The sequence below is a fragment of the Haemaphysalis longicornis genome, unplaced genomic scaffold, assembly GCF_048455015.1.
Source record: "Haemaphysalis longicornis isolate Haplotype H1 unplaced genomic scaffold, Haemaphysalis longicornis Haplotype H1 scaffold_14, whole genome shotgun sequence".
NCBI lineage: Eukaryota > Metazoa > Arthropoda > Arachnida > Ixodida > Ixodidae > Haemaphysalis > Haemaphysalis longicornis.
In genome coordinates, this window is record NW_027526245.1 from 19,885,448 (window position 1) to 20,007,343 (window position 121,896).

At 47.8% G+C, this 121,896-nt stretch overlaps 1 protein-coding gene across 1 annotated transcript; it reads left to right on the plus strand.

The window, feature by feature from the left end:
* The first annotated feature begins 37,414 nt into the window (after window positions 1–37,414).
* Window positions 37,415–114,605, plus strand: LOC144165180 (lysosomal Pro-X carboxypeptidase-like). The gene is made up of 9 exons (XM_077695290.1): window positions 37,415–37,678; window positions 77,627–77,767; window positions 77,830–77,931; window positions 80,675–80,856; window positions 85,947–86,104; window positions 101,058–101,227; window positions 101,544–101,699; window positions 108,877–109,064; window positions 111,779–114,605. The coding sequence occupies exons 1-9, from the start codon at window positions 37,577–37,579 to the stop codon at window positions 112,044–112,046; spliced, it is 1,467 nt and encodes a 488-aa protein (XP_077551416.1). The 5' UTR covers window positions 37,415–37,576; the 3' UTR covers window positions 112,047–114,605.
* Window positions 114,606–121,896: the final 7,291 nt, after the last annotated feature.

Consider the following 121,896-nt stretch of genomic DNA (forward strand, 5'->3'; position numbering starts at 1 on the left):
GCGCAATAAACGATTAGGGACACAGAAGAAAATTCACAAGACGGGTGCTTCTTCTGTTCCTTGTCGTTTATTGTGCTCTTACATTTCATCATGAATATGTACCAAGTCGCCCAACGTTTCATTTTGTTCGAGTAAAACCATTTGAAAATTTCGAACGAGCTCTCTCCGCTTGGGGGCTTTCCTGCACTGCTTGGGTGACAAACATTGAAACGCTGAATGCGCACTTGATAACCACGTGTTATCTCCTTAGCATTATTGGGCCAACTCTGCCCCTCTTTTTGCATACTCCCGTCAACGTCTTCAAGCGGCTGTAGTCGACACTGTCCAGATAAAGACCAGCTGTGCACTGTCATAGTCCCCAAGTCCTTAGTTTTTTTTAACAAATTATGTGCAAAGTTCACCTTTTTTCAAAGCCTATAATTGTCCTTTTTTTAAAATAAGGACAATGGTAAACTTGTCAAGGTTTAAGCTCCTACACCAAAATAAAGCTTTCTTGCCAAGAGAACGTTAACAACACCCAGACATTTGTGTTGCAGGACCTTCTATTGCCAGCCATAATTAATATTCTTGACTGCAGAAGAGGGGGAGGCGGGGCATTCCCACAGTGCATGTGTTTCTTTAAAATAAAATAACGCATTGTTACACTAAAGGCACCCGCCAGCACGTGCAAAGCAGGATGCTTACTACCACATGAATATATGCAGAGGTTAAGCAATGCTCACATAGCAAATGTTCAAGAAAAGCACCTTGCTCTAGTTCATTTACCTTTTCAGGTATCACAAAGTGCCAATGTCTAGATAAAAACTGCGTTAAAACACTAAAACAAGGCAAAAAAACAACGAAACTATAGCTAACTGTTTTATGCAATACCGTGGAACAGCATTGCAATTTTACGCAGATATCTGCAGCCTGTACGTCTTCAAGTATATGTGCACCGACATTTATTTTTCTAGGTAATTCTCAGCTTACAAAAGACTTCCCGCAGAAGTTTGACGCATTTTTACTTGCAAAAATGCAATTGTCTTGACATAAAGCTTAACCACAGTGAAGGGAACCGTACACAAGTGATAATTCGCTTCATATTTCCTCTGCAACCAAACAGGACTAATCGCACAACCCTACTGACCTCCCCTGTATTCGGAAGTATTATCTGTTTTTTATTTTGGGATATTGCAGTGCAGACTGATCAGCCAGGTGCACTTCAAGCAATTTCCATTTCCTGTAAGGTTTACCATGATTAGGCACAATTTCTTGCAATCCAAGAAAACAGATGCACAAAACAGCATTAGAGTACCATAAACAGGCATCGATGATGATGCTAATGTCGTGCATCCCTGCAAAAACCACAGTAGACCTGATGCTTGTTTGGGTTGTGGCATCACAAATGCCACTGATTAGCTCAAAAATCGCTATAGTTTCACAACTATCACCAACACTCGTGCCACTGTGTCCTGATGTCAGGCTTCGGTGGTGTGAAAAACGAGACTTGCGCATGTGAGACGGGTAACGGACCAGAGGCAACACGTTTCTCCAAGGAACGAAAGTAACACATTTATGGCAAGCAGCAAAAGACTTAGGACGCAACACCCATTAACAACTACGTATAAGAAAACCGAGAACTATGGTATAAGTAGCGACAGTCCTTGCAGTAACAGAGTTCAACTCTCTAAACAAGTGTCTAACCGCTAAACAAGTGTCTCCATCTGTGTGATCTAAACAAGATCTCTAAACGAGATCTAAACAAAATCTCTGTGAGCCCATTCTCATCCTTCACATGGAGACACTTGTTTAGCTGTTAAACTCTGGTTACTGCTAGGACTGTCGCTATTTGTACCGTAGCTCTCGGTTTTCCTATATTTAATTGTTAGTGGAGTGTGTTTTGTTTCGTCGCTTGCGTCCTAAGTCTTTTGCTGCTTGCCATAAATGTGTTACTTTCGTTCCTTGGAGAAACGTGTTGCCTCTCGTCCTTTGCCCGTCTCACGTGCGCAAGTCTCGTTGTTCAAACCACTGTAACGAGGCAAGCGCCACCTGCCCTGAAAGACAAAATGCAAGAAGGAAGGCGCCATCGGCAGTGTAAAACAGAGAGCGTATGATAAACCAGTTGCGCGCTGTCCCGACGGGGGATGGTAGGGCAGGCTCCGCGTTTCCGAGGAGTTCGAGGTCTCCCTTGCTGGAAAGGGTGTAAAAGGAGAAGAAAAAGCGCAGCGGGGGACGGCCCTCGCGAACGGTCAAGCGCTGTGTTAAACTCCGACCTCGCTTGTCCCACGCCGATGCGTCAACATATGTGGCAGCTACGCAGCCCTCGTTGACGCAAAGGCCCCGCGGGCAGTTAGGCGCGTCGAGAGCAACCTTAGACGCTTGAGGCGGCTTTGCTGCCCTCGCCTGCCAAACCGCCCTGTCGGACTTCAGCATCCTCCGGAACCAACAAACCGTCGTCGTCTCCTTCAATAATGTAATCCCGGGTGCCCCGTTAAAACGCACTCGCGACACCACCGAACCCTGACATCACCACAAGTGGCGTACGACTCCGGACCCTCTTCGCTAACCCTCTTCGGCACCAAGTTTTTCAGGCGTCAGCTCTTTCTTCCCTTAGGCGCCTGCCTTCAGTTTGGCCATGCAGGGCTTCCCTGTCACACCCCTGTCTTTTAGCGCCTCCGGTTTCCACAACGTCCGAACAGTGTCCCGCACAAACAGGCTGTCGGATGTGGCTTTGTTGATCCACAACCACCGGTCAGAACTGATGGAAAAGCCAGGGGCAACTGTAACCTGAGCGGGGAAAAAAGAAAGAAAGAGAAAAAAAAGACAATGCGTTGCATTAACAATTAACTTTAACGAGGGACCCTGGATCTTCTTTGAACAGTGCAATAAGCCTCCGCAACGTTTAGATTGCGCTGCCATGGAATGCCTGAGCCAAATATTACCCGTGCACGTGAAGCGGTGAGCACGCAAATCGCTGTCAAATGCGCGGAAAAACCAACCGCGCTCTCTTCAATTTCCTTCATTGTGCACCACTGGCACCGCCGAAATGACGTCATTTGTGCGGTAGCTGTCCCATTGGTTTTTGCTGCTCAACTTCGTGGCTTATTTCTCGCATTCCCCATGACGATCCACCGTTGTCGGCCCTATGCAGCAACCTCTTTTATGCCGGAGCCTGTTTGAACGGTTTTGGCGTTTCTTTTGTCTTTTGAGTGCGCGCAGACTGAATAAATACTTCTCTATCAACCGGACCACTCCACAACAAATATTTATTGCTTCAAAAACGGCCTTACTATCCTGAACGCGCTTGCGAGCAGGCAGCAATGGCATGCTTTTTGTTGCACCAGAATTGAAATACACCCTTCCACGTTGCGGAGAAAAAAATTACACCATCTTCCTGTAGGCGAACCGTGAGTAGTATGCGAAGATGGCATGGGGTCGATTTAAGTGCCCATTAGTTTTCAGTTCGTCGTTTCCGTGAGGTTGAGCTACGTAGCTACCGTTATGTTTACCGTTTCGTTTCCATGGTAACTACCACACTTTTCACTTACCGGAACTAAGAAATGGGAAAATGCGTTGACCCCATGGCTGTTTCGCATACTACTCAGGGTTCCCCCACCGGAAGATGGTGTAATTATATTGGAGGGGGGGTGTTGGGGTGGAGAGGCATTAAAGAGAGAGAGAGACGTTGTACGTGGTATGGGTTTGTCTTTAAGAGAGAGACGTTGCGCGTGGTATGAGTTTGTCTTTGTTTAAGCATTATCATCATCATGTTCAAAGTAGGTGACGTCGTGCTGTGGTTGGCGTTCCGCTTTGATTATGACTGCCTTATGGTCTGTGAAATGTAAAGTCAAGGGCTGTTGTAGTGGATGAACCCTAAAGTTGCTGAAGGTGAGGTCGATGCACGTTCCCCGGATGATTGTGGGCTGCTTGTAATCACGGCCCGCCGAGACTCGCTGACGCACGCTGCCGCCGACGACGATGAAACTTCGAAGGTGCGTGAAGCGTGCTCGTCTTGTGGCGGCCCAGGAAGACACCAGCAACACTTTCGCTCCAGGAGGAAGCCGAGCATGCGCAGTGGGGGTGTGGACGGCGCAACAATGACAACGACAAGGGAAGGACATAGCCCCGACCCCCCGCACGGGGCACCTTGAGCTGTCTTGGTGACGGTATTGGCGACACCGCGGACCCCGAGCCACCAAACATAAGCTGGATCCAACCGTGGCGATGTGTTGAATGGTGAAGGGTAGAAACCATGAACGGTGGCCGTCGGAGCCCAAGTCAAGCTCCGGCGGTTGGGCTCCCTCTCTCCCTCTCTGTTTACCAGGCAGGGAGCTCCAGGACCTCATCAGCTATCAGGGTAAGGCTGACGAAGAAAGTTCAATGGCACTGCAGAGGCCTTCTGAATAATCTTGACGACCTGTATGAGATTCTGCATGCCAATCAGCCAAGTTTAATATGTGTCGCGGAAACACACCTGAATTCCATGCACACAAATTTCTTGAATAGTTACCTGGTATACAGAAAGTACAGGGTTGGCGGCACACACTCTTCTGGCGGTGTGGCCATAATCGCCTGCAAATCCTTAGCTTGCCACCCTGTCACCTTGAACACCATATTTGAGGCTGTAGCAATCCGCACAATAATATATAATAGGTTGATAATGGTATGCTCCATTTACATTCCTCCTGATCTTGCACTTTCGAGCTCTGACTTTGAGGCGCTGGTCGACCAGCTGCCCGAACCATACATCCTAACATGCGAGCTTAATGCACACATTTCTCTTTGGGGCCCTTCTCGCACGGATGCCCGAGGTCGCATGATCCTCTGGAGCATGCCTTTTCAACAAGAAACAGCCTACATACCATAACATAGGACACAACACATACTCATATCTTTATTTGGCTATTGGCTCCGCAGTTCTCTTTTCTTGTCTTGAGTGCGGCGTGGGTACGGACCCATATGGTAGTGACCACTTCCCCACTTCCCTAACGTACATAGGTAAAGGCCCATGCAGTCCATCTTCCCATAACAGGTTTAATGAATCAAAAGCAAACTGGAGTACACTCACAGAGACATCCAAAGTACACTAAACATTCATAGTACACCTACACGTTGAAGGAGCTACCGAACTCCTTACGGCGCACATCCTCCACGCCGCCGAAAAGTCCATTCCCCAAGAATCTGGTGCCCCGTGCAACCAGAGGAGGCCGTGGTGGAATGAGGACTGTAGGCGGGCGCCAGAGGCCCTGAACAAGGCGTGGGGTATCCTTCGTCGGTACCCCACGTCGGGTAACCTCCTCTTGTTCAAACGGGCCAAGGTGTTTGAAAACGTGTGTGCCGTGGGGCAAAACAAGAGAGTTGGCACACCTTCTTGACGTCCAGAAACTCATACACAGATACATACAAAGTCTGGACACATATACGTAAGCTCGAAGTACAACACACAGCCTGCCCCTCATTAACACAACAGGGGACATACTGGAAAACCAGGCTAACACGTACAACACTTCGAACTCGTGTCACTTCAGCACACTACACAAAAACGTTCATGAAACACAAAACATCTGCGGAAAAGAAGTCCCTGCGTGATAGCATCAAGTCGCACATTTCTTACAATTCTTTTCAATTCATGAGCTGAAGGCAGCCCTCTCAACATGTAAGCCTTCAGCTCCTGGTGCAGATAAAATCACATACACCATGATACAACACCTACACTCAGACACCCTTGAAACACTTCTACATCTATACAATAAAATGTAGCTTTCGGGGCACATTCCACGCTCTTGGTGGGAGGCTATAGTAGTGGCTTTCTTGAAGGAAGGGAAGGATCTTTTCTCTCCCGCCAGTTACCGGCCCATTGGTTTGACAAGCTGCCTCTGCAAGCTCCTCGAGAAGATGATAAACAGGAGGCTCGTGTACTTCTTGAGTACAATGGTCTTCTCGAGAGCTGCCAGGCAGGCTTCAGGGCAGGGCGGTCCACTAACGATCAACTCGTCGCGCTCGAGTCTTATATAAAGGATGCGTTTATTCATAAACAGTTTTGCACAAGCGTGTTTTTTGACCTTGAGAAGGTCTATGACACCGCCTGGCGCTACGGTATCCTCAGTGACCTGAAGTCATTTGCGGTTTCAGGCAACGTGATGAACACTCTTGCTATTCATTTGTCCGAAAGAACATTTCGTGTGAGAGTTGGTGGCGCACTCAAGGATTCATGTGCAAGAAAACGGCGTTCCGCCAGGTGGAGTTCTGAGCTGCACTCTATTCACAGTTAAGATGAACTCCCTTGGGAAGGCATTGCCACCTACATTTTCTTATTCAATGCATGCAGACGACGTCCAGGTATCTTTTAAATCATGCAATATCTCCATCTGTCAGCGTAAAGTCCAGCTCGGTGTCAAAAAACTTGTCAGCTTGGCAGACAAGAATGGTTTTAAACTTAACCCAGAAAAAAGCACTTGTGTTGTCTTCTCCAGGAAGCGTGGGATCCATCCGGACCCAGACATTACCCTTAATGGCGTTTCGACTCCTGTGACGAAGGAACACTATTTTTTAGGTGTGGTGTTGGATGACAAACTTGCGTTCATCCCTCACATTAAACTGAAACATAAATGTCTAAAGGCGATCAACATTCTTAATATATTGCCACACCGGTCCTATGGAACGGACAAGCAACTCTTGTTACGTATTTTTACTAGCCTGGTGGGGTCTCGATGGGACAATGGAAGTGTCGTTTATGGGTCTGCAACAAAAACAACTCTAAAAATGCTCGACCCACTTCTGCATATGGGGCTACGCCTTGCATGTGGCGCTTTTCGCACGAGCCCAGTCCAGAGCCGAGTGTGATAAATGGTCCCTATATCATCAGAGGATTTACATGGACTTGTTGTATGCCTCGAAAATCATGGCCCTGACTAACCACCCTTGTAATTCCACCATTAATCCTCACAATAACTGTTCTTAAACCGTCCTTCCATCTCTCTCCCTTTTTCACTTAGGGTAAGAGAGGAAGCCTCTGAGCTCAAGGTCCCCTTTTTAGACGTTCACAATACACCCATCACTGATTGCATACCACCATGGAATCTGCGCTCTGTGTTCTGTGACCTGTCTTTTACACAGCTTGAGAAGAACACGGCACCAAGAAATTCTATTCTGCAGCATGTCTTGGTTTTACATGATAAATACCGATGTGCGGAATTTTATAGTGATACGTCGAAGACTGCTACCGCTGTGTCTTTTGCTGCACACGGGCAGAACTTTAGTATCTGTCCAACGATGAATATCCAGAACAACATTTTTACGGCTGAAGCCTACGGCATCTCCATGGTTTTAGGTCACGTTGTCCAACGCAATATACCAAAGTCCATCTTGTACACCGACTCTATCAGCGTTGTACGTGCGCTGTCATCTAACAAACGATCTAAAAACTATGTAGTTAAGCTTATTTTTAAGGTTATTCTATCCGCATGTACCGCAAACCTTGAAATAGTTATATGCTGGGTTCCAGGCCACTGTGGAATAGTCGGGAATGAGGTTGTTGATGAAATGGCTGCCGGTGCTGCACTACAGGGAACAGTAGATATAACAACTGTACCGTACACTGACATGAAGCCACACATTAGACAACAACTTCGTAAAACATGGCAAGCAGACTGGAGCGAAGAGATAGACAACCGACACACGCAGCAGATACACGGAAGCCGCTTTGGTTAAGCTACGGATAGGGCACACACAACACAATCGTATCTTCTTACGGGATCTTCAAGACCCCTGTGCAACAGGTGCGGAGAGGCCCTATCCGTAGTCCCCATACTAACCACACCCCGCAGGGGGCATCTGCTAAAGCAGATGTGTGCGTGTACTGTGCGACACCACGGACCCCGAGCACCCACGTTTAGCCGTGCGTGGCAGCGCCGTGACCGGGGAAAAGAGGGTCCTGGTGGTTGAGCCGACGCCGAGTGCTTGGACCTTTAAGGCCCCTCGGCGAAGGCAACACACCACTTTGGCCTCCGCTTCTCGTAGACGGCACCTCCGGTCTGACTCGCCCGGGGGGAATCGGCAGTCGCCTTTTCCTGTCCTCCCCTTCAACCTTTTCCTTTCCTATCTTCTCTCTAACAACTTTCCTGTCGTGTCGTTCTTTCTCAGTTTCCTTTTTTCCTGGCGGCTGGGGTTAACCTTGTGTGGCGGACAACCCTGTGTTCAGCCATATTTGGTTATACAGTCAAACCCGGTTATAACGAACCCGGATAGAGCGAATTATGCTATATATCGAACAAAAATAAATCAGTTACGGAAATGCACGCGAAACATATTCTTTATAACGAACTTCACATCTGATATATCGAACTAGGCGTGCCTAGAATGGCCGCCAAAATGCATGGACTCGGAGCGGCGATTGAGATGTTGATTGGCCGCGACCACTGAGCAAAGGCCGTGACTGAGACATTGCGCCTCGTATGGAGTGACATGACGCCCGGCAGTTTCCGTAAGTGTTTCCGACGCGCAAAACTCACGACGGAACCCGCCCAGTCAGTGAGTCCGGACCAAACGGCAGCTCGCCAACCTTCCCGATTCTGTGCCGAAAGTTGGGTCCTTCGAAGATTTCCTGTGTTGACGACGGCGTTGCCGTCACTGTAAGCCCCTCAGACGCGGGCACCATCAGCAGCACCGTCGTAATGCTGATGAAAAGGGAGGAGGCAGAGGATGTCGCGAGTGAAAGCCGTCCGACGCGTAATGAAGTGCTTTCGGCAGTCGATGTCCTCCGCCAATATTTATTCGATATTTTGAAGACACGGACTCGAACTGGTGCAAACAATGTCTCGTGTAAAGAATGCTGTGATAGTTGATGCTGCCAAAACGAAAGGGAAAACAAAAATCACCGCTTTTTTGGAAGTAGGCAGTTAAGGCGTTAAGGCGGAAAGTAGCTTTATTATTTGCAATAAATCGATTGTTTTGTGTATGGTGATGATATACTTTATTTTGTTCGTTTCTGCATGCGGGGATGGCAAGGGGATTCCCGCGTATTGCGAACTCGTAACAATAAACTCGTTATAGGCTGGTTTAGCTATATCGAACTATTGGATATATCGAACTAATCGTGGCGCATATTGCAGTTCGCTATAAGCGGGTTTGACTGTAGTCGCGGTGTACAGGTGGCGTGGGCGTGACTTGCGCGCGAGTTCCTGTCCCGTCCCCTTGTTGGGCTCCATGGTGAGCGGCTGGCACCATGGCCGAAGAGTTTTTTCATTTTATGGCTTCCTTTTTTTCGCCCATCTGATCACTCTCGTAAAAGAGGGGGCACCGATGCAACCGCCCAGTTTTTCACGAAGAACTTGCCAACTTTCCACGCTTCCACGTAATACACAGCAGTGACGAAGAGAAAACTGCCCGACTTGTCTCGCCATTTCTAGTCGCAAAGACCCTAACTGCCACAATTGGGGAAGGCTATAAGATCAAGAAGCTGGCAAACGGAGACCTTCTACTCGAAGTACTTTACAAACATCAGCTCGACAAGCTCTCAGCGTTAACTTCTTTCGGAGAAATTCCTGTAACTGTCAGTGAGCACCGATCACTAAATACAGTCCGTGGAGTCATCTCAGATGATGACCTAAAGTATGTGTCCGAGGAAGAGCTTCTAGAAGGTCTGAAGGAACAAAATGTCACAAATGTCTACCGTATCAAAATCAAAAGAGAAAACAAAGAAATTCAGACAATGCATACCGTCCTCACCTTTGCATCAAGCATCCTTCCAGAATCTGTGGAGGTGGGCTATACCAAAATGAAACTTCGACCCTACATCCCCAACCCACGCCGATGCTACAAATGCCAACGCTACGGCGACGGCTCATTGAACTGCCGGGGCCAACAGACATGCGCGAACTGTGCCTCTCATGAACACCCTCCTGAAAACTGTCAAGCCCAAACATACCTTTGTGTAAACTGTGAGGGCAACCACGCAGCGTACTCACGTGTTTGCACTGCATTGAAAAAAGAAAAAGAAATAATAACACTCAAGATAACCTGACATTTCGCGAAGCGCGGAAGCGACTCTCCCCGGCGCATACGCGACCCTACTCCGTTGTGGTGCAACAGGGCGCAGCATCACAGCGGTCTTCGGCGCTTGCTGAAGCCACACAGAGTGAGGTACCAGCAAGGCCCCCCGCGCCCCCGGTGGAAGCAGCTAGCGCTGCGCCACCACCTCCAAAGCAGGCTGCACAGACCCCTGGTTCGGCAGTCTCCAAGGCCTCACCCCACACGGTGAGGTCAAACAGTTGGACACACGTGCGTTCTGCACGAACTTCCAGCGTCTCTGAAGAGACGATGGACACATCTGAAAGAGGTTCTGCGCCCTCTACGTCGGATGGCGGCAGAACTCCCTAGACAACATAAAGAAAAACAAGCCCCGAATCACAGGACCGAAAACCTAGTTTTCACTCTACCAAAAAAAAAAAAACCAGCATGGCATTCATTGCCCACTGGAATTGCAGAGGACTTTTAAATAATTTAAATGACATCAAAGACATCTTCGCCACACACTCTCCTGTAGCCTTTTGTGTTCAGGAAACAAACTTCGGTCCTAAACACCAAATAAAATTCCCCGCATTTCCCCGAGGGGAAGAATGTGAAAGTGCGAATGCACGAGTTGAATTTGCGCGGTTCGGTAATGTTCGCGAAAGAGAGATCACACACACACACACACAACTACAAAGAAAGAAAGATGCATTTATTCACAGACACCTATTTGTGTTGTCGTTGTACTTGATTGCTAGAGCGGATCTCAGCTTTGAAATTTCGTGTCAGTACTCCTTTAAGCAGGTGCATTAGCCCTTCTCACGCCCGATTCTTGGCCAATCCCCCACGTGGGTATGTGCCATGTCAGCGGCCAGGCAGCGCGCGCCCATCTCCCCCCGTTGCCAAGGAAGACGAGGAGATTCCTGGCCAATCCCCCACGTGTGTATGTGCCATGTCAGCGGCCAGGCTGCGCGCGCCCATCTCCACGTGCGCGGATATCGCCGGTGGACGCAGGTTCAGGGTCGCTTAAGAAGTGCATTGCACTTAATATACTCAAAGGTTACCAGGTCTTTCGCTGCGGCCGAGAGCAGGTGAGTAGGCTCTCGGGCGGAGTGGCAATAATTGTCCGAAATGGCGTAGCAACTGGAGAAGACTAACTTAAAACTATAGTTCATATCACAAGCTAGCTGCAGCACTGTGGAGGCTACATTGTTGTCCCCCTCAGGGCGCCTAACTCACCGCGAAGGAAGCGACAAAAGGCGCCGGGGCCGTGCCGTGCCACTTGCCGAGAGGGGAGAAGGGAGTGTCCTTTCAGGACCCCCTTCACGGCGGATTAGGCGCCCTCAGTGGGCGCACTATTGATAACAATGTAGCCTCCACAGTGCTGCAGCTAGCTTGTGATATGAACTATAGGCTAGAAGCAGTGGCGGCCACCCTGCTTGCATTTAAAACAATAACAGTGTGCTGTGTGTACATTGAACCACACCTCACAGTAACACTGCAAGATTTTGAAACTTTGTAAACCAACTACCGGAGCCTTTTTTAAAAGTTGGCGATTTTAATGCCCACTCTTCTTTTTGGGGGAGCGAAAAAAACTGACGCAAGGGGGCAGATTTTAGAGGATTTTATTCTATCCAATAATGTTTCTTTTAAACACTGGCAAACCTACGTACTGCTCTCCAAGCTCAGGGAAAATGAGCTGCATAGATTTATCCTTTAGTTCACCGAGTGTTTTTAGCGATATTAAGTGGGATGTCATTGACAACCCATATGGGAGCGGTCATCTACCTGTAATCATTAGCGTGACATCATCATCACCAACCATTATCCCGACGAAACCACGCAGGTGGAAACTTCAATTTGCCGACTGGGGTCTTTTTACATTTTACTTCCGAAGCTGCTTTAGGCCAAGTTTTTTCGGACACACTGAGCATCGACGAATTGAATGAAAGGTCTACATCTTGCATTCTTAAGGCTGCACGCTTAGCTATTCCACAGTCCTCGGAGGAGGAGGAGGAGGAAAACTCTTATTAATATCAAATAAGAGCGCTGTGAGTGGAGTCCTGAGTCCAGGACCCCAGAAGAGCGTGCTGCCGCCTTCGCCCTCTCGATGAGCCGAAGCTGACGATCAGGATCTGAGCTGGCCAGCTCTCGCTCCCGCTGCTCTAAAGTTGGATTTCGTATTCTGTCTATGCTCTTATTGTGTTGGCAAGCCCACACCATGTGATATAAGGTTGAGAGCTCTCCACAGTGAGGGCCAGTGGATGTATACATTGCATGGAATATAGGGTGAATGGTGAGACAAAACAACAAAGTATGGTGGACACAAGAATGTAAGGAAGCCAAAAAGCAACAAAACAAAGCATGGGGAGTCTTGCGAATGTATCCAACGCAAGAAAATTTATTAGAGTTTAAAAGGAAACGAGCTAAAGCCCGATACATTCGGCGGAATGCCGAGAAAGATTCATGGAAAAATTACGTCTCGTCTATAAACAGCTCAGTCACATAAAAAAATTCACAGCATATGCACGGGGTGAATAATGATGAGTGGGCGAAGCTCCTGAGGGGAAATCATCGGTAAAACCGTGACTCTTCAGTGAAAGTTCGCCCACTACATCTGTGTCCGAACGTAACGTCTAGAAAGTCTCGCTTAAACCGTGCGTCGGCACCTTGGGGCTGAGCTCGCCTGATGCGTTTTGCAGACGCCTCACGAGCTCTCACTGCATCGGGGTCTGCCTGCCGATACGCGCGCTTTCTCGCCGCTTCCCGTTCTCTGACGTTTTGGAGATACTCTTCGCGCCGCAGCCGTGCCGCTTCGCGCATGGCAGGGTCCTCGCGCCGTTGCCGTGACGCTTGGGCCTCTCGTTCTCGAACGCTGGGATCTTGGCGGCGTCGTCGCGCAGCCAGACGACACGCTTCGGCCTCCCGCTCTCGTATGGCAGGATCTTGGCGGCGGCGTCGCGCAGCTTCACGGAGCGCTTCTGCCTCGCGGGCTCGCACATCTGCAGCCTTATCCATCGGGCGACTCCGAGCGCGCGCAAACAGCGAACGGATTTTATTACAACGCCCCCCGCCATGTAGTAAACAATCCAAGAACTAAACTAGAGGTAGCCACGCCATCTAGTAAACAATCCAAGAACTAAACTAGAGGTGGCTACATACATACGTCGAGGATGGATAGACCCACGCCTTAAGGAGCTTCGCCCCTAGAAAATGTGGGAGCAAGTTCGGAAACTCAACGGCACGTACTCCCCTTTTACAGTTCCTCTTCTAACAGCATCTGGTGTACAAAGTAGCCTAGAAGAGCAGGCGGATATACTGGGTGAACATTTCTCCAGCGTCTCCAGTTCTGTGCATTACGCAGAAGCATTTTAAAAATACAAACACGCTGTAGAGAAACAAAAACTTCAACACACGGTGGTATAAACGAACCTTATAATAGTTTAATAACCCTCCAAGAATTGAAGAGAGCTCTATCGGCCGGTAAGCAGACTGCACCCGGCCCAGATGATATACATTATGAAATGCTCACACATCTTTGGGGTCCTTCTGTAGAAGTACTGCTGAAGTTTTTTAATAAAGTTTGGGTATCGGTAAGGATGCCGGTAGCCTGGAAAAAAGCATTCATTGTAGCTTTAATCAAACCCGGAAAGCCGCCAACCTCCCCAAGTAGTTATAGACCAATAGCCCTTACGAGCTGTCTAGCCAAACCTTTTGAACTTGTCGTGAATACCAGGCTAAGATTTGTACTACAATCAAATGAACTTCTTGACATTCACCAGTGCGGGTTTAAAAAGGCGTGCTCAACAACTGATCATCTTGTCCGCCTTGAAGATACCGTACGAGAAGCATTCATACACAAACAACACTGCTTTCTGTCTTTTTTGATCTGGAGAAGGCTTATGACACTACGTGGAGGTTTGGAATAATGCGGGATTTAGTAGAGTTAGGCATCCGTGGAAGAATGCTGAATTGTGTGAATGACTTTATAGAATAAAAGGAGAGACCAATAGCCGCGACGTCCCGATGATGCGATGGTGCTTCTATTTAGAAATATGGCGACTGATGAAGATGAAGCAGCTCGAGCGAGAGCTGCTCACGCGACTATGGGCACCAATGATGGTGATCACATCGGTGCAGCAATGATGACACCTATAAAGTTTCTACATATTCCGCGCCCACAACGAACCGTGGTCAGTCCGCTTCCATAAACTAACAAGTTCGTTCCGATCCGATCCGGTAGGGCAGTCAGACGGCGAAGCAGTCACTGTGGCCGTCTTCTGAGCACACGCCAAGTCTGTCGATGCGGTCCACGTAGCCAGGTCAAAATTCGAAGCCCGTCTTCGACGGTCTTGTACCCTGATGTGAGTTCAGGTTCGTTCGCTGCGATCTCAAAATAGTGCCTTGGAGGCTTCCGCTGTTTTCTGGAGTTCTGGACATTAGTGATACGATTTTCGTTGTGACGTGCCTTGTTGTTCAGATGTTTTCTGCAGTGTATCGTTTTCTTTAGAAGCGATTGCCGAATATGTGCCGCGGCCATCTTTCTCGTATACCTTTCAAAAACGTTCTCAACCCGCTCTCCAGCGTCGTGCATCGGTTTTCCTTTTTGTGTCGTATCTTGCCCTTGAAGCTCTCCAGGTTCCAAATTCATGGTCTCCCGCTTGATATATTCGCAATACGGAGATTCTGCTGGCGTCATGAGGTTCGATGACCTTCCGACGGTCTTGTTCATGGACATCTCGGCCGACTCTTTCAATGCTCTCGAGAGTAAGGCGCCTTCAGTTTCAAGGTCTAGTGGAGACAATGAATATGTCGCATTCTCAAGTCCTGTTTGCGATGGGAAATCTGGCTGAGGTGAGCTTTCTGGTAATAAGTCATGTTCCGCGGGTGTGTCCAAGTCGCATGGATCGTAGCACTGTTCAGTCATTGTAAAAAACTCATTCAAGTTATTTGATAAATGCAAGGTCTCCATAATTTGGCACTTTTCTTTGGTGTCACATTTCTTATCTTTCAATCGGTAGTACAATCGGATCATGATATGCGTCATTTCGTCTTCATAGTCAATGTTGGTGGTAAATTCCTGGTCCAAATCTTCGATATCAATAAGCGGTTCGATCTCCTCATTCAACAACCTGAATTCAACTTCATTTTTCCGCAGCTGGCTCAGAAAGCTTGTTAACACCCCGCAAACATCAGTGATCGTTACGGACGAGTCTAATATTGCTTTTGCGTTTCGACACAGTTCTCGTGCGATTAACCGCCTTTTTTCTCTTTCACTCTTCAGTTCGTGGAGGGTCATCTTACATTGAAAAACACCCTGTTCGTGCATAAAAGGTAGTTCGTTTTTCATTGCGCGATGCGCTGCGGCACCCCTCTCACCTTCTGCAGAATCGCTTTCTAGATCCATCGAAGAAAATGCTCAAAGGGGACCATGTCTCGTCATCTTGTCTTCCCATCGCGTCGGTCGGCCATGGGTAGCACCATCGTCGATATGTCCATCAAACGTTCCGTCGTCGGCTTCGAGGGGTCCTCCTTCTCGTAGGCCAAAGTTCGGATGAATCCGAATCGCACTGGGCCTTCTTCCCGGGTTTATCGGCACCAAAATATAGAATAAAAGGAGAGACCAATAGCCGCGACGTCCCGATGATGCGATGGTGCTTCTATTTAGAAATATGGCGACTGATGAAGATGAAGCAGCTCGAGCGAGAGCTGCTCATGCGACTATGGGCACCAATGATGGTGATCACATCGGTGCAGCAATGATGACACCTATAAAGTTTCTACAGACTTCATGGCAAACCGTTCATTTCAAGTACGCATGGGCTCAACCTTCTCGACAACATTTGTACAGGAGAACGGGGTCCCTCAAGGGTGTATTCTAAGCACAACACTGTTTTTGTAAAAATGAAGTCCATATGCAAAATAATTCCAAAGTCGATTATGTACTCTGCCTATGTTAATGATCTTCAAATAGCTTGTACATCTTCCAATGTAGCAACATGCGAGATACAAGTACAGTTGACTATAAACAAACTGACAACATGGGCAATCAGAAATGGTTTCCAGTTTTCAGCACACAAAACAGTGGCTATTCTCTTCTCTCTCAAACGAGGCTTACAGACCAATCCGACCCTACACCTCAAGGAAACCGACTTACCCATACAAAACGAACACAAATTTCTATGCATAATGTTCGACAAAAAACTCGCTTTCCTGCCCCACATCAATATGCTTAAAAAGAAAGCTTCGCGAGCTCTAAATATGCTTAAGGCTCTGTCACGGAAACACTGGGGTTCCGACAGATCATGCCTTCTACAAGTTTATCGCTCCGTTGTTCGCTCCTGCTTAGACTATGGTAGCATTGTGTATGGCTCCGCGAGACAGTCCTACTTGAAACGATTGGATCCTGTTCACAATTTAGGTTTACGTTTCTCGTCTGGGGCGTATAGGACATCCCCCATAAACAGCCTCTACGTCGAAACAAATGAACCACCACTCACAGATAGAAGAACAATGCTCACATGCTCATACATACTAAAGATCCGTTCACTACCGAAATATCTGTGTTACCCCATAGTTACAAAATGCCCATCTAGAACACTGTTCAATAATAAACCCCAAGCTATCAGACCATTGCTTCTTCTGTTTGAAGAGAGATGCCAAGAATTCACCACGCTGCACACATTACCTCAAATTGCCCATAGACAGAACCAACTACCCCCTTGGTATAGTTTTCCTACAACATGTGACTTCACACTAACACGCCTTCAAAAAAAGCAGACACCGCAAGAACATATTTTGCAGGATTTTTTGGCACTAAACGAAAAATATAAAGTCTACACCTCATTTTACACAGACGGTTCCAAAACATCATGCTATGTCGGGAGTGCAGTAGTGCAAGGTAAATGGGAAAAGGTGATCAGGCTACCCCAGTGCGCTTCGGTTTACACAGCTGAATGTTATGCCATTGCTTTGGCGGTAGAAAGGATAATGAAGCATAAAATTAAACACAGTGTTATATATACAGACTCTCTCAGCGCAGTCACAGCAGTGCATTACAAAAATGCAGCTCAACCTCTAGTAGGAGAAATAATACACAATTTGGTAACAATCACAACACAAGGACAGGAAATTAAGTAGTACTGGGTTCCTAACCATGTGGGAATCAAAGGAAATGAGAGAGCCGACGTATGTGCCGCACAGGCGGGTAACGGAACAGATTCCTCACAGCGACTGCATGAAATTTATAGAGAGCAAACTGAGGGAAACTTGGCAGTCCTCATGGGATAAGGAAATCGACAACAAACTCCACCTAGTTAAACCCACGATAGAAGAGTGGGAATCAAGGAGACATGAAGAACGCCTCAAAGAAGTGATTTTATGCCGTCTCCGCATTGGACACACACATCTTACACATAACTTTCTTCTTATGAAACAAGACAAACCGAGATGTGAAGATTGTGACAAGGAACTTACAGTAAATCACATCTTACTCTCATGTACGAAATTTGAGGCCTTGAGGGAAAAACATTTTAGGCTGTTCTACAGCGAGCAAATTCCATTTCACCCCAGCCTACTTCTAGGAGAGAATGCTGTTGTCAAACTTCTTTCTGTCTTTAGTTTTTGAAAAGAAGCTACACTTCTAAACAAGCTATAATGAGATAAAGCAATCGGTTATTATCCACAAAAAACCCGAAACCTTTTGTTTGGCGCATGATAGCCTTAGTTGCTTATGTGCCATAAAACACAACACAACAACAACAAGCATACTAACCACAAGCAAGGCACTTCACACAACACGACACAAACATTTCCCTGAAATATACCGACAACACATTCCACTCCTGCCATCGTTGTTTTTGGGTGACAATGCCATGGTTCCTGTCAAATGTGTTCTTAAGTATTTGTCAGACATGAAGTTTTTAAACCTCACTTCCTATCATGCATAATCAAATCTGGCCCTATACACCAGCCATCACCATTATCTTTAAGTGATTTTGCTATATCCGGTTTACACGTTTTTATACATACGTTTTTGTTGTAATCACTTCTCTTTGAACACCAAATAACTTCTTTTCCGGCGCTCTTTGCCCTCGTTGGCCTTGCGCCATTAAGCACCAACCATCATCATCATCATCATCATCATCAAACATCAAGCATGAGCGAACTCAAACGAAGGGAAAAGCAGTGGAATGCGGTACCAGTGACCCCGCAACAGACAATTTTGGCTTATTAACGCTGAGGATATTTGATAGGCGCTTTCGTAAGCGGTGCTTGTGACGTCTACAGTGAAAATGTCGTCCACGTTATTTGTTTTTTTTCTCGCATGCCCCTCTCGTTTGCCCCTCAAGTTGCATTTTAGCGAGCGGTTAGAAGGGGTCGCTGGAACTACCCGCATCGCGCGGGTGGTGTCCGCGGCTTCTTCAGCGCACCTGTGCCTCGCGAGGGGCATTTTTGCGTGCGGAAAATGCCCCATACGGTTCGCGCTGATGCCCGTGTAGACAAGTAAGCTCCGACCGAAACAGAAACAGTGCGCCATCCGTGTATGCACGTCACGCAGTTTGCAGGCAAGGAGCTTGCTCACGGACTCCGTGGCTCGCTGCATCCGCAGCATTGGGCGGCCAGTGTCGCCGTTCGAATTTCATTGAGACCCGGTTTGGCGCTTGCATCCCCAAAAATCTACTTCTACAACTAAAATTTTGCGCCTAGCTCTCCATGAAGCTTCGTAACATTGAAATTTCGGCAAACGGGACTTCGTTACACGGGGGGTGAAAATACATGGTGTGCATACACTTGAAGTTACAAAAAATTCCGTGGTTCGTTATATCGAGGGTTTCGTTACATTGAAGTTCGTTACATCGAGGTTTAACTGTATTCTGTAACTGTAACTTAAATTCATGCTGTGTTTAGCCAAAAAACATAGCATGAATTTAAAAAAATCTGCCTTTCAAGAAAGGAAATGGCAATTTTGACTAGCTTGATCCCTGCAATGAATTTACTGGACAATACGAGGATTGTGTGCGTCATACGCATTGGTACATGGTATTTCATTTCAGCATGCCTGAAAGGTAAACTAGCTGAACTTTTACTAATGATTATGCAGCAAGTCCAGTTTAAGACACTAAAGTTAGATAAGTAACAATGATGACATTATTAGAGCAAGTAAAGCACTGAAAATAAGTGAGCATCCCGTCACTTCAACAGTTAACAAAGTCTTGAACTGATGCATTGTGCTGGTTGATTTATAATTAAGGAATGAGAACTTTAGCTGCGCCTTCAACGCTTTATTGTACTAGCTAACCTGCATGACTGTAACCGTACACCATCTCAAAAGATTTTATATGCTATAATTTTTTATAAACATATTTATACTTTACTGATGCAAAGCAAATGTTAAACAAAACCTTTTAGAAAAATAATTAGTTTGCCACACTACTGAACTTTGCAAGAAGACAAAACATCCAGAGGCATTTGTTGACAAAACTGGCACATGTGCCAGTTTTCTCTAGGCAGTTTGTTTGCGCGTTCTTCTATTTGCTTGTTTATCGTTGCTATTTTCTTTCTGAGGGCGCTGCTGTGCTTTTGGGAGCCCGGTCTGTTGTACAGGCTGCTCTTTTCCTCCCACATGTGTAACATTCGGGCGTCTGCTTGCTGCGGGCCGGCTTCTTGTGGTATTATTTCCGTGGCTCTCCTAGCGTCGTCTTTTACTTGTTGAATCCATTCATGGATATGCTTTTTTGCTGTGCAGTGTTCTCCCTCTGCCTCTTTTCTTGCGTATCCAATCCCTCTGAGCTTACTCCATTCAATTGGGAAAATTTCTTTGCCTTTTTGTTTTTGAGGAGGTCCTGTTTCCAATGTATTTTGTATTACATGTAGTAGTCGCTTCCGAGATTTCCGTGTAGGTTCACCGCACGGGGCACATTGATCAATCATGGTGACGCTTTTGGCCACACCACGCACCCCGAGACCCCATACTCACACTGTAACCGACCGTGGTAATGAGTTTTAAGGTGAAGGGTAGAAACCTCAAACGGTGGCCGTCGGAGCCCAGGTCAAGCTGCGGCTGATGGGCTCCCTGTCTGTTTACCAGGTAGGGAGCTCCGGGACCTCTCAAGCTATCAGGGTGAGGTTTGAGAAGAAAGCACCCCCGTCCCCTGCTTTTTTTTTCAATGCCGCATGGATAAATCAAAACCACCCCGTAAACCCGATCGGTCCCTGAAAAGGGGCCGCTCCGATGTTACGTACCCACCCCTTCGAACTTTCACTCTCCCGAAACTTGATGATTATCCCCGATTTTTGATTATCGAATCCCTTGAAAAAGGCAAGTCACTTGCCTCAATGTCCGTGTTTCTGATTACAAAATTCATAGAAGGAATAATCGGTAAACACTACAAAGCCAAAAGGCAAAGAACTGGAGAGGTGCTGGTAGAAGTAACCACCCAGCAACAGGACACAAATCTCCTTAGCCAGACCCGTATTGCCCATTTTGGCATCAAGGTCACGCCCCACCGCATCCTCAACAGCTCGCAGGGCGTGATCTCGGAGCCAGATCTGGCAATTCAGACTGAAGCCGATCTTCTAGAAGGCCTGAGAAATCAGCGTGTGACGGCAGTCAGGCGGGTATCCATAAGACGAGATAATAAGGAAATACCTACCAGGCACATCATCCTCACATTCGACCGTTCAACTCTTCCGGACCATATCAATGCAGGATTCATCCGGTGCTCCGTCCGAGCGTACATCCCGAATCCGCGGCGCTGTTACAAGTGCCCCCCGCACGGGGCACCTTGAGTAATCTTGGTGACGGTACTGGCGATACCGCGGACCCCGAGCCCCCATACTCACACTGTAACCGACCGTGGTAATGAGTTTTAAGGTGAAGGGTAGAAACCTCAAACGGTGGCCGTCGGAGCCCAGGTCAAGCTGCGGCTGATGGGCTCCCTGTCTGTTTACCAGGTAGGGAGCTCCGGGACCTCTCAAGCTATCAGGGTGAGGTTTGAGAAGAAAGCACCCCCGTCCCCTGCTTTTTTTTTCAATGCCGCATGGATAAATCAAAACCACCCCGTAAACCCGATCGGTCCCTGAAAAGGGGCCGCTCCGATGTTACGTACCCACCCCTTCGAACTTTCACTCTCCCGAAACTTGATGATTATCCCCGATTTTTGATTATCGAATCCCTTGAAAAAGGCAAGTCACTTGCCTCAATGTCCGTGTTTCTGATTACAAAATTCATAGAAGGAATAATCGGTAAACACTACAAAGCCAAAAGGCAAAGAACTGGAGAGGTGCTGGTAGAAGTAACCACCCAGCAACAGGACACAAATCTCCTTAGCCAGACCCGTATTGCCCATTTTGGCATCAAGGTCACGCCCCACCGCATCCTCAACAGCTCGCAGGGCGTGATCTCGGAGCCAGATCTGGCAATTCAGACTGAAGCCGATCTTCTAGAAGGCCTGAGAAATCAGCGTGTGACGGCAGTCAGGCGGGTATCCATAAGACGAGATAATAAGGAAATACCTACCAGGCACATCATCCTCACATTCGACCGTTCAACTCTTCCGGACCATATCAATGCAGGATTCATCCGGTGCTCCGTCCGAGCGTACATCCCGAATCCGCGGCGCTGTTACAAGTGCCCCCCGCACGGGGCACCTTGAGTAATCTTGGTGACGGTACTGGCGATACCGCGGACCCCGAGCCCCCAAACATAAGCTGGATCCAACCGTGGCGATGTGTTTATAGGTGGAGGGTTAGAAACCACGAACGGTGGCCGTCGGAGCCCAGGTCAAGCTCCGGCGGATGGGCTCCCTGTCTGTTCACCAGGCAGGGAGCTCCGGGACCTCTTTGACTACCAGGGTACGGTCGAAGAAGAAAGTACCCCCGTCTCCCTGCTTTTTCCTATGCCATATGGATAAATCAAACCCCCCCCCCCCCAGACGTGATCGGCCCCCTAAAAGGGGCCGCACCGAAGTATCTTTTCCTTCTTTGCCTTCTATCTCGCTCCCAAAGCCAGATAACTACCCTCGTTTTTTGATCATTGAATCTGTAGACAAATCGAAGCCGGTTTCCTCTCAATCCGTATTTCTTGTTTCTAAATACCTTGAAGGTATCATCGGCAAAACATATGATGCCAAAAAGCTCAGAACTGGTGAAGTGCTAGTTGAAGTTAAAACTCAGCAGCAATCCACAATCCTCCTGCAACAAACCCGCATGGCAGATCTGGAGATCAGGGTCACACCCCACCGCAGCCTCAACAGCTGTCAAGGTGTGATCTCTGAGGCAGATCTCATGTCCGAGACCGAGGCCGACCTTTTGGAAGGCTTAAGGGATCAGGGCGTCACGGCTGTAAAGCGCATATCAATACGCCGCGATGACAAACAGGTAGCAACTAGACACATTATCTTGACCTTCGATCGATGCACCCTTCCAGAATTCATAAATGCCGGTTACATACATTGTTCTGTCCGCCCATACATCCCGAACCCACGGCGCTGCTTCAAGTGCCAACGGTTCGGGCATGGCACAAACTCCTGCCGCGGCCGCCTTACCTGTGCAAAATGCGGCCAACATGACCACCCATCCGAAAACTGTAACACCCAGAGTTTCACCTGTGCCAACTGCCAGGGGCCCCACGCAGCGTGGTCCCGCACTTGCGAGAAATTCCAACAAGAAAAGAAAATAATCAATGTCAAAGTAACAGAGAACATCACCTTCCCAGAGGCGCGAAAGAGGTTCGCCTCTTTCCCCCTGGGGAGGTACGCCGACGCAGCTCGCCGGGGGGCGGAGCGGCGTCTGGTTTCGGCGGGGACCCAGTACCGCGAGTCCGACTTGGTCCCGCCCCCGCCCCCCCCCCCCTGGGTTGCCTCTGGCAGCCCGACCCGCCTCCGCACCGCTCGCTGAGCCAGCAGTGGTTGTGCTGGCAACCTTTTCCGTCGGGACCGGTGCCGCTCCCGTCCCTGCCTCCCCGTCCTCCAGTGCGTTGGAGGGTGCCATGGACACCACGGGCCCCGCACCGGCTCCCACCGCACCGCCCGTGCCACTTCTGGTGTCCCCGACACTTGCGGCGGTGGCGGTTCAAACGAAGGGCCCCCGAAGGGGGTCCAAGTCCGGGGGGCCCGGTTCGACGGGCACACCCAGGACATCGGACGATGAGATGGACGTCGGGCCGTTCTTGCCTGCGGTGCACCGCAAGGAACGCGTCCCGACGCCAAAGCCTCCCGACAAGCCAAGAAAGGCGAGAGTCACAGCCCCGAAAGACGACACATAAACAAACACACACACTCCAGTAGCTCTAACACTAAATAATGGGAAGAGAAAACATAATTCAATGTAACTGTAGAGGCCTTCTTAAAAATCTTGATGACGTGTATGAGATTCTGCATGCCAATCAGCCAAGTGTAATGCGTGTTCAGGAAACACACCTGAATTCCAAGAACACAAATTTCTTGAATAGTTACCTGGTATACAGAAAGGACAGGGTTGGCTGCACGCACTCTTCTGGCGGTGTGGCCATAATCGCCCGCAAATCCTTAGCATGCCACCCTGTCACTCTGAACACTATCCTTGAGGCTGTGGCAATTCGAACAATAATATTTAATAGGTTGATAACGGTATGCTCCATATACATTCCTCCTGATGTTTCACTTTTAAGCTCTGACTTCGAGGCGCTGGTTGACCAGCTGCCCGAAACATACATCCTGACAGGCGACCTTAATGCTCACAACACTCTTTGGGGCTCTTCTCGCACGGATGTCCGAGGTCGCCTTATTGAGAAATTCCTTACATCTTCAGGAGCATGCCTTTTCAACAATAAACAGCCTAATACCATAACATAGGACACAACACATACTCATGTCTTGACTTGGCGATTGGCTCCGCAGTTCTCTTTCCTCTCCACGAGTGGGGTGTCGGCTCTGACCCACACGGTAGTGACCACTTCCCCACCTCACTCACATACATAGGTAAATGCCCATGCAGTCCATCTTCCCATAATAGGTTCAATGAAGCACGAGCTAACTGGAATACATTTACAGAGACATCCAAACTACACCACACATCCATAGGACACCTACACGTCGAAGAAGCTATCCAACTCCTCACGGCGCACATCCTCGACGCCGCCGAAAAGTCCATTCCCCACGCCTCTGGTGCCCCGCGCAACCAGCGGAGGCCGTGGTGGAATGAGGACTGTAGGCGGGCGCGAGAGGCCCAGAACAAGGCGTGGGGTATCCTTCGTCGGTACCCCACGTCGGGTAACCTCCTCTTGTTCAAGCGGGCCAAGGCGTTAGGAAAACGTGTGCGCCTTGAGGCAAAACGAGAGAGTTGGCGTACATTCGTAACATCAATAAACTCCTACACAGACACAAGCAAAGTATGGACACACATACGCAAACTCAAAGGACAAAAGACACACAGCCTGCCCCTGGTCAGTACAACAGGGGACAAACTGGAAGACCAGGCTGACACACTCGCACAACACTTCCAACACGTGTCCAGTTCAGCACACTACACAAACACTTTAATGAAACACTAACAAATGGCCGAAAAGAAGCCTTTACATGACAATGACAGGTCAGCCACTTCTTATAACTCTGAGTTCACACTTCATGAGCTGAGGGGTGCTCTGAGCACGTGTAAACCCTCAGCTCCAGGCCCAGACAACATTACATATACAATGATACAGAACTTACACACAGACACTCTTGTAACACTTCTTCACCTTTTCAACAAGAAATGGCTTTCGGGGCACATTCCAAAGTCTTGGAGGGATGCCATAGTTGTAGCATTTTTGAAAGAAGGGAAGGACCCTTCTTCTCCCGCTAGCTATCGACCCATTGCCCTGACCAGCTGCCTGTGCAAGCTTCTCGAGAAGATGATAAACCGGAGGCTTGTGTACTTTTTGGAGTACAACGGTCTTCTTGAGAGCTGCCAGGCAGGCTTCAGGGCAGGGAGATCCACAAACGATCAACTTGTGGCACTAGAGTGATACATTAAGGATGCCTTCATTCACAAACAGTTCTGTCTTACGGTGTTTTTTGACATAGAGAAGGCCTATGACACCGCATGGCGTTATGGCATACTTACTGACCTTAAGTCGTTCGGTGTCTCTGGTAACATGTTAAATACTGTTATTAGTTATTTGTCGGAGAGAACCTTTCCCGTCAGAGTTGGTTCTGCACTGTCAAAGGTACACATGCAGGAAAATGGCGTGCCGCAAGGTGGAGTTCTAAGATGCACTCTCTCCATAGTGAAGATGAACTCCCTTGGGAAGGCACTGCCGCCTACAATTTCTTACTCTATGTATGTAGATGACGTGCAGATATCGTTTAAATCTTGTAATATGTCAATATGCGAACGTCAAGTCCAGCTCGGCGTCAAGAAACTTGCCGGCTGGGCAGACAAGAATGGTTTTAAATTGAATCCTGCAAAAAGCTCCTGCGTTGTGTTCTCTAGGAAGCGCGGGATCCTTCCAGACCCAGACATTACACTTAATGGCGTGTCGCTTCCTGTGAACAAAGAGCACAAGTTTTTAGGTGTTGTGTTTGACCAGAAACTCACATTCATTCCACACATCAAGAAACTTAAACATAAATGTCTTAAAACAATGAATATCCTGAAGGTTCTCTCCCACCATTCGTATGGTTCCGACAAAGAACTCCTCCTACGGCTCTATACTGCTTTGGTTGGGTTTCGTTTGGACTATGGCAGTGTGGTATATGGGTCGGCGAGTAAAACAGCTTTGCGAATGCTTGACCCAGTACTACACTTGAGGCTACGGCTTGCGTCGGGTGCTTTTCGCACTAGCCCTGTCGAGAGTCTATATGTTGAATGTAATAAGTGGAGCCTTGAGAACCAGCGAACGTACATGGACTTACTTTATGCTTTTCAAATTTCATCTCAGAAAAGCCACCCTTTTTATCCTGTCCTTAACGATACATCCACATCTGTGCTGTTTGTAAATCGCCCGTCCGTTACTCCGCCTTTTTCACTTCGAGCGAGAGAGCGAGCCTCGGATCTGAGTGCTTCGTTTTTAGACGTGTACAGGTCATCCTCTTTAAACATTTTACCGCCTTGGCAAGTTCGCCCTGTGTCCTGTGACCTTTCTTTTATAAAGGTTGACAAAAATCGGGTACCGCGAGCTGCAATACTTCAGCACTTTCTTTCCTTGCAGTTCAAATACCCACGTGCTGAATTCTACAGTGACGCTTCCAAAACCTCCACTATGGTGTCGTGCACTGCTCATGGTCCAAATTTCAATGCAGCCAGAACCATGAGCGTGCACACAACAATTTTTTCAGCAGAAGCGTACGGAATTTTACTGATTGTACGACATATCCTTGAAAATCAAATTCCCAATTCTATCATCTACACAGATTCTTTGAGTGTTGTTCGCGCATTATCATCGTATAAACTCCCCAAAAACCACATAAATAACCTTGTATTCAACACTATCAAGTCGGTGTATGCGAAGAAGCATCGGCTGCTCCTCTGCTGGGTCCCAGGACACGCTGGGATCGCTGGGAACGAGTTGGCAGACGAGAGGGCCGGTGCTGCTGCACTCAGGAACACTGTAGACATTACAACGATACCGTACACAGACCTAAAGCCTCACATAAAACAACACCTGCGCAGTACATGGCAAACACACTGGGACGAACAGACAGACAACAAACTACACGTAAACAAGCCACACTTGGGACGGTACACAACTGACTCACACAACAGACACACGGAAGTCGCCTTGGCAAGGCTGCGGATGGGGCACACCCATGCGACGCACTCGTATCTGCTGACGGGATCTCCTAGACCCCAGTGCAGCAGGTGCGGAGAGGCCCTATCCGTAGTGCACATACTAATCACATGCAAGGCATTTCACACCACACGACGCAAACACTTTCCAGAAATCTACAGACAACAAATCCCACTCCACCCATCGCACTTCTTAGGCGATGAACCAATGTTTCCTATCAAACGTGTTTTTAATTATCTATCAGAAGTTAAATTTCTGAATCTCATATCGTATCATGCATAATCACAACCTGGCCCTCTACACCAGCCATCCTCATTGTCTTTATTTGTTTTTACTTCTGGTGCTATTCACTTCTAGTATTGACCTTAATCTGTGGTAGCTAACCACCTTTTTTTTGGCGCTCTTTGCCCCAGTTGGCCTTGCGCCATTAAAATGCAACCATCATCATCATGTTACAAGTGCCAGCGGTTCGGGCATGGTAACAACTCGTGTCGGGGCCAACTAACATGCGCCAAGTATGCGCAACAAGGTCATCCCTCTGATAATTGTCCCTCGAATCAATTGTTTTGCGTGCCCCGCACGGGGCACCTTGAGTATTCACGGTAACGGTGAGCAGCGACACCGCGGACCCCGAGCTCCCATACATAAGCCGTGTCCAACCGCGGTGAGGTGTTGAAAGGTGAAGGGTAGAAGCCGTAAACGGTGGCCGTCGGAGCCTTGGTCAATCTCCGGCCGATGGGCTCCCTGCCTGTCTACCAGTCATGGAGCTCCGGGACCTCTTTGACTACCAGGGTAAGGTCAAAGGAGAAAGTACCCCCGTCTCCCTGCTTTTATACTATGCCGTATGGTATTTTCAAACTCCTCCCCAACCGTGATCGGTCCCTGAAAAGGGGCCGCACCGAAGTATCTTTTCCCCCAGTGCCATCTTTAACCTTTCCTGAACCGGATCATTTTTCTCGATTTCTTTTCATGGAATTTCTCAATCCAACCCACCCTCTTGCATCTCAGTCAGTCTTCTGGATTGCAAAATATCTTGAAGCCACAATAGGAAAATCGTATAAATGCAAAAAACAAAGGTCAGGTGAACTCCTCATCGAAATAAATGACAATCAGCAGTCCACAAAGCTTCTAGCTCAGACTAGACTGGCTGATCTAGACATCAGGGTCACACCCCATCGGAGCCTCAACAGCTCGCAGGGTGTGATATCAGAGCCAGATCTCCTGAACGAAACGGATGCGGATCTCCTTGCCGGCTTGAAGGATCAGGGCGTCACTGCTGTGAGACGCATCACCATCCCCAGAGACGACAAGGAGATTCCCACCAAGCACATCATCTTGACCTTTGACCGCGCAGCTTTTTATCCGGAGGTTTTATCCGGTGCTCAATACGTCCGTACATCCCGAACCCGCGGCGCTGTTTTAAGTGCCAGCGGTTCGGGCACGGTACGAACTCTTGCCGTGGCCGAACGACGTGTGCAAAATGCGCGGCGCACGATCATCCTAGCGAGAACTACCCATCCGAAACCCTTACTTGTGTAAACTGCGGGGGCCCGCATGCGGAATACTCCCGCAAGTGCGAAAAATTCCAACTAGAAAAAAATATCATAAACATTAAGGTCACTGAGAACATCACCTTTCCAGAGGCGAAAAAGAGGTTCGCCTCTTTCCCTCTGGGGAGGTACGCCGACGCAGCTCGCCGGGAGCCGGGGGGCGGAGCGGCGTCTTGTGTCCACAGGGACCTAGTTCAGCGAGTCTGACCTGGTCCCTCTCCCCCCCCCCCCCTAGGGTGCCTCAGGCAGCCCAATCCGTTGCCACGCCGCATGCTGAGGCAGCAGCGGTTGTGGTGACAAGCACTTCTGTAGTCTGTAGGGACCGGTGCCGCTCCCGCCTCTGCCTCCCCGTCCTCCAGTGCGTTGGAGGGTGCCGACCCGATGGACACCGGGGGCCCCGCATGGGCTCCCACCGCCACCGTACCTCCCGTGCCACCTCTGGTGCCCCGGACGCCCTCTGCGGTGGCGGCTCAAACGAAGGGCTCCCGAAAGGGGGCCAAGTCCGGGGGGCCTGGTCCGCCGGGCACCCTACTGGCATCCGACGAGGAAATGGATGTCACGCCATTCCTTCCTGCAACGCAGCTCAAGGAGCGGCCTCCGATGTCCAAGCTGACAGAAAAGCCTAAATATCCGAGAATAACAGCCCCGAAAGACGACACATGAACAAACACACACACACACTCCAGTTATTCTTAAATTTAAATAATGGGAACAGAAAACATCATCCAATGGAACTGCAGAGGCCTCCTTAAAAATCTTTACGATGTGTATGAGATTCTGCATGCCAGCCAGCCAGCCAAGTATGTGTCTCCAGGAAACCCATCTCAATTCTAAACAAACAAATTTCTTAAATAGGTACATGGTATTCAGAAAGGACAGGGTTGGCTGCACACACTCTTCAGGAGGTGTGGCAATGGTCGCCCGGAAATCCTTAGCCTGCCACCCTGTCACTCTGAACACTGTCCTTGAGGCTGTAGCAATCCGTACGATAATATTTAATAGGTCGATAACGGTATGCTCCATTTACATCTCCCCTGATTTTGCACTTCTGAGCTCTGATTTCGAGGCATTGGTTGACCAGCTACCTGAACCATACATCCTCATAGGCGACCTTAATGCGCAAAACTCTCTTTGTGGCTCCTCCCGAACGGATGCCCCAGGTCGCCTCATAGAAAAGTTTCTTACATCCTCTGGAGCATGACTTTTCAACAAAAAACAGCCTACATACCATAACCTATAAGTCACAATACATACTCACAGCTTGACTTGGCTATTGGGGCTGCAGTTCTCTTTCCATGTCTTGAGTGGGGTGTGGGCATGGACCCATTTGGTAGTGACCACTTCCCCACTTCACTAACGTATATAGGTAAAGGCCCGAGCAGTTCATCTCCCCACAACAGGTTTAATGAATCAAAAGCAAACTGAAGTACATTCACAGAAACATCTAAACTACACCACACATCCATAAAACACCTACACGTGGAGAGAGAGAGAGAAAACGTCTTTATTTGTCCAGCAGATATGATTCGGCCTAACGTCGCGCTGGACGGTCCCTTGCCATCAGCTACCTATTCGCACCCAGCATCCGAGGAGACAGTGCTTTCGGCCGGTGACGCTCGAGGGCTTCCAACACTTGCTGAACGGCCTTATGCTGGGTGTCGTAGTCCTTGCTAACTACCGCACCGGCCAGGTGCGGTGGTAACGTCTCTGTAGTACCTTCTTTCACGTTACAGTTCCACAGGATGTGCGCTATCGTGGCTCTGGCCTTCTCACACACCGCACGCACGTCGCTAGGATACACTTCCGGGCATACGTGCTTGGCTATCACTGGTGTCCAAACCGCGTGCGCTTGTAGCTGTCGCAGCGTCACCGCTTCTTGCCTGGTGAACCTATGATGGGGCGGCGGAAACACCCGCCTGCTATCCCGATGCCATTCCAGAGCGTCTTTGTACGAGGTGAGCGGTATCACCTCGTCGTCGTCCGCCCCATAGGTGGGGGGTCCGAGCTTACGCCGCGACTGGTGACCGCGCGCGCCGCTGTCCGCCTCATCGTTGCGGTTCTCGCCCGTGCTGACCGGGCCGACGTGTGCCGGGAACCACTTCACCGTCACCGGCAGCCGCCTGGATTGTATACGGCCTCGCACTCCCTCACTGCGCTGGGGGACACGTTGTCTGTGGCGTAGTTCATGATCGCTGTTCGCGAATCACTAATCACTGTAGAGCACTTCGGGTTCACAAGCGCCAGCGCAATGGCCAGCTCCTCGGCCTAATCCGAGCTCCGTGCCCGAACGCTGCCCGCCGTGTACAGCTTCCCGGAAGTAGCCGGGAACAGGACCGCTGCGTACGTGCCCGGCCAGTCTGGATACTTGGCTACGCCCACGTAGTAGGCGCCGGTGTCCGACGCATGCGTCGCCGTGAGAGCTTTTGCCCTCGCGAGCCTTCGTTCTTGGTTGACGTCGGGATGCATGTGCTTCGGGATCGGCAGCACCTGCAGTTGGCGGAGCAACCCGCACGGCAGCGATGCCCGACTCCCTTCCCCTTGCAACCCCTGTCCGCGATAGCCTATCCTTTTCAATATCGAGCGTCCTGTCCTCGTCTGCGCTAATCTCGCTAGCTGCGCTGTGCGCTGACCTTCGGCGATTTCGTCTAAAGTATTGTGCACCCCTTGCTCCAGGAGTCTTTCCGTGCTCGTGTGCGTATACAGCCCTAGCGCTGTCTTGTACGCTTTGGGTATTATCGCTTCTAACTTCTGGCGCCCCGCCGCCTTCCAGTCGGGAAACGCCGCAACGTAAGCCACGTGGCTGACCGCAAACGACTGCACGAGCCTGAGGAGGCTTGCCTCCTTCATGCCCGCGTGTCGGGTGGACACCTTCCTGATGAGCCGGATGGCCGTCGCCACTTTGGTATCCAGCTTCTTGATCGTAAGTCCGTTGTGTCTGAGCGCGTCAATGTGCAGGCCCAGCACTCGTAGTGATTTGACGTGCGGGAAGGCCGTCCCGTCCGTCGTCTTCAAGTTGATGTCCGGCTCGGTTGCGCCGCTCCTGCTCCTCCTGCGCGGCGGGATGATCAGGAGCTCCGACTTCGCCGGCGAGCACACCAGCCCCGTTCCTCGGAGTTGATCCTCGATATCGTCGATCGCTCGTTGCAACGCAGCCTCGATGTGGCTGTTGTTACCTCCCGTCACCCAGAGCGTTACGTCGTCGGCGTAGATGGTGTATTTGACGTCCGGGAGGCCTTCGAGTCTCTCGGCCACCCCGATCATCACCATGTTGAAGAGTATAGGAAGAGTATGGGAACGGTATGGGAAGTATGGGAAGAAGGAAAGTTTCTGCAACTCCTGAGGTTCTACCTGGAGTCGTCTGTTATGGCTTTTCAAGGAGATTACTATGTCCAGAGCAAAGGCGTTTGCATTGGCGCTTGCCTTGCTCCGTTGCTCCGTTGCTCAGTGACCGTTTACTAGCGCGTTATGACAGGAGGCTTGAGGCGAACCTCGCAAGTAGTCAGGTTGCGCGGGTCTTCCGCTATGTCGATCATTTTTTGGTGATCTTCAAGTGTTGTTCATCTTTGGACAGCCAGGAACAAGTCCAGAGCATTGTGAGAGTGTTTTCTTCAACGATTGTTGGCTTTAGGTTGACGACGGAGGAGCCCTGTCATGATCGCCTCAGGTTTCTGGACATAGAATTGACCCTGTATCCGGACCACGTGTGCTGGAAATATTGTCGCTCCTCACTTCCTGAACATATCAACGCAGGCTTCATTCGATGCTCCATACGTCCTTACATTCCCAACCCGCGCCGCTGCTTTAAGTGCCAGCGGTTCGGGCATGGAACCAACTCCTGCCGTGGCGGTCTGACCTGCGCAAAGTGCGCCCAGCATGATCACGCCTCGGACAGTCGGACAGTACGTCGGACAGTACGTCGGACAGTACGTCGGACAGTCGGGTCGTTGCTTAAACGATCGGCTTAGAGAACACAGGAATAATGTAGATAAGATTAAAGGACATCTGGGCATACACTGCAGAGACTGCAGAAATTGTGAGTGTAAGCCATTTTTTGATAAGACTAGGGTTGTAGCTCGTCACGAGGATCAGTTGACACGAGAGATCATCGAGGCCCACCAGATAGTTTCCTTAAAAGACAACTGCGTTAGCACAGCTTCTCTAGCATTGACAAAGAAAGAACTGCAATACTTATCAAATCATTAGATTTTACCGTGCAAAAGTGCATTTGTAATGCGACCTTTGAAATGTCATCCTTCACTTTTTTGTTTTTTTGTACTTGCTTGTGCTCCTCCCCCTTTCCTCCTTTCTTTAGCTGTGTATCTTCCGGTATAAAATCGGACATCATAGTGAAAATAAAATGAGTTGATAGTAGCGCCGTGTCCCGTTCACTTCGTTCGTCCTTGTCCATTTTGCGCTTACTTACACGATGAATGACCAACTCGCTCAAGAAACCACTCTGATGAACTATACACCAGCCATGCTCATTGTCGTTTTGTTATTTTACTTTTGTTTTTGCTGATTTTACTTAGTGTTTAAGGTATCACCCCTCATATACGACTATTGTTTTGGCGCTCTTTGCCCCAGTTGGCCTTGCGCCATAAACATCAAACCATCATCATCAATAAGTCCAACTCATCTTATAACACCCCCTTCTCACTTCATGAGCTGTAGATCGCACTCAGTACTTGCAAACCTTCAGCTCCAGGCGCAGGCAACATTACATACACCATGATACATTACTTACACGCAGAGACATTTGAAACCCTCCTTCACCTCTACAACAAAACATTCCTTTCAGGGCGCCTTACAAGGTCTTGGAGGGAGGCCATCGTTGTGGCCTTTCTGAAAGAGGGGAAGGACCCTTCCTCTCCCTCAAGTTATCGTCCCATTGTCCTGACAAGGTACCTGTGCAAGCTACTTGAAAAGATGATCAATAGGAGACTCGTGTACTTCGTAGAGTACAATGGTCTTCTCAACAGCTGCCAGGCTGGCTTCAGGGCTGGGAGATCGACTAACGATCAACTGGTTGCATTTTAATCGTATGTAAAAGATGCCTTCATCCATAATCAGTTTTACAGAACAGTATCCTTTGACATGGAAAAGGCCTATGACACGGCCTGGCGGTATGGCATCTTGAGGGACCTCAAGTCGTTTGGCGTCTCCGGCAACATGTTGAACACCCTCGCTAGCTACATGTCGGAAAGAACCTTTCGAGTGAGGGTTGGCAGTGCACTCTGCAATGTATATGTGCAGGAAAATGGCGTTCCTCAAGGCGGTGTCTTGAGCTGCACACTATTCATTGTTGAGGTGAACTAGCTCCGGAAGGCATTGCCACCAACCATTTCGTATTCTGTATATGTAGATGACGTCCAAATATCTTTTGAGTCTTGTAACTTCTCAATTTATGAACGCCAAGTCCAGCTTGGGGTGAACAAACTTGCTGGCTGATCAGACACAAACGGTTTTAAACTGAACCCCGTAAAACGTACTTGTGTTGTGTTCTCCCGGATGCGCGGGATTCATGCGGACCTTGATATCTCTATTAATGGTGCAGTAATACCTGTTAGAGGGGAACAGACGTTTTTGGGCTTAATATTCGATGGTAAACTCACATTTATCCCTCACGTGAAACACCTCAAACACAAATGCCTAAAAACAATGAAGAATCTTAAAGTCCTGTCACGCCAATCCTGTGGTGCTGACAAGCAGCTCCTCCTGCGCCTCTATACTTCAGTGGTGGGATCTCGCTTGGATTATGGCAGTGTTGGTTATTCGTCCGCGACGAAGACGGCGCTAAAAATGGTTGACCCGGTGCTGCATTTGGGGCTTCGTCTTGCCTGTGGCGCATTTCGAACTAGCCCCGTTGAAAGCCTCTATGCAGAGTGTCACAAATGGTCCCTCTATTACCAGCGGACATACACTAACTTGTTGTATGGCTCTAAAATCATGTCTATGACGAATCCTCCTTTTAATTCAACCATTCATGATGCATCGTTAGAGCAGTTCTTTGCAAAACGTCCATCTATTTCCATGACGTTCCCTCTCAGAGTGAGAGCAGAAGCTTGTGAGCGAGCGGTGTCATTTTCACACACCCACAAGACACCCATTACTGATTTTATTGCACCGTGGCAACTCCGGGCTGTTTGTTGTGACTTGTCCTTCCTGCAATTCGATAAAAACAGGGCACGAAGGGTAGCCATTATGCAGAATTCCCTCTTCCTGCAGGAGAAGCATCAGTGCGCAGAATATTACTGTATTACATCAAAGACAGCTACGGCTGTGTCTTGTGCTGCACAGGGGCCGAACTTCAATGTGTGTAAAAGAATGAACTCCCACAACAGCATTTTTACGGCTGAAGCACATGGCATTTTACTTGTTTTACATCACATCGTTCAACATCCAATTTCAAAGTCCATAGTGTTTACAGATTCTCTTAGTGTTGTACGTATAGTTGTGTCCAGAAAACGCTAAAAAATTATGTAACCAATCTTGTTTTTAAGGCCCTTCTGTCGGCATACGCCTCAAGTCTTCAAATAACAATATGTTGGGTTCCTGGCCACTGTGGAATAGCCGGGATTGAAACCGCAGATCAAATGGCCACTGCTTCTACACTCGTGAATACAGTGGACATAGCAACAGTGCGGTACACAGACATGAAGCCACACATTAGACACCAACTTCGCAACGCATGGCAAACACACTGGAGTGAACAGACATATAACAAGTTACACGTAATAAAACCACACTTGGGACCATACACTACTGACTCACACATCAGACACATTGAAGTTACCTTAGCTAGGTTGCGGATAGGCCATACACAAGACCCATGTGTAGCAGGTGTGGGGAGGGCCTATCCGTAGTCGACATCTTAATCACATGCAAGGCACTCGACACAACAAGACACAGACACTTCAATGAACTATACAGACAACACATTCTGCTACACCCTTCTTTGTTTTGAGGGGAAAATGCCATGGTTTCTGTGCAACGCGTTTTTAAATATTTGTCTGATGTTAAATTTTTAAACCTCATATCCTATCATGCGTAATCAACACTGTCCCTATACACCAGCCATCTCCATTGGTTGTATTTGGTTTTACTGTTATTCTGGCTTACACATTTTAGTAGCCACTGTTTTCTGTTGCATACTTTTGTTTGGCGCTCTTTGCGGCAGCTGGCCTTGCGCCAAAAAATCCAACCATCATCATCATCACCTCAGTAACCTCAGATTTGCTGATGACGTTTCCTTGCTAAGTAACTCGGGTACGAATTGCAAAGCATGCTTTCCGCACTGGGTGAACAGAGTAGAACCATTGGACTGAAAATTAATATGCAGAAAACCAAAGTAATGATCAACAACCTCGGGACAGCACAGCAGTTGCGAATATATCTACTTAGGCCAAGTTGTGACCCCGGATTCCAACCATGAAGCAGAGATAATTAGACGGATCAGAATGGGGTGGAGTGCATACGGCAGATATTCTCAGATAATGAATAGTAGCCTACCATTGTCCCTGAGGAAGAAAGTGTATGACAGCTGCATCTTAGCGGTACTCACCTACGGGACGGAAACTTGGAGGCTCACTAAGCGGATTCAAGTTAAATTGAGAACGCCTCAGTGGGCAATGGAGCGGAAAATGATAGGTGTAACATTAAGGGACAAGAAGAGAGCGGAGTGGATCAGGGAACAAACGCGTGTTAAGGACATATTAGTAGAAATTAAGGAGAAATGGGGTGGGCAGGGAATGTGATGCGAAGGCAAGAAGATAACCGTTGGTAATTAAGGGTAACAGAATGTATCCGTAGAGAAGGTAAGCGTTGCAGGGGGCGGCAGAAAGTTAGATGGGCAGACGCGATCAAGAAGTTTGGAGGGATAAAGTGGTTACAGTTGGCACAGGACTGGGGTAATTGGAGAATAATGGGAGAGGCCTTTGCCCTGCTGTGGGCGTAGATAGGCTGGTGATGATGGTGATGATCGGTCAGAAGGAATCATTACGTGTCGGTGCTTTTCGAGGATCAAGGTGGAGGTAATCTTCGCTAATTGTACTCGTTACACGCAGTAGGGCGTTCTGGTAGAGCTGGGAAATAGCGCCGTAAGTGATAGCATGGAAACCAAGAAAAGAGCGGTTCTTGACGTGGGAAACCGCTGAGATGAGTTGCTGTATTGAGAATTGGATGCCCAAGGCGGGTGCGGCTGTTATCAGTGGTACGAAAGGGGTGAAATATGAACGTTTCTCCGTGGATGAGCTCGCAGACAGGAGCTTCCGGTGCTCGTCGGCTGCTTCTTTCTAGGAAATGTTTTCGTCTACGATCCGCCTTGAATGTGTGTAACTTCGCGAAATCAAGCACTTAATATATTGGTGATACCGAAACGATATTTGTTATTACTTATATTTCGGCAGAGTCTTAAATTACAAATGTTTTCGAAAGTATGCAAAGTCTTAAACTAGGTAGAGTATGAAATTTACAACAGTTACGCGAAGCGCGTTCGCAAAAGCTTGCGTTGATTGAGCGCGTTCTCCGGTTACAGAACCGAAACGAATATTTTGACAGTCGAATATTTCGAAACGAACATTTAGCCATAAGTAGTAGTAACAAACGTTTAATTGATCTGGTGAAGTGACACCCAACGGAGATAACCATATTCAAGCCCGAAGACTAGTCTGCTAAGTGGCAAAGTTTATGATACGAAACATTTCTGAAACAGACAACTTTGGTAGTTTGGGCAAATTTATCGTTGCAGCCCGAAACACGCTCCAGTAAGAAATTTTCAGCTGGTGCGGTGTTTTCCAGTTCATTATTCGTGCTGTGTGCGCTTCCCGCTGTAAAGATTTATCACGTACGTAAACAAAACCCGATCCTCGGTCTGTTATCCGAGAAACTTCGACAACACTCTATCTTACGCGGTAAACAACGGGAGCGCATGCTATCACAGTTTGTTTTGTATTTTTTGTACTTTCTTCGAGGAGTCCTAACAATGGGAAAATCAAGAACGCTGCGTACGAACCGGTGCAAACATACGGAATCGAGGGGAAGATCCGTAAGGGGAAGTGCTTTGTGGGATTATCTCAAGCTGCACCGATAAGACGTACCTCGTGCAACCGGGGCGTAATGACTCAAAGCATCGCCGGACTCTTGACCTGTGCGCGCAGCAGGGTTGCGTATGCTCGCTATCAGGCATCACCCAGCTGATGCGACCAAAAGGATACGGAAGCTCGCCACAAACGCGACCGCACACCGCGCCAAGTGTCACCGAGATTCCGGCATTTTTACTTGACTGCAAGTGATGGCCTGTATTGTTACCGCGTTTGTGCTCGCTTTGTGCGCGCTGGACCATCATGCCTTTGGAAGCGCAGTTCAGTACAAAGAGCACAGATTCAAGACGAAGGTAAGATGCTTTTGTGTGTATTCTGTGAGGATTTTAGGGTCATGCGGTAGTCGCCGTCCCGCCTTTGCGATTTTGCGCAATCGCGCAGATGCTTTTGTTCTCTGTCACAGCGTATCCGAACAACTTTCCATCGATATGTGCGACTGCTGACTAGGCGCGTCGTTCTCGCTGGTGTCGAACCACTATTTCACCTCAGGGGCCGCGTCAGCGTTATTTGTATACGGATTTTCTCACACCGTGCCGGGCGTGAAGGGATGGAATTGTGCCTGCGTTGTTCCTGGTTGTCGTGTGTCACCTCGACAGCTGCAGTTGAAGCCGTTGCCGCGTTATTCCCCGCCGCCTCCCCTTGAGGTCTGGGGAAACTGGCGTGCGCCCAGGTGCGCTAGCTGCATAAAGCTCGGAAAGGTCTTCGCCACATGTGGTAGCGTTGCAGGATACTAGAAACCAAAAGAAATTGTAGCGGCCGCTAGTAGAATATCACGCTGTACGGTGAGCATCTCCTCACCAGAGATTTCCATTGACGAACTTCCTGACACCTTTGCTATGACCTGGACAGTATGCTATGTCTCAGCCTGCTGTTACTAAGACGAGCAAACAGTGAGCTACCGGAGGCATCCTTCTCGGAATCCCAATAACGGGACACGGCGGAAACATTTTCGGAGAACTCCGCAGAGCCGCGTCAGCAGTGCAAGAGCGGCTACAGCGCGTGGAGAAAGGTACCTGAGAAAGCGGAAAGAGCCGCCTACGCAACGGTGCTGTCGATGCCAGGGCGACGCGAAGTGAAAGCGCCAAGCGCCATTTGCCGAGCTCTGCGCCGTCTCGACGGACCTCGTGACTCCCGCCAACGCTTGCGCGCGTTGTATGCGCGACGTCGAAACATAAGCTGAAGCAAGTCGTGCGCTTCGGGGCCGGGCCTCAAGTTCGCGGTGGAAAGCGACGAGATGCGCACGCATTCTTCGACATCCATCAAAGAATCCTAATTAACCGCAAATTTTGGGGGCCAATAAAAATGCATACATACTCAAAAATTCAGAAAAACAACCGTACGCCCGTGCTGCAATTGTGATGGATTGTTATAAAAATATGTAACAAGAGCTGTCACAAGGATCGTAATGACAACACCAAAGGAATACAGGGGGTTTTGTGTCAAAATATTTTAAAGTTTTTTCTAAAAGCAGTTTTTTTTTCAAACAGCTTAAAACATCTGCTTTGGCGTCGTATCAGTTCGAAAGGAACGGTGATCATGTTCCTTTGGTGGAGTTTCCCGAATTTTCGATTTCATGTGGAGCCGCGGGAGGAGGGAAAGCTCGTTGGACCTGACGCCAGCCTCTGTGCACGTCAACGCCGTCAAGCGATATCTACGGCTGGACGTGCGCTGCTTGGCCCATCGTAAAGCTCAACAAGGAGGTTACCCTACGTTGAGCCTAAGCATAGGACGTTAGGCCTAACGTCACGCCCTAAAGTCTTACGTCATGCACCGGTGGCCATTGGAAAAAGAACGGCAATCGGACGGTAAACTGCTGGCGACGTGACATCTCAAAACCCACATGTTAGGCCTAGGTGGCTACATTCCCCGTGGCCACATTCCCCGCTCTACGCCATCTTTTGAGCACCTACCTAGACATTTTCGACTTCGATAGTCGTCCTTTAGGTCAGACTACTGCTGTTCAACATCGTATCAACACAGTTGATGCCAGCCCTGTCCACAGTCGTCCATACTGTGTGTCCCATGCTGAACGACTGGTCATTCAGCAGGAAGTCGAAAGCATGTTCCGCAAGGACATCACAGAACCTTCGTCGAACCCCTGGGCTTCGCCTGTCGTTTTAGTCAAAAAGAAAGATGGCAGCTGGCGGTTCTGCGTAGATTACCGACGCCGTAACCAGGTCACCAAGAAGGACGTTTCTCCATTGACGCGCATTGATGACGCATTGGACTGCCTGCATGGCGCCAAATATTTTCATCTATAGACCTCAGGTCTGGATATTGGCAAATTTCTGTTGACGAAGCCGATGGCGAAAAAATGACGTTTGCTACACCCGACGGGCTCTACCAGTTTAAGGTAATGCCGTTTGGTCTATGTAACGCCCTTCCTACGTTTGATAGGATGATGTACTCTCTACTCCATGGGTTCAAGTCGTCGACGTGCCTATACTACCTCGATGATGTGATTGTTTTTTCCCCTACATTCGACACCAATCTCAAGAGGCTTTCGGCAATCTTGGAAGTGTTCAGACGTGCAGGCCTTCAGTTAAACTAAAAAAATGTCACTTTGGTCGCCGCCAAATTAAGCTTCTTGGACACCTTGTCGACGAGCACGGCGTTCAACCCGACCCCGATAAAATTTGCGCTGTGCGAAACTTCCCAAAACCACATTCGTCAAAAGATGTCCGGAGCTTCGTAGGCCTCTGTTCCTAGTTTCGTCGCTTCACTGCGAATTTCGCCGACATTGCCCGTCCTCTGACAGACCTTCTTAAAAAGAAAGTCACCTACGCAAAGGGCCCCAAACAAGATGAAGCCTTCACTATGATTATCGCTCTGCTTACGTCGCCACCCGTTCTAGGCCACTTTGATCCATCGGCACCAACCGAAGTGCGCACCGACGCAAGCGGCCATGGTATAGGGGCGGTTTTGGCACAACAACAAGGCGGCCAGAACCGTGTCATCGCCTAAGCCAGCCGTCTCCTGTCTCCAGCCGAACGCAATTACTCCATCACCGAACGGGAGTATCTTGCCCTTGTCGGGGCTGTCGCCAATTCCGCCCATACCTTTAGTGTAAGCATTTTAGTGTTATTACAGACCACCACGCTCTCTGCTGGCTTTCGTCTTTGAAAGATCGCACGGACAGGCTGGGTCGATGGGCTCACCGCCTTCAAGAGTACACTTTCTCTGTGCTATACAAGTCTGGCCGCCTACACCAGGACGCCGACAGCCTGTCACGGAATCGTGTGGACCACCCAGAACTCAGCGGAGCAAGTTCTGATTTCTCCCTTTTTGCCATCTCCGACTTCCTGAACATTGCTGAAGAGCAGCGCGCACACGCATCACTACGCCTAATCTTCACGGTCTCGAATGCCCAACACATGGCCCTTCTTGACGTGCCTATTCAATTCGTGATGGCACCCTCTATCGTCGCAACGTCCGCGCCGATAGTCCCGAATTGCTCCTTCTTGTACCTCAACACTTGCGTGCGGCCATCTTGCACCAGCTTCACGATTTCCCCATAGCTGGCCATCTCGAGTAACCCGCACGTACGACCGTGTGCGATGTCGCTTCCTTTAGCCCGGCCTATAGAAATCCGTGCGTCGATCCGTCATCGCCTGCGACCTCTGCCAACTGCGGAAAACATCGACCACGCTCCCCACCGGTCAGCTTCAACCATTCGAAATTCCCCTTGAGCCGTTTTTCCGTGTAGGTATGGACTTACTGGGCCCTTTTCCTCTATCAAAGTGCAGAAACAAGTGGGTGGCTGTCGCGACGGACTATGCAACACGTTTTGCAATCACCCGTGCCCTGCCTACGTGTTGCGCGACCGATGTCGCCGATTTTCTCCTTGACAACGTCATTCTGTACCATGGAGCTCCCCATCAGCTCGCCAATCGCGGCCGCTACTTGCTATCCAAAGTTGTTGACGACCTTCTGCACTCCTGCTCTACCCAGCACGCATTTTCCACAGCATATCATCCGCAAACAAACGGACTCACCGAACGACTCAAGCGGACCCTTACGACATTCTTGTATTACAGCGCACTACAAACAGGACACAGGGAAGGACGCAGACGCAGCGCTGTGTCTGCGTCCTTCCCTGTGTCCTGTTTGTAGTGCGTTGTAATACAAGAATGTCGAAATACCAACTCGCCCATCAGTCCACACTGGACCCTTACGGACATGCTGTCTGCCTACGTCTCAGCGGAGCATCGCGATTGGGACATCGCCCTTCCCTACATTACATTCGCCTACGAGTCTTCGCGTCACGACACCATGGGATTTTCCCCTTTCTACCTTCTTTACAGTAGTGAGCCTGCTTTGCCCCTGGACACCTTACTGCCTACTTCTGCCCCCTTGTACACCGAATACGCTCACGATGCGATCACCCGAGCTACTTTTGCAAGGCAGATTGCCCGCGACCGTCTTTACGCGTCACAAGCCTCTCAGAAGCACAGATATGACCAGCGCCACCGGCCAGTACACTTCCCTCCGGGATCATTGGTCCTTTTCTGGACCCCATCCCGTCGCGTGGGACTTTGAGAAAAAAAATGCTTGCGCCTTATACCGGTCCTTACCGTGTTCTCCGCCCGGTTATGGACGTTACATATGATATCACCCCCGTCCTCCCTTCACCTTCCGGGAGAACCCCGCCTAATAACATTGTGCATGTGTCCCGCCTCAAGCCATACTGCGCGCCTTTGTCGACTGCGAGTTAGCATCGGGACGACGCTTTTCCAGCGGGAGTCATGTTACAAGGCATGGTTATATTGTTGGCGAGCAGGACCCATGATATAAGGTGGACAATCTGCGCGACTAACTGCGATCATCATCATTTGACCCTGTCATTATCATCACGGCTCTCTCTGGCACTCAGCCTTGTTCGTCTTGCCCGGTGCCTTTATCTCGCTGTACCAATCCTCCAAATATAGTCTCTTCCCCGTAACAATATTATTTTTGGTTTCCACAGAAAAGCCTACAGGCGCGGCGGAGTTCACGGTCTCTGAGGCGTCAGCGCAGTAATACAGGACAAAGCTTTACATTCACCATGAGCTCACGAAACCTCTATAATGTGCAACAAAAAGCCACCCAAAAAGCCGCTGAGAACACAATGGCCACTACCGTTTGCTGGCTATGCCCTTCCTCGCTTCGCGGTCATACCGACGGCGCCCCCACTCCAGGAATCGCTCTTTCTTCGCCTTCAGTCGCCCCGTTGGGAATTAACTCTTCAAGTCGCGCATATCATGGACACCCCAGGCATACATAGCTTTCTCCTATTATAAGGAGCAAAAAAATTGAAGTCTAGTGTGACGACAGCAGCAATAGTCGTCTTCAAGATTTCGAAGTCCAGTTGACGCAATTGTGAAGCACAAGTGACACCCCCCTCTCTCTACGAAGGGGGCTGGTAGACGACAGGGCTCAGCCTTCCCCTGCCCTAGGTAACGCCACCGTAAGTGCGATCGTTAGTTTTAAGTAGAAGCAACACCGAATGCAACGAAGACGAGATAGATTGAGAAAATAATTAAAACGGAATGCACACGCTCTTAATCGACCTCGCTTTTCCGTGTTTGTTTTTTTGATGCGGAAGTTTTGCTGAAGGGGGGGATGGGGAGGAATGGACTGAAAGCAGCAGCGTGTTGCACCGTTGGGTGAAGTGAAATCAAAGCGCTTTGGTAATACTTCATGTAGTAGGGTTGTTCACCTGATTGTTAAATTAAAAACAAAGGTGGAACGGATGCAAATTAACCACGTTAATTTTTACCATCTACTACAGGAATTGGGTTTTGCGTGGCAATTCTTCGCCAGCGGTTTAGCGTTCGTTTCCACGCACGGCGGCGCAAGCATAAGCCTCGAACGTAAAATCTTATCAAGTAACTAAAATACAATAATAAAGATAAAATGGTCAAATAATGCCTTACACATCCCGTGACTAAAAATGTCTGGGCCAAGATGTCGTTCACGGAAATGTCCGTGCGCAGAAATGTCCCCACCGAAACATCCTGCACTGAAATGTCGGACACCCAAATGTCCAGATCCCGTTTTAGACTATCTTTCCCCGCCAGGGAACAATTCTATCGGCCAGACACGCATCCTAGCCTCCCCAGACAAACGAGGAAAGGTAAAAAGCATTCTCGCGGCTACTCTATTTACCCGTCGAACCCCTCGTAAGTTCAAACAGCGTGAAAGCAAACACAAGCGGCGGCCTGCTGCGTGGTTATTCTTCTGCCTTTGACCTTCGAGGAAGCACGTACGGCTGATTGGCGGACAAATTGACCAGCTTATAGGAAGAGAAACGCAGTAGCGACTTGTGGATTTTTCTACTCGAACCTTGTCATCAAAAACAGCCAAATATTAGCGATGTAACGGTAGGATGCCGTTCCTTCAAAAACTTAACGAGTTACCGTTACAGTTCCATGGCGTTCCTCCGTTCCTGCAAAAAGGAACTAGTTCCAGGAACGCCGTTCCTTGTAACGCCATTCCGTACAACACTGGCCTAAGCCACCAATTTATGATTGAATGAACTACTCAAATCTTCACTTCATGGAAGGTGGACCGCAAGAAATTTGTGCCCTTCCTTTGAATCCTGCATGTTTATTTTATTTATTTATTTATTACACCCTCAAAAGCTCCACGCACGGGGCACCTTGATGAATCTAGGTGACGGTGTTGGCGACACCGCGGACCCCGAGCCTCCATACATAAGTTGTGATCAACCGTGACGATATGTTTTAAGGTGACGGGTAGAAACCTGAAACGGTGGCCGTCGCAGCCCAGGTCAAGCTCCGGCGGATGTGCTCCCTGTCTCTTTACCAGGGACCTCGGGGACCTGTGTATTAAGTTTGGATTTATTATATTGCTGCCTAGGAATGTGAACTATGTTTTTACTACATTGAGTTATGTATGTATTAAATGCAGAGCATTTCTTTAACTCACGATGTCACCCGTTCTAGTTGTCCGTAGTAGTCCGCACCCCTCCCCCTACACTATATAAAAAAATAATACTTACCGGCGCCTGGTTTCGGTCCCACGACCCTGCGGGCGGAACGCAAGGTACATGGTGCTCTACCGACTGCGCCACAAAGCCGACACAGAATGGAGGGCTACGAACGCGCCTTATATTCTTGACTCATTCAAACTACGTCAAGAAGCTGCTGATACAACGCATTCACTACCTGTGGGCGGAACGCGGGGTACATGGTGCTCTTCCCACTGCGCCACAATAATCATACCCACCTGCTAATGAATGATGTCACGTGACCACGTAATTACTTCTCCTCATTGAATTACAATACAACAACCAACAGCAACAACTGAAACAACATTAACGTAACGCAAACTACTTAACGTCGTGCGCCCCCGGAAATGCTCTGCATTTGATCGTGCCCCTCGCGAGGCGGATGTTTAGTTTTTTTTTGTTTGCATAAGTATACACAATTGTTTTATAAATACATTAGGGTGCACGGACCCCGTCAAGCCGCTTCTGTTGGCTTTTTGTCCGCGCTCCTGACATATGAATTTATGGTCCGTAGTAATATCTGTATTTCGATGTCGAATATTGACTTGACTTTTCAGCTACCAGGGTAAGCCTGACGAAGAAAGTACCCCCGTCTCCCTGCTTTTTCCTATGCCATATGGATAATTCAACCCCCCCCCCCCCCCAAGACGTGATCGGCCCCCGAAAAGGGGCCGCACCGAAGTCTCCTTTCCTCCACTTCCAAGCATGAGCCAGACAACTAATCTCGTTTCCTTGTTATCGAATCTGTTGACACAGCCCGCCCTCTTGCTTCACAATCAGTATTTTTGATTTGGGAAAACCTACAATGCCAAAAAACAACGCACAGTCGAAGTGCTCGTCGAGGTAAAAAACCAGCAGCAGGCAACCACACTTCTTGGTCAGACGAAAATGGTCGATCTGGACATCAGGGTCACACCCCACACCCCACTGCAGCCTGAATAGCTCGCAGGGTGTGATCTCTGAGGCAGATCTTCTTAACGAGACAGATGCCGACATTCTTGAAGGTCTAAAGGATCAGGGTGTCACAGCCGTGCGCCGCATCACGATGCGTAGAGATGATAAGGTAATCTCCACGAAACATATCCGGACCTTCAACTGCTCCTCGCTTCCTGAACATATCAACGCGGGGTTCATTCGATGCTCCATTCGTCCTTACATTCCGAACCCGCGCCGCTGCTTTAAGTGCTAGCGGTTCGGGCACGGAACCAACTCCTGCCGTGACTGTCTTACCTGCGCAAAGTGCGCTCAGCATGATAATTCATCTGACAATTGTCCATCCTCAACCCTCACTTGCGCCAACTGCCAGGTCCCCACGCTGCCTACTCTCGAAAATGCGAGACATTTAATCAGGAGAAGGCGATCATAAATGTGAAGGTCACTGAGAACATTACCTTCCCAGAGGCGCGGAAGAGGTTCGCCTCTTTCTCCCTGGGGAGGTACGCCGACGCGGCTCGCATGGGGCGGAGCGGTGTCTGGTGTCCACAGGGACCCAGTTCAGCGAGTACGACCTGGTCCCACCCCCGCCCCCCGCTGGGTTGCCTCACGCAGCCCAACCCGGCTCCACGACGCTTGCTGAGGCAGCAGCGGTTTGACGCATACATTTTATTCAACTTGAAAACAATCCAGAGAGAAACTTTAGAACGAACACAACGCCACAACGTGCGTTGCAAGTTTGAACCGTAATCGGTTGCCTCCTCCTGCTCGTCGTAAATTCGGGACTTACCTGGCGCGCGGTTTGTGGGGACAAACAGCAAGTCACTTAACTCTGGCGCCCAAGCCGAGAAGGCTTTTAGCCACGCACACTCCATATACCCGATGCGAGGTTGAGTCGTACGTCGCTCGAGAAACATAATCCTGAGCATGGGAAGCACTGTCAACCCGCAGAAGCACAACGTCGCATTTCATCGCGAGGCGAACGCGTCCACAACACACACAAAGACACAGCTTCGGTCGCTGGCTTGGCTCCATGCATAGCTTCTTTCGGAGAGGGAGCGATGTCACGAAGATACAGAGCTGCGCGAGGGCGACGTGATAACCACTCGACGTATTTAAGATCACAGGAGCAAAGAACTTGGTCCATCGGAAGCAAATTCCTGTCCACAGAAGAGCGGAACCTTGGATGGTTGCCGCGCTACTTGCCGCCATGTTAGAAACGCAAGCGGCACCACGTACGCACGCTGTTTTGCTGAAATAGCATGCTTCCGTCCGCTAAATGCAGAAGCGGCTTAACGTACGACGCATACGCAGTGCGAACGACGCAAAAAATAGCGTTCGCTAACTGTTTGCGTACGGCTGCGTACGTTATTCTGAAACTCTAGTATCTTCTCTTGCGCGACGCAAACCCAGCGTGAAATGGAAATCAATCAATGAATTCGTTATTTTCCTTTGAAAGCAGGGGGCTGGAGCTATTAGCTGTGGATCCAGCTTGACAGATGCTCCACCCCCGTATACAATGGCATTAGTGTCGGTGGTGCGACACTCGTCATAGGTAAAACATAATTGAAATAACCATATACAACAAAAATACTCAACACAGCGAAAATAAATCATTATACATATCGTAAGCAGAACTTCATAAAACTGTTTTTAGGATACTATATAATGTTGCTGACAAAATCTTAAAGGCGTGTTACAGGCGTATTAAACACTCTTGCTGTTAACTAGAAGCTCAGGGGCTTTTTCTGCAACAAAAACGTATTGAGCATCAGAATAAAAAATGATTCTTGGAAATCCAAGAAACACACTGATATCAAACGTACACGTGAGTTCAAACGGTACTACACAATTGCTGGTAATGCAATCTAATATGCGAATTACATCTAATACATCAAAATTTTCTGAGTGCAACCTGTTAAGCAGGACCGGCAGACTACAGGTTAGCGATTGCGTGTCATAAGTTGTTCGGGGAGTAGGTACAAACCATTTCTTTGCATGCCTTGTCGAACGAGTGGGACTTTTTTCTGTCAATTTTGACAAACATCTAATGAAGTTATCATTTTTAATAGTGAACAATTTATTCCTTATTAGTACCTTTTAATTATATAAAAAAACACAGGAAGAATGATATTTTAGCAAAAGCTGGCTGGTAGACGAAAGAAATGCACCGAATAGCTCTCTTTTGAAGCAGGTGTTGCTTTTTTTTAAGTTAGTGATTCCTTTCGTACCCCAAACTAAGCTGCAGTATTGCAGAATGGAGTATACCAGTGCATTGTAGAGCAGTACAATTTTCTCTGGAAGAATATGCCGCATTCTATTCATTACACCAACCGCTGAAGGCATTTATACTCGATATAGTCAACATGGTCCTTCGTGGTTAGATTCTTAGAAAAAATAATGCCGAGTGTCTTTACGTTGTCCACAATTTCTATTATTTCGCTGCCTAAACAAATGTTGATGTCTCTCAGTGCTTTCTCCCTGGGCAGGTATAACACCACTTTTGTTTTATTGCTATTTATTCTTAAGCCGTTTGCATCTGCCCAGTTCTTCAGTTCAACTAGTGCATCATTTACTTTTCCCTCTACCTCTGCCTCATATACGCCAGTAACGAAAACAGCCGAAAACTCTTGAAAACGGCTGCCGTGAAAACTCTACATGGCGGCCGTGACGGGAGTCGTCGTAGCCCTTTTTCAAACAAGGGCAGAGCGACGCGGGCTTTACGGATTATAAATGGCGGCTCGAGGCGAAAGGGCGGATTGGTCAGCTCGCAGTAAGTTCATTCCACGGGTGATTATGTTTGAACCGGGCGCGCTTTACGGATAGAGTAACATTTTCAATAACGCAGTGTCTAGAGTGCTTTTCGACGGCACTCTAGCTGATCGCTGCAGGCATGGCTAGAGTGCCGTCCGACGACATTCGAATACTTAAAACTAGGCTATCGCAGGCTGAAGCGTCGGTCGTAGTGTAGGAGATACGTCTTAGCTTCTTGACCCAAGGACGGTGGTTCGAGACCTGCTTTTGTCGCGGTTATTTTGTCTCATCTTTAAATTGAACTATAATTTTTATAGCTCAGGCTATTTTTGGTGTTTTAAGGGATTTCTTTGTGTGTTAGGTCACGTTATGTTATGTTTAGGTTAGGTTACCTAGCTTTACGTTATCTAGAACGATGTAGTGCCAGACGCGGCAATTTTGTTACAAAACGCCGGTGGACGTCAATATAGTGGAGTGCTTATCATCGTCGGACGGCACTCTAGACACGGCCTTTCAATAAAGTGAAAGTTCTCCTCCGCCTCTTACACGCGCGGAGAACGGGAGGTTGGAAGCTTGCCAGCGAATCTTGTTCCTTTTGCCGATTCTAATGAAGGTGCCTCCTGCCAGGTACATCGCTTGCACAAGCTCGGACGCGCATCGTCGTAGGTTACTGATTTCGCTGATTGCGTACCAATGCTTGTCGAAAACGAAACTGAAAGCATGACGGCTGACTGACTAGTGAGCTCATAGTGAGCTCCCGTGACTCAACGCAATTGTGATCATCTGCATTCTCCGATTGCAATATTTAGAGGGTTACCAACAAATGAAATGTTTCTTTTTTTTCTCGAAATGAGGCATATTTACCTAATGCGAATTAAAATATGCAAGAGGGCATCAAGAAAGCAAGTGTAGAGCAGGTGAGTCCCCTTGGCACAATTAGCTGCTCTTTTCGAATTCCTCCCTAGGATAATTGTCTCGGGCACGCATCAAGGCACCAACGAAGCAAGCAGGCTCTTCATTGCTTTTCCACAAATTTCCAAAACGCTTCACAAAAATTTGAGCCACAGCGCAAACGACGAAACAAAGGACGGTAGCAAGAGGACACACTAAGGGCTGACTTACTCGTGTGTCCCTTTCTATCGTCCTTTCTCGTTGTGGTTCAGCATGCATCACCAACTTGCCCAAGTTTTCACGCTGCTCATATCTTATTCTTCACCTTGATGAAGTGGTTCATACTCTCGGGGCGGAGAAAGGGGGGGGGGAACTTGTATTCGGCGGCTATTTAGAAAACTACTGAAACGGTAAATATGGGAGTAAAAAAAGTAAATCTAGCCAGTGTTATTTTGTGGCAGCGGGGCAGACGAAATGAAATCATTGTTTCACATCTGCTTCATTTCGTTCACTTCTCCTGTTCACTTCGTCGTTGACATCTGGTGACCGATCTTTCGCCGATTTCCTCATTTTTCCTAATTGCCATCTGAATTCGTAATAAGCCAGCTCCGAAACGTGAAAAAAAGCTTCTAAAAACACTCGCGAAACAGTGTAACGCTCAAGCCAAGAGCAAACTCCGATTGGGCAAATGCATTTGGCTAATTTTGATCGGTGAAACAGCAGGTCCTATCCAAAATGAACTAGAGTTCATTTTGGATAGGACGTATGGGCTGCGTACACGATTTCATGGCGGTATCTCAACGTTTTTCTAGCCAGCCCTTTTTTAGGAGAAAGTTGCCGAGGTTTTCTTGTCACTGCAGCTTTATCCGACACACTTTCGGTTTCTGGATCTGGCTCATTTGGAAAAGAAACACCTCAAATATCTGACAGTTTCTTCTACTACAGCCTTAGTAAATTCGCTGCCATACATTTTGATGTTCGGCAATACAGTAGGTGTTAATTTTGTTGGTGTCCAGCTTGTATTGCAAAGTAAAAGATATTTTTGTGTTTGACAGTACCACCCATTTCTTTGCAGTTTCTTCTTTTGGTTGCATTCATATATTGTATTTTTAGCACCTTACTATGATACTTTTTAAACCCATCTTTAAGCGCGGGCTGGCAGTTTTTCGATATGTTCTCCTTCTTGCTGGAACATGATTTTATTTCAATGTCAAAATTTTGTTCCGCCATGGTTTTCTTGTCGCTGTAATTTTGTGTGTTTAATGAGTAATTATTAACCGATTGAAATATTTGATATTAACGGTGATTCGATCGGCAGGCAACTCGAACAGGCTACCTCAGAGTTTTACCAGACGTAAACGAAAAAACTCCAAGAATGGCGATGACAGTCGCAAGGCTAGCATCGGTGACTTCTTGATGGGACTGCAGGATTTACTGGGTGTGACATACGAGAAGCTGGGAACGTTTTCACCACATGCCAACTATGACGGATCCCTTGTGAGCGTTTCTTCCTCCCTTGCGACATTTTTTCCCCGTCGCTAATTTTTCGAACGCCGATGCCTTTTTATTTAACTTTCTGTGTCTAAATTATCTACTGAATCTCAGTGTGTGCCTACAAAATGTAAACCTTCTTGGTTAAACGTACAAAATATTTTTAAACAGAACGAGCACTTATACGGCATATATTATACTTTTGTTGTCGTTGGTGAATTCTTGCCAGGAGCTGTCCCGCACATGGTAACTTTCTTGTGCATACACCGCCATTTAGATTGAATTCTCAAAAGTGCCCTCAACTGATCTGCTGCCCAGCTCATCGGTTGTTCGTGTTGAATGTTAACGAGCTGTAATGTGCACTCAAACCTCCTGTGACATGTGCTGCCGAGGTTGAATATCTAAGATTACCGTAGGTTAGCTTCTCTGTTTAAAAGATATAATCCAAAGTGGAAGCCTCATATGCCCCATTAAGAGAAAAAGCGGTGGCGGCGTCATCCGCGACCCAGAGATGGTCATAAAAATATGTCATCAAGCACTCGGGGCTACAGTGTTTTCACTGCAATTTGTTTGTTTCTTGTTATTGTGTTGAGCAGGCGTAGTTTACTGTGTGCTTGCGGGACAACAATGCTGAATATTCATTACGCCTTGTGAAAGGGATCAGTGTGACGTGTAAGTGTCTCGTGTAGTTCTACGACCCCGTGTTCATGTTCCACTCGAAACAACTGAATCAGTATGCGCAGTGATAAGCAAATTAGGGTATTTCTGTGTTTTGTCATAGCGGAGCCCAAAAACTAGGATGAAGATGCACAAGCTGAAATGATTTGCTCTCCCCGCAGGGGGCACCTTGTGTACTCAAGGTGTTTTGGTGAGTAGCGCCACCACGGTCCCGAGCTCCGCAGGGGTGCCTACTGTCGTAGGCACTTGGTGTCTTGCAACACCACGGACCCGAGCACATGTGGGTTGGACCCACCCACGCCCTCGGCTGTGCGTGGCTTTGCCGTGTCCGGGGAAAAGGGCATCCTGGTGGTTGAGCCAAAGCCAGGGTTGTTTTGGACCTTCGTGGCCCCCTGGCAGAGGCAACACACCACTTCGGCCCCCGCTTCCCGTAGACGGTGCCCCCAGTCTGACCCGACCTGGGGGGAATCAGCCAGTCGCCTTTTCCTGTCCTCTTCTTCATTCTTTTGCTTTCCTATCGTCTTTCCTAACCCTGTCCTGTCATCTTCTCTCTTCCTTATTTCTCCGTTTTTTCTCCAGGCGGCGAGGGTTAACCCTGTGCGAAGGCTTCACCCTAGATCCCGAGCATAGGGTTATAGTGGCGTGGTACAGTTAACGTGCGCTTCAAAGCCACGTTCCCTTGTTGGGCTCGGTGGTGGGCGACTGGCCTTGCCACCGAATTGATTCCATTTTCTATGGCTATCTTCTCAGCTCCCGCAAAACACCCTGATTGCCCTCCTAAAAGGGGTCGCACCGAAGCACTCCGCACCCAACCACCTCAGGCAGCTTTCAGCAAATACCTTGTTGTACACTCGACCGACGAAAAACCTATAACCGACCTGTCAGTTTTCTTGATTGCCAAGTGCATTGAAAACATTGTTGGAAAAGACTACAATGCCAAAAAGATGCCCTCTGGAGACCTTCTTGTTGAAGTTATGCGAAAAAACCAAAGTGAGAACCTCCTGAAGCAAGAAAAAATTGCCAACTTGACTGTCACAGTTACGCCACACCGCACGCTAAACACTGTCCAAGGTGTTATCTCTGACAAAGAACTCCTCCATGAGACAGATGATGATCTCCTTGAGGGACTGCATGACCAAGGTGTTGTTGGCGTCCGTAGAATTATTATGAGAAGAGATGGAGCAGAGATCAAGACCCGACACATCATCATAACATTTGCTAGCTCTACCCTGCCAGAGACAGTGAAGGCAGCTTTCCTTAGCTGTCGCGTACGCGCCTACATTCCAAACCCGAGGCGATGCTTTAAATGTCAACACTACGGTCATGGAACTCTAGCTTGCCGTGGCAAGCTCAGCTGTGCGAAATGTGGCGAGAATGATCACTCTTCTGATGACTGCAAAAACACAATCATGAAATGTCCGAACTGCAGTGGTTCACACGCTGCATACTCACGATCTTGCCCATCTTTCAAGAAAGAAAAAGAGATCATTCAGATCACAGTAACCGAAAATATCAGTTTCCCCGAAGCACGCCAGAAGCACAAGATGTTTTCGGCTGCATCCTATGCAGACGCCGCCCGCCGGGGGTTGGGGCGACGTTTGGTTAGTACTGCGACACAATGCAGCTTAGCTGATGTGTCGCTGTCGTTAACCCCCTCCGAGCAACCACCAGCTCCTGCCTCTACAGCAGAGGCCCTGGTGGTTCCTCCTCCTGCTGGGCTGCAGTCCACAGCTGAGCACCCCGCCACTACGTCTGCGGAGCCCGTGGAGAATGTGGTAACGGGCGCTGTTGGGACTGGTCCGGCCTCTTCCAGTCCAGCTCCATTGGCCCGCACGACACCCGAGGGCATTGAGAGCATGAACTCAGGTGGCCCCACACGTACTCCTTCCCTTCCCGCACCGCAGGTTCCAACCAAGAAGCCTGCGGCCACCTCAGGAACCAATCCGCGAGGTGGATGTCGGATGGACACCATGTCGGTGCCGCCTGATTTGTCAGACGAGGACATGGACACCTCGGCATCTCAACCTGCCCAGCAGGCGCAAAATGAGCGCCGCGGCACTTTTGGCCGTTGGAAAAAACCACCTCATCGTATAACAGGCACTAAACAAGACTCACTGACATGAACCAAAATAGGCAACTTCTCAACTACATCTTTATTATCTTTAATCCATAATAGCTGTTGAAAACATAGTTCAATGGAACTGTAGGGGTCTCATAAAAAACTTGGATGATGTATATGAACTCCTTTATAAACATCAATCCAGTATTGTTTGCCTCCAAGAGACACACCTGAATCCCAAGCAAAGTAACTTTCTTAAACAATACACTGTCTTCAGGAAAGATAGAGATGCCTTTGCTCATTCATCTGGTGGGGTTGCCATTGTGACGCGAAAATCCATTCCATCCCAGTCCATTAGACTACTCACCAGCCTTGAGGCAGTTGCTGTCCGCGTGATCATTTTTGGTCGGCTGATTACGATATGTTCCTTATACATTCCCCCGGATCATCAATTGTCTACCTCAGAATTTGAGTCGCTGGTAAATGAGCTTCCTGAACCCTTTATCTTAGTTGGAGACCTAAATGCACACAACAAACTCTGGGGTTCTGGTCGAACTGACGCTCGCGGCCGCTTGATTGAACATTTCCTAGTATCATCTGGTGCGTGTTTGTGCAACAAAAAACAGCCCGCATATTATAACATTACACACAACACGTACTCACACATAGACTTGGCAATCGGTTCTGCTGTTCTTTTTCCACTCGTTGAGTGGCAGGTGGAGAAAAACCCGCTTGGAAGTGACCATTTCCCAGTATTCCTGTGATGCCTAGACAGAGACCCTTACACTCCCACCTCCACTAATAGGTTTAAAGAAACCGCTGCAGACTGGGAGAAATTTAAGCAGAAATCTCAACTCACATACAGTTCCATAGAACACTTGGGTATTGATGAAGCTTGTAGCCTTGTCACGGCACATATCCTTGACGCTGCAGAGAACTTCATTCCCCACACTTCTGGTAACACAAGTAACCTAAGGCGGCCCTGGTGGAATGAAGAGTGTCGACAAGCACGCCAGGCACAGAACAAGGCGTGGGGCATTCTTCGCAGGTACCCCACTGCGGACAACCTTGTAGCGTTCAAGCGCACCAAAGCCATGGGAAGGCGCATTCGCCGTCAGGCCAAAAACAATACCTGGAGGTCCTTCTTAACTTCAATAAATTCTTTCACCGATACAAGAAAGGTTTGGAACAGGATGAGAAAACTAAATGGACAAAGCACACATGGCTTACCCCTTGTTGACACCACTGGTGGCACCCTGGAGGACGAGGCAAATGCGTTGGCACAACACTTCGAACACGTCTCAAGCTCTTCACATTACACAAGCACATTTATACACTACAAAAAGTCAGCTGAGCGGAAGTACATACGTGACCACAAGCAATCAAACGACTCCTATAACTTTCCATTCTCCCTTCACGAGCTCATGACTGCGTTGGCTGGTTGCAAGCCTTCGGCACCAGGTGCAGATAACATTACGTACGGCATGATCAAACACCTTCATACAGACACAATCAATACTCTCCTGTTTTTATTTAACAGAATATGGCGTGCTGGGCACTTTCCTAAGGCATGGAAACAGGCTACTGTTGTGCCACTGCTGAAAGAGCGAAAGGATGCATCCTGTGTTTCAAGTTATCGTCCAATTGCCCTGACCAGCTGCTTGTGCAAGCTGTTCGAAAAAATGATCAACAGAAGGTTACTATACTTCCTGGAATACAATGTATTCTGGACAGCTGCCAGGCAGGTTTTCGGTCGGGCAGATCAACAACAGACCAACTTGTCGCTTTTGAATCCTATGTGAAAAATGCCTTTGTTAACAAACAGTTTTGTATGTCCATGCCTGGCGCTACGGCATCCTGCGAGACCTGAAATCCTTTGGAATTTGTGGGAATATGCTTAATGCCCTTGAAAGCTATTTGTCTGAACGAACATTCAGAGTGAGGGTCGGGGCTGCAGTATCCGCGCTGTATATGCAAGAAAATGGCGTTCCTCAGGGTGGAGTACTTACTTGCACACTTTTTATAGCTAAGATGAACACACTTGGAAAAGCTCTGCCCCGTACCATTTTTTACTCCATTTACGTGGATGATGTTCATATCAGTTTCCGGTCCTGTAACCTGTCTATCTGTGAACGGCAGTTACAACTTGCCACAAACAGGCTTGTAAAATGGGCCGACGAAAATGGCTTTAAGCTAAATCCTCAAAAGAGCACATGTGTCTTATTTTCCAAGAGGCGTGGTATTCACCCTGAGCCCACCGTCCACCTCAGTGGAGTGGCTGTGCCTGTGAAGAAGGAACACAAGTTTTTAGGGATTATGCTAGATGAAAAGCTGTCATTTATTCCACATATAAAGCTACTCAAAATAAAATGTATAAAGGCAATGAATATCCTAAAAGTGCTATCACACCACTCCTACGGCGCAGATAAGATGTGCCTGCTGCGTCTCTACAACAGTTTAGTGAAGTGGCGGCTGGACTATGGGAGCGTAGTATACGGGTCAGCTTCGAAAACCGCTTTAAAAATGCTTGACCCTGTTCTGCACCTTGGGCTTCGCCTTTCGTCAGGAGCCTTCCGAACGAGTCCTGCACAAAGCCTATATGTGGAATGTGACCAGTTGTGCCTGGAAGACCAGCGCTTATACACAGATCTATTGTATGCCATGAAGGCAACATCCATAAAAAATCACCCTTCTTCGTTTATTGTCAATGACAGTCGGCCCTCTATATCTATGCCTTTTTCGTCGAGAGTGAGAGTGCACGCTGAAGAGCTTGGGGTTTCTTTTAGCGAGACTTACAAAACTTCGATCACAGACCTTGTTGCTCCCTGGGAAATGTCCCCGATTTCTTGTGATTTATCTTTCAGAGCCATTAACAAAAGAACTGCACCAAGAGAACTCATCTTGCAGCACTTCCTACATCTACGACACAAATACCCCTACACAACGTTTTACACAGATGCCTCCAAGTCCGCCCATTCTGTGTCATGCGCTGCACATGGCCCAAACTTTGCTATCACAAAGACAATAAACAAAAATACCAGTATTTTTACAGCTGAGGCACACGGCATTTTAACCACTGTGGAACACATTACAGAAACCAGAATACACAGTTCCATTATTTTTACAGACTCCCTGAGTGTAGTATTAGCTCTCCATTCAGGAAAACCAACTAGAAACATTATTTTAAACCGTCTTATCAAATCCATAATGTCTGCTTACGCTCTAAAATTGACTGTAGTAGTGTGCTGGGTACCTGGGCACAGTGGAATTTCAGGCAATGAAATTGCTGACCAGAATGCTGCTGTGGCGGCTCTCCGCAGTGTGTTAGATATCCCACATGTGCCCTACCTAGACATGAAACCACTAGTTCGGAGTATGCTTCGGAGGCGCTGGCAGGTACAGTGGGACACACAAGTCGAAAACAAACTGCACATTATAAAACCACACATAGGGAAATACAACACAGAGAAACGGAACAGGTTCACAGAAATATCAGTATGCAGATTAAGAATAGGTCACACACACGCTACACACTCATACCTTTTAAACGGAACCCCACCACCATCTTGTGAGAAATGCGGACGAAGACTTACAGTCCTCCATGTATTGATTGAATGCTTGGCATACCATGACGCAAGGAAACGACACTTCCCAGAACTATACACCTACACGATACCCTTACACCCATCCTTGTTTTTATCTGATCAACCCCCGATTAGAAGTGAACGCCTTTTAGCCTATCTCGCTGACATTGGATTTTTAGCACTCATCTCATACCATGTGTGACATCAGGGCCACCCAATGCAAATAGTGAGGGCGGTTCTGAGCGTTTTCATAACGTGCCAGGGACGTCACCGCCATCCCTGCTATGTTATGGCGCTCCCAACACACACATAAACATCGTCACTGTTACCTCTCATCTTATTCATCTTCGCTTCTTAGAGTAAGGGCCCCCCGCACGGGGCACCTAGAGCAATCTTGGTGACGGTACTGGCGATACCGCGGACCCCGAGCCCCCAAACATACGCTGGATCCAACCGTGGCAACGTGTTTATAGGTGGAGGGGTAGAAACCACGAACGGTGGCCGTCGGAGCCCAGGTCAAGCTCCGGCGGATGGGCTCCCTGTCTGTTCACCAGGCAGGGAGCTCCGGGACCTCTTTAGCTACCAGGGTAAGGTCAAAGGAGAAAGTACCCCCGTCTCCCTGCTTTTATACTATGATATATGGCTTCCAAATTTTCCAAATCCAAAGATCGGCCCCCTAAAAGGGGCCGCACCGAAGTATCCTTTCCTCCGTTGCCAACGACGAGTTTCCGAAAGCAGGACAACTATGCTAGGTTTTTGGTAATCGAATCTGTTGATGCGTCGAACCCCCTAGCCACAAAGTCTGTCTTCCTGATGTCCAAATTTCTTGAGGGCATTGTTGGTCAGTCCTACAAAGCCAAAAAACTCAGAACAGGAGAAGTTGTTGTAGAAGTGAATAACAAGCAACAAGCTACAAATCTCTTGACTCAAACTCGCATCGCAGATCTCGACATCAGGGTCACACCCCACCGCAGCCGTAATAGCTCCCAGGGTGTGATCTCTGAGTCAGATCTAATGAATGAAACTGACACCGATCTGTTGGAAGGCAGTAAGGACCAAGGTGTGACAGCAGTGAGGCGTATCACGATTCGTAGAGATAACAAGGAAATCCTAACAAAACATGTAATATTGACTTTTGACCATTCCACAGTTCCTGAATCAGTAAATGCAGGTTTCATTCATTGCCCCGTCAGGCCATACATCCCAAACCCCCGCCGGTGTTTTAAATGCCAGCGGTTTGGGCATGGCACTACCGCCTGCCGTGGTCGACTAACATGCGCCAAGTGCGCACAACACGATCACCCATCAGACAACTGCCCATCGCAAACCCTCATGTGCGCTAACTGCCAGGGGCCCCACGGGGCCTACTCTAGAACATGCGAGAAATTCAAACAGGAGAAGGAGATCATCAAGGTGAAAGTCACTGAGAACCTTACCTTCCCAGAGGCGCGAAAGAGGTTCGCCTCTTTCCCCCTGGGGAGGTACTCCGACGCAGCTCGCCGGGGGGCGGAGCGGCGTCTCGTTTCCACAGGGACCCAGTTCAGCGAGTCTGACCTGGTCCCTCCTCTGCCCCCCCCCCCCCCCCCCCTGGGTTGCTTCTGGCAGCCCAACCCGCCATCACGCCGCTCCGTCGGGACCGGTGCCGCTCCCGCCTCTGTTTCCCCATCCTCCAGTGCGTTGGAGGGTACCGAGGTGATGGACACCACGGGCCCCGCACCGGTTCCCACCGCCACCACACCGCCCGTGCCACCTCTGGCGCCCCGGACGCACTCGGCGGTGGCGGCTCAAACGAAGGGCTCCCGACGGGGGACCAAGTCCGGGGGGCCTGGTCCGTCGGGCACCCCTCGGACATCCGACGACGACATGGATGTCGGGCCGTTCCTGCCTGCAACGCAGCGCAAGGAACGCGTCGCGACGCCAAAGCCTCCCGACAAGCCAAAAAAGGCGACAGTCACAGCCCCGAAAGACGACACATAAGCAAACACACACACTTCAGTAGCTCTCACACTAAATAATGGGAAGAGAAAACATAATTCAATGGAACTGTAGAGGCCTTCTTAAAAATCTTGACGATGTATACGAAATACTGCATGCTAGTCAGCCAAGTGTAATGTGTGTTCAGGAAACACATTTGAATTCCAAGCACACAAATTTCTTGAATAGTTACATGGTCTTCAGAAAAGACAGGGATGGCTGCACACACTCTTCTGGGGGTGTGGCCATAATCGCCCGGAAATCTTTAGCATGCCACCCTGTCACTTTGAACACTGTCCTTGAGGCTGTAGCAATACGCTTGATAATATTTAATAGGTTGATAACGGTATACATTCCTCCTGATGTCACACTTTTGAGCTCTGACTTCGAGGCGCTGGTTGACCAGCTGCCCGAACCATACATCCTGACCGGCGACCTGAATGCTCACAACACTCTTTGGGGCTCTTCTCGCACGGATGCACGGGGTCGCCTGATAGAGAGGTTTCTTAGATCTGCAGGAGCATGCCTTTTCAACAATAAACAGCCTACATACCATAACCTAGGACACAACACATACTCATGTCTTGACTTGGCTATTGGCTCCGCAGTTCTCTTTCCTCTCCTCGAGTGGGGTGTGGGCACTGACCCATACGGTAGTGACCACTTCCCCACCTCACTCACATACATAGGTAAAGGCCCATGCAGTCCATCTTCCCATAATAGGTTCAACGAAGCACGAGCTAACTGGAATACATTTACAGAGACATCGAAACTACACCACACATCCATAGGACACCTACACGTTGAAGAAGCTACCCAACTGCTCACGGCGCACATCCTCGACGCCGCCGAAAAGTCCATTCCCCACGCCTCTGGTGCCCCGCGTAACCAGCGGAGGCCGTGGCGGAATGAGGACTGTAGGCGGGCGCGAAAGGCCCAGAACAAGGCGTGGGGTATCCTTCGTCGGTACCCCACGTCGGGAAACCTCCTCTTGTCCAAACGGGCCAAGGCATTAGGAAAACGTGTGCGCCGTGAGGCAAAACGAGAGAGTTGGCGTACATTCATAACATCAATAAACTCCTACACAGACACACGGAAAGTATGGACACATATACGCAAACTCAAAGGACAACAGACACACAGCCTGCCCCTCGTCAGTACAACAGAGGACACACTGGAAGACCAGCCTGACACACTCGCACAACACTTCCAACAGGTGTCCAGTTCAGCACACTACACAAACACTTTCATGAAACACAAAACATCTGCGGAGAAGAAGTCACTGCGTGATAGCAACAAGTCGCACACTTCTTACAATTCTCCTTTTTCAATTCATGAGCTGAAGGCAGCCCTGACAACATGTAAGCCTTCAGCTCCAGGTTCAGACAAAATCACATACACCATGATACAACACCTGCACTCAGACACCCTTGAAACACTTCTACACATATACAATAACAAATGGCTTTCGGGGCATATTCCTCGCTCTTGGAGGGAGGCCATAGTAGTGGCTTTCCTGGAGGAAGGGAAGGACCCTTCCTCTCCCGCTAGCTATCGGCCCATCGCCCTTACAAGCTGCCTGTGCAAGCTCCTCGAGAAGATGATAAACAGGAGACTTGTGTACTTTCTTGAGTACAACGGTCTTCTCGAGGGCTGCCAGGCAGGCTTCAGGGCGGGGCGATCTACAAATGACCAACTTGTCGCCCTTGAATCATACATAAAGGACGCTTTCATTCATAAACAGTTTTGCACAACGGTGTTTTTTACCCCGGTGCTAAAAAATGGCGATGCGGAAGTCGTTCCCAACTATAGACCTATTTGTATTTTGCCATTTTTGAGCAAAATTGTTGAAAAGCTTATTGTAACACGTCTCACAAAATATTTCGACAAATTCAATCTTCTCTCCCCTCATGAGTTTGGTTTTCGTCCAGGATTTTCGACAGAACATGCCCTCATTTCTTTTACGGATACCATAAAACGCGCTATAGACATGGGTCATATTGTAGGGGCTATATTTGTAGATTTTACTAAAGCATTCGATACGATAAATCACACAATTCTTCTTCACAAGCTTGATGCACTTGGAATTCGGGGTCCTCCACTGTCTTTAATTCGCAGTTACTTATCTAATAGGTCCCAGGTCGTTGAAATTAACGGTTGTCTTTCACAACCGAAATTATTAATAAAAGGTGTTCCGCAAGGGTCTATTCTAGGCCCACTATTATTTTTAGCATATATAAATGATCTTCCGAATTTTCTTAAGCTTACAAGCGCCGTAGTATATGCTGATGACACTACCATATTTGCTCACAAAAAATCCCTAACTGAAGTCTTATCCCTGTTAAATTCAGACCTAGATAATTTGGTATCCTGGTGCAAACTTAATCAACTCTACATCAACCCTGCGAAAACCCATTTTATGCTTTTTCACAGTCCTATGCGCAATATTGATCCCACACCATCAATAACGTTACAAAACGTTGTCATTCATGCATCATCTGCCGTCCTATTCCTGGGTGTACTGCTAGACACTCATCTCAAATTTCATCAACATATTAATATGGTATCGAAAAAAATTGGTTTTGGGTTACGAGTGATAATAAAAACACGACGCTACTTTCCGCGCCCCATTATACTGTCCTTATATTACTCGTTCATACATAGCCACCTACAGTATTGCCTTTCATCATGGGGAAATACTTACTTAACCCACTTGTCCCACTTACAGCATCTACAGAGACAGGCTGTAAGACTAATTACCTTTAACAGTCATTTTTCAGAAGCAAATGTAATTTTCAGGACCCTCAATGTACTACCATTACACAACCTTTTCCAGCAAAAGCTGACAACAATTATTTACCGCAAAATATTTTACAACAATTTTTTACAACAAAATATCTATTGGTACCTTAACACAATCTAACCTGCTTAACCTAAACACCACGAGATTCTCTGAAAATAACAATCTGCTATTACCCAAAGTTAAAACTAACTATGGAAAATTTACGGTGTATTTTATGGGAATTACGTTCTGGAATCAACTACCTACTAACATCAAAACCTGTACTTCATCTTATTCATTCATAAAACATGTCAAACACCACCTAGTTACCACAATGAATTCATCAATGGCATGAAGGCTGCCTAAATCAATAAGTACGTATTGCTTATGTCGCTGTTGTTTATATTAATGATGTAAATAATAGCAGTGTGTTTTGATGATCCTTTGCGTTGCACAATTTTCTTTTTTTTTGCAGTACATTTATTTAGTCGATTTCATTTTTCGTGTCTTTTATTCTCACTCATGTTGTGTAAGTCATGCTTTCAGACTTAAATTTATTTTGATGTACTAATGCATTATAACCACTGCCTGTAAATTTGTACTTTTCATCTGTTTTATGTATTAATAGGAGGTCCCCCTGACAGTTTTTTAACTTTGGGACCTCCTTCTGTATTAAATGTTGTTGCAATGTTGTTGTTGTTGTTGCAATAAAGAGAGTTCTCTCAAAAAAAAAAAAAAGGCCTATGACACCGCTTGGCGTTACGGGATCCTCAGTGACCTGAAGTCTTTCGGTGTTTCGGGCCATATGCTCAACACCCTTGCTAGTTATTTGTCCGAAAGAACGTTTCGCGTGAGAGTAGGTAGCGCACTCTCAAGAGTACATGTGCAAGAAAACGGCGTTCCGCAAGGTGGAGTTCTCAGCTGCACTCTGTTCATAGTTAAGATGAACTCCCTTGGGAAGGCATTGCCACCTACAATTTCTTATTCAATGTATGTAGACGACATCCAGGTATCTTTTAAATCATGCAATATGTCCATCTGTGAGCGTCAAGTCCAGCTCGGTGTCAAAAAACTTGCCAGCTGGGCAGACAAGAACGGTTTTAAACTTAACCCAGAAAAAACCACCTGTGTTGTCTTCTCCAGGAAGCGTGGGATCCATCCGGGCCCAGACATTATCCTTAATGGCGTGTCGATTCCTGTGAGGAAGGAACACAAGTTTTTAGGTGTGGTGTTGGATGAAAGGCTTACATTCATCCCTCACATTAAACAATTGAAACATAAATGTCTAAAGGCTCTCAACATTCTTAAAATCTTGTCCCACCAGTCCTATGGAACGGATAAGGAACTCCTGTTACGTATTTTAACAAGCCTAGTGGGGTCTAGATTGGACTATGGGAGTGTTGTTTATGGGTCAGCCACTAAAACAGCACTTAAAATGCTCGACCCAGTGCTTCACTTGGGGCTTCGCCTCTCTTGTGGCGCATTCCGTACGAGCCCTGTACAAAGTCTTTACGCAGAGTGTGACAAATGGTGCTTATCACACCAGCGAACCTATGTTGGCTTGTTATATGCCTCAAAAATTTCATCAATGGACAACCATCCTTTTAAACCGGTTTTTAATGATACATCCACAACAAAGCTCTTTTTAAATCGCCCATCCATTCCTGTTCCCTTCTCGCTCAGAGTGAGGGCCGAGGTCACTATTCATGAGGTCTCCTTTGCAGACACATTCAAGTCATCTATCACTGATCTTGTAGCACCATGGCATCTTCGTCCTGTTGCATGTGACGTGTCTTTCTTAAAATACAATAAGAACAGGACACCAAAAAGTGGGATTCTGCAGCATTTCATGTATGTGCAGGATAAATACAAGGCTGCAGAGTTTTTCAGCGATGCATCGAAAACGTTCACTGCAGTGTCTTGTGCGGTGCATGGGCCGAATTTCGAAGCATATGGAACAATGAATGTAAAGACAAGTATTTTTACGGCAGAAGCATATGGCATTTTTCTTGTTGTAAATCACATAGTTGAACATCATATTCCCCCCGCACGGGGCACCTTGAGCAATCTTGGTGACGGTACTGGCGATACCGCGGACCCCGAGCCCCCAAACATACGCTGGATCCAACCGTGGCAATGTGTTTATAGGTGGAGGGTTAGAAACCATGAACGGTGGCCGTCGGAGCCTTGGTCAAGCTCCGGCCGATGGGCTCCCTGCCTGTCTACCAGGCAGGGAGCTCCGGGACCTCTTTGACTACCAGGGTAAGGTCAAAGGAGAAAGTACCCCCGTCTCCCTGCTTTTATACTATGATATATGGCTTCCAAATTTTCCAAATCCAAAGATCGGCCCCCTAAAAGGGGCCGCACCGAAGTATCCTTTCCTCCGTTGCCAACGACAAGTTTCCGAAAGCCGGACAACTATGCTAGGTTTTTGGTAATCGAATCTGTTGATCCGTCGAACCCCCTTGCCACAAAGTCTGTCTTCCTGATCTCCAAATTTCTTGAGGGCATTGTTGGTCAGTCCTACAAAGCCAAAAAACTCAGAACAGGAGAAGTTCTTGTAGAAGTGAATAACAAGCAACAAGCTACAAATCTCTTGACTCAAACTCGCATCGCAGATCTCGACATCAGGGTCACACCCCACCGCAGCCTTAATAGCTCCCAGGGTGTGATCTCTGAGTCAGATCTAATGAATGAAACTGACACCGATCTGTTGGAAGGCCTTAAGGACCAAGGTGTGACAGCAGTGAGGCGTATCATGATTCGTAGAGATAACAAGGAAATCTTAACAAAACATGTAATATTGACTTTTGACCATTCCACAGTTCCTGAATCAGTACATGCAGGTTTCATTCATTGCCCCGTCAGGCCATACATCCCCAACCGCCGCCGGTGTTTTAAATGCCAGCGGTTTGGGCATGGCACTACCGCCTGCCGTGGTCGACTAACATGCGCCAAGTGCGCACAACACGATCATCCATCAGACAACTGCCCATCGCAAACCCTCATGTGTGCTAACTGCCAGGGGCCCCACGGGGCCTACTCTAGAACATGCGAGAAATTCAAACAGGAGAAGGAGATCATCAAGGTGAAAGTCACTGAGAACCTTACCTTCCCAGAGGCGCGAAAGAGGTTCGCCTCTTTCCCCCTGGGGAGATACGCCGACGCAGCTCGCCGGGGGGCGGAGCGGCGTCTCGTTTCCACAGGGACCCAGTTCAGCGAGTCTGACCTGGTCCCTCCCCCGCCCCCCCCTGGGTTGCCTCTGGCAGCCCAACCCGCCACCACGCCGCTTGCTGAGGCAGCAGCGGTTGTGGTGGCAACCTCTTCCGTCGGGACCGGTGCCGCTCCCGCCTCTGTCTCCCCATCCTCCAGTGCGTTGGAGGGTACCGAGGTGATGGACACCACGGGCCCCGCACCGGTTCCCACCGCCACCGCACCGCCCGTGCCACCTTTGGCGCCCCGGACGCCCTTGGCGGTGGCGGCTCAAACGAAGGGCTCCCGAGGGGGGGCCAAGTCCGGGGGGCCCGGTCCGTCGGGCACCCCTCGGACATCCGACGACGACATGGATGTCGGGCCGTTCCTGCCTGCAACGCAGCGCAAGGAACGCGTCCCGACGCCAAAGCCTCCCGACAAGCCAAAAAAGACGAGATTCACAGCCCCGAAAGACGACACATAAACAAACACACACACTCCAGTAGCTCCAACACTAAATAATGGGAAGAGAAAACATAATTCAATGGAACTGTAGAGGCCTTCTTAAAAATCTTGACGATGTATACGAAATACTGCATGCTAATCAGCCAAGTGTGATGTGTCTTCAGGAGACGCATTTGAATTCCAAGCACACAAATTTCTTAAATAGGTACATGGTCTTCAGAAAGGACAGGGATGGCTGCACACACTCTTCGGGCGGTGTAGCCATAATAGCCCGGAGATCCCTAGCATGCCACCCTGTCGCTCTCAACACCGTCCTTGAGGCTGTAGCAATACGCACAATAATTTTTAATAGGTTGATAACGGTATGCTCCATTTACATTCGTCCTGATGATGCACTTCTGAGCTCTGACTTCGAGGCGCTGGTCGACCAGCTGCCCGAGCCATACATCATAACAGGCGACCTTAATGCACACAACTCTCTTTGGGGCTCCTCTAGAACGGATGCCCGAGGTCGCCTGATAGAGAAGTTTCTTACATCTTCAGGAGCATGCCTTTTCAACAAAAAACAGCCTACATACCATAACTTAGGACACAATACATACTCGCATCTTGACTTGGCTATTGGTTCCGCAGTTCTCTTTCCATGTCTTGAGTGGGGTGTGGGCACGGACCCATATGGTAGTGACCACTTCCCCACTTCATTAACGTATATAGGTATAGGCCCGAGCAGTCCATCTTCCCATAAAAGATTTAATGAATCAAAAGCAAACTGGAGCACATTCACACAAACATCTCAACTACACCACACATCCATAAAACACCTACACGTGGAGGAAGCCGCCCAACTCGTCACGGCGCACATCCTCGACGCTGCCGAAAAGTCCATTCCCCAGGCCTCCAGTGGGTCCCGCACCCCAAGGAGGCCCTGGTGGAACGAGGACTGCAGGCGGGCGCGAGAGGCCCAGAACAAGGCGTGGGGTGTCCTTCGCCGGTTCCCCACGTCACATAACCTCATTTCTTTTAAACGGGCAAAGGCTTTTGGGAAGCGAGTGCGTCGTGAGGCGAAAAGGGAGAGTTGGCGCTCCTTCCTCACTTCCATCAACTCATACACTGACACGCGAAAAGTCTGGACACGAATACGAAAACTAAAAGGACAACAGACACACAGCCTGCCCCTGGTTAGTACAACAGGGGACACACTGGAAGACCAGGCTAACACACTTGCACAACACTTCGAACACGTGTCCAGTTCAGCACACTACACCAACACTTTCATTAAACACAAAGCATCATGTGAGAAGAAGTCCTTGCGAGACACTAATAAGTCGAACTCATCCTATAACACCCCCTTTTCACTTCATGAGCTGAAAGTCGCACTCGGTACTTGTAAACCTTCAGCTCCAGGTGCAGACAGGATTTCATACACAATGATACAACACTTACATGCAGACACACTTGAAACACTTCTTCACCTCTACAATAAAATATTTTTTTCGGGGCACTTCCCACGCTCTTGGAGGGAGGCCATAGTAGTGGCTTTCCTAAAGGAAGGGAAGGACCCTTCCTCTCCCGCCAGTTATCGCCCCATTGCCCTGACAAGCTGCCTGTGTAAGCTCTTCGAGAAGATGATAAACAGGAGACTCGTGTACTTCTTAGAGTACAACGGTCTTCTCGAGAGCTGTCAGGCAGGCTTTAGGGCGGGGCGATCTACGAACGATCAACTCGTTGCGTTAGAGTCATATATTAAAGATGCTTACCTCCATAAGCAGTACTGTATGACAGTATTCTTTGATCTTGAAAAGGCGTACAACACTGCTTGGCGGTACGGCATCCTCAGCGATTTGAAGTCCTTTGGTATGTCGGGTAACATGTGGAACACGCTTGCCAGCTACCTCTCTGAAAGAACGTTTCGCGTGCGAGTTGGAACTGCACTCTCTAGAGTTCATGTGCAGGAAAACGGTGTTCCGCAAGGTGGAGTCTTGAGTTGCACGTTGTTTATTGTAAAAATGAACTCTCTTCGGAAGGCTCTGCCACCAACCATTTCCTGCTCAATCTATGTAGACGACGTGCAATTATCCTTTAAGTCTTGTAACCTGTCTATCTGCGAGCGCCAAGTCCAGCTTGGTGTTAACAAGCTAGCTGGCTGGGCAGATAGCAACGGTTTTAAATTTAATCCAGTGAAGTGTACTTGTGTTTTGTTTTCGAAAAGGCGCGGCATTCGGCCGGATCCAGACATCAAACTCAATGGTGTCTCAATTCCAGTCAGAAATGAACACAAGTTTTTAGGTGTAGTCCTTGACGAAAAGCTCTCGTTCATTCCACACATAAAAGAACTTAAACATAAATGCTTAAAGGCCATGAATATACTCAAGGTTCTCTCCCACTCTTCATATGGGGCTGACAAACAACTTCTTTTACGTGTTTTTACCAGCCTAATAGGTTCACGATTAGACTATGGAAGCGTTGTTTATGGGTCAGCAAGTAAGACATCCCTGAAAATGCTGGACCCAGTGCTTCATCTGGGGCTCCGGTTGGCATGTGGCGCCTTCCGGACTAGCCCGGTCGAAAGCCTCTATGTGGAGTGTAATAAGTGGAACCTACAACGTCAGCGAGCATACACAGATCTTCTTTTTGCCTTTAAAATTTCATCTATGCCACACCATCCTTTTAAATCGGCTTTTTATGATACGTCTCAGACTGCACTACTCCTAAACCGACCATCGTTCTCTGCGCCCTTCTCTTACAGAGTTAGAGAGGAAGCGTCAGAGCTTTCTGTCTCCTTTTTAGACACCATACAAAGTTCTCAAACAGATTTTATAGCACCATGGCATCTCCGCCCGGTATCATGCGACACATCCTTCACACATGTAGATAAAAACCGAGCTCCCACATGTGCAATTCTGCAGCACTTCTTGTATTTGCAGCAGAAGTATCAATTTTCTGAATTTTATACGGACGCCTCTAAAACTGCCACCTCTGTGTCCTGCGCAGCGCATGGGCCCGGCCTTAATGTCACTAGAACTCTTAACAGTAATACCAGTATCTTTACGGCAGAGGCTTATGGTGTACTTCTTGTTGTTAATCATATCCTTCAAAGTCACATCCCACAATCCATTATATATACAGACTCCCTCAGTGTCGTGCGGGCGTTGTCGTCAACAAAGTCTTCAAAAAATCACGTTGTAAATCTAATAGTCAAGGGTATTATGTCGGTGTATGTACGCAAATTTGAACTGGTTCTTTGCTGGGTCCCTGGCCACAGTGGTATAGCCGGGAACGAAGCAGCGGACCGAATGGCTGCTGCTGCTACACTCTCGAATACAGTAGACATAACCACATTACCCTACACTGACGTGAAACCACACATCAGACAACAACTTCGCAAAACATGGCAAACACACTGGAGTGAACAAACAGACAACAAGTTACACGTAATAAAACCACACTTGGGACCATACACCACCGACACACGTAATAGATACACTGAAGTCGCCTTGGCTAGATTACGGATAGGGCACACTCATGCAACGCACTCGCACCTTCTCACGGGGTCTCCAAGACCTCTGTGCAGCAGGTGCGGAGAGGCCCTATCCGTGATCCACATTCTCATACAATGTAAGGCACTCGACATTACACGACGAAAACACTTCCCACAACTACACACACGACATATTCCACCACACCCGTCATACTTCTTAGGAGATGAAACCATGTTCTCTGTTCAGCGAACCTTAAGGTTCCTATCTGAAGTTCATTTCTTACAACTCATCTCTTATCACCATAGTTTTACCCCTGGTCCTATACACCAGCCACCGTATTTATTTTTTAACCACTCACGTTCTTCACCCTGGCCCTTTACACCAGACGTGCTCATAGTATTTAACTGACTTTATCCGATTTCCCTCCTTATCTAATAACTTTGTATTTGGCGCTCTTTGCCCATGTCGGCCTTGCGCCATTAAACTTAAGCCATCATCATGAACATCATATTCCTAAATCCATCATCTGTACAGATTCGCTGAGTGTCGTCCGTACATTATCATCCGGAAAGCCATCGAAAAACCATGTAGTTAACCTTGTCTTGAAATCAATTGTGTTGGCATATTCTTCAAACCTTCAGGTGACTGTGTGTTGGGTGCCAGGCCACTCTGGCATCGGTGGAAATGAACTGGCGGATGAAATGGCCGCCAATGCTGCACTCCGAAACACAGTAGACATACCAACACTACCTTACACAGACCACAAGCCACACATAAGACAACACTTGCGCAGAACATGGCAAACACACTGGAATGAACAGACAGACAACAAACTACATGTAATAAAGCCACACTTGGGACGGTACACATCTGACTCGCATAACAGACACATGGAAGTCGCCTTGGGTAGGCTGCAGATAGGGCACACCCATGCAACCCACTCGTCCCCGCACGGGGCACCTTGAGCAATCTTGGTGACGGTACTGGCGATACCGCGGACCCCGAGCCCCCAAACATAAGCTGGATCCAACCGTGGCGATGTGTTAATAGGTGGAGGGTTAGAAACCACGAACGGTGGCCGTCGGAGCCCAGGTCAAGCTCCGGCGGATGGGCTCCCTGTCTGTTCACCAGGCAGGGAGCTCCGGGACCTCTTTGGCTACCAGGGTAAGGTCAAAGAAGAAAGTACCCCCGTCTCCCTGCTTTTTCCTATGCCATATGGATAAATCAAAACCCCCCCCCCCAGACGTGATCAGCCCCCGAAAAGGGGCCGCACCGAAGTTTCCTTTCCATCCCTTCCAACAATCCACAGTCCGAAACCTGACAACTATCCTCGATTCTTGGTTATCGAGGCAGTTGACAAAACAAACCCTGTTTCATCCATGTCCGTATTCTTGATCACTAAGTTCCTGGAAGGCATCCTCGGAAAATCGTTCGATGCTAAGAAACTCCGTACCGGTGAAGTCCTAGTCAATGTCAAGACGCAGCAACAAGCCACTAACCTCCTGTCGCAAACCTGCATGGCAGATCTGGCCATCACAGTCACTCCCCATCGTAGCCTCAACAGCTCTCAGGGTGTGATCTCGGAGACCGATTTGTTGAATGAGACCGAAGCTTATGTGTTGGAAGGCCTGAAAGATCAGGGTGTAACTGCAGTGAGGCGTATCACCATCAGACGAGACAATAAGGAAATCCCCACAAAGCATATAATCTTGACATTCAACAAATCAAAACTTCCTGAACACATCAATGCTGGCTTCATTAGGTGGGGTGTACGACCGTACATACCTAACCCGCGCCGCTGCTACAATGCCAGCGATTCGGGCACGCTACAACTTCTTGTCGCGGCAAAACGACCTGCGCGAAATGCGCCGCACATGACCACCCTACTGAAAACTGTAACTCCACTACCTTCACCTGTGCAAACTGTCAGGGGCCGCACGCAGCATGGTCCCGCAGCTGTGAAAAGTTTCAATTAGAAAAGAAAATCATTAACATCAAGGTCACAGAAAACATCACCTTCCCGGAGGCGCGAAAGAGGTTCGCCTCCTTCCCTCTGGGCAGGTACGCCGACGCAGCTCGCCGGGGGGCGGAGCGGCGTCTGGTTTCGGCGGGGACCCAGTACCGCGAGTCGGACTTGGTCCCGCCCTCGCCCCCCCAGGGTTGCTCCAGGCAGCCCAACCAGCCTCTGCACCGCTCGCTCACCCAGCAGCGGCTGTGGTTGCAACGTCTGTTGGGGATGCCGCTGCATCCACTGCATCCTCCCCACCGGCCCATCCTCCCCCCATCCCCATCCTCCCCACCGTGCACACGCAAGGGCACGGAGATGGAGACGGAGGCAGTCGCAGCGACCCCCTCCTCTACCTCACTGCCTGTGCCACCTGTCGTGCTTCCCACGCCTTCGGCAATGGCAGCGCAGGCAAAGAATGCCCGAAAGGGTACCACGTCAAGGGGGCCTAGTCCGCTGAGGACCCCCTTGCCTTCAGATGACGACATGGACGTCGAGCCCTTCCGGCTTTCATCGCAGCGGAAGGAACGGGCTGCGACGTCCAGGTCAGTAGAGAAGGCCAGAAAGCCCCTCCCAAGAGTCCAAGCCCCGAAAGACCCTACATAAATAATCACACTCCAGTAGCTCTGAACACATAATAATGGGAAGAGAAAACATAGTTCAATGGAACTGCAGAGGCCTTCTGAATAATCTTGACGACGTGCATGAGATTCTGCATGCCAACCAGCCAAGTTTAATGTGTGTCCAGGAAACACATCTGAATTCCAAAACCACAAATGTCTTGAATAGTTACCTGGTATACATGAAAGACAGGGATGGCTGCACCCACTCTTCTGGCGGTGTGGCCATAATCGCCCGCAAATCCTTAGCATGCCACCCTGTCACCTTGAACACTATCCTTGAGGCTGTAGCCATCCGCACAATAATATTTAATAGGTTGATAACGGTATGCTCCATTTACATCCCTCCTGATCTTGCACTTTCGAGCTCTGACTTTGAGGCGCTGGTCGACCAGCTGCCGGAGCCATACATTCTAACAGGCGACCTTAATGCTCACAATTCTCTTTGGGGCTCTTCTCGTACGGATGCCCGGGGTCGCCTGATAGAGAGGTTTCTTACATCCTCTGGAGCATGCCTTTTCAATAATAAACAGCCTACATATCATAACATAGGACACAATACATACTCAAATCTTGACTTGGCTATTGGTTCGGCAATTCTCTTTCCATGTCTTGAGTGGGGTGTGGGCACGGACCCATATGGCAGTGACCACTTCCCCACATCACTAACATATATAGGTAAAGGCCCAAGCAGTGCATCTTCCCATAATAGGTTCAATGAAGCACGAGCTAACTGGAACACATTTACAGAGACATCGAAACTACACCACACATCCATAGGACACCTACACGTTGAAGAAGCTACCCAACTCCTCACGGCGCACATCCTCGACGCCGCCGAAAAGTCCATTCCCCACGCCTCTGGTGCCCCGCGCAACCAGCGGAGGCCGTGGTGGAATGAGGACTGTAGGCGGGCGCGAGAGGCCCAGAACAAGGCGTGGGGTGTCCTTCGTCGGTACCCCACGTCGGGTAACCTCATTTTGTTCAAACGGGCCAAGGCGTTAGGAAAACGTGTGCGCCGTGAGGCAAAACGAGAGAGTTGGCGTTCCTTCATAACATCAATAAACTCGTACACAGACACACGGAAAGTATGGACAAGAATACGCAAACTCAAAGGACAACAAACACACAGCCTGCCTCTGGTCAGCACAACAGGGGACACACTCGAATTCCAGGCTGACACCCTCGCACAACACTTCCAACACGTGTCCAGTTCCGCACACTACACAAACACTTTCATGAAACACAAACAAACGGCCGAAAAGAAGCCTATACTAGATAACAATAGGTCAACATCTTCTTATAACTCAGAGTTTTCATTGCATGAGCTGAGGGCTGCTTTGAGCACGTGTAAACCCTCAGCTCCAGGCCCAGACAACATCACATACACAATGATACAACACCTGCACGCAGACACTCTTCTAACACTCTTACACCTATATAACAAGATATGGCTTTCGGGGCACATTCCAAACTCTTGGAAGGAGGCTATAGTTGTAGCTTTCCTGAAGGAGGGAAAGGACCCGTCATCCCCCTCAAGTTACCGTCCTATTGCCCTGACGAGCTGCCTGTGCAAGCTCTTCGAGAAGATGATAAATCGCAGGCTCGTGTACTTCCTTGAGTACAACGGTCTTCTCGAGAGCTGCCAGGCAGGCTTCAGGGTGGGGCGATCGACGAACGATCAACTGTTAGCTCTTGACTCGTACATCAAGGATGCCTTCGCGCACAAGCAGTATTGTTTAACTGTGTTTTTCGACCTTGAGAAGGCATACGACACCGCTTGGCGTTATGGGATCCTTAGGGACCTCAAGTCATTCGGTGTTTCGGGTAACATGTTGAACGCTCTTGTCAGTTACTTGTCGGACAGGACGTTCCGAGTAAGAGTCGGTGGTGCACTCTCAAAGGTTCACGTGCAAGAAAATGGCGTGCCACAGGGTGGCGTGTTGAGCTGCACTCTCTTCATAGTAAAAATGAACTCTCTTGGTAAGGCACTGCCACCTACAATCTCTTATTCCATGTATGTAGATGACGTCCAGATATCCTATAAATGATGCAATATGTCAATCTGCGAACGTCAAGTCCAGCTTGGTGTAAAGAAACTTGCCGGCTGGGCAGACAAGAATGGTTTTAAATTGAATCCGGTAAAAAGCTCCTGCGTTGTGTTCTCCAGGAAGCGCGGTGTCCATCCGGACCCAGACATTCATCTTAATGGCGTGTCGCTTCCTGTGAACAAGGAGCACAAGTTCTTAGGTGTTGTGTTTGATCACAAACTCACATTCATTCCCCACATCAAGGAACTTAAAAATAAATGTCTCAAAACAATGAATATACTTAAGGTTCTCTCCCACCAATCCTACGGTTCCGACAAAGAACTCCTGCTTCGCTTGTATACTGCATTGGTTGGGTCTCGTTTAGACTATGGCAGTGTGGTATATGGGTCGGCGACTAAAACAGCGTTGCGAATGCTTGACCCAGTGCTACACTTGGGGCTTCGTCTCGCCTCGGGTGCTTTTCGCACTAGCCCTGTCGAGAGTCTGTATGTCGAGTGTGATAAGTGGAGCCTTGAGAACCAACGAACGTACATGGACTTGCGATATGCTTTTAAAATTTCATCATTGAATAATCATCCTTTTTATCCTGTCTTTAACGATACATCAACATCTCTGCTCTTTGCAAATCGCCCATCCGTTCCTCTGCCCTTTTCACTTAGAGTGAGAGAGAGAGCCTCGGATCTAAGTGCTTCGTTTTTAGATGTGTACAGGTCATCCTTTTCTAACAGTTTACCGCCTTGGCAAGTTCGCCCGGTGTCGTGCGACCTTTCTTTTATGAGACTTGACAAAAATCGTGTACCACGAGCTGCAATACTGCAGCACTTTCTGTCTTTGCAGTTTAAATACACATGTGCAGAATTTTATAGTGACGCTTCTAAATCCTCCAGTATGGTGTCGTGCGCTGCTCATGGTCCTAATTTCTATGCAGCCAGAACCATGAGCGTGCACACATCAATTTTTTCAGCAGAAGCGTATGGGATTTTACTGATTGTACGACACATTCTTGAAACTCAAATTCCCAATTCCATCATCTATACAGATTCTTTGAGTGTTGTTCGCGCACTGTCATCGCACAAGCCCCCCAAAAACCACATAGTTAATCTTGTATTCAGCACTATCATGTCCGTGTATGCACAAAAGCATGAGCTGGTCCTCTGCTGGGTCCCAGGACATGCAGGGATCGCTGGGAACGAGTTGGCAGACGAGAGGGCTGGTGCTGCTGCACTCAGGAACACTGTGGACATTACAACGGTACCCTACACAGACCTCAAGCCACACATAAGACAACACCTGCGCAGAACATGGCAAACACACTGGGACGAACAGACAGACAACAAACTACATGTAATAAAGCCACACTTGGGACGGTACACATCTGACTCACACAACAGACACACTGAAGTCGCCTTGGGTAGGCTGCGGATAGGGCACACCCATGCGACGCACTCGTATCTGCTGACGGGATCTTCTAGACCCCAGTGCAGCAAGTGCGGAGAGGCCCTATCCGTAGTGCACATACTAATCACATGCAAGGCACTTCACACAACACGACACAAACACTTCAGAGAACTCTACAGACAACATATTCCCCTACATCCATCGTTTTTCCTAGGTGATGATGCCATTGTTTCCGTGAAACGTGTGTTTGAGTATTTGTCCGACGTCAAGTTTTTAAACCTCATTTCCTATCACGCATCATGAAATCTGGCCCTATACACCAGCCATGCTCATTGTCGTGTTGTGATTTTACTTTTGTTTTTGCTGATTTTACTTAGTGTTTAAGGTTCCACCCCTATCATCGACTATTGTTTTGGCGCTCTTTGCCCCAGTTGGCCTTGCGCCATAAACACCCAACGATCATCAGCAACCCACTCGTATCTGCTGACGGGATCTTCTAGACCCCAGTGCGGCAGGTGCGGAGAGGCCCTATCCGTAGTGCACATACTAATCACATGCAAGGCACTTCACACAACACGTCACAAACACTTCAGAGAACTTTACAGACAACATGTTCCCCTACATCCATCAATGTTTCTAGGTGACGATGCAATGGTTTCTGTGAAACGTGTCTTTGACTATTTGTCAGATACCAAGTTTTTAAACCTCATTTCCTATCACGCATAATCAAATCTGGCCCTATACACCAGCCATCACCATTATCTTTAATTGATTTTACTATGTTCGGCTTACACGTTGTTATACCTACCCTTGTGAGGTAATCACCTCTCTTTATTAAATAACCTCTTCTTTGGCGCTCTTTGCCCTCGTTGGCCTTGCGCCATTAAGCACTAACATCATCATTAGAGTAAGGGCCCTTTACACCCATATATACACTATTTTTATCAAGTACATCACAATCATCGCCATGGCATTTTAACAAATGTGACAAAACAAACATTGTCTTGGCGCTCTTTGGCCTCAGACGCCCTTGCGCCAATAAAATATACATAGTAGTAGAAATGATTTGCTCTGCGGTTAAAGGCTGTAAAATGCGATGTTTCTTCTCTACCATAAGTTATTCAAGGAACGGTGTGCTAATGCCATCCTCCTTACTATTTTAGGTGGGTAATCATAGGACAAATTTGGGCCTACACATAAGTATAAAGCCACAATATCGGGCTAGTTGGTATATAGACAATAAAACTAACATGGGGTGGATATCGTTGGTGCTCAGATCAGTTGTTTTTTTGAGGATGTTTGAACAAAGTATTGACACTGAAGCTCACAGTGAATCACAAACACCAGACCAAACTTTTTGTCTTGTAGGGATAACTGATGTTGTGACGATTTTTTTTTTCAATCGTGTGAGTGCAAGTAATGAAAAGTTGGTTTTGTTGCGTGTCAGGTGCGTTGAATTACTGTTACAGCTTGAGCTTCAACGAATGCATTCACATTTTGTTGTGTTATACCGAAACTGTGATAAGTGTGATGCCATTCACAAATGTAGTGTCGTGCTATCAACCGCGCTTTCTGTAGTATTTCTAGAGTTGACGCTACATTGTGATTAGCACAGTAGCCACGATCGCAGAGACAGTAAAAAGAAATAATTTTAGCTCTCTAAACAGTTCACTACCATTGCCAGCGCTAATCCTGTCGCCTTCTTTTCCTTTGTCCTTCGTCTGTGCGAGCTGTTAGTCAGCATGAGGTCAAAACCAGTTTTGTTCCAATACTTGTTGGAACAAAACGCTGCACAAGTTTCTAAACTGTCTGTAACAATAACATTTCTGCCAGTGTTGAAATGTGTGTGGCCTTGTATGGATTATTATGCCGGTATTTTTTGTATGTTTTGAGTATTTTGATGTGGTTTTTGCCACGATGTCATCGTTCTCCTCGTATTGAAGGTGGTTCTGCCGGTGAATATTTCCTGACGAGTCCTCTCCTGTTACGTACTCCTGAATTCACACTACCTTGACTTCGGGTAGATTCTCCTTTAGAGACATCGGGATTACTTGTTTCCATTTTTTATGACCTCGTCTTGTTTCTAAAGCGCGTCTATTGGCGTGGACGTGATTGCTAGCGAACTACGGCGGAGGCGTTGGAGTCATGGGGGACAAGAGACGCGCGCACAGACAGACAGAGAGGGAGAGCAAGGGCGACCGAGAGAGATGTCAACATGGGGGTTGTAATGTTTGGCATTGTTAGTGTGATAACTAGAAACGGAACCTTTATACCACGAGACCTCCTGCTACCTTGAGCGTCACTTCTCAATTCCCGCTTCGGCAAAAAACATAAACCGTTGCTTCAAGATTAATGTAGTTCATCAACGTTTGCATGCTTTTACAGCCACAGACATAAACTTATACCATCAAACAACACGAGAAAAATGTGCTTCTCAGACCGAAATATACATACATCACTTCTCTGACGCCGTCTGAATAATGCGCCGTTAAGTAAATGGGCATTTCTCGCGAAAATTCTAGATATCTAACAGGAGAATTTCACTCCTAGCGAAAGAAAGATTTTTTTACATTTGTGTTTTAGTGCAGGCCACAAAAGTTACTTCAAGAGGCGGCGGCCTAGAGCGATGCGCATGCGGTTCTCCTATACTCCCTTACACGGAGTATAAGTTGAGCAGAAAGCCAGCCTATAGGTGCATGTGGCGTTGCTTAGTCCAGCTATTGCTCGAGTTGAGTGCGGCTGTCTCGCTTCCGTTCAGACCTTCCCGCCAATGAAGGATGCGTGGAATGTGACAGATATTGTGTGCGAAGTAGAGTAGAGTAGAGGCAACGGTGAGCAGCCCCTTCTTAACTGACGAGATGTGAACACTGCAGGTGGACCACTTCTCGTTCCACAACAACAAGACCTTCGAGATGCGCTACCTTCTGGGCGACCAGCACTGGGATCGCGACGGGGGACCAATCTTCATCTACACAGGCAACGAGGACGCGATAGAAGGCTTCGTACGCAGCGCCGTAGGTTTTTCTCGCGCATTTCTCTTCGTGGTGAGGGTGATGACGCGGCGTGTCCTGTGCAGGGCCTGCTGTGGGAGTGGGCTCCCGAGTTCAGCGCCCTGGTCATCTTTGCGGAGCACCGCTTCTTCGGCAGCTCGCTCCCGTTCGGCGACAGGTCATTCGAGGTACGTGGACCTTTGGCGGCATGACAACCAAAGCAGAAAATTGGGCTAGTTGTCGCTTGAATACATTTCACCAGCGAAAAAAAAAAAACACGAGGACGAAGAAAGGTGACTGGACACTCACGAGACTTCAAAATAAACGGGCTCATACAAGTACAGACCCTTCATGCACCACCAAGGTAGAAAAAAGTAAAACATATAATGATAAAAATACACGTTTTCCCTGTCACAGCCATAAGTACAGCCCGACACACGCCAAGCTATGTATCGCGCATGTGCTCTTGCAAGAACGTAACTCCTTTTCGGTGGCAATAATCGAAGGCATGTTCTCACATTCCTCTGCTTCCCCGTAGATATATGTTAGTCCTAGTTTCTCTCACTAATGGTTTGGTAGCGTCTTCATCCTAACACAGGTGTGGCATTACGTCACGTTTTTTGTGTTATCATTCCGTGTTTCACGGGGGCCAAGTAAAATTTTCATTTGAAGTCTGGCGAGCGTCCAGTTTGACTCTTGCTGCGGTGATATTAGGGCGTTACAACCGCCCTTAGAGACGGCAAGTGGCATGTAAAAATTGGATTACCCTTGCGAATAGGCCGCCAGGAAAGCCAACTGTCTGCGGTCGCCTTTCTTTATTTCCTTCTTCCACTCCATCGTTCATTGAGTCTGGAGAACACTTAAAAATGCTTCGGCAGCTCACTGGGAAAGCTCCCTCGTAAGACGAGGTTAAGTTGGCTTGGCAAGAAAGTGAAGACAATGTAAACAGCGATACGGAAGGTTTCCATCTTCAGTCTCGGTAATGAAATTCTTGAAGAGGTGGATGGAGATGCCGACCTTAGGAGTTGGGAAAGTTGTTAGTGCCTGACCAGTGGTGGCTCAGTGGCTGGTCCAGTGCTGCTGAGTCCAAGGTCGCGGGTTCGATTCCCGGCCGTGGCGGCCGCTTTTTTGATGGATACGAAAAGCGAAAACGCCTATGTGCTGGAGATGTCGGTTTAAACTTCAAATGGACGTAGAAGGGGCTAGTTGGTAATGTTTCATACTGAACTACGCAAAGTATACACACGAATAGGACGCTAACGCGACTGGGGCGAGGCGCCTCGTCCCATTCCTCTTAGCGTCCTATTTGTGTGTATACTTTGCGTAGTTCAGTATGGAGATTTCGGCGCACGTTAAGGATCGCCAGGTGGTGAAAACTAATTCGGAGCCCTCCATTACCGCGCGTATCATCGCATGTGTGTCGTTGGCGCGTTAAACCACATAATCAATGAATAAATTAGTGCCTGACGAAATATTGGGCCAGAACTAGGACGTTTAAGTAGTATAGAGTGGGGGCGCTCGGCAAGCACTCTCAAGCAATGAACAATAGGCAACCTGTGTCTTTTAATAGAATGGTGGGCACCTAAAACTTACTCCTGGTGGTTATTTATGGGCAGCAACGTGCCACCTTACAGAGCGTGTTGAAAGCTTAGGTGAACCCGACAAGCCACGGAGAGAATGCTTATAGGAGCAAAACCCCCCAAAATAGGCACTTAATTTCTCGGATTAGTGGCAAAAGTCACGACGAAATCACCGTAGCTTGGCCTAAGAGAACGAAAAGGACTTTTGCGGGTAGCTGGACCAATCGAGAAAAAACAGCCCCTATCCGAGGGGCTGTCGGCAGAGCCCCTCGGGATAGATTACTGTAATTTACTGGATGGCCGAGGACTGAAATAGACACAGGAGAGACGGGGGAGGCAATGACAGATTTTCGACATCACGGTATAGATGGCGATGAAAATCTCTGCAGCAGACCTTCGTCAGACAATGGACGTCGCTGGGCTATCATGATGATGGTGGTACTTCCAATTTCTCTCGCACCCGCATATTCTCTCCCAAATAACCATGACGGACGCTTATGATTTACACCCCAGTTGGTAGGGGAAAGGGTGTTCGGTCACCGTAACCAGAAATTCCGTACAAGAGCTTGATTTTTTGTCTGTGCCAGCTGCATCATTGCACGCACGCGCACGCAGACACTCTAATATGGATTGTTGAAGGCAATTCACGCCTCACGCGGGGTGTCAGTGTGTGTGCACGCTATTCAGTAGGTGCTCGTACACGCATCGTCTATCACTATGAATGAAAATTGAAAACAATTGTTTATTCACCCACAGCGAACGTGGGATGAGGTGCTGGAAAAGCTATTTCCAGCGGTTTGACGTATTCAGTCCCTCCCACTCCGAGGCAGGATACCATTGGCAGGTGTTACGTACAATAAATGCACGCAGTTCCATACATAACGTTTTGTCGACTGACTGGAAACATGAATCAGTGTTATATGCTTTCTGTGAGGAAGCGAGGTAGGAGCGGCAGAGTAACGTTAACCTTTGACCAAACAGAGGAGTTCAACATAGCTAAATCGTTCAATAAACCAAAAGGTGGGGTGTCACGATACGCCCCGTTTTTGTAGTTTAGCACCGGTGCCTGGCGCTTGTGAGACTATCGCTTCCCTCATACAGAATCTATCCTGCTACACTTCGGACCTGACTATTCCTAAACCCCAAGGCAGGAATTCTTCAGTGGATTCGGCTATTCTTTGCTACACTTGGCGCTGACCTGCAAACACGGCACCTGAACGCCCATTGCGCGCATTTGCTTGAAATGAACCCATAGATACCGAAGGGATTAGCCCTGCGGCCAGCCCTCGAATCTTGGTGCCGTGGCAGAAAGGCTTTTGGTTCAAAGGATAACAGACTGCGGCGCTCGCAGAGTCCCAACCACTTGGGCTACCTGACCAGCGAGCAAGCCATGGCGGACTACGCGGACCTCCTCCTTCACCTCAAGTACACGCTGCCAGGAGCCCGGAAAAGCCCTGTTGTGGCCTTCGGCGGCTCGTACGGCGCCATGCTAGCAGCCTGGATGCGCTCCAAGTATCCGCATCTGGTCGATGCGTGAGTAATGTTTGTTTGTCGGTATACTGATTTAGAACCAGCTTTTCATCAAATGCTTCATACCCGACCTTCCACTATGTTGCCTCTATAGCTGTACGCAGGCGTTCCACTCTCCACAAACTAACCAGGAATTGCTTTACTTTAGCCTATCGTTATAATTTTACCGCACACTCCGTCGGCTATGGAAACCATAGACCCCCCTCAACTGCATCCGTGCACAATTCATAAAATAGCCACTTATTGGCTTAAAGGGCGCCTAGCACGGGTACTGTGAATACCCTTTGCTACGTCCTAAAGACCGAACCATCAGTGACACGAGAAATTGATGGTGCCAATGGAGAACTCTCACACTAGGAGCTTATATCGTTTTGTCTGCACTAATTCCAACCCCCACTAATTCCAACCGCATATATAATGTGATACTGCTACAACTACCCTTCATGCTCGGACATATAAAAAATTGGCCACCTTCGTAATCGAGGCGCGAAAAATGAGGAAGCAGCAGAGCTGGTGGCCTTCACTAGCTTTAACTTGGCTTTTCTTAGCTCTCCATCTTATTGGTAGATGAGACACTGATTCCCCTGAGCGCACGCAGTCTCTCTCATCCAGGAGAACACCTTCAAGACACAGCTGACGCCCCCACAAGGCTGAGCCAACTTGCGACTCGCGCCTCCCCACCCAGACATCTGCGCCGGGACGCGTACTCCCCACGACTTACTCGTCGGCTCCTTGCATCCTCGCGACTTTTCTTCACACTTCTTGTCGTAGCATCTTCCTCGTCTTCCCTTTGCAAGGCCAAACTAAAAGAACGTTCTTCCTGGCACAAACGTGTCGTGGCCTTGTATCAACTGAGCGAACGAATTGCGACGACCCGCCGACCGCCGTCTGACTAAACACCGGGCCGACTGATTCAGTCTGAGGGTCGGCGAGCCGTGCAGTAGTGCAGTCAAACCAAGTCATCTTGTTTTGACATCATAGGGAATGTCATCGGAAATCGACAACGAAGATGAAGAGAGGAGACAAGCACTTTCGAATTGATATTTCTACTGAATAAAGTCACGTAAACGCAGAGAGAGTGGTCGAAATATGGGCTAGAGGCTCCAGACCACAATTTGCGATAGTAATCCTGCAAAGTCTGCAAATACCTTTAGTGTCCTTTTAATAGAACGTGAGCTCCAGATGCTGCTTTTTTTAAAGCAGCCTCGCATTGCTCAGAATAAACAAGCTCGAGTGGTTCCACCTGCAGCCATTCATGTAGTTAGGAAAAATTGTCGACGTGAATGTTGTTAAAATCTAAGAGAGTCAGTCAAAATGTGGAGTTTCTCACGCTCTCGAATTTCTTCATTTTATTTATAAGATCTGGCTCTTCATTTCAATAAAAGGTGATCTATGCTCAAAACATCGGGTTAGGATCACAGGGGTTCCAGGTGTTTTTCCCTTTTAAAGGGACACTGAAGTGAATTTGTTAAGCTCCCACCTTTGCTTGCACTGCGCAGACTGGCTCAAATTACCACACTTTTCATCGTTTATCCGGTTTATAAGTCGCTAATTATTTTATAAAGCGGGAAAGACGAAAAAACATCTCCCCGCGAGGGGGACTCGAGTAAATGCGTCGCATAGGGGGTAGGTGTATTGCGTTAACGTTTAGGGTTTGGGGAGTTGGTGGTACTGAATGCGTTGTATCAGCAGCTTCTTGACGTAGTTTGAATGAGTCAAGGATATAAGGCGCGTTCGTGGCCTTCCATTCTGTGTCGGGTTTGTGGCGCAGTGGGTAGAGCACCATGTACCTTGCGTTCCGCCCGCAGAGTCGTGGGATCGAAACCTGGCGCCGGTAAGTATTATTTTTTTATATAGTGTAGGGGGAGGGGTGCGGACCTGTTGTTAAGAGCGAGGAGGGTAGCGTGATGCGGGAGAGGAGGAGTGGGGGAGAGGGCGCGCCTGCGCGCTGAGCTGTTGCGGACGGACATCGGACGCTACATGTGAGTTAAAGAAGTGCTCTGCATTTAAAACTACCATGCGCGGTCTGTGGCGGCCGCACAAACTAAAGGCTGTGACGACATCAGGAGATGCACCTTGATTGGACGATGTCCAAGGACAGAATTCACACAAGTTAAGGTTTCGGTTCTGTTAAACAACATTGCTTGACATCCGACGGCATCGTTGGATGGGCATTCTCGCCATCTCAGTAATCGTCGTACCGCGCTTCTGTCATGTTATCGGCTGTAAAATGCCTAAGATAAGCCCCCCGGGACGGCTTGGAATGGTAGCAATAACTCGCCGAGGCGTACGCAGTGGATGAACGCCCTCCGCGTCACCGCAGACGCTCAAATTCCATGCGATTTTCCCGGATATTCGGAGCTTGCCTCATTCATGCCTGTATCGTAGAAAGCGTGTTCGCACCAGGCCAAGGTCTGCTGATTCTTTTCTGTGCCCACTGCCCTCAAGTAGTCGGTGCTTGTAGGAACAGCACGCCAACGAGAACTCGCTAGCGCGTCATTGTCAGTTTCTGCGCGTTCTGCGAACTGGCTCGTGGAGCAGTGAACGTTACGGCCCAAAAAGGGTGAACTCAGTTTAGAAAGCATCGGCCACAAACGAAATAATCCACTTACAAAAAAAAGCATGTACCTTCGGGGATTTGAACTTGCGCCTTGCAAAACAATAATCCTAGCGCTTCACACAACTAGGCCACTACCCAGCGCTGCCGAGGTTGGATATGTAAGGTGTATAATTTACAAGCAGTTTACACTTTTATTTAGTTTTAACATTTCAAGTACCTTAGGTGACTATTTGTTCTATAGCGCTCGTGTAGTAAGCGTGCCCCTAACTTAGACAATATCTCACGTCTAGCAATTACATTTCTTAGACGTAAAAGCGTTTGCAGATGTGTGGTCGTAATGCTGACCGCTGGGCTTGTTCACCCAGCGCAAAAAAAGAGTGCTTCCTGCTCCCTAGTTTTGTGTTGTACGGTAAAAGTTTCAGTTGAATATATTTCTTTAGTACCCATATTGACTTCGCTGACTCTTCTCCCGCCTTCAAGTGGCTTTACATTTTCCTACTAGCGTACCAGTCAGCGGAGCGTCGCATGTGCACTTGTGCAGCGCTTGTGTGGAGTGACCCGGATTCGAAGCTTGATACAGTGTACACACTAACGAAGTAAAGAAAGGCAAATTCTTTCATTCACATACGTGTTGTGGCTTAGTTTCAACTGAGCGAGCGAAGTGCGACGACGCTGGGCCGACTGACTCGGTCGGAAGGTCGGCGAGCCGTGCAGTAGCGCAGCCAATTGCGAGCTCACGTCCTCCTGTTGTCACACGAAAACGTCACAGGAAATGGGCGAGGGTGCAGAGAGGAGGACAGCATTTTCGATTTGATTTTTCTACTAAATAATTTCCCTCAAACGCGCTCAGAGTGGTCGAAACATGGCCTATGGACTCCCGACTACAATTTGCGCTAGTAATCCCGCAATGTTTAGAAATCACTTCAGTGTCCCTTTAATGTTGGGACATATGTATGTATCTGTGCGTAACTATGTATTTATACATTGTTGAAAAATTGACAACATATTCTTTTGTCTATGGTTGACAACGAAATGCTCTTGTATGTACTGTGCTCAATGTTGTCCATGGTACAGGAGGCAGGGGCCTCGTCAAGCTACCGTTGGGTGGCTTTTTATCCCGCCTCCTTGTGTACCAAAAAGCGTGAAATAAATGCAGACTTGACTTCAAACTTGAAATATATTTTCAAACGCCTTGGTTATTAGGCCGAGAAACGCGCCTATCATTGCTTGAGTATTCTAGAAGTATTCTAATATTACTTTTGTAATAAACTTTTCGCGAGGATGCGCACGAAGTTGAATGTAGTCAGAACAGGAAGCTGAAGACTTTTGGGTGTATTCGCGGAGGGAATGGCAAGATTTATTTGGGGCGCTAGTTTCAAAATGATTGCTAGCTCCCCTTTTAAACATTATGTCTAGTTTAGCTAGCGAATTTTGTTTTATTTTATTTAGTAAGTGTTTTTCAACGCTAATTTTCCTAACAAAAGCTAAAACGCGATGTCATTATTGAGTGACAGCGTCGGTGTCGCATTTCTTGAACGTTGTACCAACGCCAAAAGTATTAGAAGAATCGGATTCGTGGACCTTAATAAATCCGAGATTTCTTCCGTCAAAAGAAGTTCTCGAAGGCGTATTAATACTGTGCGGTTTTATTTAAATACAGCATTACTTTTTAAACACCCGAGTGGAACACAGAGGTGTTATCCATTGAAGTAGAAAGAATGTTCCGTCATTTTCTCGCGTCGGAAGCTAAAACTATTGATATGCGTTTTAACAAACTAGTAATTACCGCCGTTTGGATTCAAAAAGTAGAGCGCGACTTGGACAACGACAATAAAGAAGGACGACGGGACAAGCGCTTGTCCCGTCGTCCTTCTTTACGGTCGTTGTCCAAGTCTCCCTCTATTTTTTGAATCATAATGCACCAACGTGCCCAACAGATTTGCTTAACGCGGTTTGGATATAGTGGTTGCGGTCTGTTGCCTCTAGCGTCTGTCCAGGATTACGTAAAAAATAACTTGGCAGCAAAGCTTTGCAACCACGTTGCAGAGGCCTAGTACCTAACGTCCAGTACTCAAAGTTCGCACCGGTTTTCTCACGTATTTATAATACAAGTGTCCTTTGGCAAAGATTATTCGGTTGTTTTTCGCCATGCCTACTCCTGGCCACAACCGGAAGGGCTCTGCAGTCGTTTGCGGCTGCGCTCGACGGCCGGCGCAAACTGCACCTCACGCGCGCCCCGACGTACGTGTTTTAGACAACGTGCGGACAGGACGCGGTGTCACGAAATGTCAGCTTCCTTGTTGCGTGGTAAGAGCAACAGCGGCGATGGCAAAAACTGGTTGAGACCAACTGCGCTGCTGGCCGCCGCGACTGGGGCGATTGCGGCTGACATAGAGCTGCCGGAATCGCTTGCTGACATAGAGCTGCCGGAATCGCTTGTCTCTATCCGTCATGTCTAAGTCGCCATTGTTGGCCTCATTAAGACTGCGCGTTTGACGAACGGTGAAGTTATCCTCGCGTGTTGTCCTTGCAGCGCACTTGCGTCTGGCGGCCCTTTCAAGATGCCGCCGGGCTTGGCCCCCTGCTCCACGTACAGCGAGGCGGTCACGAAGGCGTACCGCGCAGAATCGGAGGCATGCGTCGAGGCCATCAGGGAGTCGTGGCTGGTCATGGAGCGACTCGCCTCCACAGGTGCTATATCATTTCGCACTCGAACAGTCATGCCCGGAAATTTCGCAATGCCGGTCGGAGTCCTATCGCTTATCGTTTATTAGCGTGCTCAGGAACAGAAGAAGGGCCATGTGCTGGCTCGAAGTACGATGAACACTAATTAAAAAAGGTGTAGCACTGGTAACACACAAGAAAAGTTACTCTTCATTGTACGCACAAACATACAAGCACGTACACACCCATACAGTACACAAGTACAATGCCTAGCAGTGAGCCATGCGACACGAGTGGTCGTCGCACTAACGTACTCGTTAGAGAAATTACTACAATGTACAGTTGTACGGAAACGGGGTGATGTAAGATGGCCTACACATGAGAAAGGAAGCGTGTGATGAATTTCGTATGAAAGCGGCAGCGCAACAGATGGAACGGAACGGGGTAAGTGTTTGTCTCATTTTTGCTCCCCAACCCCCCCTCCCCCCCCCCGTCTGTTGCGCTGCCATTTTCTTCCGAAGTTGTGTAGCAACCAGCTCATGTGTCAACTCTTCTGATGTAATAAATATACAGGCAGGAAATAAAATAGAAATTGCAGAAAAGAGAGAAGGTACGGCCTCGTCATCCTTTCATGCCCAATTTACGGGGTAAGCGTCACTCGGGTTACAAACACAACGATACAAAAAGAGGTCAGCTATAGCACGGCACGCTCACAGACATGTTGCGAAACGCAGTGAGTGAGTTATTAAATATACCTAAATATTCAGAGCAGTGCGGTAGCTAGGTTATGGGGAACGGGCGCAGGGACGTACTGGGGCCCCACTTGACAAAGGGCGCCTAGCTGATCCCGCCAAACATGTGCCCTAGTTAAAAAAAAAAAAGAACGTGGCAGCGGTTCGGTGATGCTGCAGAACTCGCTACTCGAACTGTTACACTGCTCTTTCTCTAGTGAAGCACACGCGAGCTAGGTTTGTTGACTCAAGTATGTCAGGATTACAGTGAACTAGAATATTGTAATAGTGGCCAATGCGACACCAGCATGTTGAAGCCAGAAATACAGAAATCCGCTAGGGGCGCTGGTATTGAATACTGCGGTAGGCACGAATGGGATACCAATGGAGTTGATTAACCAATAAGAGCCAAAGAGCAAGGGAAAGCTACTACGCGCCATCAGAACAGGGATAGAAAAGAAGGCAATACCGGACACGTGGCAAACGAGCACGATAACTTAATGTACACGGGCAAAGGAGGCAGGACTAAACCGAGCTCGTATAGGTCGGTAGCCGTCACGTCAGTCCTGTACAGGTTAGCAATGCAGGCAAGGAAGTTCGATCTGTAGCGTGTAGGGGCCAAGCCCCTCCAATTGGGGCGGGGAGGCGCTAGCGACGTCCTCCTGCTTGGTGGGGCGAGGGCGATCATAGCGCGCCTCAATCCTCTTCCTACGAGGCGACGGGGGATGTGCGCAGTAGACTGCCCGGGTAGACCGCCCTATAGGGACGCGCAGCGATCGCACGTTACGTAAATACCTTTCGGCTGGCCGTTTCTTGCGCTAACCGTTGTTTCCCACTTCTGTCGGTCACGGCACCCGCCGTGTCGCTTGGCGCATGCCTTGATTGGCGTCAGTGCGTTTACCTAGGATGCCCGGCGAGTCTCCGCGGGCATATTCCACTCCTTGATGGGTTGCCCCCGCGTCCGCGCTGTTACGGCTTGCACAGTCTATGGTCAGTGGACGAGCGCCGATGCCGCCAGGTCGAGTCCAGTGGCCTGAAATGTGTAACGGCCACAGAGAGCCCCCTTCCCTATGTCAGCGAGCGTTGCGGCCGGCCAACGCCGGCGGACGCTAACTGCTGGCCGACTACGGGCTGCGCACACGCTGACGGCTGTAGGGGCTAGGTGCGTAGTGCAGTGTAGTGTTTGTATTGTGGTTGTCCGCGTAATAAACCCCTGTACTATGGAAGGTATCGCTTCCCTGGGAAGTGACTGACAACGTACACGCGCGGCCAGATTCGTGGCTCGCTCTCGAATCTATTGTGGGCAGATTCTCTCGATAGGGCGGTTCGGTGCTGCGCGAGAGCAGTGAGAATAATGACGGTGCGCTATTATATCATAATATTCTGTTCCTTAATGGGAAGCATTAAGGATAGGATATTCCCACAAGCGGTGGGTAGCAGAAAATATGATACTAGGGGAACTCAAAAACGGGGTTTGAGAGGACAGAAGACTAGATGACAACTTATTTGTTGTAAGCCGATGCATACAGGTGGCGAAGATGCAAAACCGACCTTTGTGGTTAGCCTTACTGGATATTAAAGCGGCTTATGATAATGTAGACAGGGAGCAGCTATGAAGTATCCTGGAGGACGAGGGAGTGGGGGAAGAATTCATTAGCTTACTCAGGGAGCTATACCGGGAGAACCAAGTGCGAATAGTGTGGGAGGGGATAACCTACAATAGGCCTGCATGCACCTACAAGGGTTTCGAACAAGGAGGTCCTCTCTCTCCCCACAGCTGTTCCTGATCTACATGGCGGGGTCAGAAAGGAATCTGGAGGGCAGTACTCGGGGGTTTGACTTATCATACCTAAAAAACGGACAGGTGGTAGAACAATGCGTTCCAGGACCGATTGATGCAGACGACATATTGTTGATGGCGGGTGACCGGATAAACCCGCCGTGGTGGCATAGTGGCTAAGGCGTTGCGCTGCTGAGCACGAGGTCGCGGGTTGGATTCCCGGCCGCGGCGGCCAGTTTTCTGATGGAGGCGAAAAGCAAAAACTCCCGTGTGTACGAGATTTCGGCGCACGCTACATATTCCCAGGTGGTCAAAATTAATCCGGAGCGCCTCATCGCCTGCGTTGCGTCGGCGCGTTAAACCGTACAATCAATCGGGTGACCGGATAAGTATGCAGGGCTTGATGGATATATGCGGTGAAGAAGCGACGCACCTAGGGCTATCCTTTAGCAGAGGAAAATCAGGGATGATGGTATTTAACGACGGCGCGGAGCACAAAACAGTAACAGTGCAACAAGTAGAAATACCATGAGTGAAACAGTATAAATATTAAGGAGTATGGCTTAACGATAGCGAGGATTACACGCATGCGCACGAGGCTCACGAAGAGGCGACTGGAAGGGTGGTGGAGGAAAAGTAGGGAAGGGATGCGTACGCAGGCGGAGTAACCATATGGTTGATTGTTTAGGACAGCGTGGGGAGGAAAAAAGGAGGAGAGAGTTTAAAGCTGGGATGAGGGGCAGATGAGGGGGGGGGCAAATCTAATAGTTCAGCTAGAAGTGGGGCAAGTAAGTGGAAGAAAACTGGCAAGTCGGTTGCTCACAACCGACGGCCCGATTCAAAGGGAGAGCCGCTAATCATCATCATCATCGTCGCCAGAAGGGGACGTAGCGTAGTGGATAGAGCGTCCGGCTTCCCATCGGCGTCCATTGGTCCAAAACCCATCGGAGGACATTTTTTTTGCGTATGCATGGGGCGCACGTAGACGTTTTTGTTAAAGCAGACCTCTTGTGACGATTATTCGTATTCCTTTACAGGGAAGCTGTATTACGCTACGATTTCATACATTTTTCGATTCCATCACATCAAGGCGCGTTAAATACAGCGAGGGGTTCGTGGCTGCGCGTTTCTTTTTTGTTTGCGTGCGGGCTTATTGGAGATCCGCAAGCTCCGAGGTCATTTTCGGGAAACACGTGTTTTAACCTGGCTGTAGCTTAAAGGGACCCTGCAACACTTTCGATAAACGCTTTCACTCATTCCTTCGCGTCTTGAAGCAGCTACAGTTATCGCCAGCATGGTGCGGCACTGCGTGCTTTGCTCGTCGCACCAGATACGCCTTTCGTTTATGCTTTGTTTTTGTGGCTTTATTTTTAAAGTTGCTATCGAAAAGCGCTCAGTGCTGCAACTGAAGGAAAACCGACCAACAGCCGCTACATGGCCTCAGTGACGTAATTCAGGCCGTCGAAGACCGTCAACACCGGGAAAGAGAGAAAAATCTTTTGAGCGAGTTTTCAAGTTATCTGATGAGTATTGCGTAGTAATTTTTGGCTGAGGTACTTTGGGACCCCCTAACCTAAGTACTGGGTGTGTTGGGTGACTACGTTCTGCAAGCATTAAGGATATCAAAAAAACTTGAAAAATTTTTGCAGGGTCCCTTTATGGAAACAAGCAGCACTGTAACATGTAAAAGACTGATCGAATACATTTGTAAGCGGAAGGGGATCGCGACGCGAATTTCGAAAACTCGGGGCGGAAGCAAGGTGTCCAATTAAAAAATGATTTAGAACATGAGAAGGAATAGTACGCAAATGTAGAATACGAAACTGAATATGAAATCAATGCAAAAGTTAAAAAAACTTTGGTATGCAGTCGGCGTGCTCATAAAGGTATCTAATCGCGGCACTTTTTGTTTTTCTTAACGAGCATTCTTTAACCCCAGAAATCGCAAACCTATTTCCAGGCAAATAAAAATTCCACAAACGTGCGTACCGTTGGTTAGGGCTAATGCGACCTCATCCATGCATAAACCAGCATGAAATTTCACACCCGTCAAAAATTAATAAACGCACCCACCGTTTCCCCCTCTCCACCGGCCCGAAGCACACGCGAGGGCCCCGACGAGATGGAGACGGAGGCAGTCGCAGCGACCCCCTCCCCTGCCTCACTGCCTGTGCCACCTGTGGTGCTCCCCACGCCTTCGGCACTGCCAGCACAGGCAAGAAACACCCTAAAGGGTACGACGTCAAGGGGGCCCAGTCCGCTGGGCACCCCCTTGCCTTCAGATGACGACATGGACGTCGAGCCCTTCCGGCTTTCATCGCAATGGAAGGAACGGGCTGTGACGTCCAGGTCAGTAGAGAAGGTCAGAAAACTCCTTCCAAGAGTGCAAGCCCCGAAAGACCCTACATAAATAGTCACACTCCAGTAGCTCTGAACACATAATAATGGGAAGAGAAAATATTGTTCAATGGAACTGCAGAGGCCTTCTGAACAATCTTGACGACGTGCATGAGATTCTGCATGCCAATCAGCCAAGTTTAATGTGTGTCCAGGAAACACATCTTAATTCCAAACACACAAATTTCTTGAATAGTTACCTGGTATACAGGAAAGACAGGGATGGCTGCACACACTCTTCTGGCGGTGTGGCCATAATTGCCCGCAAATCCTTAGCATGCCACCCTGTCACCTTAAACACCGTCGTTGAGGCTGTAGCCGTCCGCGCAATATTATTTAATAGGTTGATAACGGTATGCTCCATCTACATCTCCCCTGATCTTGCACTTCTGAGCTCTGACTTTAAGGCGCTGGTCGACCAGCTTCCTGAACCATACATCCTAACAGGCGACTTCAATGCACACAATTCTCTTTGGGGCTCTTCTCGCACGGATGCCCGATGTCGCCTGATAGAGAAGTTTTTAACATCCTCTGGAGCATGCCTTTTCAACAAGAAACAGCCTACATACCATAACATAGGACACAATACATACTCAAATCTTGACCTGGCTATTGGTTCGGCAATTCTCTTTCCATGTCTTGAGTGGGGTGTGGGCACTGACCCATATGGCAGTGACCACTTCCCCACCTCACTAACATATATAGGTAAAGGCCCATGCAGTCCATCTTCCCATAAAAGGTTTAATGAAGCAAGAGCTAACTGGAATACATTTACAGAGACATCCCAACTACACCACACATCCATAGGACACCTACACGTTGAAGAAGCTACCCAACTGCTCACGGCGCACATCCTCGACGCCGCCGAAAAGTCCATTCCCCACGCCTCTGGTGCGCCGCGCAACCTGCGAAGGCCGGGGTGGAATGAGGACTGTAGGCGGGCGCGAGAGGCCCAGAACAAGGCGTGGGGTGTTCTTCGTCAGTACCCCACGTCGAGTAACCTCCTCTTGTTCAAACGGGCCAATGCGTTTGGAAAACGTGTGCGCCGTGAGGCAATACGCGATAGTTGGCGTACATTCATAACATCAATTAACTCCTACATAGACACACGGAAAGTATAGACCCGAATACGCAAACTCAAGGGACATCAAACACACAGCCTGCCTCTGGTCAGTACAACAGGGGACACACTTGAAGACCAGGCTGACACACTCGCACAACACTTCCAACACGTTTCCAGTTCAGCACACTACACAAACACTTTCATGAAACACAAACTCGTGGCCGAAAAGAAGCCTTTACATGACAATGACAGGTCAGCCACTTCTTATAACTCGGAGTTCACGCTTCATGAGCTGAGGGGTGCTCTGAGCACGTGTAAACCCTCAGCTCCAGGGCCAGGCAACATTACATATACAATGATACAGAACTTACACACAGACACTCTTGTAACACTTCTTCACCTTTTCAACAAGATATGGCTTTCGGGGCACATTCCAAAGTCTTGGAGGGATGCCATAGTTGTAGCATTCTTGAAAGAAGGGAAGGACCCTTCTTCTCCCGCTAGCTATCGACCCATTGCCCTGACCAGCTGCCTATGCAAGCTTCTCGAGAAGATGATAAACCGGAGGTTCGTGTACTTTTTGGAGTATAACGGCCTTCTCGAGAGCTGCCAGGCAGGCTTCTGGGCAGGGAGATCCTCAAATGATCAACTTGTGGCACTAGAGTCGTATACTAAGGATGCTTTCATTCACAAACAGTTCTGTTTAACTGTGTTTTTCGACCTAGAAAAGGCCTATGACACAGCTTGGCGTTATGGGATCCTTACTGACCTGAAGTCATTCGGTGTTTCTGGTAATATGTTTAACACCCTTGCTGGCTATTTGTCGGAGAGAAACTTTTGCGTCAGCGTTGGTTCTGCACTGTCAAAGGTACACGTGCAAGAAAATGGCGTGCCGCAAGGCGGAGTTCTAAGCTGCACTCTCTTCATAGTTAAAATGAGCTCCCTTGAAAGTACTGCCGCCTACATTTTCTTACTCCATGTATGTAGATGACGTGCAGATATCTTTTAAATCATGTAATATGTCCATCTGCGAACGTCATGTCCAGCTCGGCGTCAAGAAGCTTGCCGGCTGGGCAGACAAGAATGGTTTTAAATTGAATCCTGTAAAAAGCTCCGGCGTTGTGTTCTCTAGGAAGCGCGGGGTCCATATAGACCCAGACATTACTATTAACAGCGTGTCGATTCCTGTGAACAAGGAACACAAGTTTTTAGGCATTTTATTCTACGAAAAGCTTACATTCATCCCGCATATCAGACAGCTCAAATGAAAATGCTTAAAAACAATGAATATTCTTAAGGTCCTCTCACATCAATCTTATGGGGCCGACAAACAACTCCTGCTGCGCCTTTACACGGCCTTGGTGGGGTCTCGGCTCGACTATGGCAGTGTCGTGTATGGGTCTGCTACAAAAACAGCACTGAAAATGCTCGACCCAGTGCTGCATCTTGGCCTTCGCCTCTCATGTGGCGCATTCCGCACTAGCCCTGTTGAAAGTCTTTATGTCGAGTGCGACAAATGGTGCCTAGGGCATCAGAGGGAGTATGTTGACCTGTTGTATGCATCCAAGATCGTGTCTCTGACCAACCATCCTTTTAATCCCACCATGAACCATACATCAAATTTACAAGTCTTTTTAAACAGGCCATCTATTCCCTTACCGTTCTCTCTCAGAGTTAGGGAGGAGGCTTCTGCGCTCAATGTCCCCCTTTCAGACACGCACAAGACACCCATTCATAATTTCATCGCACCATGGCATCTTCTTTCTGTATCATGCGACCTGTCATTCACTCTTGTAGAAAAAAATAGGGTACCCAGGAATGCAATTCTGCAGCACTTCCTGTTGCTGCAGGACAAGTACAGGTGTGCAGAATCCTATAGCGACGCGTCATAAACTGGTTCTACAGTATCTTGTGCAGCGCGCGGACCAAATTTAAAATAAGCAAAACAATGAATTTTCATAACAGTATTTACACGGCAGAAGCATACGGCATTCTACTGGTTTCAAACCACATCATCAAACATAAAATTCCCAAGTCCATTGTGTACACAGACTCTCAAAGCGTTGTACAGGCAGTGTCATTAGAAAGGTAATCTAAAAACTATGTTATAAATGCTCTTTTCAAGGTACTAATGTCTGCATATGCCTGAAATCTTGAAATAACTATATGCTGGGTACCAGGGCATTGTGGAATCCCTGGTAATGAGGCCGCCGACCAAATGGCTAGTGATGCTGCTCTCATGACTACGGTTGACATTACAACAGTACCTTACACCGACCTAAAGACACACATCAGACGACAGCTTCGTAACACATGGCAATTACACTGGAGTCAACAAACAGACAACAAACTACACGTAATAAAACCACAACTGGGACGCTACATAACTGACTCACACAACAGATACACTGAAGTCGCCCTGGCTAGGCTGCATATAGGCCACACACATGCGACGCACTCCCACCTGCTCACTGGAACTTCGGGACCCACGTGTAGCAGGTGTGGAAAGGGCCTATCCGTAGTCCACATTCTAATCACATGCAAGGCACTTGACACAACACGACACAAACATTTCCCTGAATTATACAGACGACACATCCCTTTGCACCCATCATATTTTTTAGCCGACGAACCCATGTTTTCTAGTCAGCGTGTTTTTAAGTTTTTAGCTGAGGTGAACTTTCTGCAGCTCTTGTCATATCACGTGTAATCATCCTGGCCCTATACACCAGCCATCTCCATTGTCTTTTGTTTAGCATCACTTTTACTTTTAGTCACATGTTTTAGTATGTACGGTCTCATCACAATTCAGTAACTTCTTCTTTGGCGCTCTTTGCCCATAGTCGGCCTTGCGCCAATAAAACCCAACTATCATCATCATCATCTTTTTCGGTAGGCGTGAGGGAGGGGCACTCGCACAATTATCACCGGCGCGTGTGATCTCGTGCGCCTCAATAATCTCGCGAGTCCGTTGGCTCCTGTGTTTGGCGATAATGCTGCTCTTTACGCACGTTACGCACGTTGTTGGCGTGCTCACGTAATCGTTCGTTGAGGCAACGTCCAGTCTGCCCAATATACCAGGGGAGTGAAACTTCCTATACCTTGCTTGGGACGCGACATTCGCTCGCAGCGCAGGGACAAACCCCTGATGTGGGGGGGGGGGGCGGTACTAAAAACATGGCGGCGCGTTGCGGACATGCATTGGGAAACGTGGGAGACGCCATCTTGATGAGGACTGAAAAGCCGAACGGGGGGGGGGGGGGGGCGATTTAGCGCGAATTCAACAGACATTCAGATCGCCCGCGCACGATCTTGTTCTGGTTGCGCAACCCGTCACATTCTAAAAAGGTCAATAGTTTGTTTCTGATTGATAAAGTTTTGCGCGTCCACTTCTTTTTGCACCTGATGGACAAAATTGCCGGACGTGCCAATATTAGAAAGGTATTTTTTTTTGCCCCAGAAAAACAGGGCAAGTTATGCAGAATGAGCAATCCCTCGGGTCAACGCTCTCGCCGTTGCGGTATAAAACATAAATGAAAGCGCACAACATGCACAGAAAACGTGGTATATGAAATTCCTCTTTCTTGCGGCAAACGTCACATTGGGCAGACTGGTCGCTGTGTTAATGACCTGCTTCGCGGGCAATGTCATAAACGGGAGTGGCGGATGGTTAGCGCATCACTGTTCCACGTGTCACCACAAACCGCACTGCGAACCGCTCTTCGACAAATGCATCATAATCGGCAAGAATAAAGATAGATTAACAAGAGAAGTTATAGAAGCTGAAAAAAAAATAGATAAGTTGCAGACTCAATGCGTTAGCACACCATCTGTATCCGTTTCTCAAAAAGAACTCTGTTATCTGTGGTGGTACGCAAGTTGAAAGCGTGGCATGTATATATTGTGGTTTTTCCAAATACATTTTGTTGGTAGTTAGCGCTCGTCCTGTTGTCCCCTTTCTTTGTCCGTGTCTAATTTGCGCTTTCAGTTCCCATTATGCATCACCAAGAGACCCAAATCATGACCCTTTTTGCACCTGTTATTCCAAGTACGACGTTGTTTTGGTTGATTAGTACACAGAATCTAGACAAGAATAACGAGCGCAGTTTTTTAAATGCTTATTGCATAAATGTACCATTCGTACAGTAAAAATACCACATGGATTTTTTACGTTTTTAGTCGCATATAAAAGTGCATGGCACATAGCCGCATGCTAATAACTAGGTGTCGAACCACTGAATATCTGTCCAGTGCCTTGTCTGCCCAAGGTCCGCATAGTCCCTGCAGGTGAAATGGGCAGAGCTGCTGCCAGTAACTGCTGCTGTAGGTCTGACGAGGTGGTAAATGAGCCAGGTCCTTCCTTCTCACACACTGGAGCCAAACGCGAGATCTGAAACATCAACAAGCACGTGTGTATATTTGGGTTAGAATGAATACTAGCTTTATTGCTACTTTCAAGCGCACATACGATAGTTTTCAGTGAAAACTGGCGTCTGTATTGAAAATAAACGTTATCTGTTATATTAGAAATTTTTCTTTCTTAAATTGATTTTGGCTACAAAGACCACTTGTCACAATACCAATCGTAAAGGCAAATTTTAAGTTTAAATCTACCGTCATTATTAAGAGATGCTGGTACATTTTTCTATTGTAGTCACTACTTAGTTAACGTAGTGCTCACACTATAGGAACCTGTGGACCCACCCTTTGAGCCAACATTGTATGGGAGATGCCTTCCTGCAGCTGTGAACGTAAATAGGCTGATAATAATAACGACAACCATAATACTCATGTTAATTGTAATAATTACCATAATAATAATAATATTAATAATAACAACGCATGCTACGAAAACAAACTAAACGCAGGCAATCAAAATATAATAAAAAGAGTGCAGATAAGCTCACACTGTTGCATTAGTTTTTGTATATGTTGCCTCATATACAATTTGCTGCGTACCGTGCATTCACTTGCGCTAAAATGCAAAACACACAATCGAAACGCATTAAATCAATAACGCACGTATAAACAAACGTTTGTAGCTAATGTAGTCATTGGATTATTTGCCAGATGCTCTGCCACGTATTTCTCATGTCTAGCTATTGATTTCTTAGACGGAAAAGCGTGTGTCGGGCTGCAGACGAGACACGACCAGAGGCTCCCAGCAAGGCGAGAAGAAGAACCGCCCCTTTATTTAACAGCCGTGCATATATACACTCAAGTGGGAAAGGAGGGTGTGCTCCCTCACCAACATATTACAAGCATGAGACATACCGTTTACGTCACATGGGCCATAGATATGACACCCGCGCGCACCAGATATGATACGTCCCCCTTTCTTTCTCAGTAAAATAGAAACAAAACATTGGGAGCGATGTTTAGGAAACCTGCACAAAGCTTTGATCATATGCAAGTCTGTGTGGTGGCCTTCGTTCTCTCTTTGACCTTCTTGGCACAGGATCTTGGAGCTGAGGCACGCCTGCAGGAACGTAGAAGGAGGCAGGAATGCTATTCGTTGGGGCCGGTGACATTGCGGGATCATTGCTACTAGATGCTGAAATAGAACCTTGAGGTGTTTCTTGGTTCAGGACCCCATCGGGCTCATAAAGGCTTCTTTGTCGAAAAGCCTCTTTCGTAGGCGGCAGATGCCGCCGATTGCGCCGCACGCTTGTTCCGTCTTCGGTGACCACGCCGCTGTATGACCTGGGGTATCCTGACGCTTGAACGACTTGACCTTTAATGGCCCATGCCCCCTTTTTGATGCGAACCGTGTCTCCAGGGTTGGGCGGTGCTAGTTGCCGAATGGAATGGTAACCTGGCGATGCTTCTGTACGCTGCTATTTGGACATGGCCGGACGTCGGGCAACGTTGTCCGCAGTCTTCTTCCTTGAAGTACCTCGCCAGGTGATGGCCCGGATTCTATTGGAGTTAATCTGTAGGCAAGGAGACCAAGCCAAAAATCCTGCTTCATTTCAGTGCTTTTCTTTAGAATCCGCTTAACTATTTGAACGCCTTTTTCTGCCAAACCGTTGGACTGGGGGGTACCTAGGACTGGAAGTAATGTGGTTGAAGTCGTACGTCTGATTTGAGCGTGCACAGTACAGTCGTGTCGGCTTGCCACGCTGCGCGACACGTCTAGAATGTCAAAGTTATATTCACTGCCCTGAAGTTCGCCTATCTCGGCAAATCCTTTGCAGCAGATAGCAAAATGGTTAGATCGCTGACACTTTCGGCATGATTTCCCGAATGCAGGGCAGCTTCGTGGCTGGTGCATACGTCCGCACTTGAGACACTTTTGATACTCACTCCGCAACTGACTCCGTCTACTTAAGTGTTCCTTGCCTATCTTATCAATCTGGCTTTCATCCCGTGTCCAGAGTTTCTGTTGGGCTGCTGACAGTTCAGCCGCTTTAGCAACCTGCTCAGCCTTCTGTAACGTTAGTGCGGTGTCCCGCAGCAAAGTTTCCTGAACCTTCGCAATGTTAGTTCCATAAACAATCTGATCTGTGATCATTGCATCCGAAGTTGCATGCTCGTGCTTGGTTTTTTAAGTCTCGTAGAAAAGGTTCAAACGGCTCACCCGGGGCCTGGACTCGCGTACGGAAGACGTAGCGCTCATGTACCTCGTTCTTCTGTGCCGTACAGTATTCATCAAATTTCTTCACTATAGTGGCGTAGTCAATTCTTGTTCTCGTCTGCGCTGAAGCTGAACGTGTTGAAGATCTCGATGGCTTCCTCGCCTGCTACGCTGAGCAGAAGTGCCGTCTTGCACGGCTCCGTTCGAGGCTTGTCGGTTGGTTTTGATGCGGCGAGAAAAAAGTCTAACCTTTGCATGAATATCTGCCAGTTCTTGGAAATTTCCCCAGCCGAGCTTAGCGGGCCTGGTGGCTTCAGGACGTTCATCGTGTTGGTCTTGCAGCGTGATCTTCAGTTTGCCAAAATTGGACGTCGGTGGTCATCCCACTTGTGACACCATGTTTCGTGTCGGGCTGCAGACGAGACACAACCAGAGGCTCCGAGCAAGGCGAGCAGAAGAACTGCCCCTTTATTTAACAGCCGTGCATATATATACTAAAGTGGGAGAGGAGGGTGTGTTCCCTCACCAACATATTACAAGCGTGAGACATACCGCGTACGTCACATGGGCCGTAGATATGAGCCCGCGCGCACCAGATATGATACATATACAGTGTACAAACTAACAAAGTAAAGTAAGACACATTCATCCATTCTCAAACGTGTCGTGGCTTAGTTTCAACTGAGCGAACAAATTGGGACGACCCGTCGGCGGCCGGCGGACTAAACGCTGGGTCTTCGGACTCTGTCGGAAGGTCGGCGAGGAGTGCAGTAGCGCAGTTAGGGCGGCTAGAATGGCATAGGGCTAAAAGGAGGAAAATATTCCACGTTTTGATTGGTTCCTAAAACCACTGTCAGTTAGGGAGAAAAATTGGGGACATTTTTGGAATTTGTTGTTGAAGCGAGCAGGCTTTTAGCCTCGCGCGTCGCCTCCTAAGGGATTCCCTCTAAGAAGCTGATTGCCGGCTTCTTGCAGCAGACGACGCAACAAACGCCTGGAACTGAGGCTTCCTTTTGTAATATTTCAGTTTTTACGAGTCTTGTGTAACGACATTCGCCTGCCTGACCATGTCCATGGTATTGCCCCGAGTTTGTCCTGTGCTGGTTCCTTTATTCTTATAAACTTCAACATTTTTTTTTGGCATTCGCGTGGCCCTAGTATTGCTGCTGCGGCACCAAACTATGATCAGACTTGGAGGACGTTTTCTACACGATATCTCCGGCGCTGAATTATCCTTGCGTCTTTCAAGAACGATAAGAAAATACAAACAAATTCTGTGCAGAGCTGCGAGATCTCCCAGAAGCACGCACGTGTACCGGGGAGGACAGTAATCGCAATAGCTAGCAGTTTCACTTGTGCAGCACTTGCGACTTTTAAACTAAAGAGAAAGTAGGGCGAGATATTGCCCCTTCAAGGCAGTTTCAAGATCTGGTCACTCCAAATGCAAATTTATTGGCGATAGATGATCTAACCAATTTGTGTTATAGCAGCATGGTTCATTGTCATGACACTAGCCCTTTGTAGTAACCGATGTAGAACAATCATTAGACTGCTTCCAACTTTCAGGCTTCAAGAGCAGATGTGAAGGCCAGTACTAAAATATGCAAACTTTTTAAACAGGTGTTGTTATAAAGAACCTGCAGTGTTGCATCTCAATCTTTATCATGTCCTCTTGTGATGACTTTTGAAATGTTCCTTGGCAAATGAATTATAACTTTTCAGCTTGAGAGGTGCAATTCGAAATGGTTGTGAATGTTGACTACCTGACAGTTGTTTAATCTGCAGCACAACTACCAGTTAAGCGACCAGGAGATGATGACGTGCAAGTGCTCGTATATTTCGGCGTTCCTGCACTATTTTGTTTTTAAAATGTAAAAGGAACATACCAAAAGGAGACAGTTTTTAGTTTTATATATTCCTGTTTCACAGCCAAGGAAGATGGCAGGTATCAGAGGTGCCGAGCACAAACGTTGTAGTGCGTCCAGATGCTTGTTGAGACCTCTGTGACTGAAAAGTAAACACATTACACCATCTTCCCGTAGGGGAACCCTGAGTAGTATGCGAAGCAGCCATGAGGTCGACTGAAGTTCCCATTAGTTTTCAGTTCGTCGTTTCTGTTGACGTTCAGCTTCGCGTGCCTCGTTGTATCAGTAGCTTCTTGACGTAGTTTGAATGAGTGAAGGACATAAGGCTCATTCGTAGCACATGCTCCCGTCTCGGTTTCGGGGCCCTGCATTACGTCGATGTTTAATATTCGTGTATATTGTGAACACGCGATCTAGCGATTGCGCGCTTGAAATCGCGACCTTTGGAAGCCTATTCAAGGCCCCCTAAAAAACAAGCTACGTGAAAGTACTGCGGGAGAAGCGTGGGTCCCTACTTGCATTTATTCCCTACAATGAGAGCTGAGCAAGCGTGTTTCAATATTTCAGTTTCGGGGTGCGAGCTTCTCCGCAAAAAGTTCAATACGTGCCAGCCGCTGCATCCTGACAACTACACCATCTTCAGGGACACCGTAAGAGACACGTACGGGATTGTGGCAATGGCCAATTATCCTGATGCAGCGGACCTTGTGGGAAGTCTTCCGGCGAATCCTGTAAAGGCAAGTTCTGCCAAAGACAGCGTTTCCATGCTGGATATGTGCACTCGGAAAATTCTGACGCTCAATTAGTTCCAGTGTCACTTTGTGGTTGAGAGTTTGCGCTCGTCCCGTGCCTCCCTTATCTGTTTGTTCTTTCTTGCGCAACGCAGGTGTTTATTTCCCAAAGGTGCAGCAATTCGCACAAGTTGTGCGGACCTTGTACAGTCATTGTGGTAATATGGCGCGTCGGGTGTATTGCTGAGATGTAAACCTAAAAGATTTTTAGATATGCACTCTCGAAAAACACGTAAAGCATTTTGTTTCATTGCGTACTCAGGTGGTGTGCGAACAGTTCGTGAGCGCACCAAAAACGAAGCTGGGACTGGTCGATGCCGCCGCCAAAGCAATGGGAATGTTCATGGCTGGTAACAGCACACGCCAGTGTCTCGACGTTTTCTTCTACAAGACGGGCCTCAGGACCTACCAGTTTATGGTAAGCGTCGCGCACAGTGCAAAGTGTTACACACCAAGCAGTGCGAACGAGTCCTCAACAAGCGATCCTTCCCCCCACACCTGTGGCCTTATGTAATCGGGGGGTCTTTCTTCTATGCCCTTAAACGCATTCAGACTACTGCATCCATATTAGAGGCTCTGCTTTCTCCAGTAGGCGTCATAGTATTGGGCAGGTATGGGGCATCCGCAAAGGGACAAGCAGGCTATGTGTAGTACTTCGAAACACGCACGCATCTCTGTCTGTTTGAATGCTGTTCATTTGAACGTGGGACCCCATCTTGCTAACGCTGTGTACTAAGGCGAGGCCCCGGTGTCTATACGCTTATCCACTGCTTCTTCCTCGGCCTTGTTGCGTCCTCGCTTTCTGTCGTTTCAGAACCATTTCGTATAGCCGGTATTAAATGGCGTGGAATGCATGGAGGCAACCATGGGACTGCGCTGCCATATATGTGGCCAAACGTGTGTTGCCAAGGCGACGTTGTGCGCACGGCCCCAGATCAGGCGCCCCTCTTCCCCTCCATGCCTTCATGGCGGCCAGGCAGGCCGCGGGCCGCGACGTGACCTTGTGATTCCGTGCAAGGCGTGTTCGAGTGTTTCGATAGTCAGTTGTACCGCGATAGGGTTAGTTACGCGAAAAGTCACGATTCCGCTCATGAGTGTGACAACCTTATCTGCAATTCAACCCCAGCCTCCGCGCACACCTACGAGCGAGTTGGAGTCGGTCGTGTCACAAAGGTCTGAACGTGAGCGCAGGGGTCCGTTTGACAGCAGGAACTGCATCATTTCCAAACTGTTGCCCACTCAACGCAAAGTAATACCTCGACGCCAAGTGCAGTTGAGTTCAGCACAGCACGCCACGCCACGCCGCGCGCCACGCGCGTTTGAAATAGCCGCCGCAAATCAGCTGATTGCCAGCCGCCGCGGCTTAACGTAAGACGTGAGTTGTTTTGCTGAGTGGGAAACATTTAGCGCACGAAAAAGCCAGGGCTAAATCGGTGTACGCGTGAACCATTTCTACAAAGAAATTATTCCGTTTTTGTACTCAGCCGAGTAATAGAGAGAACTTACCAGAAAAAGTCATGGATGCGGTGCGGGTGCTCTTGCGCCGACATCCCGCGGCGGCCGCCAACTCCAGCGTCAGACTTAGGCGGCGTTCGCAGTCGCGGTTTTATTGTCCGTGGATTGGAAGTGCTCGAGGGTAGGTAGAGCACCATCACTTAATGTGAGTGCGATTAATATTATATCTGTTGATGCCACTACCGATAATCGGGCTGAAACGCAGCAGACGATGTACGCTGGTGTTTTTTATTCGAGATGCGGGCGCAAAGCGCATGCGCTGGCACGGTGGCCACCGACATGGCGGTTTTCAGTGTTGCCAGGCGGAGAAATCGCCCGCTAAATTTTCATTGAATACCGCCTATACTACGTAGTGCAGATGGGGGCGCGAGCAGGAGACAAATTTCCCGTATTCCCAAAATTCCCGTAATTCTCGTACCCGCCATGTGTGTGCTCCGTTGTTCGCTCCGTTGTTCCGTTGTTGCTCCGTTGTTCGCATGAAAAACCTGTGGGCGTGTGCCACAGGCTGCGTTTGATCCTTGAATCAACTGTGGCTTCACGTCTCATTAGATTAAAGCGAAGCTTTGAGTTCTCACTGATGACGTCTGTTGTGGGAACGCACCCTGCAGGAAAGCAACTTTCTCTGACTGCGATGATGAATGATCGTGGTGGAGGCAGACTTTTCCAATGCTTTGAAGGACTCTGGTGAAGTGAAAGCAAAGAATTCACTGACGATTACTGTAACCCCTATTGCGAAATTTGTGCGCAGCGGGAGCTCGGTCACGGCGCATATCTGCTGCGCCTCAGGAAGCAGCTCTTGGACCTTCTTGCTGAGACTGTCCTACACGGAATTCTGTAGTGCATGAAGCCGCCTGCCTCCCGTCACTTTCTTTTTTCTTGTCCTTCCATTTTTTTATGCCCTGGGGCAAAATGGCGCAATACAAAAAAATTATAGCGCGCCCAGCGAACGTATGGCGGCGCGCTCACTGCGCTGTTGCCGAACGCTACTGCGCGAGAGTTTTTTTGTATGTCTGGGTCAAACATTTTGTTTCAAGGCGTATTTTATTTGCTACCGCAAAAATAAAGCAGCCATGCATTATTCATGAAAAGATCGAGCACTGATAATCACTCGTTTTCATGTGTTGCCTCAAATATGTCGAATATTTTCTTTTTGCTCAACAACGTTGAGCCGGCAATTGCCAGTAGATTTAATAGTTTGGAAATGTTATGCCTATATAAAGGTCTCATTCAGGAAATTCTTTAAATTTTGGCCGGGCGACGGAATCTAGCGACAGGAAAACAGACAGATTAAAACTGTCACGTTTAGGTAGCCCAAAAAGACTATCGTCTTAAAAACTTCTTTATTGAGAGCAATGATGTTTTCGGTGATGTGACATCCTCTTCACGGGTATTCGTGCGCCGTCTTGGCTGCAACCGATGTCTCAACCATCAGGAGCTTGTCGGCGAGATGGGAGCTGGGCATCAACGACAGCCGCTGCTATGGGGAATAATTAGGGGGTGTAGGTGTGGTTGGTTTGCATTCTGCATGCTCGTGATCCAGGACGATGTGTCCGAGTGTTCGTGGTTGTGTGCAGTATATTCATTGGCCACAATATTCAACGTTCCTGTCCGGTTGCTTTGTTGTCAGTGTGCAATGAGCCGTCTGTGACACCCAACGCGACATGTGTGCGTGTGTTTGAGAAAGATAAACTAACTTTACAGAGCTAAGGTCTGTCATGGGGACTGTCTAAGGTCTGTTTAGCCTGGCGGCGACAATGACAGCGCTATTCATCAGGGAGGCTTGTACCTCCGGATCGAGGGAAGGAATCATTGGGAAAAGCCCGCATGGTGTGGGTAAGGTGGCGGGAATGCCGAATGATGGGCAGACAAGGAAGGGAAACAATGACGGGCGAATGCGATGGAGCGCGCGACAGGGCTTTTGCAAAAGCGCAACGTGCGCTTTTGCACGTCGTCGAAACTGGCATGAGCAGGGGGCTATACGTGGCGGGTGAAGCGGAAATGGGTCGCTATGTCGTTATAGCTGAGTAGGCAACCTCTAGCTGATCCGGCATCGTGCCACGGGCAGTGAAGGTTCTGCGTACTTGTTGACAGTTGGTTACGATTACAGCTGTTTTTGTTTCTGTCATGGATAGTGCGCAGATATCCCCTCTGCTTCTTGTTTTGCGGGTTGTAGCAGCTAGAGTGGCGCCGATCACGAAGTCTGTCCTTTTTATATCTCGTATTTCTTTTTGTTGTGCAACTGGTTGCACAAAAACTCCTTGTTGTGTCCGAACTCTTTGTACAGATACTGTTCAAAGGCTAGAAAAAACTGTTCGAAGGCTAGGAAAACAAATAGTAGTATTAGAGGACAGGGGAAGACGAAATAATCTTCACGTATTCGGTCTATCAGAAAAGAAAGAAGAAACAGCTGAATCACTAACAAAAGAAGTTGTTGACGACATATTCCAGGCGAAAATGAATGTGAAGGTGTGTTGTGGAGTGAAGGTTCTGCATACTTGTTGAGAGTTGTAGGCCCCCGAGCGGATACATCGAATAGGCCGGAAACAAACTGATAAACCGCGACTAATTATTCTGAGGTTGTTTGACCACAGGGAAAAATTATCATTACTCATGAACTGCTTCATCCTTACGGGGTCCAACATTTCGATATCTGAAAATATTGCACGAGCCACCAGGGAAATTAGAAGGCACCTTTGGAAGAGCTGACACTAGGAAGTCAGGCGCGAAAGTTCAACTTTTTAATAACAAGATAAAAGTAGACAAAACCATGTTTGCATGGACAGCACTCGAATGAAAAGTCCCAACTTCGCGAAGCCCTAATGAGCCTAAAAAGACCGAATGACCACTTGTAAAAACTGAAAAAACTCTCCGATGCATAAACATCAACGCCCGCAGTATAATGGACAAAAGCGCCGACTTGGAAGGCATAATTTTGGCACACAAACCACATACAATAATTATAACCGAAACATGGCTTCATCCCGATGTTAGCGATTCTGAAGTATTCCGAAAAGATAAGAATTCTCGTGGTGGTGGAGTTTCCATTGTGTTTAAAAATACTTTGCGCGCGACAAGGCTGCCCGACATCGCCGGGGTTGAGTGCGTGTTGGCTAAATTCTTCCTAAACGATTGCAATCTCTTTGTGTAAAAATAAGCATAAACTGACGAGGGAGATTATTGAGGCTGGTAAAATAGGAAAAGAGAAGAAAAGTGTGTAAGCGTTCCTTCTGTCGGGCTATCAGCAAAAGAAATCACCTATCTGGACGGTTTGCAAGCACATAGTGGTAGTGATGTCGTGGCGGAGTTGTTATATTTTATTTTCACATGTCATGTGCCGATTTTTTTTGTTGCCTTGATTTCTGCTGTATTTATATGCCAAACGTCGCAGCAAAAAACTTCTGTTGTTAGCGCGTGTGTGTCGTCCTCTCCCTATCGTCCTCGTTTCTTGTTTGCGCTGTGAATTCGAGATTATGGAACACCAACTCGCCCAAGCATCAACCTTAACCGTCTTTTCCACACTTGAGTTTCCGTTGTGCCATATTCTAGACTGAGCGGATTGCCACATCGCGCAGCCTCAGTCGTAGCTTCCGGGTGGCAGCAGTGACTCATTTCCGCGGACGCTGGATGAGCACGGCTGATAGCGGACGGCTAACAGCCACGGCGAAATCGAAACCTGAGCCTAATTGTGCACTATCGTGTTAAAAAATCCTATTTTCAGAACTATGACCCCTGCCTCGTATGTCTGATTGCTGATAGTCGGGGTGCATGTTTTTTGGTAGCGAGTGGACCTTGATGCGGTGTCCCCATTCGTACGGTATCTTTTGGGCGAAATAGCGTCTAGTGAATTTCACTTGCTTTTTCAGTTTTTTCGACCTGCGGATATTTAGACAGATGGCTATACTTCTGAATAGACAGGTGGCCTATATGCTCGTCAACCGTAATATGGAGCCCTGAGGCGCAAACCACGTGGCGAGCTACTGGAACGCACCACAATACAAATAAAACTCCAAGGTAGCGACATCCCCGCATTCCCAACCATCCGTATACTGGGACTTTACATCCAGCCAGACGGAAGAAGAACGCTAACCATCCAGCGCCTCAACCACACTACATCGCAGATCATGCGTATGGTGAGTCGAGTAACAAACCGGCACCACGGTATGAAGGAGGATGATGTCATCAAGTTGGTGCAAGCACTGGTTGTCAGCCGCGTGGTGTACTCTACGCCTTACCTCCGCTGAAACCGAGGGAATTGGACAACTTGACATACTACTGCGGAAGGCGTACAAACATGCGCTAGGCCTCCCTCCTCACACCGCCACTAGTAAGCTGGAAGCGCTCGGGGTGCACAACAAGGTGCGGGAGATAATTGATGCCCACCTTGTCAGCCAACTAGAGCGGCTCAGGCAAATGTCGACCGGCCGTACGGTGCTGAGGCAGCTAGTGTACCAGATAGCGGACGCCAGCCACCCTCGACCGGAAACTGTGCAACAGGACATCCGTACGCTCATCAGGGTTGCTCCACTCCCGAGAAACATGCCCCCTGCGCATCACGTACAGCGCAGACAAGCACGAGTACAATTTATACAAGGGAAGTACTCTGACCACCCCCATGTGCGATTCACGGACGCGGCCCACTGCGCATCCTATCCAGCCATGTCGTTCGCACTGCGACAGTAAAAACAAAAACATCGTTGAAGCCGAAGAAACGGCCATCGCACTGGCATTGACGTCCCCGACTTCATAAATTGCAGACCGCCAACAGGCATGCAGAAACTATTGCAGCGTTGGTATCTCAATATCCGCCCTCCGATTAGTAAAAAAGCACAAGGGTACTCTGAACACTACTGTACTAATATGGACGCCAGGCCACGCAGGGCTTGACGTAAACGAGCGAACACACGCTACAGCCCGAGCATGCACCCTCCGGACGCCGCATCAGTCGCTCCGTGACCCAGAGCCTGTCCAGCAGCAGTACCGTGCATTTCTGCGACACCACCACCTTTTCAGATGTGCCTACCCACCACCGCAGCAGAAGCTCGCCCGAGAGGAGGCTGTAGCCTGGCGGCAACTACAGACCAACACATACTCCCACCTTAGCTTCCTGCACATCATACACTCCGCAATATATCCACCAACATGACCACACAGTAGCGAACACGCAACACTGTACCACACCACGTGGTCTTGCCAGAACACACCAGCAGCTCCGATTATTCGCACCCCCACCATCGAGCAGTCGGAGGCCGTGCTGTGCAGTTTGGATCCTGAGGACCAGCGACAGTTGGTGGACCGGGCATGCAGGACCGCAGCCGCCGCAGGGGACCTGGACTGGGGGCTTCTCCCGCTTTCAAGCGCGAACCTCTTGAATATATGTTTCACCACCACCACCACCTCAAGATGTTGAGGGCTTGCTACGTGACTTTTCTGGGGATCCCGTTCAGCTTGTCGTTTAGGCTCCTGGCGATGGCGAATGAGCGGAACCAGCATCGTAGTTTAGAACATGGTTAAGTAGCGTGGTAAAGACGGGACAATATAGAAGAGACCACGCAGGACTAGACTCCACCGCTAGTCCTGTGTGGTCTCTTCTATATTGTCCAGCGCTAGTCCTCTTATACATTGTCCCGTCTTTACCGCGCTACTCAACCACGTTTCACAGTTCGAACCAACTAGGCCATATGAGTACGCGATGACAGTTTCGTAGGGTGCTGTCAAGGGGGATGGTCAAGTGATCACGGGTGCGGCGGCAAAGTTTGTGAGTTTACCTGGAGATAGACAAAAGATGTAGATAGGCTTCCGCCTTCAAATTCTTAGGACGTTCTAAGCATCCCCGTATTTTTTTGCGTTTAAACTTGTTTTTATTATGGTGGTTACACATAAAGATTCAGTCGGAAGTAGGTCCAGTCCTTCTTTGCTTCCTTTGGCGCTACCAACTCGTACAAAAGCTTGCTTGGTCATGATGATGGTTATGACCACAATATGTATTAATGTTGTCCATGCCTTTTGTCGGTGTAGGTGCAGTTTACGGATTTATTCGCCTCAATTCCTTCCTTAAAGGGGATTTTCCTTTTTTTTTTCAGACCTGCACAGTCCTTATGCAGCCGTTCTGTGGCAACGGGGTGAGCGACATGTTTTACCCTTTCACGTGGAACGCGACGGCTGAAAAGGAGAGGTGCCAGAGGGAATTCGGAATAGCGCCGGACTTCTACGGGACCATCCTCATGTACGGAGGCAGCGAATTCAGCACCGCGACCAACATAATTTTCAGGTACGGTGGCAATTGCGAAAGGGCACAACTGTGAAGCAGTGCCACCACAAAGGAAGCCTGTTCTATGAAATATTGGCGGCGTGCTGCACGTAAAATGTTGCTTGTAGCAAATGGGTCAGTAGCAAAGCACATTCCCCCTAACGGCGTATCTGTAGCGACAACAAAAGTGATTGGTCGAGTTCTCAGTCATAATAACCAAAATAGGAAGGAAGCATCGCGAGGTGACAAGAATGAAAATGTTGACAAAAGGACACATGCGTCACAGTAGATGGACACGTATCACATATCATATACAGCTAGGGCGTCATTGGTGTTGTGGCGCCCTTCGCCGGCGCTCTAAACCGACGCGTGGTGCCGGGTACCATATACGAAAAAAATGGAGGGACACGAGCGGCACGTGCTTGATGCGCCAGCACAGCACGGGAAGTTCGATTCTGGAAAGCCTGCACCATGGTATACGCTGTTTCAGGCGCTGCGTTGCAACCACGCGATTCCCGACGGTGTAACCCACTGCATATGATATCTGTATATGTTGGTGTGTGGTTAGCCAATGCCATTCATACACCTGAAAATCTAAGAAAATGGTAGACGCTGCTTAGAAAGCCACTACCCAGCCAAATGTCATTTGGCTTAATCCCGAATTGCCTCCCTATCGAACTTTATCCCCCCGGGTTTTTCTTCGTCCACGCCAGGGCATTCATGCCTGCTCTGACAATAACCTCCCCTCTCTCTCCCTCTCCCTTTCCCACCAAATACCCCACGATACATTACCCATACACTCGAACACTGTGGACACTCTTACCCTGCACCTATTCGCAGTCAAGAAGAAGTCCGTTCCTCTCTTGATAACACGATTCCCACAAGACTCGCCAACTCCATAACCAGAGTCGTAGACGACTCCACGACGCGTCTCCGCCTGGATTCTTATCCCTCATAATCGGACTGTCAAGACCAGCTGAAATTTTCACAAACAAAGCCCATGACACTAAAAACTGGCACCAACCAAGAATGTTTAAAATCCAAAAAAGACGTTTCGACTCCCGTACGGGTGCCTTGTTCACCCGTGTGCACAAGTACGGGTGCCTTGTTCATAAGGCACCCGTACCTTACCGGAACGAAAACACCAGAGAAGAATGTATTTACGTGAGCGTATGGTGGAGAACATTAAACATGGATTCAAAACACCCGAGGTGATACACTCGTATTTGCGGAAGCGAATGACCTGAGCATAATGAATACATTCCCCCGCGAACAAATAGAACATGGACATGGCACAGCTTCAGAGGTATAAATAGGGATGAAAGTGAGTTTATGATAAAAGCGAATTAACTTGCTAACATCACGTTATTGCGTGAAACATCCCTCGGGGTGGGGGGGGGGGTATATTACATAATGGGTGCGTTTTCTTTACCGCCACGAGTTTTTTATTGCGAAACATTCCAAAATGTTCATGGGTAGAGAATGGCTTCATCATTAAGGGCGATAAAGAACTCCCGGACCGCATAAAGGATGTCATGGAAAAAGTGGTTGCTCTAATGCGAGGAGGGGAAATATTGCGGTGAAATACGCGGGCTGGTCGAATACTGTAAGAATAACTGAATGTGCAGGACGCTGAGCTGCTGGGCAACATCGAGGGCAGTGTTCCCAAATAAACCACGCTTAACAACAAAAAACTGATTCGCCTAATTAGGAGTGGCCTGCTGAGTAAACGTAGCTGATTTACGCCTTCCCGGCATCAGGCAACGCGTTCTGCAACGACGCCAGTGAGAGGCATGAGCTTGTGCCTTGACGCAGCAGCAACCTTGGCTGTTGGAAAGGCAGACATGAAGAATACAAGACACATTGTAACTCATAGCTCAATTTAATTACGGAAGCAAAATATTTTTGTACGCGCGGAGAATTGAGAAAATTTTAATTAAATAAATAACAAGGAAGGGGAAGGGGCAAAAAAATGGAATGAGAAAGGTAATGTGGAAAGGAAAGTTTGACGTCCACCTGAACGCAGCCGTACGGCTACAAAGGAAGGCTATACAGCTTCCTCAGAAACTTCGCAGTTGAAGAAAAATTCGCCCTGGTCGAGGATTCGAACTCGGGATCACCGCCTGTGCTTCACTTCGAGTTGTTGATCTATTCGCTCTCGCGCTACAAACGACTAGCCTCCTGGTTAGCTGAGTTGGAAGAGCGACTGCTCCGGTTAAGCGGTGGTGCCGGGTTCGAATACTGGACCAGGACGAATTTTTCTTCAACTGCGAAGTTTCTGAGGAAACTGTATAGCTTTTCTTTGTAGCCGTACGGCTGCATTCAGATGGATGTCAAACTTTCCTTTGCAGAAACTTACTCCACCTTGGGGATTTCCCTTAAATATGGTCGAGAAAGGTAATGGGCATACCGAAAGCTCGCTCACCCTTTCTGTCGCTCTTCGGTTTTGTCAAGCAAAGCTTGAAGCCTACCTGTATATGGGTAGGCCACGGTGGATTCATTTGGCCAAAAAGCAGGCGGTTATGCGGGCATGCGCTCGTGAGCATAATCGTGAGCGCGCTCCTGAGCCTCGCGCGGACCTTGAAGTTCGTCATGCAGAAGTGAGACGAAGGCCTCCGTTGTCGTTGCACATTGTGTAATTTAACTTGTCGTTTAGGAAAGACACAAATAATTTTTTGCTCGACTCTCACGGCGGACGAGTCTTACCAACTTGCTCAACTTCCATGCTTCCTCAGCAATGGTGAACTGGACCCGTGGTCTGCCCTTGGAATCCTCGAGCCTCCATCGGACGACGTGGTCGTGCTCGAGATACCCGGAGCGGCTCACCACACCGACCTGCGTTTCGCCTCGCCCGTTGACTCCGAGGCTGTGAAGGAAGCTAGAAAGGTGGAGAAGAACTACGTCCGCCAGTGGATCGCTGCCCGAGACTCACGCCCCGCGCAGAAACTTCGCGTGGTCGCTCGAAGGGCCAGGAGCGAGCTACTTCGCGAGCGCGTTTTCTAGCCGCCGCGGAAAGTTCCCGGGCCAGACTATCTTTGTGCGAAAACAGATGCGTTAGTGGACCTGCTACGTAATGATGCGTAATGATACGTAATAATGCTTCATAAATCAGTGGCGCTTATTTGAATACGCAAAAAAGAATATTACAGCCGTCTTATACAACATGAAAATGCTAATGCTAAAAAAAATATGGTAAATAGTTAAAGAAGTTACTGGCAACAGCCCAAAACAATAGGCTCTGCCCGACTTCATAGCAAGAAGTATTGTTGACAGCTTTAATCTATATTAAATCGTCGGCCCTGCCTTGGAAGCAAAATTTGACAAATCGACTTCGTAGCCCTTTCAAGAACACTTGTACACTTGTACACTTGTACACTTGTACACTTGTACATTGAATCCAATGATATTGAAGCTGTTGTTTTAAAAAGGTCTGCGAATAAGGCTGCTGGACCTGACGGCATCACAGTGCGGTTGCTGAAGGAAGATATAGATATCCTGTGCCCTATCTTATGTAACATTTTCAATCATTGTCAGCATGCTTCTACGTACCCATGTCCTTTAAAATAAGCTAGGGTCCCATCGATCTACAAAGGCGGCGACCCCGCTAACCAATATAGTTATCGGCCGATATCGGTGCTAAGCGTCCTTAACAATCTATACCAGAAAATTCTTGTAGCCCGAATACATAAATTCGTAGATAAATATGACATAATTTGCCCACAACAGCACGGTTTTCGTTCCCAGTACTCAAAATCAACCGCGGTGCTGTCTTTAACACAAGCAATTAACTCTGCCCTAAACAGTAACAAACTGGTGGCTGTCGTGTACTTAGACTCGTGTACATGTACTTCGAAAAAGCATTCGTCACCGTAGATCACTCCATTCTACTAGGCAAACTGAAGCACTATGGTTTTAGAGGTACATCTTTTGACCTATTCTCAAGTTATTTTCATGACCGGTACCAGATAGTTTGCATTAACAATGTATGTTCTTTGCCGCAGCCTGTATAAACTAAAGTTCCACAGCTAGGGTCCGTCCTTGGGCCCTTATTCTTCTCTTTGTATATAAACGATTTGATATACGCTGATGACACAGCAATAATTACTATAGGTAACAATATAAAAAATTGAATCTAGAACAAACTCAGAATTATCAGGAATTTACAAATGGCTTGGTTCCAACAAACAAATAATACTAATATAAAACTAAATATACAATTTTTCAATCTCGTAACAAGACCGTAAACGTTTCGGCCATCAAAATAGCTATGAACAACCACTCTCTTCTTCATGGAACCACTTACAAGTACCTTGGCCTTTATTTCGATTACCACTTAAACTGGCTAGACAACGTAACGGAAGTTTGTATTATATAGGTGGGCGCCCAGATGTTATGCTTTATTGCAGGCCCGCAACTACTTCGATAGAGACATTTTAATTCAAATTTTCAAATTCAAATTCAAACTTTATTTTCCTCGAGTGCACAAGGAGGGGCAGTCGAAAAAAGCTGCACTGAAAGGCAGCTTGACGGGACGACTGTCCCCACATTGGACAGCAACTAGGGGCACGAGTCTCTCGGGTCAACACAACACGAACATTATACTTCGCAGTCATCCACTCTCACATTACATATTGCATTGAATCTTGGGGATGGACTTATAAGAGTTACCTAGAACCTATTCGGAAATTACAGAAACGATCTGTAAAAACAATAACATACTCTAGGCACGAACATCCGAGTAAACCACTGTTTAACGATGTGCAAATTTTACCTTGTGATGAATTTCGACAAGCAAAGACAGCCAGCTGTGAAAATAACATCATACGACACAATAACTCAATGCATCCTTGTTTTACACTACTTCTCGGCCTACTAGAAATGCTTCGTCTGGTAATTTCAATCTGCCCCCCACAAACAACGCGTACGGAGAACGTCAGTTGCCGTTTATAAAAACAAAAATATGGAACAGCTTGCCACCTGAAATAAAGAGAGGCCAAAATTTTAACATTTCTCTAAAATAATTTAAGCTTGGGTGATGCGAGCTAACTTTGCGATTTTTTTTCCTGGCATGTCGTTTTGTGGTCACAGGAATACCATACGTGCTGATGGTTATTTGGTTTGTGCATTCTTTGAATTCTGTGCTGGTGTTCTGGATTGTGAATCTTGTTGTGGCCTAGCAATGAGTGTTTGTATTTGTATTGTATTTAGAAATACCGGTATTGGTATTGTTTGGCTACTTAAATGTTTCTTAGTTGTTTTTGATAATATTATGTACATTTTAGGGATTTGCCTCTGTTTGTGCACCTTTTGAAACTATAGCGATTATAAATTTTATAGTTGTAGGGCACGAAGATTGCATGTTAAAAAATGGTTGTACTAGTGTTGTACGACAGCCTGTGTTCTGGAGTGTTCGTTTTTTATTATTATTTTCTGTAGCAGAAAGCCTGCATCACTGCATACTTTTTGTTTTTGGCCCCAGGATTAGCCATTGGCTACGGGTCCCAACAGTCTGATGATCCTTTGTATTGTATGATTTAACAAATAAAAGAAATGAAATGAAACTCTCATCGCATTCTGGGCGCACAACATTTCCTTTGGGTTTGTAGCGCGGGCGTTGGAGACTCGGCCGACCGTACTGACGCGTCGGTCCACTTTGGTAGAGATGTGTAAGCCTGCAGACGAAACGATCCGAGTCTGCCAGTCTTGGAAAGCGTTGAGCGGCAAGTTTGGAAATAAATGTGATATGCAACAGCCTGGTCTCCGACGAAGGGAGGGGACCGCCCGTTCTGCTTTTCCCCCTGCATTGCACCACTAGAGCGCAAGCTGCGCCATATATTTGACAAAAAAAATGGTGTAGGCAACGCTGAGTCGCGTGAGATTGAAGTGAGCTTCCATATTTTGTGGCAGCTCCACATTCAGTCGGAACTGTAAGGCTGGAAATTATCTGAATAGGATTGAAAAAAACTGTGATGAGTACAGACTTCAAAAACGTTTTGTAGAGGGGTCTCGAGGCAATTAGCTTGGTTTTATTATTATTATTATTATTATTATTATTATTATTATTCGAAGTTGTCGGCTAACACTACATCTGGGCAACTGTTGGCCCACTTGTCGAATGTGCAAGCCACGCCATTGTCATGCAAACGCCTTAAAACCAAGCATGACTCATATTCTTCTTTTTGTGTAACTGTTGACGCAGAGTGTTTCAGGCGCCTGTGCGACCCGTCTATGTGGCCAAAGGGCTGCCTCTTCAAGCCGTTCCAAGGCAAGCTCCACCCTGGCATGGTGCACAGCTGTGAAACTTCTGAGAATGACCCGTAAGAACGACACTCTCGACATCTATTATCAAAATGCTCGGGGTCTACGTACTAAGTCCTCCGAATTTCTTAGAAATGTTGTGTGCTCCAAATTTTCTACTATTGTTATTACGGAAACTTGGCTTTGCGATGATATCTCATCTTCCGACTATTTTCCTCCGACCTATGAAATTTTTAGAAGTGACAGAAAGTTAACTGGGCCCAAGCAAAAGGGTGGCGGTGTTCTCATTGCCATCGATCGCTCAGTGCAATGCGTGCGGCGTGCAGACCTCGAGACTGAGGAATCAGTCTGGCTTGAGGTTGGCCTCAAGAGGGGCGAGAAGCTGCTCATCGGTGCATTCTATATAACCCCGGATATTTTACCTGCTGAATATAATCTAAAGCTCACATCTATTGAAAATTTTTCCAATTCACACTCCAACCATAAGCTAATTATACTTGGGGACTTCAACACCCCAGGTATTCACTGGAACAGTCTTTCATTTCAGCATAAAAACCATTATGCAGCGCAGAAATGCACCATGTTATTAGATTTTCAATCATTCACCTCCTTGCAGCAGTTCTGCCACATAGAAAACTTCTGTGGTAATGTCCTAGATGTGTGCTTCTCGAACTTGAAAAACGTAGAAGTGTGTGCCTCCGAAATATCTCTTGTACACCCCGACAAGTTTCACCCCCCTCTTATTGTCTCTGTCTCTGTCGCTGCCCAGCATTGCTATGGTGGTGTTGACGATTGTGCAGTCCCGCGATATGCTTTCAAGCGTGGAGATTATGTTGGGCTCTATCACTTTTATTCATCTGCTGAATGGTCTAGTGTTTTTGATGTCAATGATGTTGACGAACAGGTTCGACGTTTTACCGAAATTGTCAGGAGTGGCATGGAAAAGTACATCCCTTGTTATATGCCTGTTCATTCCAAATTTCCCCATTGGTTCTCTAAAGAACTTCGAAGTTCGCTTAAACTTAAGGACAGCGCCCACAAAAAGGCCAAGCGTTCTGGGCTCGACAAGTGGAAAGCGGAGTTTAGTCGGTATCGCTCACTTTGTAAAAGCCTCTACCGGCGTGACCACCAGCTCTATATAGAGTCGTTAGAGGCTTCTGCGTCTCAGAAACCGGCTGACTTCTGGAGGTATGTACGCGGCCGTTCTAAGGAGTCTAAAGAACACATTAGCCTGCTTAATTCCGATAGGGAACAGGTTGAGGATGTCGCCACTAGCTTTGCTCAGTACTTTCATTCTGTCTTTCAACTGCCAGATGGTCACGACGAACGCCTATCGTTTAATAATATGTCTAATTTTAGTACACTTATGTTCGATGAAAAACTTGTCAATGATAGCCTTAAACGGATGAAACCGTCATTTTCCTGTGGTGCAGACGGAATTCCAGCAGCCCTCATGAAGGTTTACGGCAACATTTTTGTGCCTGTCTTAACTTCCATTTATAATAACTGTTTACTTTTCGGCAAATTTCCTCGTGCATGGAAGATTGCTCGGATTTTTCCAATATTTAAGTCTGGTGATAAGTCAGCCGTTACCAACTATCGCCCAATCTCACTCCTTTGTGTCGCCTCAAAACTCTTTGAGTCAGCTCTGCACAACGTTCTTGCTGCCTGCGTCAAGAACGTTCTGATACCAAATCAGCACGGCTTTTTCTCGGGTCGATCGACGGTTACAAATCTTGCAAGCTTCATGACTCAGGCTTCGGCTGCAGTTTGTGAAAACGGCCAGTTGGATGTTATCTATTTTGACCTCAGTAAGGCGTTTGATGTAGTGAACCATAAATTATTAATTAACAAGCTTACTATGTCCGGTGTTGATGCAAGCCTTGTTGCCTTGTTGTCCAACTATCTCCTTGACCGGTCCTTTTACGTAGATGTAAACTTCAAAAGGTCTAGTGTTTACACTGCAACGAGTGGTGTACCTCAGGGTTCTGTGCTGGGTACACTATTGTTTTCTATCTTTATCAATGATGTGTCAACACTGTTAACAAAATCTTCATTTCTTCTCTATGCTGATGATGTAAAACTATTTAGGCACATTAGCAGTTTTCAGGACTGCTGTGCCTTGCAGAGGGATGTGTCGGAATTATCGGTCTGGTGCAGCAAAAACTGTCTAATTTTAAATCCAGCTAAAACAAAGGTTGTCACGTACAGCCGTAAAACCCATCGTCTACTGTTTTCCTACAGTATAGAGGGAGCTCCTTTGCAAAGGGTTGAGGAGATTAGGGACCTCGGAGTTCTTTTCGACAGTACCCTCTCTTTTTCTTCTCATATTAGGCTCATCACCCGGCGAGCGCTCCGAAGTCTTGGAAATGTGTGTCGGATTACAAAGGAATTCTCTTCTCCAGATCCATTTCTAATGCTATACAATGCAATATGTATCCCCCAGTTAGAATATGCTTCTGTTGCCTGGAACGGCATCTCCAAATCTAGTAGTGAATTAATAGAACGTGTGCAGAAGAAGTTTTTATCCATATATAAGCACCGTCATCACAATCACAGTCCGGGTCCTGATTATGACTTACCCATAGTTCCTTCCATTCCTTCGTTGACCTGCAGACGTATGCGTGCAGACCTTACATTTCTTCACAAAGTTGTTCATGGTGACCTTTCTTGCGCGGACCTGCTTAACTGTTTAGAGTTTAGTGTTCCACAGAGGCCCACCAGGTCGCATCGCCCTTTCTTGACCGCTGCGCGCAACTCCAATCATTCTCCAGTGCGCAGAATACAGAATTGCTACAACCGTTTCTCTGAACGCCTTGACATCTTTCAAAGCTCCTTTACAATTTACCGTACTGCGCTGTTGAACACAGTATGTTAAACATCTATGATATCTCTGTCGTTCGTTTTTCTTTTTTTTTATTGCTGAAATTTGGTTTCTCTGCGGTTCTGTTTAACCAATATAGTTGCCTGTTTTTGAAACTGTTTACTTATCATGCTTGTCTTATCATTTGTCTCTATACTCTTGTCATTGTTTTTGTTGTCTTACTGTCAAACTTTGTTCTCTGCTTGTTGTGTATTCATTACAATAAGCTGAGCCACAAAGGCATCTTCTTTTTTCTTTTTTTACCTGTGCTTTATTTTTGTAATTTTCGCTACTTCAATATGTGTCTGTCTTGTCGTTTGTTTGTTTCTTGCAATATGTTTCTTGTATTTTGTTTTCATATAACTATCCGTGCGCCAGCACTCAGGCCTCTGGCTGTTCCTGGGCACGTAAATAAACATGATTGATTGATTGATTGATTATTATTATTATGAACTATAGGCCAGTGTCACTCCTTTGTTCTGCCTCTAAAATATTCGAGTTATCTCTTCATGCGGTCTTGTCTTTCTCACTTAAACACGTCCTCATTCCTAATCAACATGGCTTCATGCGTGGTCGCTCAACTTCCACAAACCTCGCATGCTTCATGGCTGTCCCAGCAGTTGTTGGTAGAAGCCAGCTTGATGCGGTCTACTGTGACATGAGCAAGGCCTTTGATGTAGACAACCACTCGTTATTGCTTGACAAGCTCATTCTGTTAGATGTTCACGCTTCTTTAGTGGATCTTATACGTTGCTATCTCCAGGAGCGATATTGCTATGTAAGTGTTAACGGTCAAACATCATTTAGATACAAAGCAACAAGTGGTGTACCCCAGGGCTCCGTTCTGGGCCCCCTTCTTTTTTCCATTTTCATTAACGATGTTGCTTCTGCCATTCAAAATTCATCTTTTTTGTTTTATGCTGATGATATAAAAATCTTCAGAGAAGTGCGTAATGTTCAGGACTGTAATTCTCTTCAGGCTGATATCGTGTCATTCCATCGTTGGTGCACCAAAAACGACTTAATTTTGAACCCCTCAAAAACTAAAGTTGTTTCCTATAGTAGGAAAACTCAACAGCTGCAATATTCCTATAAAATAGCAAGCACTGCACTGCCGAGGGTGACCGAAATTCGGGACTTGGGAGTACTATTTGATTCTTCTCTGACTTTCTCTTCCCACGTTACACAAATTACCGGACGCTCTCTTTGATGTCTGGGTGCTGTTTGCAGGTATTCTAGAGAGTTTAAAAGTCCTCTTCCTTTCTTAAAGTTGTATTCAGCTCTCTGCTTACCTCTTCTCGAATACGGTTCTGTTGTTTGGAATGGAACTTGCAAGTCCAATAGTGACCGCATCGAAAGGGTTCAAAATAAGTTCCTTTCTATCTTTAGGCACCGTTTCCGTCATGTACAAGAAGACGCAAATGGCAGCATGTCTTGTCTGAAAAGTATTCCTTCCCTTTGGTGTCGACGAATGAGAGCTGACATTATCTTTCTTTATAAACTTCTTCATGGTGATATTTTGTATGATGACTTGGTTGCACTTATCAATGTCAACTTGCCGAACAAACTTTTCCGAAGATTTCGAACGTTCAGAACAGATGCTTTAAGTAGACGACGCTCGTGCATCTGCAGAATACAATGTGCATATAATGAATATTCCGATCGTCTTGATATATTCCAGAGCTCTTTGTCTTTGTTCTTTAATGAATTGAAAACTGTTGTAGCTTAAGTGCCTCTCTGTCATTTATGTGCCGTATTTCTGTTCCGTATTTATTCTATGCAAATCATCATCTTGCTTGTTTGTTTTTTACTTTTCCTGATTTTGTGTTGCTTGAATTTCTGTCGGTTTAAGTGTCAGTGCTTGTAACGCTGAACTTCGTTTTTCCATTTTGAAACTTCCTGAGATCTTGTTACAAAACCTTTGTTTTATGTGTATAATCTATCTCCGTCATGTTCATTGAGTATTTGATTGTGTATTTTCAATTTTTCACGTGCCCTCAACGTTTTGCTGGCCGGGTGTCATGGCTTCTAACACTAGGCTTCCTTTTTTCTTTTTTGGCTGTTTTGCTTTCTGGGATCTCTGTAACTATTTTTACTTTATTGTTTCTTTCATATATATGGTTTTCTGTGTTGTGTTGTCTTGATTTTAGTTTGTTTTTATGAATGCTTGTATATGGTGTACCAGTACCAAGACCCTAGGGTTGTTCCTGGGCACCAAAAATAAAGGTTGATTGATTGATTGATTTATTGATTGATTGATTGATTATTACTATTATTATTATTATTAATAGTCATCATCATCATCATCATACTCTGGTATTATCATCAAACATTGTAAGGCTACTTCAAAAACAATTTGTGAAAGTGATGGTTTCTATAAACTGGCGCCACTAACTAAGCCTTTGTTTAGTAACGCTACTATGAACCTTCATGTTAAAAAGCAATTTTGAGTTTCATGCCAGCGAACCTTTCGCCTGTTCCTTTTGAATTTTGTGATTCTATACAAGTCCGTTTTCTGTCGGTGTCTGAATAGTTTTACCGCATTTGCCGCTTCATTTCAAGCATCCTACATAATGTAGTAATTAACGCCGGAACATTGTTTTCCGTGAAAGAGTGACGGAACGTGAAGAATAGTTCGTTGAGAGCATTTTGCCCCTTCAATAATGTTTGTATACATGACAAAACCTTAACAATTCCCATTTAGGCGTTACATAAAATCGTGCTCTTCTATCGCTGTGCTGTTTTGACGCCGTGCTGTTTTGTCAATGTGATATTCTTTCGCCTGCCCTTTTTGACGCCATGCTGTTATGTCCGTGCTCTTCCGTCGCGTGCCGTTTCGTCGTGTGCTGTTTTGAAACCGCCCCATTTCTCTCCCTAGCCAGCCCTCCAGAAACCGTGTAATCGCGTCCAGTCCCTCTCTCATCGCACTCCCCCATCCCCGCCCATCCTTCTCTCGCGCCTATCTAGAACCGTTACTGGGTCCTGTTGCAAACGGACTCTTTTACACGCAGAGCTCGTCCACCCCGCATCTACTCCTCCTCATTCCTGCACCCCAAATGGAAATACCCGAGATAGGGTGTGAATTTCTTGTCCTCTAGCGTGCTCAGCATGCGGACTTCTATTTACTACGCTAAAAGGGCGTGTCTAGTAAACTCCCCTAAGGGAGGGAGCTTTCTCAAGCACATAGCGGAGTATTTACGATCTTATCACTCCGCTGAGGAGGAGAGCTTTGGGGGGCATTTAGTCGTGCTGTTTTTTTATTTCGTGCTGTCCATTACTTCGTCGAAGAGTAGTTTTGCGGCATTTAGCGGAGTATTTTATGTAATTGACAACACCCTGAAGGAGGGTGTCTTTAAGCATCCGGAGGAGTATGTTATGTCACCTAAACCTCTGCCACGAATAAGTGTTTTTTTGCGTGCCTAGTCAAGTATTTTAAGTTTTTAAAAACCACGCTGAGCAGGGCAGTACCGAGACTTGCAAAGAACAAAAGAGACATTTATTTCCTTGTCAACTTCAACGTCAACTTCACGCCAATTTCAAATTCAAAATAGAACAAAATTTAAAAAAGAACAAAATATTGGCCTCCAAAAACATATCAGCGGATACTCAAACCAAACATATAGATGAAACAAGAATCACTACGATAATGGAGACTAGATCACATCGAGAAATAAATTGGATCAAACTCAAATGAAATATCAACCAGTTGAAATATGAAACACGATAGAAAAT

Excerpts from the sequence above, each read along its gene's own strand:
- LOC144165180 (XM_077695290.1), top strand. The coding sequence starts at position 37,577 with ATGGCCTGTATTGTTACCGCGTTTGTGCTCGCTTTGTGCGCGCTGGAC. Across the intron at positions 101,700-108,876 it reads TCAGGACCTACCAGTTTATG|ACCTGCACAGTCCTTATGCA; the intron begins GTAAGCGTCGCG and ends TTTTTTTTTCAG. Across the intron at positions 109,065-111,778 it reads GCGACCAACATAATTTTCAG|CAATGGTGAACTGGACCCGT; the intron begins GTACGGTGGCAA and ends ATGCTTCCTCAG.